The sequence below is a fragment of the Phoenix dactylifera genome, chromosome 3 (genome assembly GCF_051530095.1).
Source record: "Phoenix dactylifera cultivar Ajwa chromosome 3, Ajwa_hap1_PhDact_Kaust_v1.1, whole genome shotgun sequence".
NCBI lineage: Eukaryota > Viridiplantae > Streptophyta > Magnoliopsida > Arecales > Arecaceae > Phoenix > Phoenix dactylifera.
In genome coordinates, this window is record NC_143192.1 from 42,744,729 (window position 1) to 42,887,597 (window position 142,869).

General features: G+C 41.8%; 7 protein-coding genes, 1 long non-coding RNA gene and 3 pseudogenes across 32 annotated transcripts; 7 read left to right on the forward strand and 4 right to left on the reverse strand.

Annotated features, from left to right (window-relative positions):
- Positions 1 to 6,254: 6,254 nt before the first annotated feature.
- LOC103699863 (glutathione S-transferase U17-like) lies at positions 6,255 to 7,785 on the forward strand. The gene is made up of 2 exons (XM_008781862.6): positions 6,255 to 6,627; positions 7,202 to 7,785. Exons 1-2 carry the CDS (start codon positions 6,301 to 6,303, stop codon positions 7,571 to 7,573), a joined length of 699 nt encoding a protein of 232 aa, XP_008780084.1. The 5' UTR covers positions 6,255 to 6,300; the 3' UTR covers positions 7,574 to 7,785.
- A 25,180-nt stretch (positions 7,786 to 32,965) lies between these two features.
- On the forward strand, positions 32,966 to 36,069 carry SBT1.3 (subtilase 1.3). Its single transcript, XM_008781877.6, has one exon. It carries the CDS (start codon positions 32,966 to 32,968, stop codon positions 35,405 to 35,407), a length of 2,442 nt encoding a protein of 813 aa, XP_008780099.2. The 3' UTR covers positions 35,408 to 36,069.
- Positions 35,688 to 46,569, reverse strand: LOC103699872 (copper chaperone for superoxide dismutase, chloroplastic-like). 14 transcript variants are annotated; one of them, XR_015976414.1, is made up of 7 exons: positions 46,078 to 46,569; positions 44,080 to 44,148; positions 43,849 to 43,982; positions 40,081 to 40,174; positions 38,744 to 38,892; positions 37,367 to 37,409; positions 37,029 to 37,282 (listed from the first exon to the last, which is right to left on the reverse strand). XR_015976414.1 is itself a non-coding variant. In XM_088718495.2 (5 exons), the coding sequence occupies exons 1-5, from the start codon at positions 46,278 to 46,280 to the stop codon at positions 38,803 to 38,805; spliced, it is 360 nt and encodes a 119-aa protein (XP_088574621.1). In that variant the 5' UTR covers positions 46,281 to 46,567; the 3' UTR covers positions 37,986 to 38,802. The 14 variants fall into 14 exon arrangements, 3 of the variants coding, with proteins under 3 accessions (XP_088574621.1, XP_088574619.1, XP_088574622.1); XR_015976410.2 differs by lacking the exons at positions 37,029 to 37,282; positions 37,367 to 37,409; positions 40,081 to 40,174 and adding exons at positions 35,688 to 35,804; positions 35,913 to 35,953 and having other exon boundaries at positions 46,078 to 46,567; XR_015976406.2 differs by lacking the exons at positions 37,029 to 37,282; positions 37,367 to 37,409; positions 40,081 to 40,174 and adding exons at positions 35,688 to 35,819; positions 35,913 to 35,953 and having other exon boundaries at positions 46,078 to 46,567.
- Positions 46,570 to 53,813: 7,244 nt separating this feature from the next.
- LOC103700180 (subtilisin-like protease pseudogene) lies at positions 53,814 to 56,562 on the forward strand (annotated as a pseudogene).
- Positions 56,563 to 69,477: 12,915 nt separating this feature from the next.
- On the forward strand, positions 69,478 to 75,941 carry LOC103700189 (subtilisin-like protease SBT1.1). Of its 2 annotated transcripts, XM_026801982.4 has the most exons (3): positions 69,478 to 69,762; positions 72,688 to 72,966; positions 73,329 to 75,941. In XM_026801982.4, exon 3 carries the CDS (start codon positions 73,337 to 73,339, stop codon positions 75,632 to 75,634), a length of 2,298 nt encoding a protein of 765 aa, XP_026657783.2. In that variant the 5' UTR covers positions 69,478 to 69,762; positions 72,688 to 72,966; positions 73,329 to 73,336; the 3' UTR covers positions 75,635 to 75,941. The 2 variants fall into 2 exon arrangements, with proteins under 2 accessions (XP_026657783.2, XP_008780373.4); XM_008782151.6 differs by lacking the exon at positions 72,688 to 72,966 and having other exon boundaries at positions 69,482 to 69,762.
- A 3,690-nt stretch (positions 75,942 to 79,631) lies between these two features.
- Positions 79,632 to 87,097, forward strand: LOC103699885 (uncharacterized; annotated as a pseudogene). The gene is made up of 4 exons (XR_015976415.2): positions 79,632 to 80,117; positions 84,622 to 84,868; positions 85,266 to 85,479; positions 85,718 to 87,097. The product of XR_015976415.2 is annotated as an uncharacterized LOC103699885 (transcript).
- Positions 87,098 to 90,953: 3,856 nt separating this feature from the next.
- On the reverse strand, positions 90,954 to 93,290 carry LOC148714394 (uncharacterized). Its single transcript, XR_015976416.2, has 3 exons — positions 93,213 to 93,290; positions 92,699 to 92,804; positions 90,954 to 91,890 (listed from the first exon to the last, which is right to left on the reverse strand). It is a non-coding gene; the product is annotated as an uncharacterized LOC148714394 (long non-coding RNA).
- A 640-nt stretch (positions 93,291 to 93,930) lies between these two features.
- Positions 93,931 to 101,893, forward strand: LOC103717249 (subtilisin-like protease SBT1.1; annotated as a pseudogene). The gene is made up of 2 exons (XR_015976417.2): positions 93,931 to 94,093; positions 99,417 to 101,893. The product of XR_015976417.2 is annotated as a subtilisin-like protease SBT1.1 (transcript).
- Positions 101,894 to 102,549: 656 nt separating this feature from the next.
- LOC103699919 (cytochrome c1-2, heme protein, mitochondrial-like) lies at positions 102,550 to 105,141 on the reverse strand. 3 transcript variants are annotated; one of them, XM_089929698.1, is made up of 7 exons: positions 104,851 to 105,137; positions 104,472 to 104,529; positions 104,233 to 104,392; positions 103,804 to 104,024; positions 103,201 to 103,461; positions 103,045 to 103,116; positions 102,550 to 102,824 (listed from the first exon to the last, which is right to left on the reverse strand). In XM_089929698.1, the coding sequence occupies exons 5-7, from the start codon at positions 103,426 to 103,428 to the stop codon at positions 102,765 to 102,767; spliced, it is 360 nt and encodes a 119-aa protein (XP_089785824.1). In that variant the 5' UTR covers positions 103,429 to 103,461; positions 103,804 to 104,024; positions 104,233 to 104,392; positions 104,472 to 104,529; positions 104,851 to 105,137; the 3' UTR covers positions 102,550 to 102,764. The 3 variants fall into 3 exon arrangements, with proteins under 3 accessions (XP_089785824.1, XP_089785823.1, XP_089785825.1); XM_089929697.1 differs by having other exon boundaries at positions 103,201 to 103,483; positions 103,804 to 104,392; positions 104,851 to 105,141; XM_089929699.1 differs by lacking the exons at positions 102,550 to 102,824; positions 103,045 to 103,116 and having other exon boundaries at positions 103,252 to 103,391; positions 103,804 to 103,924; positions 104,851 to 105,138.
- Positions 105,142 to 111,836: 6,695 nt separating this feature from the next.
- On the forward strand, positions 111,837 to 118,930 carry LOC103717237 (2-oxoglutarate (2OG) and Fe(II)-dependent oxygenase superfamily protein). 7 transcript variants are annotated; one of them, XM_008805549.6, is made up of 5 exons: positions 111,837 to 112,385; positions 116,856 to 117,103; positions 117,503 to 117,716; positions 117,922 to 118,067; positions 118,143 to 118,930. In XM_008805549.6, the coding sequence occupies exons 1-4, from the start codon at positions 112,206 to 112,208 to the stop codon at positions 118,042 to 118,044; spliced, it is 765 nt and encodes a 254-aa protein (XP_008803771.3). In that variant the 5' UTR covers positions 111,837 to 112,205; the 3' UTR covers positions 118,045 to 118,067; positions 118,143 to 118,930. The 7 variants fall into 7 exon arrangements, with proteins under 7 accessions (XP_008803771.3, XP_008803772.3, XP_008803770.3 ...); XM_008805550.6 differs by having other exon boundaries at positions 111,866 to 112,385; positions 118,588 to 118,930; XM_008805548.6 differs by having other exon boundaries at positions 112,041 to 112,385; positions 118,157 to 118,930.
- Positions 118,931 to 126,582: 7,652 nt separating this feature from the next.
- LOC120104675 (cucumisin-like) lies at positions 126,583 to 131,008 on the reverse strand. The gene is made up of 10 exons (XM_089929945.1): positions 130,925 to 131,008; positions 130,740 to 130,828; positions 129,473 to 129,570; positions 129,243 to 129,386; positions 128,823 to 128,922; positions 128,209 to 128,719; positions 127,809 to 128,128; positions 127,599 to 127,710; positions 127,296 to 127,509; positions 126,583 to 127,205 (listed from the first exon to the last, which is right to left on the reverse strand). The coding sequence occupies exons 1-10, from the start codon at positions 131,006 to 131,008 to the stop codon at positions 126,583 to 126,585; spliced, it is 2,295 nt and encodes a 764-aa protein (XP_089786071.1).
- Positions 131,009 to 142,869: the final 11,861 nt, after the last annotated feature.

The window sequence follows — 142,869 nt, forward strand, 5'->3', positions numbered from 1 at the left end:
ATGACCTGCGGTAGAGCTTGCCTTCGTACAAGATGTATCGGAAAGCCTAATGCTTAATTCGGCGGGCTTCGAGCTCATCATCAGGAAGGACTTCGTTCTATAAGTAGATGACGAACGCATCCATCCAGCTTGGTTCGGTCTCGATGCAGAAAGCTGGCTCAGGCTCCTTGGTGCTGGGCACCTGGAGATACTCAAGTGTCACGGTCTTCGGAAGCTCGCTCATGCGGAAAGTCGCCAGTTTTGATAATTGATTCGCCCTTGCATTCTCTGCTCTGAGGATGTGCTGGATGTTGAAAGAGTCTAGTATGGAGGTGATGTCTCTCACTTTTTGGAGATACCTCTGCATTGATGGCTCTCTTCTTCAAAATCTCCCAAAATCTGGCTCACAATCAGTTGGGAGTCACTGAAGACCTTTAGGTTCTCGACCTCCAGCTCCTTCGCCAGCTTTAGGCCGGCGATGAGTGCCTCATACTCCGCCTCATTGTTCGAGGCGGAAAACTCGAAGCGCAGGGCCTGCTCTGCAACTACCCCATCCGGGCTAGTGAGGATGAGGCCTGCTCCGCTATCCCCCGAGATCGAGGAGCCGTCTACATGTAGGACCCATGGTTGTTTCGGGGTCTCCTCCGTTGGTGCGAGCTCGGGCTCGGGATCATCCGGCAGAGTGCACTCTACAATAAAGTCAGCGAGCACTTGGGCCTTCACTGCCGGCCTCGGGCGATATTCAAGGTCGAATTCTCCGAGCTCGACCGCCCACTTTGCGATCCTCCCCGCACGATCCGACCGTTGCAAAACTTGCTTTATAGGCTGGTCGGTCAATATGGCCACAGTGTGAGCCTGAAAGTAGGGTCGGAGCCTTCAGGCCGAGATGACCAGTGCATAGGTCGTCTTCTCCAGCTTGGAGTATCGGGTCTCGGCATCCCTCAGGACCCGGCTGGTGTAATATACTAGTCTTTGAGACTTGTCTTCTTCTCGGACTAGGACCGAGCTTACCGCCACTGGGGAGATGGCCAGGTATAGATAAAGGAGCTCGTCTTGCTGAGGCTTCGTGAGTAATGGAGGGGAGGCAAGATAGCGTCTGAGCTCTTCAAAGGCTTGCTGACATTCTTCTGACCACAGGAAGTCCTTCGGCCGCTTGAGGATCTTGAAGAATGGGAGGCATCGTTTTGCCGACTTAGAGACGAACCTTTCCAGGGCCGCAACTCGTCCGGTGAGCCGTTGTACCTCCTTAACCGTCTTTGGCGGCACCATTTCTTGTAGTGCTCGGATCTTCTCAGGGTTCGCTTCGATTCCGCATTGGGTTACCACAAAATCGAGAAACTTGCCCGAGGTAACTCCGAAGGCGCATTTGGTGGGGTTGAGCTTCATTTGGTACTTTCTGAGGGTGGCGAATGCTTCATCGAGATCAGCTACGTGATGCTCCGCCGTCCGGCTCTTCACCAGCATGTCGTCTACATAGACCTCCATGTTTCGGCCTATTTGGTCTTTAAAGACCTGGCTCACCAGCCTTTGATATGTTGCTCCAGCGTTCTTCAACCCGAACGGCATCACTTTGTAACAGTAGAGGCCCTTGTCGGTAATGAAGGTTGTCTTCTCCTCCTCGGGCGCCATTCGGATCTGATTGTACCCCGAGAAGGCGTCCATGAAGGTCAGCAGCTGATATCCCGAGGTGGAGTCGACGAGCTGGTCGATCCTAGAAAGAGAAAAACTGTCATTTGGACAGGCCTTGTTCAGGTCGGTGTAGTCACGCACATGCACTATTTTTCATTAGCTTTCTTCACGAGGACTACATTGGCGAGCCAATCTGGGTAGGAGACTTCTCGGATGAAGCTGGCCTCGAGGAATTTGTCGACCCCCTCGGCTGCTGCTCGCTGTCGCTCCGGTGCGGAACTCCGTTTCTTCTGTCTTACGGGCTTGCAGGTTGGTTTCACCTAGAGTCGGTGAACCATGACCTCGGGATCTATCTCCGGCATATCCATGGGCGACCAGGCGAAGACATCCATGTTGGACTGGAGGAACTCGATCAACCGGCCCCACTCGCGAGGGCTCAGGCCGGAGCCGATCTGCATGGTCAGCTCCGAACAATCTTTTCTCAGGGGGATTTGGATGAGGAGCTCACCAGGTTCTGCTCGTTCCCTTCTAGGCTCATTCCGCACTTCCAGAGTCTCGATGGGCAGCACCTGATTCGAAGTTTGCGCTGACTCATCGGTTGATTGTTCTGCTCGGCTTGGCATTTTGGCTGGTTGCTTTACTTTGAGGGTCGCCATGTAGCATTGCTTAGCTATCATCTGGTCCCCACGAACTTTGCCTACTCTTTGTTCAGTAGGGAACCGCACGAGCAGATGGTACGTCGAGACTATGGCTCGGAGAGCATTGAGCCCTGGTCGACCAAGGATGGTGTTGTAGACCAAAGGTAGGCGGACCATAAGGAAGTCCGTCCTCATAGTGCTCTCCTGAGGGGGGATCCCGACTGTGGCAAGCAAGCTGATCACACCTTCAATCGGGACTGAGTCTCTGGTGAATCCAACTAGCGGAGCATTTATTCTCTGGAGTTGGCCTTCTGTTATCCCCATTTTTTGGAAGGCATTATAATACAAAATATTCATCGAACTTCCATTATCAACCAAAATACGCTTTACATCAAACTTATTTATGACCGTGGAGATGACCACAGTGTCATCATGAGGAGTCTCAACTCCTTTTAAGTCCTCGTTCGAGAACGAGATGGCTTTAGAGGTGCGTTGACGCTTCGGAGGGGTCCTTCTCCTGGTCAGTTCTCCAGCCAAGCTCCCTTCGGCCGGGCCTCTTCCTATAGTGTTGATGGTGCCAGCGATGGGCCTGTTGTCATTCGGATCTTCGGGTGGCGTAGCATTCTCTACTGGCCTCCTTTCATCACGCCGGTTCTGCACGAACTGGTTGAGCACTCCACGGCGAATGAGTACCTCGATCTCATCTTGGATTTGGAAGCACTCCTCTGTGTCGTGGTCGTGGCCTCGGTGGAAGCGGCAATACTTCCCGAGGTGGCGTCGAGTTCCTAACTCCCGCATCGGGGGTGGAGGGAGGAGATAGTCTCGACCTTCTATCTCTATGAGGATCTCTGCCCGAGGTGCATTGAGAGGAGTGTAGTTTCCGTACCTTCCCTGGGGTATTCGTGACCGAGGCGGAGATCTCGATCGAGGTGGGGACCTCGGTTGAGGATGCACCCACTGTCAAGGCGGACTTCTCAACTGAGGTAGGTTCTTCTCTGGACTGGGAGGCCGACTTCTCGGGCGGCCGCGCTCCTCACGGCGCCTTTTCTACTTTTTTGAGGCCTGCTTGGTCGCGCCCCGTCTGGAGGCGATGGCCTCCTCAGCCTTCACATACTTCCGAGCTCAGGCCATCATCTCGGTGAAGTCGGCGGAAAAATTCTTCTCAATGGAGAAGAGGAACCTGTAGGACCGAGCTCCTGTCTTTAGCGCTGACATGGCTATCGACTGATCGAGCTCGCAGACCTCACAGGTTGCAGCGGTGAAATGGTCGAGGTAATCTTTGAGGGACTCTCCTTCCTTTTGCTTGATGTCGAGGAGGGAGTCCGACGTTCACCGCTGGCATCGGCTGGCAGCAAAGTTGGTGGCGAACTGCCTGCCGAGCTGTTCAAAGGAGGATATGGTGTTCGGCTTTAGTCCGAAGAACCAAAGCCGAGCTGTTTTTCGGAGTGTTGCAGGGAAGGTCTTGTAGAGCACGGCTTCCGAGGACCCTTACAATGCCATGAGGGCCCGGTAGCTCTCCAAGTGGTCAAGGGGTCGGTAGTCCCGTTGTAGGGCTTCACTAGGGGCATTTTGAACCTTGCCGGGATCGGTTCATCCTCGATCCGGCGGGAGAAAGGTGACTGGGTGGTGAACTCAAAGTCACCCTCGCGCCTTGCCTTCTGGTTGTGGAGTGCCTCAATCTATCGCTCAAGTTTCTCGACCTTCTTGTCGAGTTCCCCACTCTAGGGGACTGCCACGGTGGTCTGTTCCGGCGCTGATTGACCCGGGGCCGACTCGGCCTCCGAGGGTTGTGGCCGTCTGTCCTGGTTCCTCCTTAGCGGTTCTCTCCGGGGAGACGCTCGGGTCGAACCTTGGTAGCAGCACTGCTCTTCGTTGTTGGCCCTCGAGAAGCCATGAAGATTTTGGCCTTGGAGCACCGATCCGTCTGGAGGGAGCACTGACTGGACCTGAACCTGTGGAGGCGACATAGGAGGAGCCTCCACACGTTGCAGGCCTTGGACTACTGTGGCCAGGGCTTGAACTTGCTGTACCAGGGTGTTGAACTGTTCCGGTTGGACTTGGGGGACTAGATCCGCCAGAGGTCTTGGTGGTGAGTTCTGGACTGAGTGTCCAAGACTTAATGCGGGACGCCGGGAGGCGTTGGAGGCTCCTTTGCTTCTTAGCTTCATGGTCACAACTCGGGCCCTTCCTCTAGCGCCAACTGTTGCTGGAAATTGGACCCGGGGGCGACCACTGGCTGAGAAAGAGGAGCTCCGGGAGGTGGTGCGGCAGTGGGCTACGTTCTCCGGGGAACCTGCAAGAAGCCAGTGGCCGGGGTTTTCGGCGCCGGCCCTCCGATGCTTAAGTCAGATGGGGTTTTTGTTGAGAAAGGGGGAGACTATATGTAGAAGTCAGAAGAATCCCCCCTTGAGAGGAAGAAGTTTTCCATTTTATAGGAGGGAAGTCAGGGTTACCTGTGATGTGACTGGGCGAATTAATGGGTTACCGTCATGATTGGGCGTGATCGTATGAATTAATGAGTTGCCGTGGATGACTGAACGGAATTGAGTGAGTCAACAAGTTGCCGTGGATGGCCTGAAATTTTGGGCTGGCCGGAGGTCCGTGGAGATCGTGCGCATTTAATTGTTGTCAGTCGCTTCGGCGGAGATCACGAGATTGGATCCCGGATGAGGAGGAGGGGGACTTGATTTCCGGTGGAGTGGAGAGCTCAGCTTCATCCTTTGGCTGGGTCTTCTTCGGACTTGAGGTCGATCTGACTCAGCTTAGCCGAGATCAGGGCCGGAAGACTGTGAGCTCCGAGGTCGGGCGCGCCGAGGTCGGGCACCTTGAGGTCTGTTGATGTTGCGCTTGTCGTCACGTGCTGGCAAACCATCCACGTGTTTTGGGCGATTCATTTTTCCCCCCAACAGGGATGATAGCAAAAAGAGGAATAATAAGACAAACCAGAGTGTTGCGTCTGAAATGCCTTTCTTGAAAACATGGTGTAAAATGTCATATGGTTTGTTAGAGTCGAGGCATGATTTTTTTTTTTTTTTTTGATAGAAGATATGTCTTTTTTTTCTGCATATCATTTCTTGCTATAAACAACTTATAATGGTTGTTAACTTGTTTTGTTTGTTATAAAAGAAGATGAAGGAATTGCCCGGTGATGTCACCAGTGACGCGAACATGGAAGGAGGCAAATTAAGAAGCTAGAGCCCCACGTTCTGCAGGCTGTAAAAAGTCCTGCCATTAAAGTCAAGATATTGTATTAACTCACCACCCTTGTGCATGACTGCGGGCTCTAAAAAGTCCTGCCATTAAAGTCAAGATATTGTATTAACTCCCCACCCAGGTGCATGACTGTTATAACTCACAACTTTAACCAAAAAAAATTAACTAGAGCTTATTATTTCTATTTCTCGATAGAGTTCCCAAAATCTATCCAATAAATAACCGATGTGTAACTAAATACATGCCTGCATGGATTCTTTCATACTTCTCCTATTTAAGTCTTGACATCCTCGTCAGGCTAAAGATCTAAATTCATTTAAATCTAATTGCAAGTACTACGATAGATCTGTGGTCAGCCTTACAGAACTCATGCTACAGTTTTCTTTAGTCTACATAAGTTATAGGGCGGATCCATTTTGATACTATTTATCACAATTCAGAACCTCATCAAAAAAAGAACAACTATTATTTGGATTTTGTGATCCTATATAAGTATCCAAAATCGGTTATTCATTAGAAAGAATTATAAATAGAATTAAAAAAAATTAAATAATAACTTTCAGTCAGCTTTTTTTTATGGAGTCCTAAGTTTTAAGGCTGACCCATGAATCCTTCCGAAGCATTATCTCGAAGGCCACGGTAGAAATTACGAAACCGCATGGGGGTAGAAGAAAGCGACACTGATGGCAGCAGCTTTGACCTTTTTGGCAGCCCGAGCCCATTAGCCATTAGATACTCGAAAATCTCGCCGCCAATTTACAAAATACTAGACCTGTTGCACTCCATCTCGTCTATATAGACTAGATCAGATGAGGTCCGCAATCGCACGATTTTGGAGAGAATGGCAGCAGCTGGAGAGGAGGTGAAGTTGGTGGGTGGATGGGCAAGCCCCTTTGTGGTCAGGGTGGGGATCGCCCTCCACCTCAAGGGGGTCGGCTACGAGTTCTTGCAAGAGGAGTTCGGGAAAAAGAGCGAGCTCCTCCTCAAGTCCAACCCTGTCTACAAGAAGATCCCCGTCCTCATACACAATGGCAAGCCCATTTGCGAGTCCATGATCATCGTCGAGTACGTCGACGAGGTATGGGCCAGTGCGGGGCCTTCGATCCTCCCCGCCGACCCCTATGATCGTGCCATGGGTCGCTTCTGGGCTGCATACATCGATGATAAGGTACAACTGATCAAAGCCAATTCTGTAATTATCATGAACATATCCAATGGTAGTCCATGCAATACTTTTAAGTTTGTAGCTTTTAGTAGCTCTAAAGCTTATATTGTCTTCTTGGAGTAAACGTTACTGTAGGCATATATTTATCTTAGACACATAATTACAATACATTACCCCGGCCATCTCATGTGATCGTTACGTTAAGTTACGGATTTAGCTAAGTTGCATAAGATGAACTTGTCAAGTTCTGTGGTATCATATAATTCTTTTTGTTTGGATTTGTGATCTAGCCCTCAAATTTAAAACCTAGCTATGAGGTAACTCATGATTTTGATGTTTTACTCAAAAAAAACAAAAAAAAAAAAAATCATAATTTTGATTCTAACCAAAATTCGTTGTTTATTTGTTTATTTTTGACAATTCTGGAGACATAAATGGTCCTTCAAATACAAATAGGACTCACAACAGCATCACTCTGCGTTTCCCGAAGTCTTTTTACCTTGAATTTTTTAGTTTTCTTTCCTCTCGTCTATTTTTCATTTTTCCTTATGTAAAGGCGTTCTCGGTTTTGCTGTAGTTTCCTTCATCCATCAGGACAATAAGAGGATTAAATGAAGAGGCCAAGGCAGAAGCAGCGGAACAAGTAGCTACTGCGCTTCAACTATTGGAAGATGCATTTGCAAAATGCAGCAAAGGAAAGGGCTTCTTTGGCGGGGAGACTATTGGCTATTTAGACATTGCCTTGGGGAGCTACTTGGGATGGATAAAGGCGGTAGAGAAGATGGCAGGCTTCAAGGCATTAGATGAGGCAAAGACGCCTATGTTGGCTGGATGGGCAGAGCGCTTTTGCTCTGATGATGCGGTAAAGGAAGTGATGCCTGAGGCAGACAAGCTCATAGAGTTCGCCAAGAAGATTCAAGCTATCATGAATGCTGCTCCTGCCCGCTGAAACATACATTTGTCAACTTATGGTAGATAATAATCATTGTAATTCTTGTAGTACTGTGCACACCTTCAAGCATTGCTTGATCTTGGCACAGGCAATGCACATGGAAAAACATGGATGGTTTAATCATACGACGCATGTAGAGCGTGGGGTAATTTTCTTTATAATATGTTGATCATGATAAGAAATGTCAGCAGTTAATAGATGCATTTTGAGATGAGGTTCTTAGGATTAGATATAGATTGGTTGACCATGCGCAATAACATATGTAATATCTGGTTGAGATATATAAGATGACCAACTAAATGGTGATAAAGTGCAGGATCTGATAATGGCTCTCCCACGGTGGTACTATATTTGACTTGCAGTTTCGATGGCGTATCCACATGCTTTGTATCTGGCAATGAGAGGAGAGATCTTGAGTATATTGGTGTTGTGGAAATAATAATCCTGGAGGAGAGCAAGCAAGTTCAAGACCAAGAAAATAGTGAAGGACTCCCATATCTCTTGCTTTCCTTCCAGCTTCCAGCTTTGTCTCTCAACTACCCTCCAACCTGACCGTGGCACTGCCTTGTCTTCTTGCCAAGCCGAGCCTACTGCTTCAACCTCTTCTCGATGTGGCCTACCACTAACCCTAACCCTAGATACCTTCCACCTTACTTTGGTGTCTCCCTTCGAGCTCACTGCCTCCACCTTCCTTCCAGCCTCGACCTCACTGCTTCACCCCCTACCACAATAGATCAAGAGGAGACGACGGTGGCTTTACTACCATCCCTCTTTTCGCTATATTCTAATCGGATTAGACCAGTATCAGGAGAAGAACAACGATGAGGAGGGCTCTCTAATTTAGTCATGCGCCGACCGGCCATGTGCACCTCTGTTCCAGAAAAAGGAAGACACCATTATTTTGATGAGGAAGATGAAAGGATCGAGGGATTTTTCTTCCCTTTTTATCCGGTCCAACTTGAGACGAAATAGGTGTAATATGCCATGGCCCATGATTAACTTTCCAATACTTTTTTTTGGGTCAAACCTTTCTTATCATGATCAGAAACAAATCATTCAGTCTTTCTGTACACATCGTATACCAAACCTAATACTTGCATCTTATCACAATACCTAGTAATCTTACACCTAAGTAGTAAATTTATTTTTGCTACTTTTGTCATGTCCCAAGAGATTATAACTTCAAAATCTGATATGTTTTTATCACAATTTGATCTTAAATCTTAAGCTTTCATACATTTTGTCACAATCCCTATGATCTTAAATCTAAGCTATGATACTATTCTGTTATGTTCCGAACCGAGTGCTAGATCCGGCCGTAACACTTTTAATAAGTTTTACTTCTGTATGAAGTCTTTTCTGTGATTTCATTGACTTTAGATGTGTTTCTGAATCTGGTCTTCAAGAGATATCGAAGGTCTGTGCAGATCACGAAGCAACCATGCGAAGGAATGTGAATTTTCCTTTCATGCGAAAGATACAACCCTGTCCCGCATAAGATTGGGCCTTTGATCCAATGATGGGTGATCTGAGACTCTGATCCCACTTCCCCTGAGCTCCTTAAACGAGGATTTCACCCCAAAAATCTTATGCGCAAACTAAAGCGCATCGAAGGCCCAAACTTTAACGAGTTTGGGCCTTCAGGCCCTTTGTCTGAAGTAGCTTACAGGGAATGGCAAGCAAATGGAGCATAATGTGGGCCTTTTCTGTGCTAAGCCCATGTGGCCTGCTGCTGTGAAGCGTAACGCTTTGTTTAGCCCTACCAGATGGACAACCAAAACAGACAAATGAATTGGAAAATATATGTAGAATTCTTATTCAGGATTACTTTATGCTCCATTCCCTTATTCAGGATTTCTGCAATCTTAGTGGCTGTACAATTCTTTTTGATGAAGTTGTTCATTCTACATAAGCATGATCAATGAATAACGTCGCACTATTTTAGTTGCATTTTTAAAATACAAAAAAATAAAAGTTTTTTGCACATTAATGATAAGTTACTGAGTACTAGTTTTAAGCTCATCTTATTTTTCTATTGATAAGTTAGAAATACTCTCTGAACATGTGATTAGCTGACGCAAAATAAAAAATATTAGCTAAGAGTATGTACTAATATCGGTTTAATTTCGATTCTAAATAAGGATGTATGAGATCAATTTGGCAAAAAATCATGATCACAGGTCCGACCTGGTTTTATATTAGACATACTAAAATAATAAACATTTAAATAAAATATATAATATAAAAACACTCCAAATTTATACATTAAATACCACCATTGTTTTTTAATTACACTATAAGTAAAATTAACTATATTTTAGAGAATTCGTATGAAAATATATATAAATATATAAATATGTTGAAGTTATTAATATTTTGAATATTTTAAATAAAAATAATTTTAAAAATATTATAAAGAATAAAATGAACTTATTTATTTTTTATTTTTTATCAAAGAAAAAATGATTGAGATTTTATAAAAAAATAATTATTAGAATATTAAATATCACAGCATATTTCGAATAAGTATATTTTGTAATACGAATAAGTTTTTAACAAGTAGAATAAACTTTAATTTTAATAAAGTAGGATGTTGCCATAGTGGCTAGGTGGCTTTTAATTAACCGCCAGTATTCTATTATTTCATTTCTACGGTCACATTATTCTATTCCTTCACTCTGAGCGCTGCACATGCTTGGCATGGTCGATAATAACTGCACGTAACCCAACTACGAGACAAATTTGTGCAACAGTTTCAGGCATGACCGGAAAAGAAAGAAATACAAACACCTCTCGTCCTCTTTTTCTTCTTCTTCTTCTTCTTCTTCTTCTTCTTCTCTTCTTTTTTTTAACAATAATTCATATAGCTCTAACGTAAGTACATCCTGTTAAGTCAAGAGAGAGTAAAAATATAAAAGTTAGAGAATATCCTCTATCGATGTCCACAAAAACTCTCCAAAATGTTGGACGATGAAGAAGGCAACCCAGTCCGCAGCACTATTCGCCTCCATGAACATATGTAATATCTAAACCTCCCTAAACTCTTGGATCAGTCTGCAACACTCTCGGATGAGAGGATGGCCATCACTGTACTTATCCACTCTCCGGATCCAATTAATCACGATTGATGAATCACCCTCAAGGTGCACACACTCTGCGGCCAACGCACTCCTAACATAAGATATCCCCTCTCATGCTACCCGAAGCTCTGTCCCAAGTGCTGTGAGACCAGGTGTGCGCCGGCCTTTAACTGCAATCAATCTGCCGAGATGATCACGAATAACAAAACCAACACCTCCAAACACTCCATCCGCCAACATACTACCATCGAAGTTCACTTTGAGATGACCGGAAGGTGGGGGCATCCAAGAATTAAACAAAAGCAAAACTGGGCGAACACCTCTTCTTTCTCTCCTCTCCCCTCCCTCTCCAAACCTGAGCAAGTGATCACGGAGCCATGCATCGCTGTTCTTGAGGTGGCGCCTTGGCAGGATCTCTGATAACCTTATCATTGTTCCCAAGGGCGACGAGGTGGACGACGGAGGCATAGTTCTCGAGGACGATGGCCTCGCCGAGGACTGCGCCGGCCAAGGTGGGTATTACTTCATGGATATCGACGGCAACTCTGTCAGCAGTGTGAGGCTGAACGCTGAGGGCGAGAGGGGCAGCTGAACTGGTCCTAGAAATTAAGGTGAGTGATATGATCTATTTAGAGTTTAGGAAGCCGTCTTCTTTGAGGAGGCAGCAAGAGGCATAGGCGGCGTCGCAGTGTGGACAAGGAGATCGGTGACGGCGATCACAGAAACAAAAGGGTGGGCGGAGATGGGTTGGTGCATGGAAGGTGGTTCTTCATTAAATATCGCGTGGCCCATGCACGCCAATCCTCTCCAGTAGTTACCAAGACTCCGATGTATTTCTTGGGTACTTTAGCGTACAGGATCTGGTTGGCTGGCTATAGCTGGTGTAGCCCATGTGGGCATCATGTTCTGCTCTGAACTGGCGTTCAATGTACATCTAGTTTTTTACTAAGCAACCAGGACCCTCTATGGTCGGCCGCTATCTAAAGATTGATAGCTATTAAATAACCCGCATGGTGTATGGCATGCTACATGCTCGTGAATCATTTTATTTGATAGCCATTTATCTCTTGATGGCATCCATCCAGAACTATATAATAGCTACGCACGGACTGCAGAGAATAGAGGCTATTTATTAAGCCAATAGAACTACACCTAGTTTGCCACTTCCGTCGGATCCCGTTTTAATTAAATTCTGATCCCGTTTAATTAGAACCCACATTTGGCAAATGTTCCTTGAAATTCGTAAATTCTGATTATTTTAAGGGTATTAAGGTAATTTTGCAGCAGTGCAGAGCTACCATAATGGGAGGTGACTCTTCACGGATGTAACCACCTGCGGCGTTTGGTCCCTGAAGAAGGCTATAAATAGCCTATTAGACCCCTTCTCGAATACACGTATTAAGAGTTTTTTCTCCAGAAGATCTTTCGCTAATCTCTGTTGATCGCGGTTGAGGATCAAATTGCACACATCTCAAAGTTTCAAGATGGATTTAGAGAGTCAAGGTATATATGATTTATGATTCATTAAGTATAATTATTCTATCAACTCCTCCTTCTTAAAAAAAGCTTAAGAACAAAATGAAAGAAAAGATGATGGAAACTGGAAAGAGATGGGGGCCCATCGGCTGGTTTGTTGATAAGAGTTGGATATTTGGAGAATTGGTGGTCATCCCTGAGTTGCTTTATTTAAGCCAGAAGGTCTATCAGCTCGAAGGATCGATTAGATTTGGAGAATTGTTCGTCCCCGAGTTGTGGAAAATTGCATGGAATCGGGTCCTTTATCGTGATTTTTATATCATCTTAGTCCCTATATCCCAAACCATTGTGGCATATGCCTTGAAATAGAGAGGACCATTTCTCATGTTATTTTGGACTGCAAGTTGGCCACCTAGATTGGAGACAGGATTCTTTTACTGATGCTATAATTATTCCAACACTTTCGTTGGATGCCTTTCTTAAAAAAATTAAAGAGAAATCTTTGAGAGGAATCAAAGTACCTTGGTTATTCTGAAGTCGTATATTGCATAACATATATGAATGGCCCGAAATGATCACATCTTCCATACTAATTTTTGGAACCCTAGAGTGATACTCATGAGAGCCACCATCTAAGCCTATGAATATTTCCAAATGGTTACATCAAATAGATCTTTGATGGTTAGGAAAATTTGTGGTTCCTATTCTGCAAACTCTGCTTTTCGCATATGATTTACTTAACTTGGGAACCACCACTCTCTAGTTTTCTCAGAATTAATTTTAATGGTAGTGCTCAAAATAAGGATGAGTTTGGGCGGAGCAGGCTATATTATCAGAAGTATTACTGGTGCATTGATTGCAGCAAGTGATGTTCATTTATTTGATACTACAATTTCTATGGCAGAATTGTGTACTGTATGGAAAGGTTTGAAATATGCCTTGAACATTCTTTCTAAAGGTTTCTCATATTATACTTGCCAGCGACTTTCTAATGGTTGTTAGGTAGTTATCTAATTTATCATCCTCAAAGACTAGTTCTCATCCTCTATGGGAAAAATTATCTATATCTATAGAGAAGCCAACAATGTTGGAGACTGGATGGCATAGTATATATGTGGCTAATCATGTTGGAACTATTTTGTGGACTACTATGTTAGATATTTCTTCTAATTTGTTAAACATTTTATTTGCTGATACCTATGGATGTATTTATAATTGATTAGTATAATAAATTTATTTTTATCAAAAAAAAGAGAGATATCCAAATATATATATATATATATATATATATATTATTTTTATTATTATCTGATTTATTCAATTGGACACGATCTTATAATGCCACGCGGCCCATGCCAACTGGCACATCGATCTTGGGCTCTTGAGGCCGGCCTTGAACTGGTGCCATAACTATACCTCGCAGCACGACATCTTGAAACGGGTCGTTGGTGAAGAATGTGGTCGTTAATTATGGGTTGGCTGGCGCATTGATGTCGGTACTCGTGTGGGTTGGGGTAGCTATGAATTTCCCAACCGCCTCCGAACCGAGTTAAGATGGCCAGGAGCCAGACTGCGGGACCGCATGTGAGGTGGGCCCCCCACCCACATCTCATTAACCAGTACGGGGTGGCTGTAATTTCCTGCTGCATTCATGAAGATTTCACGTATAGTATTTTTAATGCGTACCGCCGGTCAGTAAAGAATAAAACAATAGTGAAAAATCTCAATCCAACCGGGAAGCAGTATAGATTAAAAAAAAAAAAAAAATTATATCCCACGCATCAGTGGATCAAACGTAGCCATATACCATAGTATTCACCAAAGATATATTATTATTGATCGATCACCAAAACAAGCGCATAATAAATAAAAATCGTAAAAATATATCTCAATGATTGATATGATGCATGGCCATATGATGCATTCTATGCACAATACAATTTCTGAAGAAGAAAGGAAAAGAGAGTCGGGAGGTCAATTTGTCTGTATTAGTTTGCTGTTAGATTTAAGGACTTGATCCAACTAATAATTTTTCGTAAAGCTAAGATAGTAGAATCAAATGCTTTGTCAGATGGGGAAACCTTGTTTTGGATTGTCTACAAATGTGGAGTAATGGAGGCACAACTCCTTAATTGACCGCTGCATTAAATTTTCATCGGCATAAAACTTTCATACTTGTTAATAGTAATTGCATGTGGAATGTTTTTGACATGTTTCTAAGTGTATATGATGTTGAAGTTTTAATTAAATAAAATAAAATTTTCTTATTTCCTAATTTTTAATTGTTTTAGATATTTTAAAATATTCTTTTATGAAACGTCTCTTTTAAAAGAGTTATGACCCTTGGAAAAAGAATGTTAGCATCTGCAAAAAATACGGTGTTTCCGAATATTACGGAACCATCGTATCGTTTCGATTTTCGGATAGAGACTATAAATAGACTCCTTCGTGATTCATCCTAATCCAATCCAATATTTCTCTCTTTCTCATTGATGCTCTGTCTTCTGAGAGTTTTTTCTACAGATAGAATTCTTTTACTCTTCAACTTTCTGCTTTTTGTCTTTGCTTCCTTTTTATTTATTTTTTTTCCTGAGCATCTGAAAGAATCGGTCGGGTCAAGCCTTCCAACGATTGTGCTCGTTAGACGAGGATCGGATTATTGTACCTTGAGGATGAGATCACTACAAACCCGTATGTAGAGGATGAATCATATTCTTAGGGCAGTGTATATTGCACGTCTCGATCCAGACAAGCTCTTTTCAATCTTCTGATTTTAGTTTTTTTATAATACTTCTATAAAATAAAAATATAACAATCTCTAGGCAAAATATTTTCAATAGTCTAAGAATGTGATTTGAAGTTACACTAGAAATTGCTACCTGATCGTTTATCAAATTTAGTTTAATTGCATAGGATTAAATTTGGTTTTAATTATATAGAATTAGAAAGTTGTAATTTTTTTCTCTTTATAGAAATCAGTCCTTTTAGAAAGTCATATTGCTCTAAAAATTAGGCAAATGGATTTTTTGCAACTTTAAAAACCATATAAAATTTTTTTGCAGATTTAAAATATTTGCAGAATTTTTCTGCAACTTTAAATTCTGTGCAAAAATTTCACGTATAGGATTTTTAATGTGCATTGCCAACCAGTAAAGAATAAAACAATACTGAAAAATCCCAATCCAACCAGGAAGCAATGTAGATAAAAAAAATTATATCCCATGTGTTGCTGGAAATTGGACCCGGGGGCCACCGTGAAGCCGGGGAAGGAGGAGCTCCGCTGCTGCAGGGGGCGGACGGTGGTGCGCCGGCTGGCTGCGTCCTCCGCCGGGGGGGCGTGGGAGCGTCCGAAGAGGGGTGGTGCGTCCAGTCCTGTCCTGTCCTGCAAAAAAGCCGATGGCCGGGCTCCCCGGCGCCGGCCCTCCGATGCCTAAGTCAGAGGGGGCAAGTATGTGGAGAGAGCAGGGGAGAGAGTATGTGGAGAAGACAGAATCTTGTGTTCAATTGTGTCTGTGCTGTTTTCTTCCTTTTTCCCCCGGTCTAGGAGGGTTCTCTCCAGCTCCGGGTTTTTTTCTCTTGCTTTTTGTTCCCCTTTCCTCTTCCCCCCAGGTTCCCTTTTATAGGAGGATTCGGTTACCTGGGAGGTGACATGAGGTTTGTCATGTTATGTGATAATTGGGCACGATTTGGCCCATTAATGGCGTGGTGGAAAATAAGGCCGAATCAGACCGGAACCAGGGAGTTGTCACGGTCGATCGGACCTGTTGGAGTGGTTGAACCGCCGGCCGTAGCGGGCCTGGGGTCTGTGGATGGTAAGTGCATTTATTACCGAATGAACCGGCGGTCAGGTAGAGCCATGCGCTCTGATGGTTCAGCGATCCGGAGATCGTCTTGGGCCGTGTTCATTAAATGACTGAGTGCATCGGAGACTTGAGAGAGTCTCGTGCATTAATGGCAGGTCGTGCCGAATACCTGCGAAGATCTTATGCCTTGATGGCTTGGAGATAGTGGCAGGTCGCAAGCCGTAGGAGTTGTCAGTCCCTTGGACTTTAGGCGGAGGTTAAACATTTGGTTAAGGCATCGGCTCGGCAAGAGTGCCGAGCCGAGCTGGTCGCCCAATGGGGCGCCCTGTGGCGGGGTTGCTTCAAGTACTCCTGGTCGGCGCCCTTTAGGCGAGCACCTTCTAGCAGAGCGCCTTGGCGCTGTCTTTGGTCGGCACTTTCTAACCGAGCAGCTTTGGGTGGGGCACCTCTTGGCGCGCGCTCTGGTCGACGCCCTCTAGTCGAGTGCCTTCCTGGTCGTCATCCTTTGGCCGAGCAGCTTTCCGGTCGGCGCTCTTCGGCCGAGTGGCTTTCCAGTCGGCACATCTTGGCCGAGCAGCTTTTCGGTCGGCGCTCTTCGGTCGAGCGCCTCTGTGGATATATGACTTAGGGTTTTTCCCCTAACACTACCCCCCGACTTCCGAGCTCCAGTTGGCTATCAGCTGGAGCGCGGGAAGTAGCTTTAATTGGGTCATCACGAATTCCGAAAATTTTGATTTACTGTGCGTTTTGAATTATCGAACGCTTCGAGGAGCCTTTAATAGGCGGCGTCTCTTCTTTCCCGAAGAGCCTCATTATTGGGACACCTTTTACGAAGCGTCCTCGCGTCGTGGGCTCATGATGGGGCCGCACGATCTTCGATTGCGGATGCCTTTCCGCACGATCCGATGGGGCGCTTCGACATTCGAAGCGCCAGCCCTAATTAAATGCGTCGTTCTGTCTTTTAGGCCGACACGTGTTATCATCTAACCAGGACGCAGCGCTTTCTTCGCTGATCCGGGCCGTTGGGGAGGTCTATATAAACTCTCCCCCGGCCCCCTGTCCTCTTTCTATTGCCTTCTGCTTCCAGCTTCCTATTCTCCCAGCCTTCCTCAGACCGAAGTCCCTTTTCTCCGGCGTCTTTCCCAGGTCCCCCTTCTTTTTGATTTCCCTCTCTTGTAATGGGTTCTTTGCCTAGCGAAGTAGTATCCACCATGAGTGTCCTGGAGGTCGAGATGACCGAAGAGTGGTTTTTCCCTCTTCACGGGTTCCATTTGGAACCCGCCAGGCGAAGGGATCGGGTAACCGATCCTCCGGTAGGCCGGATCGGAGTGCACTCGGAGTCACTCTGGGCCGGCCTCCGATTTCCTCTTCACAGCTTTGTGAATGAGTTACTGGCGGTATACCAGTTGGTCCCGGCGCAACTCACTCCAAACGCTTGGAGGGCAGTGATGGGTTTCCTATCACTGTGTTTACTACAGGGGATTCCTACCTCTGTCAACGTCTTCCGGCGACTTTTTATTTTTAAGTCGAACCCGGGAGACGGGGAGTGGCTCTACATCGCCCTCCGGGTGGGTCGTCCACTTTTTCATGGTGCCCCCTCATCCATTCATGGTTGGAAGGAGAAATTCTTCTTCCTGGGTTCCGAACGGTCCTGGGGGTTTGACCCCAGGTGGAGGCCGGCCCAACTTAAATCCATCAACAGGCTCCCCCAGCTTTCTCCGCGTGAGCAGGAGATCTTCGATACCATCCGCAGCCTTGGGGACGGGATTTTGCTGAACGGCCTCATTAGCGAGGACGCCCTGGTGAACGTGGGCTTGAGCTCGGCACGTCCTCAGGGTAAGGATAGTTACAGCAACTTCTTATTTCCTTATTGTTCTAATGTTCTAATTTTGCTCATCTTTGCAGACATCGCAAAAATGGTGACCAAGAGCGAAGTCCTTTACGCCCGCTTCCAAAAGAGGGCGGCTGAACTCTCAGGAGAACCGACCGAGCCGAGGAAGAAAGCAAAGACCTCGGCGAAGACCTCGACGACCACAACCGTTGAGGCGCGCGATTCTTGCCCCGTGCGCTCTGAGGCTGGTCGGGGAGAGGGCGTGGGCTCTGGCGGAGCCACGATGGCACCTCCGTGTCCGGTGCCGATTTCGCAGGTCCCTGGTCGGCGGGAAGCTCCAAATTCCGACCAGGGAGGGAGGACTTCAGCAGATCTGGCGCTCGCACGCCCTACCTCTACCACACAGCGGTCCGGTCAGCCGTCTACTCGACCCCAATTCCCCAGCTCTGAGCCGGGGAATAGCCAAGAAGCAACGGGGTCGGCCGCACCCAGGCCAGCTGAGGCCGGTCTGGCGGGTCCTTCGGGTCCTCAGGAGCGGGTGCCTTACGCTCCTGGATGGGCTGTTTTCGAGGGCGACTCGGCCCTCGATAATGTACAAGTGGCGCGCGAAGTTCTTCGGGTCGCGCTGCTCCCGGCCGACCAGGCCAAAATTCGGTCCATGAACTACGGCGAGTTCATGGACTCCGCTATTTGCTCTTCCATCCGAGTAAGTCAGCTTTTATCTCTGTGCAAATTTGTGTTTTGGCTTGACTGTTTCTTACATGTCCCCTCTTGCAGCGCCTCCACGAGACCGAGACGATGATTCACATCATCCAGGACTATCGGGACCGGGCCCGAAGGCATCAAAGGGGGCGCGAGGAGGCCGAAACAAAGTTCCTCGCGTCTGAGGCCGAGCAGAAAGTGCTTCAAGCGAAGCTAGGGGCGGCCGAGGACGAGGTTCGGACTCTGGTCGCCGAACTTGAAGAGGAGAAGGGCGCGCACTCTTTGACTAGGTCCGAAGTGCGCGCCGCGGAGGCCCGCCGGACGGAGGCCGAATCGTCGCTCGCTATACGCGAGCAGGAGGTGGGGGAGGCTCGAATAAAGGTCCGAGATCTCGAGATCCGTCTACTTGACGTGCAATCTCTGCTTGCGGATCGCGAAAGAGAGAGAAAGATTTTGGAGCGGAAGGCCGCCTACCATGAGGCTCGGGAGAAGGAGGCCCGGGAGCAGGCCCAGGACGCCGTCAAGCTCTTCCGTGAATCGGAAGAGTTTCGCAACTTGATGGAAGAGGAAGGCGTCAATGGTCTCATCCAGGGCTTCAAGGACTTCCGCAATCAGTTGCGGCGGCTTCTCCCAGATTTCGACCTTAGCCTGCTTCAACCAGGCGCTGGGGTCGAAAACCCAGAAGCGGAGGCGGAGGTAGAGGTTCCAACCTCTGGCGGGACCGACCAGGAGGGTCAAGCCGAAGAAGGCGAGATCGTTCTCGAGGTCACCGAGGCAGCTCCTAAAGCCACCGTGGGGGCCTCGGCCGCAGAAGAGCCAGCTGTTCCTGAAGTCGCCGGGCCTGAGCCCTTTGTGTAGTTTCCCCTTTTTCCCATCTTTTTCCTTTTTGTAAGCCGGAGCGGCCTCTATACTTTGTTAAGGCCGGGTCCGAGCTCTTGTACTAGGCCTCCGGGCTTTTTGAAATGAATATTCATGTGTGGAAACTTGTCTATTGTAGCATAAGTTTCTCTGCTCGGATCTATTTTAGGTTCCGAGGATATGGGCTCTAGGGCCTGAGCTTAAGTTTTGGCTTGCCGAGCTCCATTGCTCAGTTCTTCGACCAATGGTATAGCAACGCATAGATAATGTAAAAAAAACATTAAATAAATGGGTACCTTGTACCGTATGCGTCCATGAGCCGAGGCGACTGAGGACGCTTCTCTGCTCGGACTCCGTTCTTCGAGGACGTCGGCAGAGAAATCCAGAAGCAGAGTAGATAATGTAAAAAATATTAAATAAACGGGTACCTTGTACCGTATGCGTCCATGCGCCGAGGCGACTGAGGACGCTTCTCTGCTCGGACTCCGTTCTTCGAGGACGTCGGCAGAGAAATCCAGAAGCAGAGTAGATAATGTAAAAAACATTAAACGGGTAGCTTGTACCGTATGCGTCCATGCGCCGAGGCGACTGAGGACGCTTCTCTGCTCGGACTCCGTTCTTCGAGGACGTCGGCAGAGAAATCCAGAAGCAGAATAGATAATGTAAAAAACATTAAATAAATGGGTACCTTGTACCGTATGCGTCCATGCGCCGAGGCGACTGAGGACGCTTCTCTGCTCGGACTCCGTTCTTCGAGGACGTCGGCAGAGAAATCCAGAAGCAGAATAGATAATGTAAAAAACATTAAATAAATGGGTACCTTGTACCGTATGCGTCCATGCGCCGAGGCGACTGAGGACGCTTCTCTGCTCGGACTCCGTTCTTCGAGGACGTCGGCAGAGAAATCCAGAAGCAGAGTAGATAATGTAAAAAACATTAAACGGGTACCTTGTACCGTATGCGTCCATGCGCCGAGGCGACTGAGGACGCTTCTCTGCTCGGACTCCGTTCTTCGAGGACGTCGGCAGAGAAATCCAGAAGCAGAATAGATAATGTAAAAAACATTAAATAAATGGGTACCTTGTACCGTATGCGTCCATGCGCCGAGGCGACTGAGGACGCTTCTCTGCTCGGACTCCGTTCTTCGAGGACGTCGGCAGAGAAATCCAGAAGCAGAGTAGATAATGTAAAAAACATTAAACGGGTACCTTGTACCGTATGCGTCCATGCGCCGAGGCGACTGAGGACGCTTCTCTGCTCGGACTCCGTTCTTCGAAGACGTCGGCAGAGAAATCCAGAAGCAGAATAGATAATGTAAAAAACATTAAATAAATGGGTACCTTGTACCGTATGCGTCCATGCGCCGAGGCGACTGAGGACGCTTCTCTGCTCGGACTCCGTTCTTCGAGGACGTCGGCAGAGAAATCCAGAAGCAGAGTAGATAAATGTAAAAAATATTAAACGGGTACCTTGTACCGTATGCGTCCATGCGCCGAGGCGACTGAGGACGCTTCTCTGCTCGGACTCCGTTCTTCGAGGACGTCGGCAGAGAAATCCAGAAGCAGAGTAGATAATGTAAAAAATATTAAATAAATGGGTACCTTGTACCGTATGCGTCCATGCGCCGAGGCGACTGAGGACGCTTCTCTGCTCGGACTCCGTTCTTCGAGGACGTCGGCAGAAAAATCCAGAAGCAGAATAGATAATGTAAAAAACATTAAATAAATGGGTACCTTGTACCGTATGCGTCCATGCGCCGAGGCGACTGAGGACGCTTCTCTGCTCGGACTCCGTTCTTCGAGGACGTCGGCAGAGAAATCCAGAAGCAGAGTAGATAAATGTAAAAAACATTAAACGGGTACCTTGTACCGTATGCGTCCATGCGCCGAGGCGACTGAGGACGCTTCTCTGCTCGGACTCCGTTCTTCGAGGACGTCGGCAGAGAAATCCAGAAGCAGAATAGCGGGCCGAGCTCGTTGGCTGAAGCCGGTAAAGAATGAGCCGAGCTTGCTTGGTCAATAAAGACAACATCCCAACGTATCGGGGCATCCCGGCCGAGGTCGGGGTAGGAGCACGAGCCGAGCTCGTCCGGTCAGAGGACCGCTACTCAATAATCGATGGAGCACGAGCCGAGCTCGTCCGGTCAGAGGACCGCTACTCAATAGTCGATGGAGCACGAGCCGAGCTCGTCCGGTCAGGGAGGACCGCTACTCAATAATCGATGGAGCACGAGCCGAGCTCGTCCGGTCAGAGAGGACCGCTACTCAATAATCGATGGAGCACGAGCCGAGCTCGTCCGGTCAGAGAGGACCGCTACTCAATAATCGATGGAGCACGAGCCGAGCTCGTCCGGTCAGAGGACCGCTACTCAATAGTCGATGGAGCACGAGCCGAGCTCGTCCGGTCAGAGAGGACCGCTACTCATGTCTCGACGCCTCGAGCTTCCCGGTAACCGGGGCGTCCCGACGCCTCGGGGCATCCTGACCGTGGCCAGGGTAGGAGAACGAGCCAAGCTCGCTGATGGAGAGCGCACCATAAACTCATGGACATCTTCAGGGAGTCCACGCAGGTACTCGGTCTCGAGGTATCAGGGCATCCCAACCGTGGTTAGGGAAGAAGAATAAACCTGATGCCATGGGATAATCAAGAAAATTGGTGAGCTCGGAATAAGTCCGCAAACCATCAGTTTATCGTGAAATGAAATTCATAGAGTGAAATTCATAAGATGAAATTTAATGGTTGAATGATGAGGGATCCCTTAGGGTTCTACTGGTAGTACACGCGGAGATTTTCAGAGCTCCAGCTCCGCGGAATGGGAGTCCCATCTAGAGACTCCAATTGATAAGCTCCGGGCCGGCGAATGCGCGTGACTCGGTATGGTCCTTCCCAATTCGGGGCCAACTTCCCTCGCTCAGTTGGTCGGGAGGTTTCAGCTCTTCTTAGGACAAGGTCCCCTGGTCTGAAAGATTTGACTTTGACCCTGGCGTTGTAGTACTGAGCTGTCTTTTGTTGGTACCTCGCCATACGCACTCGGGCGACCTCCCTTGTTTCCTCGATCAAGTCGAGGTTGCCTCTGAGCTGCGAAGAGTTGGAGCTAGCATCGTGGTGCTCGACTCTTGGAGAGGGGAGCCCAATCTCCAGTAGAATGACGGCCTCCGTCCCATATGTCAGGTTGAAGGGAGTCTCGCCGGTGGGGACGCGGAACGTAGTCCGGTAAGCCCACAGGACATTGTATAGGTCTTCGACCCATTGTCCTTTGGATTTGTCGAGCCTGGTTTTGAGACCCTGCAAAATAGTACGATTTGTTACCTCGGTTTCTCCGTTTGTCTGAGGATGCGCGACCGAGGTGAAGCGGTGGTCAATGCCAAGCTCGGAGCAGAACTCTCTGAAATGGATGTTGTCGAACTGGCGACCATTGTCAGAGATAAGGATGTGGGGAAGCCCGAATCTGCAAATGATGGACTTCCAAACGAAATCCCGCATCTTCTGCTCGGTTATCCGGGCGAGGGGCTCAGCTTCCACCCACTTAGTGAAGTAGTCGATGGAGACGACCAGGAACTTCCTTTGCCCGGTGGCCAGAGGAAATGGCCCGAGGATGTCAATTCCCCACTGGGCAAAAGGCCAAGGGGAGATGATAGAAGTCAAAAGAGCCGAGGGCCGGCGCTGAACGTTGGCGTTCCTTTGGCACCGGTCGCATCTCTTGACGAAATCCATAGCATCCTTCTGGAGTGTCGGCCAATAATACCCTTGGCGCAGAATTTTATGGGCCAAGGCTCGTCCTCCCAGATGATTTCCACAAATTCCTTCGTGGACTTCGCGCAGGGCATAATTAGCTTCCGTTGGGCGAAGGCATCTGAGAAGGGGAGAGGTGAAGGATTTCCGATAGAGCTTTTCCTCGTATAGTATGTATCGGGTGGCGAGGCGCTTGATTCGGCGAGTCTCTCGTACATCAGCAGGGAGAGTTTCGTCTTGCAGATAGCTGATGAGTCCATCCATCCAGCTTGGCTCGAGCTCGGTGCAGAGGGTCTGCTCGGTCTCGTCCGTGCTGGGCTTTTGGAGATATTCCAGGACTGCCTCTTTGGGAAGCTCGCTCATGCGAGAGGACGCCAGCTTTGATAGCTGGTCGGCCCTGAGATTCTCCGACCTGGCAATATGTTGGATGTGGAAAGAGTCCAAGGTCGAGGCGAGATCCCGTACCTTCTGGAGATACTTCTGCATGGTCGGGTCTCTAGCTTCGAAGTCGCCCACAATTTGGTTGACGACGAGCTGGGAATCACTGAAGGCCTTCAAGTCCTTCACTCCTAGCTCTTTGGCTAGCTTAAGCCCGGCGACGAGCGCTTCATACTCCGCCATATTATTGGAAGCAGGAAACTCGAGGCGCAGGGCCTGCTCGGCGACCACCCCCTCCGGGCTGGTGAGAATAAATCCTGCTCCACTACCCCCCGAGTTTGAAGAGCCATCGACATGTAGAGCCCATGTAAAACTCGGGGTCTGCTCCAACGGTGGCTCAGGTTCAGGCTCGACCTCATCTGGTATGGTGCACTCGGCTATAAAGTCTGCGAGTGCTTGTGCTTTGATCGCCGGTCTGGGCCGGTACTCAATGTCGAACTCCCCAAGCTCAATGGCCCATTTAGTGATCCGACCCGCACGATCTGATCTCTGCAGGATCTGCTTGATCGACTGGTCAGTCAGCACAGCCACCGTGTGAGCTTGGAAGTAGGGTCGGAGCCTCCGAGCTGAGATGACCAAAGCGTAGGCGGTCTTCTCAAGCTTGGAGTATCGGGTCTCAGCATCCCTTAAGACCCGGCTGGTGTAGTACACCGGTTTCTGAAGTTTCCCCTCCTCTCGGACCAGGACCGAGCTTACTGCTACAGGGGAGACAGCTAAATACAAGTAGAGGAGCTCACCCTGTTGAGGCTTCGTGAGTAGGGGAGGGGAAGCCAGCAAGTGCTTGAGCTCTTCAAAAGATTGCTGGCACTCGTCCGACCACAAAAAGTTCTTCGGCTTCTTGAGGGCTGCAAAGAATGGAAGGCAGCGCTCGGCCGAGCGGGAGATAAACCTCCCGAGGGCTGCCACTCGGCCCGTGAGCCGCTGTACCTCCTTGACCGTCCTGGGAGGCGTCATCCTTTGGAGGGCTCGGATCTTCTCTGGATTGGCCTCGATTCCTCGTTGTGTAATGATGAAGCCGAGGAATTTGCCGGAGGTGACCCCGAATGCACATTTAGCTGGGTTGAGCTTCATCTGGTACTTTCGGAGTGTGGAGAATGCTTCATTGAGGTCGGCTATGTGGTCTTGCGCCGCTTTACTTTTCACCAGCATGTCATCCACGTAGACCTCCATGTTTCGGCCTATTTGGTCTTTGAAGATCCGGCTGACCAGCCTTTGATAAGTCGCCCCGGCATTTTTTAGACCGAATGGCATCACTTTGTAGCAGTAGGTTCCCCCGTCGGTGATGAAGGCTGTCTTTTCCTCGTCTTCTGGCGCCATGCGGATCTGGTTATATCCGGAAAAGGCGTCCATGAATGCCAGCAGCTCGTGACCCGAGGTGGAGTCCACGAGCTGGTCAATGCTGGGAAGTGGAAAGCTGTCCTTCGGGCAGGCTTTATTCAGGTCGGTGTAGTCCACGCACATGCGCCACCTTCCGCTAGCTTTTTTGACGAGGACCACATTGGCGAGCCATTCCGGATAGGATATCTTCCGGATGAAACCGGCTTCAAGGAGCTTGCCGACCTCCTCGGCCGCTGCTCGTTGTCGTTCAGGGGCGGCGCCTCGCTTCTTTTGCCGCACGGGCTTGCAGGTCGGCTTCACCTGAAGCCGGTGGACCATGACTTCCGGATCTATCCCCGGCATATCTACAGGCGACCAAGCGAAGACATCCATATTGTCCCGTAGGAAGTCGACGAGGCGACTCCTCTCGTTTTCGCCGAGGCCAGAGCCGATCTGCACGGTTAGCTCGGGAAAGTTCTCTCGTAAGGGAACTTGAACTAACAACTCACCAGGCTCTACCCGCTCTTTCTAGGGGTTGACCCGTGCCTCCATAACTTCAGTTGAGGGCTGGTCAGTCGTTGGGGCGGGCACCTCGGCTGGTCGTCTTGCCTCGTGGGTCGCTAGGTAGCATCGCCTTGCCACCATTTGGTCCCCTCGGACTTCACCAACTCCCTGGCTGGTGGGGAATCGCATCAGCAGGTGGTGAGTTGAGACCGCTGCTCGGAGGGCGTTGAGTCCTGGCCTTCCAAGGATGGCGTTGTAAACCGAGGGCAGGCGTATCACAAGGAAGCTCATACCCACGGTACTTTCACGAGGGGCGAGCCCGGCTGTGACCAGAAGGTCGATCTCGCCCTCTACTGGGACTGAATCCCCAGTGAATCCAACTAGCGGAGCATTCATCCTCCGTAGCTGTTCTTTTGTCATCCCCATTTTACAATAAGCATCAAAATACAAAACATTCGCCGAACTTCCATTATCAACCAGGATGCGTTTTACATCAAATTTATTTATGATCATGGAGATGACCATGGCATCATCATGGGGAGTTTCGACTCCCTCTAGATCGTCATCTGAGAAGGAGATGGCTTTAGAGGTGCGCGGGCGCTTCGAGGAGGCTCCTTCCCCTGAGGCTTCCCCAGCCGAGGTCCTTCCTCGGATAGTGTTGATGACGCCGGCGATGGGCCTGTTGGCATTAGAACCTTCAGGCTGTGCTGCTCCTTCGGCTGGCTTCTTCCCTTCGCGCCGGCCTTGCACAAACCGATCGAGCACCCCTCGGCGAATGAGTGCTTCGATCTCATTTCGGAGCTGATAACAATCCTCGGTATCATGGCCGTGATCCCGGTGAAAACGGCAATACTTCCGGAGATCACGCCGGATTCTGGTGTCTGGCTTTGGAGGGGGGAGCCGGATGCAATCCCGACTCTCAATCTCCATGAGGATTTCAGCCCGAGGAGCATTGAGGGGAGTATACTCTTCATACCTCCCTTCAGGTGCACGGGCCTGCAGTGGGAACCTCGGGCGGAGTGACCTCTGCTGCGGCGGTCCTCTCAACCGGGGTGGACTTTTCGGGCGGGGCGGATTCTTAGCTCGTTGTGGAGACGGGCTTCTGGGTCGGCTGCGTTCCTTACGGCGCCTCTTCTTGGGGTTCTGCTCGGTCCCGCCCCGCCTGACGGCCACGGCTTCCTCAGCCTTGGCATACTTCCGGGCTCGAGCGAACATTTCTGTAAGGTCCGCTGGGAAATTCTTCTCAATCGAGAAGAGGAATCTGTAGGACCGGGCTCCAGTCTTCAGCGCCGACATGGCGATTGACTGGTCAAGCTCCCGGACTTCCCATGTTGCGGCGGTGAACCGGTCCAAGTATTCCTTGAAGGATTCTCCCTCCTTTTGTTTGATATCAAGGAGGGAGTCAGATGTCCGCCGCTGGGGCTGGCTGGCGGCAAAGTTGCCAGCAAATTGTCTGCCGAGCTGTTCAAAGGAAGAGACAGTACTCGGCTTCAGCCCGGTAAACCAAAGCCGGGCTGGTCCTCGGAGTGTCGCCGGGAAAGCCTTGCACATCATGGCTTCCGAGGCTCCTTGTAGGGCCATTAAGACCCGGTAACTCTCCAGGTGGTCAAAGGGATCTGCCTTGCCGTTGTAAGGCTCCACCTGGGGCATCTTGAACCGGAGGGGAACCGGTTCATCTTCAATCTCCTGGGAGAAGGGCGACTTCGTATTGAACTCGAAGTCGCCGTTACGTCCCGATTTTCTCCCGTGGAGTGCCTGGATTTGGCGCTCCAGCTTTTCGACCTTCTTGTCGAGTTCATCATTCTGTAGGATCGCTACAGCGGTTCCTCTGGGTGCAGGTTGCCCTGGAACCGACTCGGCTTCTGAAGGCTGTGGCCAGCATCCGTGATCTCTGACTGGGTGCTCTCTCCAGAGGGAGGCCTGGACTTGAGAGTCCTGACCTCGAAGAGGAAGCCCGCTTGTAGGGGGCTCCGGTTGAACTGGAGCCGGGGGAGGCGGTGCTGCTGGGATGCCCCTGGGTTGCAAACTTTGGACGGCGGTAGCCAACGCCTGCACTTGCTGCACCAGGGCATCAAATTGTTCCGGTTGAACTTGAGGTGCTGGCTCAACCGGGGGTGGTGAGTTCCGAACGGAACATTCTGGGCTTGGTGGAGGACGTCGAGAGGCGTTGGAAGCCCCTTTGCTTCTTAGCTTCATGGTAGCGAACTCGGGCCCTTCCTCTAGCGCCAACTGTTGCTGGAAATTGGACCCGGGGGCCACCGTGAAGCCGGGGAAGGAGGAGCTCCGCTGCTGCAGGGGGCGGACGGTGGTGCGCCGGCTGGCTGCGTCCTCCGCCGGGGGGGCGTGGGAGCGTCCGAAGAGGGGTGGTGCGTCCAGTCCTGTCCTGTCCTGCAAAAAAGCCGGTGGCCGGGCTCCCCGGCGCCGGCCCTCCGATGCCTAAGTCAGAGGGGGCAAGTATGTGGAGAGAGCAGGGGAGAGAGCATGTGGAGAAGACAGAATCTTGTGTTCAATTGTGTCTGTGCTGTTTTCTTCCTTTTTCCCCCGGTCTAGGAGGGTTCTCTCCAGCTCCGGGTTTTTTTCTCTTGCTTTTTGTTCCCCTTTCCTCTTCCCCCCAGGTTCCCTTTTATAGGAGGATTCGGTTACCTGGGAGGTGACATGAGGTTTGTCCTGTTATGTGATAATTGGGCACGATTTGGCCCATTAATGGCGTGGTGGAAAATAAGGCCGAATCAGACCGGAACCAGGGAGTTGTCACGGTCGATCGGACCTGTTGGAGTGGTTGAACCGCCGGCCGTAGCGGGCCTGGGGTCTGTGGATGGTAAGTGCATTTATTACCGAATGAACCGGCGGTCAGGTAGAGCCATGCGCTCTGATGGTTCAGCGATCCGGAGATCGTCTTGGGCCGTGTTCATTAAATGACTGAGTGCATCGGAGACTTGAGAGAGTCTCGTGCATTAATGGCAGGTCGTGCCGAATACCTGCGAAGATCTTATGCCTTGATGGCTTGGAGATAGTGGCAGGTCGCAAGCCGTAGGAGTTGTCAGTCCCTTGGACTTTAGGCGGAGGTTAAACATTTGGTTAAGGCATCGGCTCGGCAAGAGTGCCGAGCCGAGCTGGTCGCCCAATGGGGCGCCCTGTGGCGGGGTTGCTTCAAGTACTCCTGGTCGGCGCCCTTTAGGCGAGCACCTTCTAGCAGAGCGCCTTGGCGCTGTCTTTGGTCGGCACTTTCTAACCGAGCAGCTTTGGGTGGGGCACCTCTTGGCGCGCGCTCTGGTCGACGCCCTCTAGTCGAGTGCCTTCCTGGTCGTCATCCTTTGGCCGAGCAGCTTTCCGGTCGGCGCTCTTCGGCCGAGTGGCTTTCCAGTCGGCACATCTTGGCCGAGCAGCTTTTCGGTCGGCGCTCTTCGGTCGAGCGCCTCTGTGGATATATGACTTAGGGTTTTTCCCCTAACACCATGCATCCGTCGGTCAATCGAAGCCGTATACCATACTAATCATCAAGATATATTATTATCGGTCGACCACTGAAACAAGCGCATGCTGCATAACATGCAGAGTATAATTTTTGAAGAAGAAAGGAAAAGAGAGTCAGAAGGTCAATTTGTCTTCCACCTTTAAGTTGGTGGACTTGATCCAACTAATAATTTCCCGTGAGCTGAGATACTAAAAACAAATGTTTTATCAGATGGGCAAACCTTGTTTTGGATTGTCTACAGGTGTGGTGTAATGGAGGTGCAACTCCTTGGTTGACCGCTGCATTAAATTTCTATCGACATAAAACTTTCATACTTGTTAATGGCAATTGCGTGTGCAGTTTTTTGACCTGTTTCTAAGTGTATATGAAACAGGGACGGCTGTATACGAAATTAGTTCTGTACAAGCCACAAGCTTTACCATGGACTGGGACCATAAGTAAAATAGTCTATACAATCTACATATAAAAGTATAATCAAACAAAGGACTACTGGACTAGGTGTTGAGCTCCCCCTGTTCGCAAGAGTTGCTTATGTTTTCTGCATTACTTGTCATTTTGTTGAGTCATTTGCCAATATCCCAGATTCAATCTGAATGGCTTTTTTTGTTTTCTAGAGAAAGAATTTGAATGGCACTTCTAGGGCTCGTTTGGTTCGCGGAAAAATAAGGAAGGAAAGTATGATCAACGGAAAAGTAATGAGATGCCACTTATTTGGTTGGAGTTTTTAAAGGAGAGAGACAGAAAAGTTGTATTTCCATAGGAATATGATTACCATATTTTATGGAAAAATAACTTTCATATCCTATGTTTCTCACAGGAAAGTTACTTTTCCATAAGCCGGGAATCACTCCATTTTTATTTTTTCCTAAAAAGACCCTTTAGCATTAAAGAGGTATTAAAGATCTAATTTTTATTAACGGTATAATAGAAATTATATATAACTTTTTCAGAAAAGTAGAGGGTCAACTAGACATAAGCACTCTGGAAATCTGTCACTTTCCTTTGGTCAACCAAACATGCCAAAAGTACTTTCCCAGGTATTCTCTTCCTAGGAATCTGCTTTACAGGAATTATGGGCTCGTTTGGTTCGCGGGAAAAGAAGGAGGGAAAGTGTGGTCAACGGGAAAGTAATGAGATGCCTCTTGTTTGGTTGGAGTTTTCAAAGGAGAGAGAAGGAAAAGTTGTATTCCCATGGGAATATGATTCCCACATTTCATGGGAAAGTCTTTCCCATGAGAAACATGGGAAAGTTACTTTCCCATGAGGTGGGAATCACTCCTTTTTTATTTTTTCCCAAAAAGACCCTTCAGCATTAAAGAAGCATTAAAGAGGCATTAAAGACCTAATTTTTATTAAGGGCATAATAGGAATTATACATAACTTTCCTTGGAAAGTGGATGGTCAACCAAACATAAGCACTTTGGAAATTTATCACTTTCCCATGGTTAACCAAACATGCCAAAAGTGCTTTCCTAGGTATCCTCTTCCTAGGAATCTGATTCCCAGGAATCATATTCCTAGAAGGGAAAATACTTCCCGCGAACCAAACGAGCCCTATATTCCTAGATGGGAAAATGCTTCCCGCGAACCAAATGAGCCCTTAAAGTTCATAGTGGGCATCCACTTGATGTGCATCTCAACCCCACTCCGGCTAAAACACAATGTTTTACTGTACTAGTTAAGATGATCTTAAGGCTCTGTCTCACTTCAGGAGATCCACCGAACGGATATTAATCACTGAAATTAGAATGCCATAAATTGTCCTTTCAGAGGAATTCAACATTAATCTCAAATTTTCAGGATTATAGATTCCTGGACTTCTGTGAATGACAAGGGTTTCTTCTCTCCACGTAATATTCTCTTTTCTCACAATTACTCTGAATTAAGTTTAATCATTGGGTTGCTCGTATGGTCGTCCAAATAACTTTTTTACAAAAAAAAAAAAGAAAAATGCAGCGTTGCTATGCTAACAAATAACTTTTTTTACAACCAATGCTTGCGTATTCACAGGAAGCACGAAAGTGATGGTATGGAAAGAGGGAGAAATTTATTGTCAATATTATGGTTGGGTTACCAAAACAATTAAGTGGTTCTTATATGCTGCTTATCAGTGTAAACCGAGAGTTTCCACAAAAGTAGGAATTAGCTATGTATGTGAATCACGCATCCATACATGGAATGGGACCAATGGGGTATTGATCGACAGTTTTATAAAATTTGCTTCGCCTCAATCTGATAGGGTCCTTATCAAGTGAGCCCTTTTCAGCACGAGCATGCTTCTTGTAAACACATAGGTGATCTTCATAAATGGATGAAAGAATCTATGTGAGATGGTAGCTTTCACCCATCAATTATAAGAAGGAAAGTGCTTGTAAAACCATTTTATGTAATTCCAAACTATATGACCAGTAATATGTGCAATTTCATCATCTTTTTTTTTTGCTGAATTTATTGTAATCTTTTTTCCTAAGGCCTGCTAATTAATATGCATGAAGTTATAAGTATTGTAATCTTTTTTTCCTAAGGCCGCTTAATTAATAATAACCAATGATATGCTAGTGTTGCTAGTGTTATTACAGCTACATAGCAGTCAAATAGGAAAAAAGCAAACAAGTTCTCGACTACTCCAAATGTAGAAATATGAGGAATTTTGCAAGGTAGTAATATTTTCGGAACAATGCGCTCTGAATTTCTAATATGGTGTCTATTAATTGCAGTCATCAATCATAGATGTGTCACTCGCACCCCTGAACACTCCTGTAGATGCGTCAAGCTCACCAGTATCAGACGACTAGGGCAATTGCCTGGACCACTCCCTAGCTATTGTTATGATTCTTTAAATGAGACTTCCCTTTATGGTGCCTTCAATGTATTATTCTAATTGAACAGTAGTATAATGCTTCGACACCCAAGATTTCTTGGTTTTCTAAGATTTATTACTTGACATAGTTTAGCTTTGAAAAAGGACAAGCCTATTTACAAATGTACTTCATCTGAAATCTTTTCAATATACTCGTTTTACAAATTCTAAAACAAAGGATATACAACACAACCTGTTGTTCTATCCATTTGTAAGCTAGGTGTTCCAAAAAGTATAGAATTTTTATTTGGCTGAATTGAATTACTGAATAAGAAGATATAGATACAAGTAAATTATTATCCTCTTTGTCATGCAAGCCGTCTCCATTGACAATATTCTAGGACTCGTTTGATTCACCCAAACAAACGTGGTCGATGGAAAAACAAAGAAAGGCATCTTGTTTAGTTGAAATTTTCAAAAGAAAAATAGTATTCCTATAAAAATAAAATTCACATATTTCAAGAAAAAAAAATCATGAGAAGCATAAAAAAAGCTACTTTTCCACCGGTTAAAAATTAAAATATTTTTTCTTTCAAAATTATCTTTAAGCCATCAAAATCAATGGATAAGATATTTCTCTTTATTAAGAGTATAATACATATTTCACCTAATTTTTTTAGAAAAATAAATGTTGAACCAAATATAAACCATTCTACAATAACCACTTTTTTACGGTCAACAAAATATGCCAAAATTATTTTTTTAGACATTATATTCCCAAAAATCAAATTTTTAGAAAAATATTTTGATGATTTTTTTTTTCACCAACCAAACGAATCTCTAGTTGTCTCTCTATCTCTTTGTATGGAGTATTTTTAAGACCTTTTGCAAGGTGAACGTGATAAGGTGGCATTCTTTTAGAGAGCTTAGTATGGTATTGCAGATTTGCAGCTGTGCTTGGTCAAGCTGCTTCTTCCCTCCTTCCACCTACCGATCATTATTGTCTCCTGTGCATTTTGGAGGGGGTGAAATGGTAGTATCTTTAGCCACTAATAGTAAGATAGAGATGAGGAATGCTCTTTTTTTGATTTATTCATGGGACCACATTATCTAAATTAGACAAAAAAAAATTTAGATACTGGTCCCATCAATCTAACTCCGCGCTCCAGGGCCTCATCAACATCAAAGCACCATTACTTCTGGATGCGAGCTGAGCTGAACTCCGTCCCGTTCGCTGGAGCACTCCATCAAACCCAATAGCTTGCCAGACCTGGACCGGTGCACCCAAATAAATAGCCATCAATTTCCCAGCACCCACAAGCACCTACCACCTTTATTACGGCCTACAGGGAGAAAGCAGCCAAGCCATTCACATGCTAGTCCCATTAAAAATACCACATTCCTCTTCGTACTGCTCCCTGCTTTTATCCACCGCCCTTCAGTCTCGCAGCATCTCGCTCGCGATGGCCGGAAGAAGCACACCGACAACCAGATGGCTATCCCTCTGCGTAGCAGCACTCCATCTAACCCTCTCTCTTTGCACCACCACACCACCCAAGCCTCCTTCCAGGACATACATCATCCACATGGCCAAGTCCGAGATGCCCCAAATCTTCACTCATCGTCTCCAATGGTATGCCTCCACCATCAAGTCTGTAACAAGTTCCCCCAAGCTAGAAGCAGTAGCAGAAGAAGAGGAAGACCCAGCTGAAAGGATTATCTACAGTTATGAAAATGCCTTCCACGGCTTTGCCGCGAAGCTCACCGAAGATGAAGCCGAGAAGCTGGAAAGCATCCCCGGCGTGGCCGCCGTGCTCCCGGAGACAATCTATCGACTCCACACAACGAGGAGCCCGGAATTCCTTGGCATCACCGGCGAAAGCAACAGCATGTGGTCGGCAGCCCTCTCCGATCACGACGTCATCGTCGGCATCCTTGACACCGGAATCTGGCCCGAAAGCCCGAGTTTCAGTGACGGAGGCATGACCGCCGTCCCACCCCGATGGAGAGGCGCCTGCGAGACCGGTCGAGGATTCACCGCAAAGAACTGCAACCAAAAACTTGTCGGTGCCCGGATATTTTACCGGGGCTACGAGGCCTCCTCGGGGGCCATCGACGAGAGAAGCGAGTTCAAGTCCCCCAGGGACCAGGACGGGCACGGGACCCACACGGCGGCCACGGTCGCGGGCGCGCCCGTGCGGGGCGCCAACCTCCTCGGCTACGCCAGGGGCACCGCCCGCGGGATGGCGCCGCGCGCGCGGGTGGCGGTCTACAAGGTGTGCTGGACCGGCGGGTGCTTCAGCTCCGACATCCTGGCCGCCGTGGACCGGGCGGTGGCCGACGGTGTGGACGTCCTCTCCATCTCCCTCGGCGGCGGGATCTCCACCTACTACCGCGATAGCCTCTCGGTGGCTGCCTTCGGGGCCATGGAGATGGGGGTGTTCGTCGCCTGCTCGGCCGGCAACGGCGGGCCGGAACCCATCAGCCTCACCAACGTGTCCCCCTGGATCGCCACGGTGGGGGCCAGCACCATGGATAGAGACTTCCCGGCTCCTGTTAGGCTGGGAAACGGGATGAATTTAACTGGTGTGTCGCTCTACAAGGGCCGGAGGAATCTCTCCCCGCGGAGGCAGTATCCTTTGGTTTATATGGGCGGCAATACTAGCATTCCGGACCCGAGGTCCCTTTGTCTGGAGGGGACGTTGGATCCGCACGTAGTGGCCGGTAAGATCGTGATATGCGACCGTGGAATCAGCCCACGGGTGCAGAAGGGTCAGGTGGTGAAGGACGCGGGGGGATTGGGTATGATACTGGCAAACACCGATGCTAACGGTGAGGAGCTCGTGGCTGACAGCCACCTCTTGCCGGCTGTTGCCGTCGGAGAGGCTGCTGGAAAAGCGATCAAGCAGTATAGCAACGTTGGCTCCCATCCCACCGCGACTATGACATTCGAGGGGACCAAGGTTGGAATCCGGCCGTCGCCGGTGGTGGCGGCGTTCTCTTCCAGAGGGCCGAATATCCTCACCCTGGAAATTCTCAAGCCGGATGTCGTGGCGCCGGGTGTGAACATTCTTGCGGCGTGGAGTGGTGATGCGAGCCCGTCGAGCTTGCTTGCCGATCACCGGCGAGTCAGGTTCAACATCCTGTCCGGGACCTCGATGTCGTGCCCGCATGTCGGAGGGGTTGCTGCATTGCTCAAGGCCAGCCATCCGGATTGGAGCCCAGCTGCCATAAAATCAGCTCTCATGACCACTGCCTACACTCACGACAACACCTTCAGACCTCTCAAGGATGCTGCAACTGGTGCGCCTTCGACCCCCTATGATCATGGCGCCGGCCACATCCGTCCAGCCAAGGCCGTAGACCCTGGTCTGATCTACGACATCAGCCCCGACGACTACTTCGAATTTCTCTGCACTCAGAAGTTGACACCGTTGCAGCTCAAGGTCTTTTCCAAGTCCTCAAACCGGACCTGCAAGCACAGACTAGCATCACCAGGGGATCTCAACTACCCAGCCATATCAGCTGTCTTCAGGGAGCAACCGGCTCCTGCGTTGACGCTGCATAGAACCGTCACAAACGTCGGCCCTCCAGTTTCCACGTACCATGTGAGGGTCACACCATTCCGTGGCGTGGATGTGGCGGTAGAGCCCAAGACCCTGCACTTCACTCACCAGAACCAGAAGCTATCTTACAAGGTTACCTTCAGAACGAAATCCCCCCAGCCAATGCCTGGCTTCGGAGCCCTGATATGGAGCGACGGTATTCATTTGGTTCGAAGCCCAGTTGCAGTAACGTGGCTGGCACCGCTGTAAACCATTCTGCCGGGTGAGCTTGATCCAGGATACGACCAAGCATCCCACCATGGGCAAGAGAATCATCGATTGGGTAGAAGAGATCGGTTGACAAAATTTTATCTGGGCATCAATGAAAATCTAATGAGTTTGTGGAGCTTATCCTGTTTAAATTGCAAGTTGTAGCTTTTTAAATTGCAAGTCAGTAAGTCATGGTCCATCAAAAGCTTGTAGTTGGCAGATTATCTCATGATTCGTTTTTATGCAAGTTACGGAACAGCAACGTTCAAGAAAGAAAAACCTTTTTAACTTGTATAGCATAACCAGCCACCAGGCCTAGCTCGAGCTTCACACCACCACATGTGCAGTATCTTTTTGTAGTTCTCAACAACTCCTGCGCTACTCGCCATGACCACAGCTGCAACGCCTGAGTCTGATTTGTATTCAGTTTCATAAACCACAATGGAACGACAAATAATATCAACAACTCTAATCATCTGTTTAGCACCCATGAAGTGGGCTTCACCTGTCTCACTAGGTTCTATTGTTCCTGGGTCACCCAGCGGGCTGTACATGATAGAAAACTGACTAGCAAATAGCAATGCATCATAAAATACATCCAATGTCAATACTTCCATAGCAAGAAAAAAAAACAGATATAGTAATTCCTTAAAGAGCAAATTTATATTGAAGTGCTTCAATAGAGCACGTCAGACCTATATGATGCTGGGTGGTTCACAATTTCATGATTGTTTCCCATGTTGATAGAATCATTATATAGAATTCAGAAGCGGCAAACTTTCAGTTTAAGAAGATATGTAGAAGAGTGCGAAGAGATAAGAGGGAGCTGCATGATGGATTGGTGGTTAAGCCACTTGTTTGCTCTTTTAAAAGGTCATGATTTCATGGTGCGCACACAAGAGGGGTATAATTGTAGGTTTGTTCATTAGGGCATGAAAAGAGAGGTTTTTCACCATGTCAGGTCAGGCCAGGCTAGAAGACAGCATTTGTAGCTCCAAGAGTACCACTACTTTTATTATTTTCAGGGGGTGGGGTTAGAGATGGGAGTATAAATCCAACTTTCTGACAGACTTATTAATCGCCCGAACATAATGTCAGCCCCTGAAAGAAAGAATCTCCGACCCCATGGATGCCACACTCAAAATATCTGGTACACAAGTGACTATATATTTTGGTAATGACATTAACGCCTCCTGTAAGTTCTCATCTCCTTTGGAATGGTTGTTTGAGGGAAGATGCTAGAAATACAAAGCTAGAACCCTAGTTACAAGCCTTCAATTATTGGTTTTATATCCCAAGAAGCCTATATCCTGCGAATCCAGCGGTTTTCCACCGGTTTAGCAAATTCATCAAGACATTCAAACAGATGGTGTTGGAAGCGTAGCAGAACTGCCAATTCATTCTCTTTATTTTCTCTCTAAGGTATTACTAGACGGCTTCCCTTTTGTTCGTTTCAAATTCCCAGTCCTGGACCAGAATCCACAAGAGCATCTTCCCCTTGCTGTTATCACCACCCAAGCACCACAAATTATTCAGCAAATAACCATTTTAACTTTAGCATCTGTCCTGTCATTGCCTTCAAACAAGTTAGTAGATCTTCCGACAGATACAACTAGCACGTTGTAATTTCAAAATACGCTTAATCTCCAAGAAGATATAGCCCAAAAATAACATTAAAAAGTAGTCCAATCGATGAATTCTATTTCTCTTATCTACACAATCATCATGATAATTATGACATTTCCAATACAAGCTCTTCCATTTTGTGCCCTCATAAATGGTTCTAGTAATTTCACATGGAAGGGTCCTCCTGAGAAACCTTTTGACCCCAATCCAAACTGCTGCACCAGCACCTCCACAGGGTTCACTTGCCACCTTCAAAGGGCACACACCGTAAAAGTTTGATGTGATTCAACAGTATCCGATGCACTAAATAATAGAAGTGTCGGAGGACCATACTTTTAGGTCCATAGATAAAATATGTTTTCCACATTTTTCACTCCTTGCATTGGAAAAGATTAAGTGTAATTAGCAAAAGTAGGAACTGCATTCAGGTAGAAGTAATTTTCAATAATTTAACTATTTTCCTTAAGCACCACCAGCCATAAAAGAGTGTTAACTATCATCCTGTTTGACTCCAGGTAGAAGTAATTTTCAATAATCTATGTAAAATGGGTGCAATTTGGGGTGTGTAGTCTTCAATCGATCTGAGCAATCTGATGTATGGGTCAGACTATGTAGATACCTATTTAACCTTGGACCCTGGGTTCAGCTAGGGTGAAAAAATATTTAAACAATTTCATGTCAGACGGTTCATCTAGAGGCCCAAGAAAACCCAACGACATTGATATTGCACAGAGCTCCCACCTAACACACCCTAAATTTATAGATAGATGTCATCACAAATTTATAAAAAGCCACGCAAATCTGAAACAGAACTGCTAGATCCAGGTCTACGATCTATATGCAATTCCTTGGCTGGGTCGAGTACGCATGTAGAGAAAACAAACTAGAGCAGACTTAAATGATCCAAGTTACCAGTAAATATTAATTCAACTTTACTGAGACAGACTGAAACTTGTAGTTAGAAAAATATGGTAACCCCATTTAACTGTTTACTAAATGCTTAGAAAAATGGGAAAATGTTAATATTCTGCGACAAGTAAAATCTTGGTGAGGGTGGGGCTTGAACGCAGGTCCTTGGTGCCAATCCATGCTAGTCGCCTCCCTCAATGCAATGTAGATATTAATAGAAGGCTGCAGTCTTATTCAGTTAAAAAGTACACTATGGCTTTGATTATTAGTGCAAAATCCCCAACTCTTAACATTTTTATGTAAACTAGCAGTTGTGAGACATTTTTAGATCAACCTCCACAAGAAAATCTTTCAGGTTCAATACGTATTCAAGGCCTGACCCTGAGGCTAGGTCAGTTTTTTTACATGAAAATCACGGACCAAATCAAACCCTCTGAAACAATTTAGCACATTTATGAGCAAATAATACTGGAAAAGAAATCCAAAGTGACATTAGAATATACTCATGCAAAGCGATAAACACTATGATTTACTTCCAATGCATTGTAATTGCAAGAGCTCAAACTAATATAAAGCATTAGAAAAGTTCTAAGCTCAATAGCTAATGAAACCAGCCCTGGGATATCATGGAAAGCGAAAGTGCCATTCACCCATCAACTACTCGCCCACCGACATGCATGCACACCCTAGTCCCTGCCCTTTAACAGGAACACACACACACACACACGTAACAAGCACGATAAGTAACTTCTCCAGAGAAATGGTTCACATACATGTAAGATAAGCATCATAAGTGGATACCTTATCAGATGAATGATCTGGTGGATCAAACACTTTCCCAGAACTTGCTACACCTCTAGTCAAATCTCCAAATTCATTATGGCCCACCCATGCTTACCAGGTGACAAAGCACTAAAGCTGGCCTCAATTCTGGCTAATTCCATGTTCACCTGAACCAAGCATACAACACCAAGTATTACAAGACCTTGGAACTCAGCCACAGAATCCGAAACTAAAAGAATCTACAAAGTAACAGTAATCACAGTTGTTCAGTTCAATTAAAGGTGCATTTAAAAATTATCATATATATTAAAGAAAATATATGTTTCATCAAGAAATAGCAATTTGCAAAATTTTGATTTGAGTAAATTTAGAATAGCATGTTCCTTGATGTCGAAACATAAGCAAACTATCATCATTAAGACAAACAAGCCAATAAACTAAATTCTTTTTAATTAAGAGATAAAGTCAGTGTGTAAAAGACTAAATTCTCATATCTATTAAGTCTTCTTTTTAATTTAAAGAACAGTGAGGAGTTCTAACCCCACATCCTACCCTATACTTGCACAAAACCCCCCACCCCACTCCACTTGGGCCAAAATCTAAATCCCGGCAAACTGAGCCAAATGCTTGCAGAACTGAGGTACTGAGAGACAGGCTAGAGAGGAAGAGATGGGTAGAGGAAGGTTGGTGCCCTTCAGCATTGAACCTCTGCCCCTTGTCTTAAGTGGGGCAAGGGGTGGTACCATCCAAACTCATGTTCAGTGGTATCATATCTGTTAATGATCGTTTCCACAAAAACCTAGCAATTTACAATATTTTTGGTATAAATAGACTGAATAGCATGTTTCCTTGACCTGAACATGTAATCAAACTATCACTATTAACACAAATAAGCCAATAATATAGGAGATAAAATCAAATGTAAACACTAAATTATCTTCACGAATCGGAATATGTTTGTGCAAAGAAACACTTCAATTTGGAAAATATCACTCAAATTAGGAACCACATCAAAATATCACCAAAATATTCAGGTCTGCACATGCTATGGATGCTTTAGATTCCCACCAAATTCTTTTAGAAAGGATCTTAAATATGGACAACAAATAATCAAACTATAACCATTATCCTTGTCCCAACTATTCAAGTTGGCTCCATGAGCCAACATTTGCCAATTATTCCTACGTAGGCTACCTCAGATGTTACTGCAAGCTTTTCCTCATCCTTTTACACAACTTCCAACAATTGAATTGTTAAGTTATTAGTGTTCTTGCTCTTCTCAAAAAGTTATATTGTTTTTGGAGCAGCTTTTAAACGACAAATAAGATACAGGATAAGCTTAGAGAAATATCTACCATCGGAGGTTTGGTGGGTTTTTCCTGCTCTCCAGGCTCACGAATCCAAAAATTCATTGGAAGATCATGACCATGACAGAGAATATCATAGCAACTGAGAAAAGAAAAAGGGTTAACAAGAACTTGCCGGAAAAGATCTTGAAAAGGACATGACAAAGGATGGAGTATGATAATCTCCGTCAATAAGAGTATAGATAGTATAAATCTGAAGATTTAGAGAACAACTAAAGTATCTGTAAGTGAATTTATAAGCTTGGGTGAAGCCAACAAACAGTCCTACAAGATGCAATTTGTTGGCGATTACAAAGAGATAGTGTACTACTCTGTTATACTGGCAACGCTAAGGCATCAGTATTCCATCAAAAACATTAAGGCATGCATAAAATGTACAATCTTCCACTTACTAGATAATTTTTTTATTGTTATCAACAGTAAAGAAGTGCTAGGAGTGTGTTGAAACTCCACAAGAAAGAGTGCCTGAGTTGTGATTTGAACTATGAAAAATGAGTTTTAAGAAGATGAAGGAAGTGGTAACACAACTCAAACAAACAATGAGAATTAATAAAACTAAAACCCACCAATTGGGATAAATCTTCTTGCTCATAAATCTGATATACTTTGTGTATGAGGATGCAACAGACAGGTTAAAATAACACTTGTATAAAACTTTGAGGTACACTCTTGGGAAGTTCTAGGTTTTATTTCAAATTAGCCCGAGGCAATTCATCTCCTTCATGCTTGTTATATACGGCTGGTAAACTACAAAAGGGTCAACAAAATATATCTCTTGCTATGATTTGGTATTACATTAATGAAGTAAAAGATACGACATCTTCATCAGATTCAGAAAATAAGCACTAAAAACTAATAATGTGAACCTTTTCCAAGGTCATTTGATGTGATTGCATAATAAAAATGTTTGAATTAATTATGGGTGCTTAATAATATTGCTCAAACATTTCTCCAAGTTGATGTATCGATATGAAACAAGCACCAGCACTTAAAGTTCCCCAATGAGATGATCGAACATATAGTCAAGAAGCATACACAAAATTATAGAAATAATCAATTATATCATATTATACTTCAAGCTGTTATAACATACAACTAGCATAACCATATTCGTTAATTTTGGAGAAGACGAAGTCATATTCAAGATTTTTTCTGGTGTTGTTAAGAATGTCTAAGAACCATAGGCTGCATATCAACTTCAAGATGTTCTACTATTGTACATTTGATGCTGTTAGAAAAAATTAATTATTATGTTAACCACACACAACCATTATCTCATCTTTCTACTATGGTTATTGGTTATAGATATCCTATTATAGCTACAAAATATGGGGGCAAGTACTGAATTTTTCTAACTTGGGGTAGATAGAGTGGTGGTGTACTCAAGAATGCTTGTCTGATATGACTAAGAGCAACACTGTCTAGCAAGTTATATGAACTAGCTTATTGGGAAACAAAGAGTGTGAAAGCATAGAATATGGCAATTCTTGGGATAATGTAGAGTTAATGTGAGATAAATCTGAACAAGGTTGAAGTTTTTACAATCATAATAGAGAAGTCCATCCTGTTTTTTGCTTTCCCTGTTGTTTTCTGAGTTCTAGCCATGAAAAATTGAAGAGGAAAAAACAAGGAAGCCCGGGTATGTAGTTTTTCCCTGTTTCTTTTTTATTTTCTTTTCTTTCTTTTGTTCCTTTCCTTATCCAGTCTTTTACTTATTCCTTCTTTTCACCATTCACTGAGAAATATTTTGGAACTTTTAAAGATTATTTAATATTTACTAATAATAGTATTTATAAAGAATCAAGACACCAAAAAGGGTTGAAGGATACTAGAGTTTAAGCTTATTCAGACCCTAGAATCTTTTCTATTTTTGGTACAATGTACTGTGCTGAATATGTACATAATTGTATGCCCAGCTGGTTAAAATAGTTGCGATATAAATATCTTTTCTTGGAAATTTTGACTTAGTCATTCCAAACCCCCCTCCCCCCCCCCCCCCACCCACCTCTTCAAGCAAAATCCTAGCTCTGCCATTAGATGGCAGTAACCTATCAATCATGATTGCTTGGTCTAGATATGACAAATATATTCCACATTTCAGTTTACGTACCTCTTGTTCTTTCAGAGTGAATTGGGAGGTGTGTAATAAATAAAAGCAGAATGTATTTACGAGTAGGACATGGAATGCACAGCCTCTCTGCACAAATCTGATCATGCTCATTGCAAATGCCCATGGCATTTCAATGAGTTCCCTATCGCTTTGTCCTGAATTTGGTGCAACTACTATGCCTCCTCAAACATACTCATCCCGCACACTTATCCTTCCTATTTTTACCACATCTTTCTTCACGTTATAGTTTGCTTTATGTTCAGATTTACTTTCTTGGTCTCTTTTTATTGCTCCATTGTCAAGCTGTATGACAATACATTCCTTATTAGCATTTACAAATGTCAGTTGAGTCGGTAATGCATGTGTTGGTCAAAAAACACCCTAGAGGCACCTTCTAACTTAAACTACCCAAGTCTAAATATATTATACAAGTGCCTTTTTTTAAAAAAAAGACTACACATACACAATAACTGTGGTTTGTGCAAGAGGATACAGCACTTTGGCAGATGGCCATAATCCCATCAATCATGATTGCCTGATTCAGATTTGATGAATATCTTTGAAATTCATCTACTTCTTTTACTTTCCTCTCCATAATAAGAGAGTTAATATGGAGTGGCATATTAACTAGGAAAGAGTGTATTGAGAAGAGGGAAATGTGATGCACAGCCTTATCCCACACATCTAGCCATTTTAGGCATTTGCATTATACATAGTATAGATATGCCTTTATATCTCCAATTTGTTGGCATGATAGTCCGAAGATAACAAAATTACTTGGTGATATCTCTTTACCATCAATCTTAAATAGTCCCTTTTCATTTCCATTTCCTCTGAAATGCATTCTATATTTTTCTTTCTCATCCTACTAATTTCTCTTATTTTTTTTAAACTTTTGTCCCATATTGTTGGTGTTTACCATTTTTCAATGCTCAGCAAACAACAATAAATAATCTTCAAATAACGTCGTGCAAAAAATCTTCCTTTATAATAGCAATAAGTTGAATTGTTGCTAAAGTAAATAGATATGTGCTTGGTGCTGCCCCTTCGTGAGTTCACATGACAAGATTTCACATCTTGTCACCACAAATTACAGCACCTTGTAACTCAGCACAGATGTACTTAACAATTGCAATGAATTATCCTTCCTCCTCCCTGTCCATAAAACTACACTTTGGTACTGTATTTTAATTTTTTGTGTTTTTGGAAGCTTCACATCATGAAGCTTCTATCGTTGCGCTTTTGCTACATGACCAAATTAATATTTTTTTTTTCTATTTCTATAAAACAATAGTATCTCATAGACTAATATCCAAAAATGTAATCTAGGAAACAGAAAAATCTAGCTTTGTGTTATCATAAATTTTTTGACTCCATCATGCATCAAGATTACTTTGACTTTACAGAGATTTGTCTGACAATACCTGTGGGCAATATTATCTCATAACTACACTACATTGGCTAACATAATGAATACACATTCTGTGACTGAGTTTAAGAAGCAGCATAATTCAACAGAAGTAGGGCATGAGAAATAGGATACTACTGAGAGAGAGAGAGAGAGCAGAAAGAAGGAAAAGATCTGTTCTAAGTCAATGTTGAACTTTTGTTTCAAGGATGTGGACATGGGCAAGTCAAATACTTACAATTAGAATTGCCTTGTCCAATCGATATAGCATTTGACCTGTCTGCTCCAGAGCATCTACCATGATCTTCACAGGCAGATTTCCAATGAATCTTGCTACTTGATTAGTTGAATCAACATCAACACCCTTTACTCCTGCTTGCACATGGTAAAGGGGAAAAAATGACAGAGATATAATAGAAGCAAGTGACAAGATTGTATCAGTACAGTTATGATGTATACGATTGCATACCATCAAGCTCTAGCAGTTTATCTTTTACTGCCGAAACACAGCCTTCCCATTTCATATCCACCATGAGTTCTGTCTGAAATGATAAGAGAGATTTTGAATAAGAATAAGATGCTTTGCATACACAAATCCAACTATAATGCGACTTGAGATGCATGCAAAATAGCCTAGCTGATAGGATTGGTCATTCTCTAACCAAAAGAATTTGAATCTTTTTGTAATAATAAATAAAGCATTCATCAAGTGTGCATATTACAAAATAGGAATTAAGCATCATACAGATATTATAGCTTAAAAACTAAAATAAAGCAAAACAAAAACAAAACCCAAACTCGTGTTCACAATTTTAAAAAATATTGCAAATGACAAATGCACAAACTCTGGATATTTTTGCTTTTGAGGTAAACGAACCAGTGCTAGGATGAAATTTAAGTCATCGATGGAACTCTAACATCCTGTTCACACTAAATTTAAGCCTGGTTTCTGTGACAAAGCATATAAGCATTTGTTTTATTATCTGTTCGAGTGCAAGTAATAGCAGGTAACCGCACTTGCGACCAGTGAACTTGTAATTATGTTTGCAATAATTCACAAGCCCGATCCATGCATCACAAACAATCACTTTATCCAACTGATCTAGTTATGACTATAGAGATATGCCACTATTCAAAATCTGTATGGCACAACATATGTTTATTGATTCACTTATATATGCAGACGGACCTACATCTTTGTGCAGCTATATATACAATTTGATGCTCGGTCTTCCTTTTTCAGTTTCCATCACCATCACATCATCCTCAAGCAAATTGTTAAAAAATAAGTGAGGAGCCAAACGAACACAAAAACATTTTTCCTTCATAAACACAAAGGAAGTAAAGTTTACAAGAAGCAATTGAACCTGCTTAAGATGGCTAAACTATATATCTATTCTATTTGAACAATTTCTCAGAATGTTTTCAATTTACACATTTAACTATCAAGCAATCCGTGCCATCATGAAAGTAACAAACTGTAACCCTCGTAGTTTATCCAATATCATATCCGGCCACTATAAACACACACCACCAACTGGTCCCTGAAATATGTACCAGTTTAAATTCATCTTCAGAGTAACACAGAGTTATAAAACATATAATATAACATCCTACAACCCTTTCTTTAAAATCATATAATCAGTCAATGTTGCTTGAGCAATTCAATAGCACAATTTCTTCATGCAGCAGATTGTTTCAGTTCAAGGAAAACTAAATATGTCCCCAAGGAATTGACAAGGAAAGATCAAGGACTTACCTATTTACTCAATAAAAGGTCCAGAAGCAATCTACAGAGTTTCTTCTGAGAAATAGATGGAAGAGAAAAAATCTCTTTGTTATGTACTCATTTTATTTAAGTTTATTATATTAAATTAATTATCATTTGGGATTTGTAGGTAGTGACAGATAGTTATTACAGTTTCTTTTTATGTACGGGATGTTACTGGGAGGTAATTATTTTTGCAAACTATATATGCCAATGTGTATGAATATGAATAAAAATAATTCAGATCTAAAGCATTATTCTTTTGGAGCACTAAGAGAGCTGATCCCCCTAAAAAGACGGCCTTCAGAGGTTGGTTCCCCTCGAAGTGAACCCTTTTCTATTTATTTTCTATTTTTTGTTTACTTTTCTTGAATGAATGAATGAATTATAAAAGTTTGGGATTAGTGCGCAGTTATAGACAGTTATTTTAGTGTTTTTTTAAAAAAAATCTATGGGTGGTTACTAGGAGGTAGATATTTCTATAAACTATATATACCAATTTAAATGACTATGAATAAAAAGGCGAATTCAGATCTAATGTGTTCTTCTTTTGGAGAAGTAGGAGAATTGTTCCCCTCGAAGAGGATCTTAGGAGGTTGGTTCCTCTATATCTTATCCTTTTTCTGAATCAGGCACATAACACTATTCAATTGGAAAAATAAAAAGTACCAAAAAGAAAAAAGAAAGCAATCGACTTACCCATCAACTCCAGAAGAACCATATCGTGCTTTGTGGGAAAAACAAAAGGAAATAAAGAAATAATTAGAAAGAAAGAAGGAAAAGAATTCAGTAAAACAGTGGAAATAGAAGTCAAGAACATCAGGAAAAGAGAATGGATTTAGATTGGAGGAAAGAAGCCAAACTTGTTCGGAGGGCTCGAGATCGGTCGCCGGGGAGTCCATGGGGTGGGCCGCTCGGGTTTCTTGGCGTGGCGAAGGTATTGCGCTTCGACGCGAGGCGAAGGTATTGCGCTTCGACGCGAGGCGAAGGGGGACGGGAATGGGAGATGGGAATTGGTTGGGAGTTGAGAAGAAGACGAGGAGGAGGAGGAAGATATAGCGATTGCTGCGATCGCCGCTTCTCGGAAGGCGGAGAACGCAGTTGAGGCTCGAAGAAGAAATGGTACCGTCTTATTTTGAGGCTTCTTTGTCCCCCGCTGGTCCTCCCTTCCGAGGCCTTCCACGTTTTCCATTTTCTCTTTTCCTGTTTTATTTCAATACCACTTGCTAAAAAAAGATAAAAGCATAATCTAGTACAAGAAATTCTCTGGAAACTGGAAAGATTATATTTATAAAATCAAATTTAGTATGCTAATTATGGTTTTTATCTTTCTTGTCTCTAGTGTATCTGATATTTTTATTAGGAAAGAAATATTATTTAATAAAAAAATTTATTATTATTATTTTGATGAAACTAGTAAAGAGGTTTATCAATAAAAAAGAAAAAATATTTCTGTTTCTGTTTCAAAAACACTCTCAAGTCAAACCCTGGTGTGAAATTTGGATCTTGTGACCATTTAAAGTCTCAGGATGTGGGAAGGGATATAATAACTTAATATTTTGAGATTAACAAAACAAAGCTATTTATGTTCAAAAAAGACTGGTATAGCAGGAAAGTGTTGGCCTGAAAATCTTTATGAAATTGTTTGGAACTTCCAAGCAATAAATGCTCTTGCTTGTTGGTCTCGATGAGGTTTTTTCCTCCACTGCTTCTTCTTACGAGCATCAATATTTTCTATCATGATTATCAGATACTTGGTTTGGAGCCATTTAGCTTCTTTTTCTCACATCTGTTTCTCTTCTCCTATTCCGATTATCAGATACTTGGTTTGGAGCCATTTAGCTTCTTTTTCTCGCATTTATTCCTCTCCACCCTTGATAATGTAATGCATATCTGCCCCTCATCTTTGTTGTAAATACGACTAATCTTTAATAAAATCCAGGTGGCTCCTTTTGCCTCTCTTTGTGTGTGTGTGTGTGTGTGTGTGTGTGTGTGTGTGTGTGTGTGTGTGTGTGTGTGTGTTCCATGATCGCCTACCTGTATTTTTTTTTTGAATTCTTTTTACTGAATCTTCTTGCTGCTAAAACGAAAGAAATGGTAAATACGAAAAGTAGATATGGGAGGTGGATAAATGAACATAAAATTTAAAAGATTGCCTACTTGGAATCAAAGTTTCATTTTGATTGAAATTGCCATTATTCAAAATACTATGGGCTCGTTTGGTTCGCGGGAAGTATTTTCCCTCCTAGGAATATGATTCCTGGGAATCAGATTCCTAGGAAGAGGATATCTAGGAAAGTACTTTTGGCATGTTTGGTTAACCATGGGAAAGTGATAAATTTCCAAAGTGCTTATGTTTGGTTGACCATCCACTTTCCTAGGAAAGTTATGTATAATTCCTATTATGCCCTTAATAAAAATTAGGTCTTTAATGCCTCTTTAATGCTTTTTTAATGCTGAAGGGTCTTTTGGGGAAAAAATAAAAAAGGAGTGATTCCCACCTCATGGGAAAGTAACTTTTCCATGTTTCTCATGGGAAAGACTTTTTCATGAAATGTGGGAATCATATTCCCATGGGAATACAACTTTCCCATCTCTCTCCTTTGAAAACTCCAACCAAACAAGAGGCATTTCATTACTTTCCCGTTGACCACACTTTCCCCCCTCTTTTTCCTGCGAACCAAACGAGCCCTATATTATTGGATCTGGACTCGAGAGTGGGTGCTAAGAGAAAACATGTGAAACTCTGTCCGTTCTCATTCCAGTAAAGAGGAGGTTTTACGGTAGAGCCTCTCCATTCTGGAAAGATATTTATAAAGTCTTTTGGGTCTTCTAGAACTGCACGACCTTCAAGCTTAGTAATGGTGAACAAAAAAAATAGATCTTGGGAAGATGGATGGCTTAGTTCTATGATTCTATCCCCCTTGTCCCTCGCTTCTAGGAGTTATATCATAGAGCAGCCAATGAAACTTTTTATGTCGGTTCATTCTGGAGTCGAAGAGCGTGACAATTAATAGAGGATAAGAGTTCATCGCCCTCTCTCATACCTTGAAACAACTTAGATGGATCAACTTCAGGACCTACTTTCCTTCGTCCAACATTCCAGATTAACAGATATGCCTGCCTGGAAGCTTTGTAGAGATTGGACTCTAAAGTATTAATTCATACTATAGGTTCATTAATTATCATAGAGCTTTGCTTCTTTTTTTTTTTTTTTGTTAAAAATGGCATTTTATATAGCTCTAATGTGAGTACAACTTGCCAGGTCAAACGAAAGTAAAAGTTAGAGCTTTGCTTTGTCCGTTCCACAAAACAATTGGAAAGGCTCATGTTCCAAAGAAGCTTAAAGTTTGTGAAATTTTAGCAAGAAAATGATGGAAAGCAACTTCTAGAAAGTTCATCAGATTATAAGGAAAGGTGGGTATCAATTGTTTATGCCCATTATATGGTATATTTGGCATGAAGAAATACAAGGATTTTCTTGATGAAAAGATAGGCCTCAGCTACTTCTGTCTTATGCAGGCCATTCATGCCTTTAACACATGGGCCAAACTATGCTTAGCCAGCTTAATTGTAACTATATCTCCACCAGGCTATCTTTCTTGTACATAAGGGTGCAAATGGGTTGGATCGGACTGGGTCATAAGTGACCTAGATCCAACCCGGTTCTTTGTTCAGATTTTAAAGTTGGACCCGGACCCAATCCAATAGAAGATCAGTTTGGATCGGGTCCATTGCTAAAATTTATGACCCAACGAGTCATTCGGGTGAGATCAGATCCATCTATAATCCGATCCCAACCCAAAATTACGTGATTTGTTTTGATAACTTAATTTGTTCTACAATTTATTAGCCATAATTAGCAAGGAGGAAAAATGATTTTAGTATATAAGACTAAAATGAGAATATGTGCAGATAGGGCTGTTAACGAGCCGAGCCGAGCTCGAGCCTCCTCGGGCTCAGTTCGGCTCGTTTCACAAAATTTCAGGCTCGCGCTTGGGCTCGGGCTTGGTACCGAGCCCTATATTGGGCTCGAGCTCAGGCTTGTTTGGCACAGCCCGGCTCGGGCTTGAGCTCGTAAAGCTCGTTTGCCTAAGCCCGAGTCCGAGCCCGCCCCATCCCCATCTCCATCCCTGAGCTCGGTTCGTCGTCGGAGAGAAGAATGAAGGAAGGAAAGAAAGAAAGAAAGAAAAGAAGAAGAAGAGAAGAAAGAAAGAAATTAAAAAGAAAAGAGAAGAAAGGACTCACCGGTTCGTCGTCGCGTGCGGCGGCCCCGGCTTCGGCCGCGAGCACCGCCGGCACGGGCGTCGATCACAGGCACGGCCGCGGGCGCCACGGGCTCGGTTGCGGGCGCCCCCGGCCGTGGCTCGACCCTCCCGTGCAGGAGACTCCTCCCCTGATTCACTAGTGGAGGAGGGCTTCTCCTCCCCTCTTCTGTCGCCAGTGGAGGAGTCGGCAAAGAGAGGAAAAGAAAGGGGGAGAAACGGAGAAGAAAGAGGGGCCTCGCTGGTGCTGGAAGGTTCTGGAGAAACTGAGAAGAAAGGAGAAGAAAAGAAAAAGAAAGAGGAGGAGGGAATGAGTTAACGGGTTGGGTTCGGGTTAACGGGTTGAGTCCGAACCCGAACCAATCTAATCTGATTTAAAGAAATTAAATGGATTTGGATTAGCTTGGGTTGGGTGTGATCTAAATCCAACTAGGTTCAATCAGATTGGAAGTTAAATTGATTAAGCTAAATAAAATTTAATTGGATTGAGTCCAAGTTTAATTGGGAACCCATTCAATTGTTAATTGGACTGAGCCCTTATTTGGGCTCGTTTGGGCTCGTGAGCTGCTCGGGCTCGGGCTCGGATTTAAACGGGCCTTGTTTTAGGCTCGGGCTTGGGCTCGTTTGACTAACGATCCGAGCTCGAGCCGGGCTTTTACTGAGCCAGGCCCGAGTTGAGCCCAAGCAGCTCGACCTGTTAACAACCCTATGTGCAGAGTGGTACCGCATGTGGTTATGCAAAACTTTATAATATGTAGATATATTTCACCTTCTAGCTTTCTTTAAGCTTCTTATCCTATTGATAATCATTATTTTATTATTAATACAGTTGGTGTTGGCATATATTGGCATGAAATTATTAGATTTTATTACTTCTCTTTTTGTAGAGTTACTTGGTTCTCCATATTCTGGTATTCCTTGTTTAGTTATATTTATATCAAATTCTCAGATTGCATTAGGGGACTTTAAAATTAACTGAGATCATATTTTTATTCTAAATGATGATTCCAATACCCCATCATTCTTGTGCAAGACATAGCATCCAGAATAATGTCCTTTTCACAATAGGGACCACGTGCTGTCTGTATCGTCTCGGCTAATTTGGTATTGTCTCTACAGTGACTCTTCGCCAGCCAATAACAGGGATAAAGTAATTGGATGCATATGAAATAGGTTTAATTTATCAAGAGCAATATTACCTGATTCAGATACCATGCAATTGGAAAATTCAGGTCATAGTTTCTATATAGACCCTAGTTTCTTATGTTTGAGCTGAATATAAGACAAGATTGAAAATCCAAAATTACCCAAATTATCCATATGAACCCAAAAAATTCGAGTTTGGGTCGGGTCTAATTGGCTTGTAGGATTGGAAACCCAAAATTACCTAAATATCAAATGAATCGGGTCGGGTTGGGCCAGAATTCAGAAAATCCAGACTTTGCCCGAAAATGAAATGAGTTCAATTTTAGAATTCAATCTGGCCCACGAGTCCTTTAAAAAAAGTCGAATCGGGTTTAATTGGATCGGATCAGGTCACGAGTCAACCCAACCCATTTGCACCCCTAGCCTTTCTCTTCTCCTCCCTATTATAATTTTTCTTCCTCCCTCCTCTCTCAATCCATGTTGCTTGCACTACAAAAGAAAGGATATATCCTGGCACTTTATTAAGTCCTTATCGACGCTTTTAAGCTTCGACAGGTTTTCTGCCGACGCTCCCAAAAGCGTCGGGCAGGTGGGGTGGGCACAGTTTGGAGTTGGACGATTGGCACCGGAGAAGAGGAAGACGAGAGGCTAGGGCAGCGCCGGAGCGGAGGAAGGCGGAAGCTCGGGCAGCGCCGGAGAGGAGAAACAGGGGAGTAGCTAGTGCAGAATGAGGGCTCGATCGGGGTCAAGTGCTGGGTTTGGAGGGGTCCTCGCCTTCGAGGACGCTTATAAGCGTCGTCTTAGATCCACGCTTATACACGTCGTGTTAGTTCGACGCTTATAACCGTCATTTTAGGTCGGAGACAACAATAATGCTTAAAAACGTCGTCCTAGCTCCAGTTCCATGCTTCCCAGCGTCATTTCGCATGAGGACTACGACGACGCTTTTAAGCGTCGTCGGGTTCTTTCAAATTGCCGACGCTTTTTCCTAGCGTCGGCATTCAAGAGTGGGCTTTGCTTCTTTTTTTTGTAGTGTTGCATTATAATTATATTTTTTTTTTAATAAATAAATCATGGGAAAAGTGTCACGCTTCCTCCACATTATAAGGTTATAATGACGGTTATGTTAAACCATGCCTTTGACAACTTGATGCTAGGACTGCAGTGGAAAAAGAAAAGAAAAAATAAATAAAAAGATAGAAAAGACAATCCCCTAATCAACATGGAAGACCATACGTCTAGTCAGAGGGGCCAACTCCCTACGCATGCATCCATGTATCAGGACCACCACAGCTAAAAAACATGGCTTAAGCGCGCACAATAATTTGTTTAACCAGCCAGAATTTTAAAAAAAATGACCCAACGTAAGTTCTTAGTTGCCTTATTTCATTTCTTAACTTTCTTTTTTACTTCAAAAACAATAATTTTTATATACCTTGAGCACAAAATCAAATGTATGTGGAAGAAATATTTACTAAAAAGAAAGACAGGTTAGTAATGGATAGAAAAAGAACCGGATCTTCTGTCTACTAATTAGGTGCCAATATGTTTATAATTTATGGACAACAATTAAAGTGCAACTAAACCTGAGAGGATGGCCTACCAGCATCAGCGATGAGTACACTAAATGGAGAAACAAAAAATTCCAATATCCAATGAGAAGAGCTACGGACCAGTTGATTGCTGCTATATATTGAAAACTATGGAGAAAGCGAAATGCTAGAATTTTCTTAAATAAATCAAGTTCTATCTATTGTGTTTTATAGAAAATTTTATCAATCCTTTTCAGCTGGAAGCATTTGTATTCAAAGAAACTCCTAAATCCTCATCTCAAACTTTGGAATAAACTCGCAACATTGGCGTCGCATATTGAGAGATGTTGATTTATTTTACTTAAAAAAAGGCTGACTCACATCAGAATACAACTCATGTAGTTATATATTAAAGATATAAAAATCCTTCAAATCACTTATTACTACTTATAGACCACTATCTTTTATAAAAGACTTGTATTACTCTTTTATGTTTTTCTTTCTGGCAAATCTTTTGTAAATAGTTTCAATAAATTTTCTTTTTATAATAAAGGATAGGTAATTGTTCCTCCTGCTTCATAAAAAAAAAATAATCTTCCCTTTAAAAAATAGTTGGTACAAAGAAGAAAAAGCAACGTGATGCAGTTTGTGTTAATCACTCCATATTAAAAGGCAACATTAGCAAATAAGAAAAGAAACTAATACTGTATTTGCTATAAAAGTTGTTACCGACTTAAATTTATAGAATTTGTTGGAATATAGAAAGAGAGATATTTCTGGAGAGAAAAGGACAAATAGGTGAAATACTTCAAAAATGTTTTTATTCATTTTGGCTCTTACCACTTTCTTTTTTTAAAAAAAAAATCACATTACTTAGATAGTATTTATACGACTCCTAGGTACATGTATAAACCCAATATATGAACCACTTAAATGCACATAAATATCCAAATATAAGAACTAGCTAAATATATGAATACTTAAATGCAAAGGAAACCCAAATTCATGAACTCATCCATACATGAATGATCTCAAGATATCCATTCACACATTCTAAATGTACCTCCCAAAAGACATTCATTGAATTGAGTTTATTTTCTCTAACAGAATTGAAAGTCAAATCTCTTTATACCTAAGAAAGAAGCCGCAAAATCATTTTTTTTCATCTGGGTACAGCTGTAGATTGTTTAATTTAGCCTCACAGCAAACAAAAAGAGAAATAAAAAAGCAAAAGGCTCCATTAAAGATCCCCGTGGTAAAAATCTAGAGCTCCGCTATCGGACGTCAAAACTATCCTTACTTAGACAACTTGAAATTAGGAATGTAATTATTGAAATATTTGTTGAAGTTTTGGAGTCCTAGTGCGATCATGTCGCAGTCAAGGGCGATTAGAAAGTAGTAATTCGTTCAGATTCGTCATCCCTGTAAAAGCGAGTAAATCTTCAGGCATTCAACTCCTGCCATCTTTAACCAAGGAGTCAAACAGTCCTCGGAGCAAACCACTCCGACCCAGCTCATTTCCCGTTCCAAACAACGAAATCACTGCAAATTAAACGACAGCTAGCACAGCTTTAGATATAGTCTCTAATAGACAACAAATCTACCGAATATTTCCATAAAGATTTAACCGCAACATCTCCGCATCTATTGATTTTCTTTTTTGCTCTCTTTTTTTTGGCAAATTATTATTCCTAACAAAGCTTGCTAAAGCACTATATATATGCGACGACCAAATGCTAATGCACTTGCAGGTCCGAACAATCCAAATCAATTCCATATCTCTTCTCCTTTCCACTATGGAAACCCACAAAATGACATCCTTCTCTATTCTCCTCCTTTCGGCCATCCATCTCCTTTCTATTTTCTGTCCTGTCACATATGGCTACCACCATGCCAATGTCGACGTCTCTAGTCAGCCGCAGGTTTACATAGTTCACGTACTACCCCCTTCGAATGCTCCCAATGCCTTCCCCACTGATCTCGAAAGCTATTACAAATCATTTTTGCCCGACTCTATTTCTGACTCGGGTGAGACGCGGCTGATCTACTCCTACACAGAAGTATTCAGCGGTTTCGCTGCAAAGCTAACCCAGGAGGAGGTGAACAGCGTGGCCAAGAAGCCTGGCTTTCTGCGTGCCTATCCTGACAGGATCGTACCCCTGCTCACCACCCACACGCCCAACTTCCTTGGCCTTCAACAAGGGAGAGGGCTATGGAATCCTTCTGGCCTTGGCAAGGGGGTCATTATTGGGCTTTTGGACTCTGGAATCCACCCCACACATCCTTCATTCAATGATGATGGAGTGCCTCCCCCCCCTTCCAAATGGAAGGGGACATGTGGATTCCGCGTTGGTTGCAATAACAAGCTCGTTGGCGCCAAGACCTTCATCATTTCTGGCAATATCACCGGCGACGATAGGGTCGGCCATGGCACTCACACTGCAAGCACTGCTGCGGGGAACTTTGTGCAGAATGCTGAATCTTTTGGCCTAGGCAACGGGACGGCAGCTGGAATGGCACCTCATGCTCATGTGGCCAGTTACAAGGTGTGCGGCGCAGCGGACTGCTCCAGTGCTGATATTTTAGCCGGGCTAGATGAAGCCGTAAAAGATGGCGTCGATGTGCTCTCGCTCTCGCTTGGTGGGGCTTCTGCGCCTTTCAACATGGACCCCATTGCCATAGGCGCCTTTGGTGCCACCGAGAAGGGGATCCTTGTCACTTGTGCTGGTGGTAATGATGGTCCGAGTCCTAGCACAGTTTCAAACGAGGCTCCATGGATCCTCACCGTGGCTGCCAGTTCCGTGGACAGAAACTTCAGATCTATTGTGACGCTTGGTAATGGAGAGCAGCTCTATGGTGAATCTCTTAATCAACCCAAAGACTTCAGACCCTCCTCTCTTCCTCTAGTCTACCCCCGTGATATCACCTGTACCACTGTGGATGAGGATATTACTGGCAAGGTCGTAATGTGCCTTGCTGCTGGAAGTGAACAAGAGGTAGCTGCACGCATCAAGGATGCAGGTGCGGCTGCGATAATATTCCTCTCCGGAGCGTATCATGCCTATTCCATCAGTCTTCGAGATCTCGATATGCCTTCATCCAAGCTGACCTATGAAGATGCCTCCAAGATTTCGAAATATGTGAGAACGACAAGGGAGCCGACGGTCTCTATCACCTTCAATGGTACCGTTCTTGGAGTATCCCCGGCTCCGGTGGTTGCCTTCTTCTCTTCCAGGGGACCGAGCGCGGCGACCCCAGGCATTCTAAAGCCTGACATCTCGGGACCAGGTCTCAACATCTTGGCTGCTTGGCCTTTTCCGGTGGGATCTGGGAGGAATGGGGCGAAGACCTTCAACATTATTTCTGGTACCTCCATGGCAACCCCTCACTTGAGTGGCATCGCAGCACTCATCAAGAGTGCACACCCTGATTGGTCGCCGGCTGCGATCAAGTCCGCTATCTTGACAACTTCTGACGTTGTGGACGGTAAGAAGAAGCCGATCCTGAATGAGAAACACGTAAAAGCGAGCTTCTTTCAAATGGGTGCGGGCCATGTGAACCCATCAAAGGCTGCTGATCCTGGGCTGATTTATGACCTGGATGTCGATGAGTATATTCGATATCTCTGTGGATTGTTCGGCAGACGCGGAGGGGATTCTGCTGTACGTCAGGTTGTTCGCCGGAGAATTAGCTGTTCTAAGGTGGGGAGCATTTCTGAAGCTGAGCTGAACTACCCATCCATAATACTGGCTCCCGGGTCTACGGTGAATCGAACGGTGACCAATGTTGGGAGGGCAAATGAGATTTACAAAGTCGAGGTGGAAGGACTGAAGGGGGCAGGAGTTTCGGTCACTCCAGCGTTCCTTCGGTTTTCCCGTGTGAATGAGAAGAAGACTTTCACCGTGCGTGTGGATGGTGGGCAGAGTGGTGCGGAGGGGAATTTGAGGTGGGTTTCGCCTCTTCATGTTGTTAGGAGCCCCATCATCATCTCTGGTAGGGCATAGAGTTGTAGAATCGCAACCACTTCCGCCCCGTTTGGTAGTTAGTTTTTCAAGCGATATTTGCTTATTTTGTGTTCGTTCACCAAGTAAGAAATTAATAAATATTAATTTTGTGGAGGTAAAACCTAATGGATGCTGTTCAGAAGCATTTCTTAAAACATCTATGTTCTTCATTGATGATGCTTCTGCGGTGTAAAATTCGCTGGAGCTGAATAGATGCCAATATGTTTGGATCCCCTCCGGTCGAGGATTGGATCTGGGAGCTTTATTCTCCAATCATGAGTCCTAGAATTCATCTTGATGTAATGGGCCCTTTCTAATTTAGGCCGTCATGATAATCACGAGCAGACGGTCATGGGAGACTGTAGCTTTCCATTGTATTGTCCCACCGGAATGCCAACTTGACCACATTTGTTTCAGGACCTTTTGTATGATATATGTGATGAGCTTACATAGAAGATGGTATAGATTCACCCTTTAAATTGTGAATCTCAGTCACTACCGATGATTTGTCGGAGATCCTCGGAAAGTCGTGAATTTAATATTTGTGTGCTGCTATATCTCCTTTGATGCACCCTCGGTCTCATAGCAATTCTTAACCCTAAACTCTAAATTCTAAATTCTAAATTTTAAATCCTAAATCCTAAATCAAAGACGTCCAAACCTCTCCATGTACCCTTGTCATTTCCCATTTGGTCGATTTTTCTCATTCATTGTTTTCCTCCCTATTTCCAGCCTTTCAAAAATTTGTAGTGCCAATGCTGCTTTGGTCTGAGATTCGGAGATGCATAATTCTCGTCTGACCACCAAAATGTTAGAAAATAAGGAAAAATACTCAAGAAGAAGGTGGTAGAAATTTTCAAAAACAAAATTTAGAAATTCATTCAACTCACATGTAACTCATAACTCTTGACCCTTAATATTTCTAACTCATGACTCTTGATATATGCATGACCCATAACTCTTAAATCTCATTTAACTGATGACTTTTCACATTATACAACTTATCATGACTCTTAACCTTCTATAACTCATGATAACTCTTGTGACCCCTGGTCTTTCATCTCTTGACTTTGACTCCAACTAAGATACTAGTTGGATGCCACATCATCTTAGGAGTCAAGTTTATCATCCAACAAGTGCGGTTCTTATGGTTGCCAAACATCCGCTATCCTTGCCGGGATGGATGCAGCAGCCAAGGATGGGTAGATGTGATGTCCCTTTCACCTGGAGGATCAGCATCAATTCCTTTCTATGGAGATGTAATCGCAGTTGGTGCCTTCGGTGCAATCGAGAAGGGGATCGTGGTAAGTTGTGCTGCTGGTAATATGGTCCCATTTGGTTCACTTAATAATGATGCTCCTCGGATCCTTACAGTAGAAGCGAGCACCACTCGGTAGACACGAGGGCGATTCTGAAGCTTGGGGGTGGACAGGAATTTAATGGCGAATCAGCCTTGCCATCAACAATGCTGCCTCTCGTGGACCCTCAAAATGCTTTTGGGCCTAGCTGCAGCTCCTTCTCGAGTGCCACTTCAATCACGGAGAAGGTAGCGGTCTGTGACCTTACTGAAGGTTCCAGAATCAACATGGGCACTGGGGTTAAGAAGGCGGATGGCGCAGCAATGATAAGACCAAACACTGGGGTTACTGACGGGTTATACCACCCTTGCTGAAGCTCACAATCTCCCAGCATCGCATGTTAATTATGTCGATGGATCGAAGATCAAATCATACTCCAATTTGCCTCCATTGTTTTCAAGGGCACAATATGTTGGAATGAATATGAACTTTCTTAAGAGTTCCACTCCTATGAAAACAGAGACTTGAGAAATGGATAATTAATTTCACTGCTAAAACGATTACAAATGTGAGTATTTATAGAAATATGTAGCATGAATAGGTACATCCCTTCATGTAGAGTTGCAATGCTTCAATCATAGGTGCATCCCTTCATGTAGAGTTGCAATGCTTCATGAACTGGTATACACTACTTTCTGAACAGTCACGATGCTTTAATTTTCAATCTCATTAACTTTTAACACTCCCCCCATAATGAGATTACCAGATATAATTCCAAGCTTCTCTCTTATCTGAAAGAATCTATCCCGAGATAGTGCTTTTGTAAAGACATCTGCAAGTTGTTTTGCTGACTTGCAGTACTTTAGCTTTACTTCGCCTTTCTGTACAGCGTCACGAATAAAATGATATTTGAGTTTGATATGCTTGGTGCGCTCATGATGAACTGGATTCTCAGTAATGGCTATTGCTGATCGATTATCACAATGAAGAATACTAGCTTCAATTTGTGGTAACCCAATGTCAGAAAGCATTCTCCTCATCCGTATAGTTTGTGATGCAGCTTTTGCTGCCGCTATATATTCAGCTTCTGCAGAGGATTGAGCAACAACACTTTGCTTCTTTGAAAGCCATGAATAGGCTCCCGAACTTAGCATGAACAAGTATCCTGATGTGCTTTTTGAATCATCAATGCTTTCCCCCCAATCACTATCTGTAAAACCGGAGAGAGAAGACTGCTCCTTGTTGTTGTAGAAAATTGCAAACTCGAAGGTCCCTTTTAAGTAACGTAGAACTTGTTTAGCTGCTCCAAAATGTATATTCCTTGGATTCTGCATATATCGAGACAGTAAGCTAGTAACAAACATCAAGTCTGGCCTTGTTGCAGTCAAGTAGAGAAGGCTCCCAATAAGTCTTCTATACTGTGTGGCATCTACAAGTAGAGATCCATCTGATTTATTCAGTTTCTTTCCAATTGGTAAAGGAATGTCCACTGGTTTACAATCATGCATGTAAAACTTATTGAGAAGTTTTCTTGCATAACTGGTTTGTGACAGAAAAATTCCTGGAGTTGTCTGATCTATCTCCATGCCAAGAAAATATTTGAGATGTCCAAGATCAGTCATCTCATATTTTGTGTTCATCTCTTCCTTGAATCTTCCAATTTTCTATTCATTGTTGCCTGTAATAATAAGGTCATCAACATAAATAGCAACCAATATGATAGAATTACCTTCCTCTTTAAAGTTGGTTCATTCTCACTTCTTCTAAACTTGTTCTTGATGAAGTAACTGTCCAACTCAGAATACCAGGCTCGTAGAGCCTGTTTTAGACCGTACAATGCCTTACTTAATTTATAGACTTTCTTCTCTTCTCTAGGAACTTCAAATCCGGGGGGTTGTTGTATGTAGACCTCTTCTTTGATCTCTCCATTCAAAAAGGCTGATTTCACATCCATTTGGTGAACTTGCCAATTTCTTTGAACTGCTGAAGCCAATACAAGTCTCACTGTTTCCTAACGAACAACTGAAGCAAAAGTGTCATTGTAATCAACTCCAGCCTTTTGTGTAAAACTCCGAGCAACCAATCTGGCTTTATGTCTCTAAATAGTGCCATCTGGATTTAATTTAAGCTTATAAATCCATTTGACATGGATCACTGCTCGATCTTTTGGTTTATCAACCAAAATCCAAGTTTGATTTTTGTTGATCATATTGATCTCTTCTTCCATGGCCTACTGCCAAAAATTGCTCCTTCACGGCTTCTTCAAATGTGGCAGGTTCAATCAACATCATTTGACATTGCTCATAAATTTCATGTAGTGATCTGAACTTTCTAGGAGGAGATTTTGAGCTTGAGTCCCTTGTAGATGAGCTAGGAGAACCCGCTGATAAGTCTGCTCTAACAGGGATTCCTACAGGAGTTCCAGTAGGTGACCTTGTATAAATATCATCGCCCTCCTGCTCTTCAAAAATTTGTGGCATATACTCTATTGATGGCCTTGCTGTGTCATTACTCTAGAAGTGATCTTCGTCAAAGATCACATCTCGACTTACCACAACCTTTTTGTTTTCAGGATCAATCAGACGATAGGCCTTAGACTCAACTGAATAACCAACAAATATCATCTTCTTACTTTTTGGATCGATCTAACTTGGTTCTCTTCTCTTTTGGAACCTGCACAAAAGCAACACATCCGAATACCTTTAAGTGCTCCACACTTGGTTTCTGATTGCTCCAAGCCTCCAAAGGTGTTTTGTCATATACAGCCTTCGCTGGACATTGATTTAGAATGTAAACTGCGGTGTTGATAGCCTCCCCCCAGTAAGGCTTTGGTAATTTAGCTTGATTAAGCATGGAGGAAGCCATTTCAACAATGGTTCTATTTCTTCTCTCTGCTATACCGTCCTGCTGCGGTGAATAAGCAGTTGTCAGTTGCCTCCTTATGCCTTTTTTTTGACAGAATTCATTAAAATCTGTTGATGTAAACTCACCTCCTCGATCTGATCTTAAAGTCTGAATTTTGTGTCCAATTTCTGCTTCAACTGCTGCTTTAAAGATCATAAACTTTTGGAAAGCTTTTGACTTCTCCTTAAGTAAATAAACCCAGCATTTTCGGGAAAAATCGTCAATGAAGGTTAAGAAATAGAAATGATCTCCAAGGGAAGGGACTGACATCTTGCCACAAATGTTAGTATGCACCAATTGAAGAGGGGCTTTTGCACGCCATTTTGCTTTGTCAGGAAAAGATGCTCTTGAATGCTTGCCCATAACACAGCTCTCACAAACTTCCTTCAGATCATCAATATAAGGAAGTCCTTGCACAAAATTTTTCTCCTTCAAAAGCTTTAAAGATTTGTAATTTAGATGGCCAAATCTTCTATGCCATAGCTCGGATTCATTTTCAATTGCTACTAATCCAGAGTTGTTTATTGTAACTTGGAAAGGAAAACATCTCTTTTCTGTCATTTAAACAGAAACTAGCAATCTTTGATGCTTGTCATATATCAAGCACTTATCTTGGGCAAAAGAAAGAGAATATCCATCTTGCATGAGTTGTCCCACACTAAGCAAGTCTGCTGCCAAATTAGGAACATATAAGACTTTTCGGATATGCCTGCTTCCTTGCTTGGTTTGAATCTTGATTGTGCCTTTCCCATTTGCTGTTAAGAAAGTCCCATCTCCAATTTGTATTTTTGGCTTGATGGATTCGTCTAGCTCCACAAACAGACTTCTTTTACTACTCATATGATTGCTACAGGCATTGTCTAATTGCCATTGTCCTGTAGTTTCTACTTTGGCTGTCATGGCGGCAACAAAGAGAAAGTTTTCTTCTTCTGCTTCTGTCATCTTGGCCTGTTGTCCTTCTCCTCTTTTTTTCCTACAGTCACATTCTATGTGACCAAATTTTTGGCAAAACCGACACTGGGTTTTACCCTTGTACCAACAATCCTCAGTTTTATGATTGCTTCTTCTATAAATTTTACAAGTCAACTGCTTACCTTCTGATGCCGGACCACTTCTATCTTGTTTTGCAGAGTTCTTTTTCCATGAAGATTCTGGCTTCTTCCCTTTGTTTTGTATTCTTGACGAGAACACACTTTCTGCTGATCTGCTTTCTCTTCTAAGTTTTCTTTGCTCATGCATATGCAAAGAGTACATGAGTTGTTGGACTGTGAGAGTTGATAGGTCTTTAGTCTCTTCGATCAAGATTACTGAATCATCATAATTTGGAGGAAGACTTACTAGAATCTTCTCCACAATATGTTGTTCAGTAATATTATCTCCTGTGGCCTTAATTTGATTTATGAGCTCAAATGCCCGAGAAAAGAATTCGGACATAGATTCTGTTTCTTTCATCTGTAGCATTTCAAACTCTCTGCGCAAATTTTGTAATCTTAGTGCAGATTGTCTCTCATCTCCTTGGTATGCAAGGCAAAGACGATCCTAGGCTTCCTTTGCCGTAGATGCATACATAATTCGAGGAAAAATTGTGGGAGAAATTCCAGCTTGAATACGAGCCAATGCCCGAGCATCTACCATTTTACTCTTGTCTATTTGCTTCTTCGCTTCTTCCGTGAGTTGCACTACTTGTTCTGGTTCTTGGAATTTAACCTCCACGGCATTCCACACACCCTCTGCCAACAAAAGAGTTCTCATCTTAATACGCCAGAACTCATAGTTTTCTCCATTAAAAATTGGATAGAGAGCATTTAATGAGTTTGACGTCGACAGCTTCTCCATTGTAGATGAAAACCCGTGCTCTGGTACCACTTTGTTGGAATGAATATGAACTTTCTTAAGAGTTCCACTCCTATGAAAACAGAGACTTGAGAAATGGATAATTAATTTCACTGCTAAAACGATTACAAATGTGAGTATTCATAGAAATATGCAGACATGAATAGGTGCATCCCTTCATGTAGAGTTGCAATGCTTCAATCATAGGTGCATCCCTTCATGTAAAGGTGCAATGCTTCATGAACTGGTACACTACTTTCTGAACAGTCACGATGCTTTAATTTTCAATCTCATTAACTTTTAACACAATAATCGGAACTTCTCCAGCTCCTACCATCACTTTCTTCTCTCTTCGCCCGGGCGTGAACGTTCTTGCGATATGGCCATTTCAAGTAGGACCGACTTCCAGAAATCAAAATGAAATGACCTATAATCTCTTGTCCCGGACCTCCATGTCCACCGCCATCTTAGCAGTGTTGCAGCACTTACCAAGAGTACACATCCAGCTTGGTCACCTGCAGCAATCAAATCAAAGATCATCATAACTTCCGACAACTTGGACGATGATGGGAAGCCAATGAAGGATGAACAACTCCAAAAGGCTAGCTTTCTTGCAGTGGGCGCTGGCCTTGTGAACCCCTCGAAAGCAGTCGATCCAGGTTTAGCGTGCGACCTGGACGTGAAGGATTGCATAGCTTATCTTTGCGGGCTGGGATACGCAGCCAGGCAAGTGGAAGTGATCACTAGACGCAGTGTCGTCTGCAGAAATGTCCAGAAGATCAATGGAGAGTTGAACTATCCATCGATAATGGTGCATTCAGATAGCAGCGTTTCAGTTAAATGCCCCGTGACAAATGTTGGGAAGGCAAACTCAGCGTACAGGGTCAAGGCGGACATGCCCAAGAGTGTCTCACTATGTGTGACACCTGCGAAGAAAAGCTTCACAGTGAGCTTGAATTGGAGGTCCAGAACCCGGCTCGGTATTGTTAAAAAAAGAGGTAAGCGGAATCAAGTCAAAATGATATATATCACCTATTCTTGTTGCGCCAAAGATCTTACATTTTTAAAGGAAGTGAAGCTACATTTCTTTTCAATTTCCATTCAAAAGTTCCTAAGTATTTCCACGCCCAACAGTGTAGGCCATGCTGAAGGAATTTGCGATGGATTTCAAAAAATTATGTTGTGAGCAAGATTCGCCAAACCGGTACTGAGACCTAAACCGGTTGGCATCCGGTATGGGTCGGTACCAGTTCGAATCAAGTAAAATCGGACGAAATCATCCGATTTTAGCCAAAGCCAATCAGGTTCCAGCCCCCTAGAAGCTGGAACCGTTATCAACTGCCGAACCGACTCGGTCGGAGATCAAGTCGGCTCGGTTCGGGCTGAACTGGCAGGTTCAGCTCGGTTCAACTTTCTTTGGTTGTGAGAAGTCCAATCCTTATCTTTCCACTTAAAAAATAGGGAACTCCAATTGCCAACATAAAAGGTTAGATTATCATCAGAAGATATAGCTATTATAGCGAACACAAATAAGTAATCCATCTTGTGCAAATAAGCTAGCTTCCAAGACAGGATAAACTCTTGAATTTGAAATGCTAAATATCAAGATGAAAATGTAACGTAGCATAGCTTGATGAGCAGGGCATTCTAACTCCTTTATTGCCATGCATAGAGTTCTAGTCCATTATGGCGACGATGTTGCATAGCGGTATGAATTTTCTTGTCTGCCGATTTAACAACATTGAGCCTTCATTAGCAGACATTGATTCTTTACTAGTTATAAAATTTGTCTATCCCCTAAATATTTTGTATAGCAAGTATGTAGACATGCCTTGCACTCCTAGGCCAAAAATATTAAAAGAAAAGAAGCTTTTTTATTTAATTATTTCTAGATTTTGATATGAGGATATCTCTAACTAAAATGCTAGAAGGATAATCTAGTGGCTTCTTGTGCATCTAATTGAGGAGATATTTCGGGATCAAATAAAGGGGCAGTTAGTCAATGTAACCTTCTTTTGTGCCATGGGTTTGTCACTCACAGTCTAGAGCACTCTAATCCAACCTAGCTATTGACATTAAGTACGATAAAGAAAAATAAGTATGACCGAGTTTGACCTAGACTATCTTGCAGCATTTTAAATCCTATAGGACAAGGGTGCCCTAATTTCTCCATAAATTCCTTTTTCCTTTCTTTTTTTTTTAATTTCTTTTTTTTCCTTTTTCTTCTTCCTTTCTTCATTCTTTTCTTCTTTCTTTCTTCATTCTTTTCTTCTTCCTTTCTTCCATTCTTTTCTTTTTTCCTTCTTTTCTTTTCTTCTCCCTTATCACAATCTAGGACATCACCCAAAATAGCTAGCTAGAAGATATTTTTTAAATTCCTTAATCCTATATAAGTATCCAAGATCTTTCCGACGAATAACCGATGTGAGACTGAACACACGCTCACTCCCCTAGTTTAAGCCCTAACGTCATCGTCAGGTTAAGAGTCCAAATCCATTCAAATCTAATTATCAGCACCACGATCGGCCTGTAGTTACTTTTAATGAGCCCGTGCTGCAGTGTTCCTTAGTCTATATGGGCCATGGGCCGGATTCACTTTGATAAAATTTGTCACAATCCAGAATCTCACCCAAAATAGCTAGTTGAAAGGTATTTTTAGGTTCCTTAGCATATATAGTACCCAAGATCTTTCCGACGAATAATCAATGTGGGACTAAATACACACCTGCATGGATCCTTACATCTGTTCTATTCTTTCTTGTTTTTTTTTTCATATCTTCTTTCTTCCTTTTTTACTATTTTTTCTTTCGTTTGTTTCTTTTTTTTTCTTCTTCTTTTGTGCCTTTGTTTTTTCATTTTCTTCTTCTTTCTTTCTTTTCTTTCTTTCTTCTCTCTTCTTCTTTCTCTGCGTGGATAGGTTTTGAAGTTCCACCCATCTTCAGGTCATGTTTTCTCACAAAAACAAGATGGGATAGTCAAGACGTCCTCATCTCGTCAGAACTTAAACCCTTCACAATTATTGTGCCGATGAAAAACAAAAAGAGAATTGTTGTGCTTGATATCGAAAAGGAAATTGTGATTGCTCCCGCTTTTGTGCAATCTGGATAAGACGTCTTCTTTTCTTAGGGCTCCTCACGACATGATGATCCCAGTCACACCACGAATTCCCTTCTGCACCATGGTTCTCACCACTCACACTCAATAGTATATGATCAGTCTTTTTGTCATTCATCTTAGTATAGGTCTTTTTGCCATGCATGCGTCAAAACTACAAGGTCTGTTGAGTAACAGTAATTGTTGCCTCCTCCAGTGGTTCCGCCATCCTAGGTCATAAAGTAGCCCTGGATTAGTAGCCTTTCATGTGCCTTGCAGCCCGCATTTTCATGTTGCGCATCCAGACCAGAATTCCCATCGATCATTGCCCACAACATCGGAAGTTTTGATGCTAGCAGACTTCATTGCGGTCAGTGACGAATCAGGATGGGCACTCTTAGTGAGTGCTACAATGCCTATCAAGTGAGGGTTTGCCATGGAGGTACCAGATATAATGTTGTACATTGACTTCAGATCCCATCTGGACAGGCCAGGCAATCAAGATGTCAAGACCCAGTCTCAAGATATCAGGCTTCAGAATGCCAGGGCTAGCTTAGCTATGTTCGGTCCCCTAGATGATGAGACCACCACTGCCAACGCCCATTACCTTCCAGCATTAGAAGTTAGCTATGCTGATAAATCGAAGATCTTGTCGTACGTCAATTCCACCAAAAATGCCACTGCTACGAACGTCACTGGGGTTCCAGCATTCAGAGTGTTCGCATTTTACAGCCTGACACTTATCTTCCTTATAGATCACTGCCATATAACAATGGTGACCATAGCGTTATCTGGGACTTCCATGTGGGCTCCCATATATAGCGTTAGTGGTGTTGCAGCACTTGTGAAGAATATGCATCCAGACACTCCCATATATAGCGATCATAGCGATCTTGATGACATCAGATACCATGGTCATAGCGGAAAGCTAATAAAAGATGAGAATTTCCAGCTCGCTTGCTTCTTAATTTGCCGTGGGTGCTAGACATGTAAATCCATCAAAGGCCACCAATCCAGGTTTGGTATATGACTAGGATGTCGAAGACTACAAAAGTTACCGATGCGGATTGGGTTATAGAGATGATGAAATGGACAAGAAGACTGGTGAAGCAGAGCTGAACTATCCTTCGACAAAAGTAACTCAAGCCTGCAACAAGGTGATAGTGTACTCTATAACAAATGTGAGCTCAGCATACACTATGAAGGTGGACATGCTAGAGGGATCGCACAAGAGAAATTGAAATTCTCCAAGGTGAATATGAAGAAGGTATTCAAAGTGAATTCTAGTGGCAAAGACCATGCAAAAGGAAATTTGTTGTGAGTTTGAGATAAGCACATTGTGAGTTGTCATCAATTGAGAACAATTGGAAGCAGCAGTAAAAGAATTGACAATCTATTGACTCCAATGAAGCAAGCCTAGAAAAGGTTTTCCTTCTATAATAAAAAAGAGTAATGTAATCTAAATGATAGCCATCAATCTGTTTAGCACCTTTATGTGTGTTTGTTAGTGAATTTTGATCAATATTTGTGGTTGTATGAGGTTTTGTTGTGCTAGAAGATGGACTTGTTGCTGGTTGTCCATGTTGTGCCCATGCCGAGCATCTCAATTAGTTGCTTAATGGTCCAGTTTTGCCTGACATGCATCCTGGCACCGGTATTCGACCTAAAGTATGAATTAGTCTATAGACAAGCTTAGACTTCATTTAGTATTGCTATAGGTAGTAGATCTTTTATTTGTAGAGCTTTGAGTAGTCGAGCTTTTGCTAGTAAGGTTTTCAATTAAAAGTTATTTGCTACTTGGAAAGCATTTTTCTAAAGTGTTGTAGAACTTTAATATTTTTTTAGCAACCAAATTTAAAAAATATTTCTAGTATCAGGAAATGATAGTAGCCTCGTTTGACATTGCTTTTGGAGGGCAAAAAAATAATTATTGGAAGGTTCGAGTCTCTTTTGGGTGATTTTGAGATATTTAAGAAAAAAATTGAAATCACCTTTAGGCAGACTCTTATTGATATGATTGAGAAGCTATTTTTTCTAGATGAATGACCCAAGTTTGAGTCACAACAGCAATTTTTTTTAAAAAAAATTAAAAATACAATCTTATAACAAAATATACTATAATATAATATTATTATAAAATTATATTCTATTATATTTTAAATAATAATATTATGATATATTATATAATTATATTATTATATTATGATAATTTTACTACAATATAATAATAATATAGAATATATATTGCTATATATTTATAAGAAGTCTTAAAAAATATTATTTATTATATTATTTAGGTTCAATATAAAAAAAATAAATAAATGAAGAATCATAATAACAGTATTTGATAGTACAAACATTTAGATAAATTAAAGCACCATGTATCATCCTTCATTACCATTTCTTGATACTAAAAGCTCTTTCTCTATTTGGCTACTAAATGGATGTTAAAGTTCCATAGTGGTTTAGAAATATAGTAACCAAATAGTAAATAGCTTTTGATTAAAAACTTCACGCCTATTTACCACACCCAAAGCTCTATTGATAAAAACTCTACTATCTACAATAATGCTAGATGGGTTATCAATATTCAATACGTTTGGACCATCTAATGAAGGAAAGATTGTAGCAAAGAGTAGATGGTTGTAGAAGAACGAGAAGCAAAAATAACCAGTTGCAGTTTTGTTCTCACCCTTCTACATTCCAAATTTGAATTGTTTTCTTTTTCTATATCAGTCATCAAGGATCCTCATCCTTCTGCATTCCAAATTATTCTACGCTAGGAATTTTGTAGCTTAGTGCGAAGTCCTTTTTGGTCTAAGTATCACTTTTATATTATGCTTTTATTACAGGATTAAATCTCGAAGCTCTGACCTTAACTGTATTTACAACCAAGCAAGCTTTATTTTATGCACAATTCTCTTTTATCGATCTCTCTATTTTCTTTATTTTTTCAAAATCTTCTAGTTTTGTATCAAACCATTCTTCTGTAATTGATTCAACATCGTCTGAGATTTGCTTGTTCGCAAGTTATTAGATGCAATTTACCAATCTGCTGCATGCTATTATATATTCTTAGGACATAACTACTGTTTATTTTGCCTACTCTTTTACAAATACCGAGAGATATCGCTTTTTCTGGATGGCCTCGAATGTGGCAAACTACTCTGGGAGAGTGCTTTGGATTGATGGGAGAGAGCTGCTTAGAGCACTTCAAAATTTGGTTATATTTTGACTTTTTTAAATATATTTATACTAAAAGTGCAAGAGTCATCCATTATAGCAAAAAATAAATAAATAAATAAATAAATAAAAGAAAGAAGGAGAGACATTACTTTCTCTGCCAAACGCACTCAAGATTCCTCCGCCCCACTAATAATGCAATCTTGTTCTTGCCTTTTTGGCCATAGTGTTCTTTTTGTTGCTTTTTTTTCAAAAAAAAAAAACTTTTTTCAGGATTTCTGTAACTGGCATCCCCACATCGAAGGCGTGTTTGCTTGATATCCAAAGAATAATCTTCTCTCTCTCTCTCTCTCTCTCTCTCTCTCTCTCTCTCTCTCTCTCTCTCTCTCTGAGTGGTAACGGAGTTACTTTCAATTACTCCAAGATATTCTTATTACATGCTAATTCCCGGTCGAGTCAGTTATGCAACCCAGTCATCAACATGTAGCTTAGAAAGCAGATGTTTGATTTCATCTCAAACACTGGACCCCATTATCATGAAATCATGGCAATAGGCACTGCTAGTATCGCATGTGCTCTTCCATTGATATCATCAAAAGCACAACGGAGATAACATTTCACAGTGTGTGAGCGACCATCCAGCGAAGCCCACTACAGTGCATCGTCGTGATGGTGCCACCACTGGTCGCGGAGGGCCTGCCACGACCGTCGTCATCGCGTTTGGTCCACAATCATTTCCCTTCCCACGACAGCAACATGAGGGGCTCTCACGATTCCACCACTTTGCTTGCGTCGAACGGAGCCCAAGAATAATCTCCAGTCACCAGCGGGAGATCTTTTCTATCCTGTGATTGATCCCATCCATTTGGAGATGGGTGTCGGTGATTTCTGCTTTTCCAAGATGGCCAGTGTTTTTCTTATCTGATCACCTTCGGTGGAGACGGACTTGGTTGTGGCCGGGAGCGTACCAAAGGATCATTTTAGTGGCACAGCCACAAGCACAGTGTGACCTGGAAATTTCATATTCCCATTCGAGTCCTGCGTCCCTTCTATTTAAAGCTCTCCTTGCACTTCGGGATGCCAAGACGCTCTACTTGTAAAATGCCTCCCATGATCTCTACTGCAGGTATGCATAACTTTAATTTTATTATTTTAAATGTATATATAGCCTCTGTTTTTTTAACTCGTAAAAATATTATAGTGACCTATGCTTACAGTTTCCATCCCTGTTAGACCATTAAGAGAGTAAGAGATTTTACAAGTTTCTCAAGAGCATGTAATCTTTTAGAAGATGGAGTTTGAGACGCGATCCATTTTGAAGGACTAAATGCTAATTTAGTATCAAACTTTGATATTGACCATCTTTCCAAGCTTGGATACCCTTGAACAGCTGATTTGCTTCGGTCATATAGTACTCTGCTGGTTTATATACATAATTCAGACACTTGGAAGCTTTAGCATGCAATTTCTTTTAAATTTGCTTCGTCTTCTCAAATAAGCTTTTGTGAAAACACAATCCCTAGCTAGAGTTCACCTGCTTAGTAAGTAATCACTTTCAAATCAAACTAAATACTAGCATATCGCTATATTGCTTGCATTTTTATGCTTTATTTCAAAATGGGAAGTGATTATATTCTCTGTTGGGGCATTAGGTTGGGAGCAAAATAATCTCTTTCTGTACATCATAAATCTCGTTAGTCCATAATTTACATATAACTAGGATAGTGCTACTTCAGACTTGATTTCTCACAAAAAAGTTCTGATAATCTTCCCAATAAATTTCCAGGGTCATGTTCAGGCTGACCTTCCTGTGGAAGTTAGGAAGTGTATATATGTATATATATAACCAAGTAGTACTACTTCTGTATAAATTTCGCATCTACCACCATTATCATCCTTAATTCCATTCATCTACCCATATGATGTCCCATCAAGCATATCTATTAGACCTTAGGTGAATAACCAGAGGCAACACAACGATGCATATGATTTTCTGATTTCTAACATATATATCTAATTCAGAAATATCACTAGACTTGATGTAGACCACTTTGACTACTACAAGTATTCACAAGGATTACCAAACTCGATGTGATCGACTTTGGCCACTACGAGTATCTACGGGGATCGCTAAGCTCGATGTGGAATATTTTGACTACTACGAGTATTTAAGAGAATCACTAGGCTCAATGTGGAATATTTTGGCTACTACGAGTAGGGCTAGACAGGGTTCGCGAGTAAGATCTGCCATATTGAGAAGACGAGTTATAGACTAAACTTTAGGAGGCCATAATTTGATCATACGATTTTCGATTGAGATGATCTTTTTTTTTTTTTTTGAAATTGGGTATCTTTTTGATATCTACAACTTTGGGCCAACCTTTTAGAATCATGCCAAAATTCTATCATTTAAGCTCCAAAACGAGCTAATCAAACCAAAAATTTTCTTTTCGGATAAGACTTTGAACGAGCGTAGCTCTCTATTTGAGAAAAATCAGGTGGAGCGACAGAAGGAAGAATTGATATAAAAGTTGAGATTTATATCCTCAAGATTTTTAATATTTTTTACTAAAAATGTCTATTTTAGGAAAAAGAGTTCCACTATGATTAGAAAAAGGAATCTAACTCAAATTATATTAGGGTGGACCTCACATTATAAATAGATGCTATATACCTCTTTTTTTTTTAAGATCAATGAAAGAAAAGAGAACTTAAAGCTCTACTTTCGAGAATCCTTCATCTTATTCTAGTTTTCTATTGAGAGATTTGAGTTCAGCAAGTTGAAGAAAATCTTTCTTCTTTTTAATTGGATTAAGTTAGTATCAGAGCCATAATCTTACCTGGTAGAATTCTAACTTGATCAGATTAGATCAAATTGGTATCAGAGCTTTAGTCCTCTATATTTGTAGGGGCCTCTCTTCATGATCTAGATGCATGAGCAGTACAAGTAGTCAAGAGAAGGGCTATCTGTGCTTGAACTATGTTGAAGGACAAAGTTGAGTATGGCTGCTATTTCTATCTCGACGAATGTTGAGATAATGAAACGTCTCACACAACTAGAGGAGATCAGATAGCCTAACCCACCAAGATTATGTCTCGATTGGCGGCACCTTCAACACAAGCACCAGCAACTCTATTTCCGGTCAAAACTAAGCGGTTCAGTCGCGAGGTAGGAAAGCAAGCATTTTTCCATCTTCAGTTTCAATTTAGCAGGAGCTAAATTCTCTAAACAAGAAAAGCTGTGATTCCAGAAAATCACTAGACTCGATGTGAACTACTTTGGCCACTATGAGTATTTAGGAGGATCACCAAACTTGACGTAGATCACTTTGACTAATATGAGTATCCAAGGGGATCACCAAACTCGATGTAAAATACTCTGATCACTACGAGGATCACTAGACTCGATGTGGAACACTTTGGCCACTACCAGCAGGACCAGACAAGGTTCAAGAGTGAGACCCGCCATATCGGAAAGTCGAGTCGCAGGCCAAACTTTTGAATGTCATAATTTGGTCGTATGATGCCCAATTGAGATGATCTTCTTTTTTTTTGAAATTAGCTACCTTTTCGAGATCTACAACTTTGGGCCATCTTGAGTTTAATTGGACCAAAATTCCATCATTTAGGCTCCGAAATGGGCTGGTCAAATCGAAAATTTTCTTTTCGGATAAGACTTTGACTGAGCGTAGCTCTCTATCCGAGGAAAATTAGGTAGAGTGATAGAAGATAGAGTTGATGTAGAAGTTGAGATTTACCTCATCAAGATTTTTAGTTTTTTTATTAAAAATGTCTATTTTTAAAAAAGCGTCTAATTAAGATTAGGAAGAGAAATCCAACCTAAATTATGTTAGGACAAACCTCACATTATAAATAGAGGCTATGTACTTCATTTTTTTTTTTTTAAAGATCAATAAAAGAAAATGAGACTTAAAGTCCTATTTTCGATATTTTTCTATCTTCTTCTAATTTTTCTTTTAAAAGATTCGAGTTGAGTAAGTTAAAAAAAATCTTTCTTCTTCCTAATCAAATCAAGACTTCAATTTGACAGGCCAGCGATGAGCACATGGTGAGCTACAAGCTCCCACCAAGCTTGCCTATCAAGCCATGGCCAATGCAACAAGTTGTATACTTCTAAGTATGCAGCTGCTCTAGTTGTTATCAGGATATGGGCTACGTCTTCTGCGTGAAAGAAGGATTCACCTTCCTTCCTTCATATAAATCCATTATTGGATCACCTATAGTGCAGCTCTTAAAGCATTTCAAACTTCATCATTTATTAACCTGCATAGATCTCAAAGTGACCGACGGTGGACCAGGGGGAAGGAAGGTAAATCTGTTTTTTTGCACGAAAGATGTGACCCTTTCTGTTGTTGTAGTGGGTTCATCTATTTTTGCCTGTGAGATATAAATGATATGGAAGGGGAGTACGATGCTTGCGTTAGTCACGTTTAAATCAACTGGCTCAGCAACACTAATTTGTGCCCACGTAGATATTTGATATTTCCATGCTAAATTGCAAAGTAGTCTTTCCCCAACTAAACCTTAGTTTTTGACGGCTACTGGTGGACGTAATTGACGCATGCCACCATCCATGAACCTCTCAACTAGTTAGGCCATATTATTAATTATTAGCACCAAATGTCCCTTGAGTACCTCATTAATAAGAGTACTTGTCATGCATCTATGCAGCTAGAGTGATGTCTCGGATATCTGTTCTGCTTGTGCTGCTCCCTTTTGCACCAGCGGCAGGCCGGCAGCACTCCTCGGACACCCAGACCTACATAGTCCACATGGACGCTACCAAGGCCGCAGCTCTCGATCGCTCCCTTGGTGGAACCAGGAGATGGCCTGAAGCTGTGCTCGAATCCCTACTCCTACTCTCCTCTTCAGAACAAGAACGAGAGCTAGCTCCACCACCCCAGCTACTTTACGTCTATGACACTGCTCTCTCGGGCTTCGCCGCCAAGCTTTCACCCAAGCAAGCAAAATCTCTGCAGCAGCTCGATGGTTTTCTCTCTGCCTATCCCGACGACACGTTGATCCAACTCCACACCACATACTCCCCACAATTCCTAGGCCTAATGCCCGGCAAAGGCCTGTGGACATCGCCCAACTTAGCTTCCGATATCATTATCGGTGTGGTCGACACCGGAGTCTGGCCCGAGCATGTTAGCTTCAGCGACGCCCACATCTCCGGCAGGCCCACCCGCTGGAGAGGCGCTTGCGAAGCGGGCACCAAGTTTTCCTCCAACAACTGCAACAACAGGCTGATTGGTGCTCGCGCCTTCTGGAAAGGCTACGAGGCTTTAGCTGGACCGATAAATGAGACTAGAGAGTTCCGGTCGGCGAGAGACTCCGAAGGGCATGGCACTCACACTGCATCAACTGCAGGCGGCGACATTGTTGCCGGTGCTAGTCTCTTCGGCAATGCTAAAGGCTCAGCAAAGGGAATGAGGTACACCGCAAGAATTGCTGCCTACAAGGCTTGCTGGAACTCAGGCTGTGCCGATTCCGATGTACTGGCTGCGGTGGATCGGGCTGTGGCGGATGGTGTGGATGTCCTGTCCCTCTCACTTGGAGGTGGATATCGGCCTTTCTATTCTGATAGCATAGCCATTGCCGCCTTTGGAGCTATCCAGAAGGGCGTATTCGTGTCATGCTCCGCCGGAAACTCGGGCCCTTATGAAGCCACCGTGACCAACACTGCACCATGGGTCATAACGGTCGCTGCAAACTACTTGGATCGAAGCTTTCCAACTGCAGTAAAGCTTGGTGATGGCCGCACGTTCAAAGGTGCGTCTCTTTACTCAGGGTCGCCCACAAAACTGCTGCCCATCGCCTATGACAAGACCGCCGGAGGACGAAGTGCACGATATTGTGGACCGGGCTCCCTCTCACCAAAGCTTGTTAAAGGAAAGATTGTCGTCTGTGAACGGGGCCTTGTTGGGCGGACCCAGAAGGGGGAGCAAGTTAAGCTCGCCGGAGGCGCCGGAATGCTGCTGGTGAGCTCTCAAGAACAAGGGGAAGAGCTATTTGCTGATCTCCACGTTTTGCCTGCTTCGTCACTAGGGGCAGCTGCCGCAAAAGCAATTAAAACCTACATTACTTCTTCGAAGAGGCCCATGGCCATGATCACATTTCTCGGAACGTCATACGGGCAGCCGGCACCAATGATGACTGCATTCTCGTCAAGAGGACCAAGCTTGGTCGGCCCGGACATCATAAAGCCTGACGTAACCGCACCAGGCATGGGTATACTAGCAGCATGGCCACCTATTGTGAGTCCTTCCCATATTGAGAGTGATACACGTAGGGCTAATTTCAATATAATCTCCGGCACCTCCATGTCTTGCCCACACGTCTCCGGACTCGCAGCACTCCTTAAGGCGGTCCATCAGGACTGGTCTCCAGCTGCGATAAAATCGGCATTGATGACCACTGCTTACACTCTCAACAGCAAGAATGGCTACATTGTGGACGTTAGCTCGGGATTGCCGGCAACTCCATTTGTGTTTGGGTCAGGGCACGTCAACCCCGAGAGAGCTTCGAACCCGGGCTTGGTCTATGATATTAGTCCGAAGGACTACTTGGATTACCTCTGTAGCTTGAACTACACTTCCCCACAGCTGGCAACATTGGCCCGGAAAAATTATAGGTGCCCGAAGAACAGAATACTTCGCAATATCAGGGACCTGAATTACCCTTCTTTCTCGGTACTATTTGAAAGTGGAAGCCCAAACTCTACCGTGACGCAAACAAGGACCGTGACCAATGTGGGGCAGGCAAGATGCAGATACACGGTGAAAGTGCGTGAGCCGAAAGGAGTCACCGTAAATGTGGATCCGAAGGAGTTGGCCTTTGTGGAGATGGGACAGAAGCTTAGTTACAAGGTGAGTTTTCTTGGGCTGAGTGGAAGTGACTCTTGTTTCGGAGAGTTAGTTTGGGTGTGTGGTGAGTTCTCAGTTAGGAGTCCGGTTGCGGTGACATGGCAATAGACGGATCTATTTACCGAAATTTCGGAGGAGTTTGCTCACGAAGCCTTCCAGGCCCCTGCATCTCTGCAAATTTCTGCGATATCACCACTGGCTTTACGTAACAAAATCATTGCATATGCTAGATTTTAGTAGGAGATACGGAACAGAGGAATGCTTACACTTTTAGCAAGTAATGGTGTGGTGCAACATTGACATTTTACTTTTCATCATGCGGGCAAAGTTCCAAATCACAAAAGATTGGGGACTGATTATTGATGTCTGGATATGTGTTCGATGAATTATCACAAGCTAGGAGTTGATGAGAAAATTACAATAGTTTATTGTCAAAAATTGGCCAGTACAACATCAATATATTTTTTTTTGAGTAGAAGCACATCATCAAATATGCAAACGGAAAAATAACTTAAGCAATAGAACATCTATTACGACCATGCGAGCGTATATTTAATCCCACATCGGTTATTCGTTGGATAAAACTTGAGTACTTATGCAGGATCAAGAAATCTAAATAATACCTTATGAATAGCCATTTTGGGCGAGGTTCTGGATTGTTATAAATGGTATCAGAGCAGATCCGACTCATAACCTATGTAAACTGGAGGACATTACAACATATATCCATTGGGGCTGACTACGAGCCGATCGTGGTGTTTGTGAATAGATTTGGATGGATTTCAACCCTTAGCCTGACGAAGACATCAAGGCATGAATGGAAGGAGTATGCGAGGACCCGTGTGGGCGTGTATTTAGTCCCACATCGGTTATTCGTTGGGTAGACTTTGGGTACTTATACAGGATCAAAAAATCCAAATAATATCTTCTGGCTAGCCATTTTAGGCGAGGTCCTGGGTTGTTACATCATCAATTTCAAATGAGTAAAATTTTTATCTTAGATAGGATGACTATTTATTTTTACAATCCACTACTATTGATATAGGCGACAGAATCCATCAGCTTTCACTGTAACCGAAAAGTAAAATATTTTTAATAAAAATAACATTGGTGTAGACTTGTGCACCACATACTAAATAAAATTAGCCCAAATCTGCTTAGGGTCTGGTTGTATGCGAAAAAATGATTCATCTTTTTTTTTGCTACGTGCACTGTTAGATCGCCCAATAGCTCCTATAGGATCTGCATAGGTAGACAAAAGAAAGAATTTGGGATGCTTTGAAACCTGTCGATTCATGATCCAACGGTTGATGTTGCAAAAAAAAGTTTAATCGTTCTTTCGTGCAAAAGATTCAACTCGACCCCGATCTGCTTGAGTGTCAAAAATACTTTTTGCTTGGACTTTCCACAAAAATAGCTTTCCAATTTTAACAGTGAGGCCACAAAAGTCTTTTTCACTGTAGCTAAAGTATTGATTCTCACTATAAATTACAAGAAAATATTTCAATAGAAAGCTAGAGTGCAAGATATCTATCATGGAAAGAAGGATAAGTCATGTCGGCATACCAAACAAACTATTTGATAAATTTAGCCATTGATCTAGATATGGTAAAGCAAGGGATCATTAAAGGTATCTCAATTCACTTATTGTTAAGCATACCGGCGTCTGCACGGGAATGGAAGGCTGCTGCTCTGTCTGCCATCGAGTTATCGGTTTCACAAAATTCTCGTGAAGGAGGAATAAGCACTAACGCAAAATGTTTCCTAGCATTTCCAGTACGGTCAGCATGCAAAAAAAGTCAGAGAAACTCATTCGCACTTAAACAAGCAGCTAATATAGGCTCTCGAACCAGGCACTTGCAACCATAATTGTAATTGTAGGCAAGTCTTTTAAAACTGGAGATGTCATCCATCTCTATACATGATATGGAAAGTATGGTAAAAATCAGCAAAATAGGAATATCTCAAGATTTTGGCCATGATTTTGGATCCTGACAGTAATACACTTAATTTTTGCACTAGTATCTGCTATACTATGTTATAACACTGTTATTACTGTATTAAAACAAACATTCTTTAATCATAAATTATTATTATATGCCGTATATGCTGAGACAAATACCAACAGTGACGAGTGAACAATGGGTTCACTGGAGCTGCATGATGATGGACTAAAGCTGTCTTTTGTAATACCCTAGAAAAAGAAAAAGAAAAAAAAAGGGCTTGTGGGCCGGCCTGGAATGGCCAGGCCCAGCCCGACCTCGCGGACCAACCCTTGGGCTTGTGGGCCGACCTAAGTAGGCTAGGCCCAAAGCAACCCGTGCTCGGCCCGTCGAGGAATCGGGGAAGAAGAGCTTGGCTGGGAGTCTTCTTTCTCCCCAATTCTAGCGGAGAAGAGGACTCAAAGATCTTGCCTATAAATCTTCCCTTCTCCTCCTTAGATTTCCACCCCATGAATCGCCGCCAACTTTGAGTTGCCTTTTCTAGTTCTTTTCTTGATTCCTCACCGAAAACCTCATTAGAAACTTTGCCGAACCGAGGTAAGGCTCCTCCTGCTCCTTCTCTTTCTTCTCTATTTTTTTTCGGCCTTATTTGTCGTGATAGGAATCGGTAATCGTTGGTGTTGCAGCCAAAACAGGGGGTACTCTATTTCGGTCCTCGTCCCTCTTGTTTTGTTGTTGCAGGTCACCGTTTTGGTCGGGGCTGTGGTCGCCGTCAAGTGGGGGCTGGGCCGCCATGGCCGCCGCCCTTTGGACCTGTGAGGGGGAAGGGAGAAGGAGGCAGTCAATCGTGAAGAGAGGAGAGAGAGGGTTTCTCTCTCCTCTCTCTTTCTCTATCCTCTCTCTTGGTTTCTCTTTTTGTTTGTTTCTCTCTTTATGGGACTTTCTCTCTCTACCTGGATTATTTCTCTCTCTAGTTTCTCTCTCTTCCTATTGGTTTACTCTTTCTAGTTGGATATGAGGAGATCATTGTTTTGAAGACTGCTGGATAGTCCTAGGTTAATAGAGAGTTCTAGGTTGTCAGATGCCCCATGTAATTTTTAATGTTGATTTGGTTCTGTAGGAAAACTATCTATTGGACGAGAGGACGTTGACCGTTGAGCAAGGTTCTGCGCCCCCTTGTTGTAGATCATGGTGTGGGCAGATAATTATTCTGTCTAGGTTGTCACCAAAGAAGTAAGAATCTTGTACACCGACTTGCATAATATAAATATTTTTGCACCTATATATATATGATGTGCTATGATCCAAATAAGTAAGAAGTAAGAATAGTTTTATATTAAATTGTATTTTGATCGTATTTGCTTGTGATTGATATCATGATGGATGCATATATGTGCATAACCTATACCTATATAATTGAATTTATGGATGTGATGCTCTAGACTAACTTTATTATTATTTGTTGCCCCGTCATGGGTTAGAAGCGCGACCATGGTTAGTCTAAAGGCGAAAATTAAAGAGATTAATGTGTAGATGTGAACTTGATTAAATGAACAAGGACTTGGATCGTCTCGTTATCATTGGTTTGTTCCGTCACAGGCTCTAAGTGTGACACTATTGGTTTATCCCGTCACAAGCTTTAAGTGTGATACTATTGTTTTGCCTGTCAAATGCTCTAAGTGTGACAATATTAGTTTGCTCGTCACAGGCACTTAGTGTGACATTATTAGTTTATCCGTCACAGGCTCAAAACGTGATCGGGATGTAGCCCAAAATTCGAAAAATAATTGATATGGATCAACTTAATAAGAAAGGAATGGAAAACATTAAAAACACTAATAAAAATTTTAAGATATCGTATGGTATAACACTCTTGAGTGGTTGGATTTATATTGATATTTGATGTGCATATTTATAATGATTATTCGAGCACTATTAATAGTCAATTTGTGACTTCATGATGTCTGCAGTAATGGTTTGTGGTTTTCAAACTTATATTAATATTGTGTTGATGTGAATGTGTGGAGATTTTTACTGGGTTGTAAAGAACACCATCTCTACGATGACTTACAAGTCTATGGATGAGACCTATACAGATGGATGGATAAAAAAGTTTGAAGTGCTTTGGAAGCTATACAGGATGCAATCCAATGATTGACATCACAAAAGAAGAAAGATAATCCTTTCACTTGAAAGATACAACCCAAAACTTAGATCAAATCAGATCCTCATATAATTATAATCCAGTTGGACCAAATAACCTAATTTCATGTCCTCTTCCCTGAGATGATTTCGAGACAGTTGCCAAGAAAAAGTGTAGGTCCAGAAGTTGCAATTTAATTTAGAAATTATTAGATGGATCAGGTTCAGCGGACCACTAATAATTTCTCCATTTACCTAGCCCAAATTAGAGACCGATACATACGAGACGCCTCTTTTTCACTGGCCTTCGTGTCCGATTGGCTCCCTTTCCCTCAACTTCGATGGAGGAGAGGCGGAGAATGGCGACTCCAGCCGCAGCTGGAAGAGACGAACAGCAATGGAAGAAAAAGAAGAAGAAGACGAAGACGGCGGGAGGGAGGTGGCCGCAGATCAAAAGCAAGAGGGATCTCCAAATCAATCGCCTCAAAGGCAGCAGCATCTTTACGGTATATGCCCAAGGACCCCGAATTCCTTCTTTTCTTTTGCATCTCTTTTGATCTCTCTGTAGTCTAGTGCTTCTAATTAAAGAATTCGTCTTTTCTTTTCTTTTAGGTTTTTTTAGGCCTCAGGTTACAGATCCTTTCGTAAAGACTGATTGTTGACCATGCAATTACTTGTTCGAGCATGAATTCTTTGTTCATATTTTTTTTTTGTGTGTGTGTGTGTGTGGCGGCGCGCTAAATAGATTATCTTATGAAGGAGCATGAAGCATTGAAGCGTCATTCTTTTTAACCCCTACGGATAGCATTAGGTAACAAAACACGTATTTGACATAAAACGAAAGAAAGACTTGATATGTAGAGAGAATAATTTCTTCTGAAGATGACTAAATTTTCTTCGAGTTCTTTTTCAGGGTGTTCATATTTCCTCCTAGTGCTGAGGCATGCTTCTACGATGTTGTGTGCTCCCATAGTTACTTGGTTTGTTCGTTCATCCGCTCTGGGATTGGATTCATAATTTGGAGTTTTCTCTTCCTGAATGAATTGGATTCATTTATAGTACGATTGGAGTCGTTCTTTATTATGCTTTATTAAACATTTTTTGATAAAATGGGTTTGAATTTATCAATACATACAAGGTGAGTAATATAGAAATATTTTATGAGTGTTAAAAGGAGTTAATTAAGTAAATCGTCATATGGGATTCCTGAGTTGCTTAGTACACTAAATCTTGTAGAAACCACTTCAAACTTTAGCAATTCATAATTCACTTCGGATTTAATGAATTAGGTAACTCTATGTGCTCTAGCATCATGTGATTGTAGGCTTGACTTATGATCCAAATCGTTTAAATTACATGGTTTAGTCATGTTAGAAGAAGAACATGGTCCACTGGACTCGTGTATCGTTAAACTTTAGTGTAATCACTAATAGCCTGTTCAAGTTAAAAGTCCCTGTAGGAAAATCTCTTGTAAGTTGACTATTGCGACACTGGAGTCAAGTTAAGCTAAAGTATGTATGATTGATCAAATTGGCTAACTAGATCTCAAAGGAATATCCATTCCAATCACAACCTCAATGAAACACAAACAATTTCTGGCTCATCCTATATCAAAAATATATCGTTTATAGGTGAGAAAATGCCTCATATTACTGACTCTTTGTCCTATATCCAGGATCATGAACTCAATAATCACTCCTTATATAAGTCCCTTGACCTCTCTATATTTGTGCTATTATGTAAAACCATTGAATTGCTGACACCTTAATTTATCTGATTCCCCAAACTAATGCTGGAATTACCTGATGCAACATTTTGTCTGGCTTTTTGTAGATCAACTTTCTTGCAATCAATCATGTCATCTGCAACCTTTGAAATCTTAGCATATCGATGCCTATTCTATTTGCATTGTGGAACCAGTCCTAGAATTACTAGTTTGGCTTTCTCGCGCACTAGCTCCCTATGGATTTCTTATTTTCATTCTTCCATAACAAGTATGGAACTTTTTGGAAAACCTTGATCTGTACCTTTTTTTTCCTTTGAGCTGGGTCATGTTTTTTCAGGACAGCTAAGAAATGTTTGGGCCTGCTTAGTTGCCACCATTAAGTAGAACTGTCTGACTTTGGGGTCATTTAGATGCAGGTAATTGAAGACTAAACCATTGTTCAATAGATACTCAGCACTCCCTGGTGTTTACATGTGGATAAGTGTAGTCTAAGCTATGCAAGTATTATCCCAAAACCTGCTCACTTCCCTACTTTAATTTTGGCTCTGTGAAGGGAAAAACAAGTTTGTGTGAATGAAAGTACTGTGGAGGCCTCCTTACTTTCACCCACTCCACCACCCACCTTCATTTCTTGTGACATTCGCTGTCTTCTCTCTCAAACTGCTCGCTCCATCAGTCTGTCTCTTTCCTCCCTCCTTCCTTTCACAGTTCGGTTCTCTCTTGGAACAACACGATCCTCCCCTCTATCTTCATCTTCCTTCTACTTTCCCCATAACCTCCTCCATTCATTCGATCATCTACTTGTCCTATCCTCTCATATCCTGTCCCAACTCTGGTCTATCTGCAGTCTATTATGATTAGTGAGTTGATAATTTAGTTGTTATTGTCTCCTATCTATTTGCTAGAGCATGCCCTCCAATTCTTATTGTTTCTTTTTGGTGATTCTGATAGTTGTTATACCCACAAATGTTAATTAATGGGAGAAAAATGTGATAGCCTAAAACTGGTGTGTATCACAGTCTACATGCTTTGCCAAAATCAAGTCAATTTATAAGATGAAAGATAAAATGATAAACATTGGTGCTCTTCGTATTGAGATGTGGAGGTAAACCATAAAATAATTTTGAGTGACTAAACCTGAACACTAATAGAAACCCAAATATTCAGCAAACATGAGGCAAGTGACTACTGACTAAAGTTATAGTTCCATATGAATAACTTGTAGACAAATACCAAATGTAGGGCTATCGTTTGTTAAAATATAGTTCACTTGCCAACTTCAAGGACACACTGCATCCAAATGGCCCCTTTGGCTCCCCAGGATCTGAATTAGAAAAGTGATTATAAGGTCCTCATGGACTCTACTTTTGGACTTCAGTAAAACATCACCAGAAATTACCACTTCCACGTGATCTAAAGTTCAGTCTATTTGGGTCAGTGAAGGTTGGTAAGGTTAGGGCAGTAGGTTTAGCTTCAATTCCCAATCCAACGTATGATGGGTCCCCGTCGGATTCTTCCAATCTCAAAGAGGGCTGCGACAGGGAGATCCCCTGCCAAAACAAACAAAGCCATGAGATGTAAAAAAGATGAACTTGAGTAATCCAGCCCGTGCATAAGCTTGGCTAGACTCACTCTTGGCTTGATTAATTCTTAGCTGAAGTTCAACTGTCCATGAATGACTTGTTTAAAGATTATTGCCTTGAGCACATGGTCCTCTAGGTCTTTTGTCTGTATAGTCTGATCTAATCTTAATCTTTAGATTTCAATATATGAATATAGCATTTATTGTTTAGGAAACACTTCATCCATTAGATTGGTATTGATATTGAACAAATAAACTTTGGTAGGTATTTATCAGTAACTGAACCTCAAGCTCGGCTTATTCACTGACTGAACAAGCCCTCATCAAGGCATATATGAAGCAAAACAAGTGCTACTCACATATGACACAACCATAAGCACAAGTAACCCACCTTGTAATATCCATCCTTTTTCCAGCCAATCAGCTTAGAGCTGAGGTCATCATTCAAGTTTAAGGCTGATTGGGTCCTCATATGATATGTACTTCACCTACCAATATTCCTCTTGGGGACAAGCACATGCAATAGCTTTTGCCAATGTGACAACGTTAGACTATTGCAGGTCAAGAGGGTTGTTTGATGTTCATGTGACTAATTCTCTTTTCTCGTGCTAGATTTGTGCAGGGTTTAAGTGTAGTTCTTGTAGCACTTGTCAAATTGACAATGGTCAAGAGAGTAACATGGTCCTTGCATGACCAGCAATATATTGTGTCCAATCTTATATTTTAAAACCTGATAATAAATTGTATGTTACCAGCACAGACTTTTCCTGAGTTGATACATTCACGAACCAGGCTCATGTTTCATAGAAGATATGAGACCTTGGCAGGTTAAGAGGATTTTGGTTTTGAAAGGTTCAATGCTGGCCAGTCCTGAATGACAAACAGACTATATAGATTACATTAGGGTGGACCATCTCAGTATTTCAAGACTCAGTTCTGGTTTTACTTGACCTGTTTCACAGGTCGTCGCAGAGCTAAAATATCAGTTTAAAAGACTGCTTAATACTTGTGTTTGCGAGAAAACAGTTGATTCATATCATTTAAACCTGTTCAGGCCTGTCTTTTAATTGATGTCTAGCTGCAGACAAACAATTATCACAAACTTAAGAGGCCAATTGCAAATCACAAAACTGGTGCTATCCAATCAGAATGCTAGCTACTTATGTTTGGACAAAAGTAGTCAAACCTTTGAGGAAATTATTATCTTATGCAGTGATTGTGACTGTGGCGCGAAAGGAAGCATCATTATGAGTTAGTTTGATATTGAGGATCAATAGTACTGTTCGTGAATTGCTAGAAATGCAGTGCAGTGCATGTTTGTTTGACTCACTGTTAGTTTGTTACCTATCCCATACATGGATAATGATTAATAATTGAAATTTATGAATCACTGGTGGTAAAACTTAGCCTTGACTGAAAATGCAATCATTCCTCATGATACCTGTAAAGGAAAAGATGACAATTATGAATCATTACAGTTTTTTTTTTTTTTTTATAGAAGCCCCAGAAGGAAAATTTACCTTAATTCTATTATCTGCAGTTCCTTTTGGTACCATGGAAATGTCTTAAGGATCATATATCATCACTTTGTTTGCTAGTGAGACATTTACCTTAAGAAAGTATTGTATGCCAAAGAAATAGCATTAATAAACATTCATCATTCTCTCTCTCTTTCTCTCTCTATTTGAGCATAATTTTTCAGATACCAAATTTTTTCACTGCTGCTGAAGCAAAGTCCTTCATTGAAGCAGCAGAGTCTGTGGGATTCGTGCACCAAGGGAGCTTGGGTCCAGCCAAAGGTGAAGCCTACCGAGACAATGAACGCATTTCTGTCAATGACCCTGTTCTTGCTGAATGCATATGGGAGTCAGGCCTGAAAAAAGTATTTGATGATATCAAAGTTCAGGAAAAAGTGGCTGTAGGTCTGAATCCAAATATTAGATTCTACAGGTGAAGATCCTATCTTATTTTTTTCTTTTCTACTTTTACTAGTTTATGTCAAAGTTTCAAATTTATGTACATCCAAATTACAAATAAATTGGTTCAGCAGTTTCAAATTTCCTTTCTTTCATATTTTTTGTTTGAATACTGAAAAGGATATTAAAAGCTGTGCTTGTAGTTGTACAGTGACTGGAGCAGGATTCATGTCTAATTTGGTTTGTAAGATAAATATCCTGATGAAACCAAGCCTTTATTAACTCGTCTATCATGTATAACCAAGAATGGAAATTGAGCCAATGAACCAAGTGGCCCTGGCAAACCTTGAACATTCACCATTTAGTGTTCAATTTGGAATTGCCTATCAGTTATCAGATATAATCAGTCAGGCTAATTGTACATTTTGCGGATATAAGGTGGGCCAGCGGTTTGGTCGACATATTGATGAGAGTGTGGATCTTGGAGAGGGATGTAAAACACAATATACTTATTAATATATCTTAGTGGCAGTGAAGGTTCCAAAGTGAAAAAAAGTGTGGGTGGTAACCAAGAATCATTCATGCAATCTCTAGTTGGAGGGGAAACTGTCTTTTATGATCAGAGGCAAGGGGTTGTGGCAGAGGTATTGTTTGCTTTTGAACTGCGTTAGAAACTTGTGATATTCCTTTTTTTTTTGATGCGCCCTCTGTCTCATAGCAATCCTCGACCCTAAACTCTAAATTTTAAATTCTAAATTCTAAATTTTAAATTCTAAACTCTAAATCAAAGATGTCCAAACCTCTCCATGCACCCTTGTCATTTTCCATTTGATATGGTCTCATCTGGTTCGCTTAACAATGATGCTCCTTGGATCATTACAGTAGGAGCGAGCACCATCTGTGGACACGAGGGCGATTCTGAAGCTTGGGGATGGACGGGAATTTAATGGCGAATCAGCCTTCCCATCAACCATGCTGCCTCTCGTGGACCCTCAAGATGCTTTTGGGCCAAGCTGCAGCTCCTTCTCCAATGCCACCTCAATCAAGGGGAAGGTAGTGGTCTGTGACCTTACTGGATCTTCCAGAATCAACATGGGCACTGGGGTAAGATGGCGGATGGCGCAGCAATGATAAGACCAAACACTGGGGTTACCGACGCGTATACCACCCTTGCTGAAGCTCACAATCTCCCAGCATCGCATGTTAATTATGTCGATGGATCGAAGATCAAATCATACTTCAATTCGCCTCCATTGTTTTCAAGGGCACAATAATCGGAACTTCTCCAGCTCCTACCATCACTTTCTTCTCTCTTGGCCCGGGCGTGAACGTTCTTGCGACATGGCCATTTCAAGTAGGACCGACTTCCAGAAATCGAAATGAAATGACCTATAATTTCGTGTCCGGGACCTCCATGTCAACCGCCATCTTAGCAGTTTTGCAGCACTTACCAAGAGTACACATCCAGCTTGGTCACCTGCAGCAATCAAATCAGAGATCATCACAACTTCCGACAACTTGGACGATGATGGGAAGCCAATGAAGGATGAACGACTCCAAAAGGCTAGCTTTCTTGCAGTGGGCGCTGGCCATGTTTGAACCCCTCGAAAGCAGTCGATCCAGGTTTAGTGTGCGACCTGGACGGGAAGGATTGCATAGCTTAACTTTGCGGGCTGGGATACGCAGCCAGGCAAGTGGAAGTGATCGCTAGACGCAGTGTTGTCTGCAGAAATGTCAAGAAGATCGAAGGAGAGTTGAACCATCCATCGATAATGGTGCATTCAGATCGCAGCGTTTCAGTTAAACGCCGCGTGACGTGTTGGGAAGGCAAACTCAACGTACAGAGTCAAGGCGGACATGCCCAAGAGTGTCTCAGTATGCGTAACACCTGCGAAGAAAAGCTTCACAGTGAGCTTGAATTGGAGATCCAGAACCCGGCTCGGTATTGTTAAAAAAAAGAGGTAGGCGGAATTCAGTCAAAATGATATAGATCACGCCAAAGATCTTACATTTTTGAAAAAACTGGAGTTACATTTTTTTTTTTCAATTTTCATTCAAGAGTTTCTAAATGTTTCTACGCCCAGCAGCGTAGGCCATGCTGAAAAAAATTGAGATGGATTTCAAAAAATTATATTGTGAGTAAGGTTCGTCGAACCAGTACTGAAATCCGTACCGATCGGTACCGGTTCGAACCGAGTTGAACCGGACGGAATCATTCAGTTCCGGCCAGAGCCAATCAAATTCCAGCCCCTTATTTTCTACTACCAAACCAACCTGGTCGGAGATCGGGTCGGCTTGGTTTGAGCAGAACCGGCCGGTTCGGCTTGGTTCGAGCAGAACCGGCCGGTTCGGCTCGGTTCAACTTTTTCTGGTTGTGAGAAGTTCAATCATTATCTTTCCACTAAAAAATTAGGAAAGTCCAATTGCCAACATAAAGGTTAGATTGTCATTGAAAAATATAGCTATTATAGTGAACACAAATAAGTAATCCATCTTGCGCAAATAAGCTAGCTTCCAAGACAAGATAAACAAACTCTTGAATTTGAAATGCTAAATATCAAGATGAAAATGGAACCTAGCATAGTTGGATGAGCAGGGCATTCTAAGTCCTTTATGGCGACCATGTTGCACGGCAGTTGGAATTTTCTTGTTTGCCTATTTAACAACATCAGGCCTTTATTAGTGGACATTGATTCCTTACTAGTTGTAAAATATGTCTATCCCCTAAATATTTTGTATGGCAAGTAGGTGGACATGCCTTGCACTCCAAGGCCAAAAAATATTAAAAGAAAAAAAGCTTTTTTATTTAATTATTTCTAGAATTGATATGAGGATATCTCTAACTAAAATACTAGAAAGATAGATAATCTAGTGGCTTCTTGTGCATCTAATTAAAGGAGATATTTCGGGATCAAATAAAGGGGCAGTTAGTCAATGCAACCCTCTTTTGCGCCACGGGTTTGTCACTCACAATCTAGAGCACTCTAATCCAACCTAGCTATTGACATTAAGTATGATAAAGAAAATTAAGCGCTTCATTTCTTACATTTGATAATACGATAGATGGCCGAGTTTGACCTAGACTACCTTGCAACATTTTAAATCCTATGGGACAAGGGTGTTCTAATTTCTCTATAAATCCCTTTTTCCTTTCTTTTTTTTTTTATTTTTTTGTTTTTTTTTCTTCTTCCTTTCTTCTTTTCTTTTCTTTTTTCCTTCTTTTCTTTTCTTCTCCCTTGTCACAACTCAGGACATCACCCAAAATAGCTAGCTAGAATAGATTTTTTATATTTCTTAGTTCTGTATAAGTATCCAAGATCTCTCTGAAGAATAACCGATGTGGGACCGAACACACGCCCACTCCTCCAGTTTAAGCCCTGACGTCCTTGTCAGATTAAGAATCCAAATCCATTCAAATCTAAGCATCACGATTGGCCTGTAGTCACTCATAATGAGCCCTTGTTGCAGTGTTTCTTAGTCCAAATGGGCCATGGGCCGGGTCCACTTTGATACTATTTGTTACAACCTAGAATATCACCTAAAATAGCTAGCCTGAAGGTATGTTTCGGGTTCCTTAGTGTATATAGTACCCAAGATCTTTCCGACGAATAGCCAATGTGGAACTAAATACATGCCCGCAGGATCCTTACATTCATTCCATTCTTTTTTTTTTCTTTTTTTATTTCATGTCTTCTTTCTTCCTTTTTTTTTTTACTATTTTTTATTTCCTTTGTTTCCTCTTTTTTTTTTTCTTTCTTTCTTTTGTGCCTTTGTTTTTTCATTTCCTTCTTCTTTCTTCCTTTTCTTTCTTTCCCCTTTATTCTTCTTTCCCCGGGTAAATAGGTTTTGGAGTTCCACCCATCTTCTGGTCATGTTTGATCACAAAAACAAGATGGGATAGTCAGGACGTCCCTCGTCTCGTTAGAACTTAAAACCTTTGACAATGATTGCGGCGCTGAAAAACAAGAAGAGAATTGTTGTGCTTGATATCGAAAGGAAATTGTGATTGCTCCTCACCACATGATGATCCCAGTCACACCACGAATTCCCTTCACACTCAATAGTATATCAGTCTTTTTGTCATTCATCTTAGTATAGGTCTTTTCGCCATTCATGCGTCAAAACTACAAGGTCTGTCGAGTAACAGTAATTGCTGCCTCCTCCAGTGCTTCCACCATCGTCTTGTAACTCTCATTTGCTCCTCCAACATTAGTCATTGTTCGGTTCATAGTAGACCTAGGAACGAATAATGTGGATGGGTAGTTTGGCTCAGCTTCAAAAGTTCTCCCCACCTTAGAATAGTTGACATTATGGTGAACAACCTCAGCTGCAGCATCCCCTAACACTCCATAGGGATACACTATATAATCATCGACATCTAGGTCATAAAGTAGCCCTGGATTAGCAGCCTTTCATGTGCTCGCATGAGCAGCACCCATTGCAAAGAAGCCCGCATATTCATGTTGCGCATCCAGACCAGAATTCCCATCGATCACTGCCCACAACATGAGAAGTTTTGATGATAGCAGACTTGATTGCGGTCAGAGACCAATCAGGATGGGCACTCTTAGTGAGTGCTATATATACAATGCCTATCAAGTGAGGGTTTGCCATGGAGGTACCAGATATAAGTTGAAGGTCTTTGTACATTGCCTTCAGATCCCATCCGGACAGGCCAGGCAATCATGATGTCAAGACCCAGTCTCAAGATATCAGGCTTCAGAATGCCAGGGCTAGCTTAGCTATGTTCGGTCCCCTAGATGATGAGACCACCACTGCCAACGCCCATAACCTTCGAGCATTAGAAGTTAGCTATGCTGATAAATCGAAGATCTTGCTGTACGTCAATTCAACCAAAAATGCCACTGCCACGAACGTCACTGGGGTTCCAGCATTCAGAGTGTTCGCATTTTAAAGCCTGACATCTATCTTCCTTATAGATCACTGCCATATAACAATGGTGACCATACCTTTGATGCGTTATCTGGGACTTCCTTCCATGTGGGCTCCTCACCTTAGTGGTGTTGCAGCCCTTGTGAAGAGTATGCATCCAGACACTCCCATATATAGCGATCATAGCGATCTTGATGACATCAGATACCATGGTCATAGCGGAAAGCTAATAAAAGATGAGAATTTCCAGCTCGCTTGCTTCTTAATTTGCCGTGGGTGCTAGACATGTAAATCCATCAAAGGCCACCAATCCTGGTTTGGTATATGACTAGGATGTCGAAGACTACAAAAGTTACCGATGCGGATTGGGTTATAGAGATGATGAAATGGACAAGAAGACTGGTGAAGCAGAGCTGAACTATCCTTCGACAAAAGTAACTCAAGCCTGCAAGAAGGTGATAGTGTACTCTATAACAAATGTGAGCTCAGCATAGACTATGAAGGTGGACATGCTAGAGGGATCGCACCAGAGAAATTGAAATTCTCCAAGGTGAATATGAAGAAGGTATTCAAAGTGAACTCTAGTGGCAAAGACCATGCAAAAGGAAATTTGTTGTGAGTTTGAGATAAGCACATTGTGAGTTGTCATCAATTGAGAACAATTGGTAGCAGCAGTAAAAGAATTGACAATCTATTGACTCCAATGAAGCAGGCCTAGAAAAGGTTTTCCTTCTATAATAAAAAAGAGTAATGTAATCTAAATGATAGCCATCGATCTGATTAGCACCTTTATGTGTGATTGTTGGTGAATTTTGATCAATATTTGTGGTTGGATGAGGTTTTGCTCTGCTAGAAGATGGACTTGTTGCTGGTTGTCCATGTTGTGCCCATGCCGGGCATCTCAAGTTGCTTAATGGTCCAGTTTTGCCTGGTATGCGTCCTGGCAATATGAATTAATATATAGACAAGCTTAGACCTCATTTAGCATTGCTATAGGTAGTAGATCTTTTATTTGTAGAGCTTTAAGTAGTCCAGCTTTTGCTAGTAAGGTTTTCAATTAAAAGTTATTTGTTGCTTGGGAAGTATTTTTCTAAAGTGCTGTAGAATTTTATTATTTTTTGAACAACCAAATTAAGAAAACATTTTTAGTATCAGGAAATGATAGTAGCCTCGTTTGGTATTACTTTTGGAGGGTCAAAAAATACTTATTGGAAGGTTAGAATCTCTTGAGGGTGATCTTGAGATATTTAATAAAAATTTTGAAATCATTTTTAGACAAAGATTCTACTTGAGATATTGCTTTTTTGGGATGGCTTCGAACGTGGCAAACCATTTTGGGAGAGTTTTCTGGATTGATGAGAGAGAGCTGCCTAGAGCACTACAAGATTTGTTATGAAAGAGAGACATTACTTTCTCCGCCAAACACACTCAAGATCCCTCCGCCCCACTAATAATAATGCAAAATGTTCTCGTTCTTGCCTTTTTGGCCATAGTGTTCTTTGTGTTGCTTTTTTATCAATTTTTTTTTTTTCAGGATTTCTGTAACTGGCATCCCCAGATCGAAGATGTGTTTGCTTGATATCGAAAGAATAATCCTCTCTCCCTCTCTCTCTCGGAGTGGTAACGGAGTTATTTTCAATTACTCTAAGCATTCTTACATGCTAATTCTCGGTCGAGTCAGTTATGCAACCCGGTCATCAACATGTAGCTTAGAAAGCAGATTTGATTTCATCTCAAACACTGGACCCCATTATCATGAAATCATGGCAATAGGCACTGCTAGCATCGCAGGTGCTCTTCCATTGATATCATCAAAAGCACAATGGAGATAACGTTTCACAGTGTGTGATAAACCATCCAGCGAAACCCACTGTCACGCCCGGAACCCAGCACCCAGGTTTGGTACGCGACTGGCTGCATGAGCCCTAGAGTAGTGCCCTAAAGATCATGCAAGGCCTAAGATAAACAAAAATCCAATAAATCCACAACTAATTAATTAATTCAAATAGACAAATCCAGCATATCCAAATAATCAATTTGGTTCAATTACAAGATTTTCAAATGCTCATCGACATCAAAGAAAGATAAACTAACTAACAAGCTAATGACTTTGATACTCGCGCTCTGCGCCCAACCCATCCATGTCTATGCATCCTGCAACTCTGAAAATAGAAAAAAGAAGGGGGTGAGCTTTACAGCCCAATAAGAACCCCTACACGTCCATACCAAAACAATAGTAATATGAATTTGAAAAACCACGACAAATCGATGCACATTTCATGAAATCATAAACGGCTTCCAAAAGGCTCAAATAATCAATATAAGTATGTACGTCAAACATCAATAAAAGTCCAACCATACCGAAATGATATAGCATATGATAGCTCATAAATCTTCATTACTATTTTCAATACTTTTTCTTTCCATTCTATATTAACTTGATTCCGATCAATTATTTTTCCGACTTTGGGCTACATCTCGGTCACGTTTTCGGCCCGTAACGGAGCAACCGATAGTATCACATTTCCAGCCTGTGATGGGGCAATCGATAGTATCACATTTCCAGCCTGTGACGGAGCAATCGATAGTATCACATTTTCAGCCTGTGATGGGGCAATCCATAATAACGAGATAAGCCCAAAGTCCCTATTCATTTAATCAATTCATACAGACACATCAATTCCTTTTTTCATTTTATTTTCGACCTAGACTAACCACTAGTCACATTTTCGACCCGTGACAAGGCAATCAATATAACATAGTTAGTCCATCCCACCACATCCATAAATCCAATTATGCAGGTATAGGTTATACACATACATATATCCATCATAATACCAATCACAAGCCAATATGATCAAAATATAATTTAATATAAAACTATTTTTGCTTTGTCTAGATCATAACATATCATACATATGTGGTACAAAAGTATTTATATCATGCAGGTTGCCGTACAATAATTCTTACACTTTGTTGAAAACTCAGACAAACTAATTATCCGCCCTCACGGTGATTTATAAATCGGAATGTCCAGGACCCCGCTTATCGTCTTCTCGTCCAACAGATTATTCTCCTACAGAATCAAGTCATCCTTAAAAATTATCCACGATATATGAAAATCCAAAACTCTCTATGAATCCTCTTAAGGGTCCATCAGTATTTAGCACCTCAGGACTAACTAACAGTCCATGATCTCCCTGTATTAAACTAGAGAGAAAACATAACAATAAGAGAGAGCAACTAGAGAGGGAGAAGAACAAAGAAGATGGTAGTGGGTGGTTCTCTCTCTCTCTCTCTTCCTTCCTTCCTCCCGATTGGAGGGAAAACTTGACGGCGGCGGTCCATGGTCGGCACCGCCCCATGACTGATGGCCTCGGCGGTGCCGGCGGTGCGCCACGGCTGGCTGGAATGGAAGAGGAGAAGGCCGAACAGAGTTTTATCTTTTCCCATCAGTCCGGCGGCTAGAGGGTGCTTAACTTACCTCCGGCGAGTTCCTCCGGCGAGATCGGCGGTGAATACTTCGATCTCCTCTCACGGACTCTCACGGATTGCCCCCCCACCCCCCCACACCCCCCCCCCCCCCCTCCCCTCTTCCTTTCGGTGGATTTGGGGAGGAGGAATAGATGGAAACAGGGGAGGGAGAAGACCCGCTCGGGAGTCTCCCTCCCCCTCTCATGGGTCGGGCTAGTGCATCGTCGTGATGGTGCCTCCGCTGGCCGCCGAGGGCCTGCCGCAACCGTCGTCATCGCGTTTGGTCCCCAGTCATATATCCCTTCTCACGACGGCAACATGAGGGGCTCTCACGATTCCCCCACTTTGCTTGCGTCGAACGGTGCCCATGAATAATCTCCAGTCACCAGTGCATCCGCTGGCCCTTACACCCACTCCAGTGCATCGTCGTGATGGTGCCTCCGCTGGCCGCCGAGGGCCTGCCGCAACCGTCGTCATCGCGTTTGGTCCCCAATCATATATCCCTTCTCACGACGGCAACATGAGGGGCTCTCACGATTCCCCCACTTTGCTTGCGTCGAACGGTGCCCATGAATAATCTCCAGTCACCAGTGGGAGGTCTTTTCTATCCTGTGATTGCTCGCATCCATTTGGAGATGGGTGTGGGTGTGTTTGATGTGGTTCCAAGATGGCTGGTGTTTTTCTGACCTGATCACCTTCGGTGGACACAGACTTGGTTGTGGTTGCGTACGTACCAAAGGATCATTTTAGTGGCACAGCACAAGCACAGTGTGACCTGGAAATTCCATATTTCCTTTAGGGTCCTGCGTCCCTTCTATTTAAAGCCCTCCTTGCTCTTCGGGATGCCAAGACGCTCTACTTGTAAAATGCCTCCCATGATCTCTACTGCAGGTATGCATAACTTTAATTTTATTATTTTAAATGTATATAGCCTCTTTTTTTAACTCGTTAAAATATTATAGTGACCTATGCCTACAGTTTACATCCCTGTCAGACCATTAAGAGAGTAAGAGACTTTACAAGTTTCTCGAGAGCATGTAATCTTTTAGAAGATGGAGTTTGGGATGTGATCCATTTTTGAAGGACTAAATGTTAATTTAGTATCAACCTTTGATATTGACCATCTTTCCAAGCTTGGATACCCTTGAACAGCTGATTTTCTTTGGTCATATGGTTTGGGATTTCATTACCAGATTCTACTATCTTCCACAAATCTATGGAGACAAATAAGCTTCTCATCTTTATACTCCATAAATCATAGTTCTCACTTGAGAAAATAGGAACCTACATGCTGCTCCAATTTACGCTACTTGTGCTGGCCATTTTTCTCCTCCAAAATCTTCTTTTTCTTCTTCAAATTTCTGCCTTAAACACCTCTTTCAACCAAGCTCTGATACCAAATCTGTTGGCTGGACATACCAGCAATTATAAAATAGTAAAGGCAGAATTAAACTCAAACTAATTAGCACAATAAAGGATCAAGTAGTTGCTGAAAAATCTGGAGTATATTCAGCAAAATAAGAGAACAAATGGGGGAAGAGATGCAACCACTCTTTTCGGTTGTTTCTTTTCTCTATTTTTTCTACAGCACGTTCATGTCTCTTCAAGTTCTTTTACATTTCCAAACATAACTTGCTCTCCAAGTCTTGCAATCTTAGCCACTCATTCTAATCATACTTTGACTCTAGTTAACAAAAGTAACTATGGTAAGTATTAAATAGAATTTAATTTGACAACACATTAACCATAACATATAGTACTCTGCTGGTTTATATACATAATTTAGACACTTGGAACTTGGAAGCTTGAGCATGCAATTTCTTTTAAATTTGCTTTGTCTTCTCAAATAAGCTTTTGTGAAAACACAAACCCTAGCTAGAGTTCGCATGCTTGGCAAGTAATCACTTTCAATTCAAACTAAATACTAGCATATCGCTATGTTGCTTGCATTTCTATTCTTTATTTCAAAATGGGAAGTGATTATATTCTCTGCTGGGGCATTAGGCTGGAAGGAAAATAATCTCTTTCTGTAAATCACAAATCTCGTTAGTCCAAAATTTACATATAACTAAGATTGTGCTACTTCAGATTTGATTTCTCCCAAAAAAAGTTGACTGATAATCTTCCTAATAAATGTCCAGGGTCATGTTCAAGCTGACCTTCCTGGGGAAGTTAGGAAGTATATATATATATATATATATATATATATATATATATATATATATATATATATATATATATATATAACCAAGTAGTACTACATCTGTATAAATTTCACATCTACCACCATTATCATCCTTAATTCCATGCATCTACCCATATGATGTCACATCAAGCATATCTATTAGACCTTAGGTGAATAACCAGAGGCAGCACAACGATGCATATGATTTTCAAATTTCTAACATATAGACCTGATTCAGGAGGATCACTGAACTCGATGTGGATCACTTTGGCTACTACGAATATTCAGGAGGATCATCAAACTCGATGTAGTTCACTTTGGCCACTACGAGTATCCATGGGGATCACCAAACTCGATATAGAACATTCTGACCATAACGACTATTTAAGAGGATCACTAGACTCAATGTGGAATACTTTGGCCACTACGAGCAAGACTAGACAAGGTTCAGGAGTAAAATCTGCCACATTGGAAAGCCGAGTCACAGACCAAACTTTAAGGGGCCATAATTTAGTCATATGATGCCCGATTGAGATGATCTTTTTTTTTTGGAATTGGGTATCTTTTCGAGATCTACAACTTTGGGCCAACCTCCTAAAATCAAGCCGAAATTCCAACATTTAGGCTCCAAAACGGGCTAGTCAAATCAAAAATTTTCTTTTTAAATAATACATTGAAGAAGCGTAGCTTTCTAATCAAGAAGAATTAGGTGGAGTGACAGAAGACAGAGTTAATGGATAAGTTGAGATCTACATCCTCGAAATTTTTAGTTTTTTTATTAGAAACAATATTTTAGAAGAAAGAGTCCCACAATGATTAGGAAGAGGAATCTGATCCAAATTATATTAGGACAGACCTCACATTATAAATAGAAGCTATGTACCTCTTTTTTTTAAAGATCAATGAAAGAAAAGAGGACTTAAATCTCTACTTTTGAGAATCCTCCATCTTCTTCTAGTTTTTCTATTGAGAGATTCGAGTTCAACAAGTTGAAGAAAATCTTCCTTCTTTTCGATTGGATCAAGTTGGTATCAGAGCCATGCTTTTACCTAGTGGAATTCTAACTTGATCATATTAGATCAAGTTGGTATCAGAGCTCCGATCCTCTATATCTGTGGGGGCCTCTATTCATGGTCCAGATGCGCGAGTATATAAGCAGTCTGAAGAAGGGCTATCCATGCTTGAAGTACGGTGAAGGACAAAGGCAAGTATAGCTACTAGTTCTATCTCAATGGATGATGAGATAATAAAACATCTCACACAACTAGAGGAGAAGATGGCTTAACTCACATAGATTGTGTCTCGATTGGCGATGCGTTCAACATGAGTACCAACAACTCCTATCTTCGGATAAAACCACATGGTTCAGTAAGGAGGTGAGGAAGCAAAAAATTTTTCATCTTCAGTTCTAATTTAACAGGAGCTAAATTCTCTAAATAAGAAAAGATCTGATTCAAGAGAATCACTGGACTTGATATTAATCACTTTGGCCACTATGAGTATTCAGGAGGATCACCAAACTTGATGTGGATCACTTTGGCTACTACGAGTATCCAAGGGGATCACCAAACTCCATATGTAATACTCTGACTACTACGAGTATTTAAGAAGATCATTATACTCGATATGGAATACTTTAGCCACTACAAGCAGGGCTCACAGGGCTTAGGAGCGAAATTGCCACATCGAGAATCCAAGCCGTAAGCCAAAGTTTAGGAGGCCATAATTTGGTCATACGATGCCCAACTAAGATGATCATTTTGTTGAAATTGGGTATCTTTTTGAGATATACAACTTTAGGCCTAGGAGGTTGAATCGATTCGAAATTTCATTGTTTAGGCTTCGAAACGAGCTAGTCAAATTGAAAATTTTCTTTTTGGATAAGACTTTGACCGAACGTAGCTCTCTATTCAAGAAGAATTAGGTGAAATGACAGCAGATAGAGTTGATATAGAAGTTGAGATCTACCTTATTGAGATTTTTAGTATTTTCTGCTAAAAACCTTAATCTCTCACGATTGATCCAATGGACCTAGTTGCTAGCTTGACCTCCGGATTTATCTATTTTAGAAAAAAAAAGTCCTACTATAATTAGAAAGAGAAATCCGACCCACATTATGTTAGGGCAGATCTTCCATTATAAATAGAGGCTATGTACCTTTTTTTTAAAGACCAATGAAAGAAAGGGGGAGTTAAAGTCCTACTTTCGAGAATCCTCTATTTTCTTATAGTTTTTCTTTTGAGAGATTCGAGAATCCTCTATTCATGGTCCAAATGCGTGAGCGGTACAAGCAGTGAAGGATTATTCATACTTGAAGTACGTTAAAGGATAAAGGCGAGTATAACTGCTACTTCTACCTTGACGGATGATGAGATAATGAAACATCTCACACAACTTGAGAAAAAGATAGCCCAACTCATTGAGATCGTGTCTCGATTGGCGACACCTTCAACACGAGCCCAAGTAACTTTATATTCGGGCAAAACTAAGTGGTTCAACCGTGAGGCGGAAAAGTAAGCATTTTTCTATTTTCAATTTTGATTTAGCAAGTGCTAAATCTCCTAAACAAGAAAAGTTGATCTAGGAGGACCATTGGATTCGATGTAAACCATTTTGGCCACTATGAGTATTCAGAAGGATCACCAAACTTGATGTGGGTTGCTTTGGCCACTACGAGTATCCAAAAAAATTACCAAACTCGATGTGGAATACTTTAACCACTTCGAGTATTTAGAAGGATCACTAGACTCGATGTAAAATACTTTAGCTACTACGAGCAGGGCTGAACGGTGTTTAGGAGCGAGACCCGCCATATTGGAAAGCCGAGTTGCAGGCCAAACTTTAGGATATCATAATTTGGTCATATGATGCCCAATTGAGATGATCTTTTTTTAGAATTGGGTATCTTTTCAAGATCTATAACTTTATTCTAACTTGAGTTGAATCGGGCCAAAATTTCATCATTTAGGCCCCTAAACGGACTGATCAAACCGAAAGTTTTCCTTTCAGGCAAGACTTTGACATAGCGTAGCTCCCTATTCAAGAAGAATTAGATGGAGCAACAGAAGATGAAGTTAATGTAGAAGTTGATGTTTACCTCATCGAGATTTTCAATTTTTTCTACTAGAAATGTCTATTTTAAAAAAAGAGTTCTACTAAGATTAAGAAGAGAAATCTGACCCAAATTATGTAATGACAAACCTCACATTATAAATAGAGGCTACGTACCTCATTTTTTTTAAAAAGATCAATGAAAGAAAAGGAGACTCAAAGTCATACTTTCGAAATTTTTCTATCTTCTTCTAGTTTTTCTTTTAAGAGACTCGAGTTAAGTGAGTTGAAGAAAATCTTCCTCCTTTCCGATCAGATCAAGACCTCAATTTGACGGGCCAGCAACGAGCACATGATGAGCTTCAAGCTCCTGCCAAGCTTGCCTATCAAGCCACGGTTGATGCAACAATCTATATACTTTTAAGCATCCATATGCTCTAGTTGTTATTAAGGCACGGGCTACATCTTTCGAGTGAAAGAAGGATACTCCTTTCTTTACATGAATCTATCATTGGATCACCCATAGTGCAACTCTTAAAGCACTTCGAACACCATTATTTATCTACCTGCATAAATCTCAAAGCGACCAGTGGGTGATTCAATGGTGGATTTGTGGGAAGGAAGGTAAATCTTTTTTCCACGCTAAAGATGCAACCCTTCCCATTGTTATAGTGGGTTCATCTATTTTTGCCTATTCGATATAAATGATATGGAAGAGGAGTATGATGCTTGCGTTAGTCACGTATAAATCAACTGGCTCAGCAACACTAATTTGTGCCTAGATATTTGATATTTCCATGCTAAATTGCAAAGTAGTCTTTCCGCAACTAAACATCAGTTTTTGACGGCCGCTGGCAGACGTAATTGACGCATGCCACCATCCATGAACCTCTTTACTAGTTAGGCCATATTAATTATTAGCCTTAATAGTCTCTTGAGTACCTCATCAATAAGAGTACCGGTCATGCATCTATGCAGCTAAAGTGATGTCTCGGATATCTGTCCTGCTTGTGCTGCTCCCTTTTGCACCAGCGGCGGGCCGACAGCACTCCTCGGACACCCAGACCTACATAGTCCACATGGACGCTACCAAGGCCGCAGCTCTCGATCGCTCCCTTGGTGGAACCAAGAGATGGCCTGAAGCTGTGCTCGAATCCCTACTCCAACTCTCTTCTTCAGAACAAGAACGAGAGGTAGCAGCACCACCCCAGCTACTCTACGTCTATGACACTGCTCTCTCGGGCTTCGCCGCCAAGCTTTCACCCAAGCAAGCAAAATCTCTGCAGCAGCTCGATGGTTTTCTCTCTGCCTATCCCGACGACACGTCGATCCAACTCCACACCACATACTCCTCACAATTCTTAGGCCTAATGCCCGGCAAAGGCCTGTGGACATCGCCCAACTTAGCTTCCGATATCATTATCGGTGTGGTCGACACCGGAGTCTGGCCCGAGCATGTTAGCTTCAGCGACGCCCACATCTCCGGCAGGCCCACCCGCTGGAGAGGCGCTTGCGAAGCGGGCACCAAGTTTTCCTCCAACAACTGCAACAACAAGCTGATTGGCGCTCGCGCCTTCTGGAAAGGCTACGAGGCTTCAGGTGGAACGATAAATGAGACTAGAGAGTTCCGGTCGGCGAGAGACTCCGAAGGGCATGGCACTCACACTGCATCAACTGCAGGCAAGACATTGTTGCCGGTGCTAGTCTCTTCAGCAATGCTAAAGGCTCAGCTAAGGGAATGAGGTACACCGCAAGAATTGCTGCCTACAAGGCGTGCTGGAACTCACTCTGTGCGAATTCCGATATACTGGCTGCGGTGGATCGGGCGGTGGCGGATGGTGTGGATATCCTGTCCCTCTCACTTGGAGGTGGATATCGGCCTTTCTATAATGACAGCATAGCCATTGCCGCCTTTGGAGCTATCCAGAAGGGCGTATTCGTGTCATGCTCCGCCGGAAACTGGGGCCCTCAGGAAGCCACCGTGACCAATACTGCACCATGGGTCATAACAGTCGCTGCAAGCTACTTGGATCGAAGCTTTCCAACTGCAGTAAAGCTTGGTGATGGCCGCACGTTCAAAGGTGCGTCTCTTTACTCAGGGTCGCCCACAAAACTGCTGCCCATCGTCTATGACAAGACCGCCGGAGGACGAAGTGCACGATATTGTGGAGCGGGCTCCCTCTCACCAAAGCTTGTTAAAGGAAAGATTGTCGTCTGTGAACAGGGCCTTCTTGGGCGGACCCAGATGGGGGAGCAAGTTAAGCTTGCCGGAGGTGCCGGAATGCTGCTGGTGAACTCTCAAGAACAAGGGGAAGAGCTACTTGCTGATCTCCACGTTTTGCCTGCTTCGTCACTAGGGGCAGATGCCGCAAAAGTAATTAAAGCCTACATTACTTCTTCGAAGAGGCCCATGGCCATGATCACATTTCTCGGAACGTCATACGGGCAGCCGGCACCAATGATGACTGCATTCTCGTCAAGAGGACCAAGCTTGGTGGGCCCAGACATCGTGAAGCCTGACGTTACTGCACCGGGCATTAATATACTAGCAGCATGGCCACCTATTGTGAGTCCTTCCCTTGTTGAGAGTGATACACGTAGGGCTAATTTCAATATAATCTCCGGCACCTCCATGTCTTGTCCACATGTCTCCGGACTCGCAGCACTCCTTAAGGCGGTCCATCAGGATTGGTCTCCAGCTGCGATAAAATCGGCATTGATGACCACTGGTTACACTCTCAACAGCAAGAATGGCTACATTGTGGACGTTAGCTCGGGACTGCCGGCAACTCCATTTGTGTTTGGGTCAGGGCACGTCAACCCCGAGAGAGCCTCGAACCCGGGCTTGGTCTATGATATTAGTCCGAAGGACTACTTGGATTACCTCTGTAGCTTGAACTACACTTCCCCGCAGCTGGCAACATTGGCCCGGAAAAATTATAGGTGCCCGAAGAACAGAATACTTCGCAATATCAGGGACCTGAATTACCCTTCTTTCTCGGTACTATTTGAAAGTGGAAGCCCAAACTCTACCGTGACGCAGCCAAGGACCGTGACCAATGTGGGGCAGGCAAGATGCAGATACACGGTGAAAGTGCGTGAGCCGAAAGGAGTCACCATAAATGTGGATCCGAAGGAGTTGGCCTTTGTGGAGACGGGACAGAAGCTAAGTTACAAGGTGAGTTTTCTTGGGCTGAGTGGGAGTAACTCTTCTTTCGGAGAGTTGGTTTGGGTGTGTGGTGAGTTCTCAGTTAGGAGTCCGGTTGCAGTGACATGGCAATAGACGGATCCATTCACCGAAATTTCGGAGGAGTTTGCCCACGAAGCCTTCCAGGCCCCTGCATCTCTGCAAATTTCTGCGATATGATCACCACTGGCTCTACCTAACAAAATCATTGCATATGCTAGATTTTAGTAGGAGATATGGAACAGCGGAATGGTTATGCTTTTAGCAAGTAATGGTGTGGCAACATTGACAGTTTACTTTTCATCATGCGGGCAAAGTTCTAAATCAAAATAGATTGGGGACTGAATATTGATGTCTGGATATGTGTGTTCGATGAATTATCACAACCTAAGAGTTGATGAGAAAATTACAATAGTTTATTGTCAAAAATTGACCGGTACAGCATCAATATATATATTTTTTTTGAGTAGAAGCACAGCATCCACTACAAAAGAAAGGATATCTCCCGGTGATTTTTTTGGTCTCTACCGACGCTTTTAAGCGTCGGCGAATTTCCAGCCCACGCACCACAAAGCGTAGGTCAGACGTCGGGCAGGTAGGCGTGGGTCCGGTTTTTGCCGACGCTTTTTCTTATCGTCGGCAAAAACAGGGCTTCCAGATGCTAATAAAAGCGTCGCTAAAAGACTCAAAGCCGACGCTTATAAGCGTCGCTAAAAGGTCAGTTTTGAACGACGCTTTTTAGCGACGCTTAAAAGTGTCGCTAAAAGACTCAAAGCCGACGCTTATAAGCGTCGGCGTTAGCCACCTGTTTTTAAAAAAAAAAACAGAGTAGCACTAATTGCCTCAGCCTCTGCTGCCGAGGCTTCAACCAAATATTCCATACCTTTGCTCAGTCTCTTGCACCAAAATCAATCCTAAGTGACATATCCCAATCAATTCTAGTAAATTCCACTAGATTTCAAACTCCATAAATTTACATAAATCATAAAACACACATTATACAATATGAACCAAACATTCAAATTACATTGATATTGACACAAATATTTAGATCATTCGAAATATAAATTTACATAAAAAGTTATGAATTACAATGTACTTTTACATATCAAACTCCATAAAAAACAATCTACAAAGTATCAGGGACGGGATTCAGCTCCATCATCATCATCTCTGCGAGCATTTGAAGTATCAGGAATCTACAAAAAAAAAAGAAGAGAAACCTTAGATATTTGTAAAAATGGGATACATTAACTTATATATCATAATTGATAATATGTAAATTTTTATTCAACCATAGCTCCATTTAATTTATCAGATATGCCAAAAATTATCATCCAAACAAAGTGAGACAAGAACTATGATGGACATGGAAAAAATGTCGCAATAAATACTTAAAGAACAGAGAAAAAACATTACCAAAACACCTGCAGGAGGATCACGATATCCTGTGAGTAGGGCAAAAACATAGTTTTGGCCATTGTGTCGTGCCTGGAGGAATATGCAGGAGAACATTAGTAAAAGAACCAGACAAACATTGATGCAAATCTGAGTCCAAATTTTCAGTGATACTACCTTGGTGATAATGCTTAAGTCTGAAGGATATGCTCCTCCATTGGCAAATCTTGCTGCTTGTTCATTTGGATATGGCTGAGGGAAACGATCGCTTAATTTACCAGGACGTGTGAACATTTCACCTTCATCATTTGGCCCATCAACCACCTCAACCTCAGCTGCCATAGCCTTTGTCTCCTCTTCAGTGTATGCTACACCAACAAGATCTCGATATGAAATCAGAGACATTGAATGGCAAGAAGCACAAACTTGTTGGTAAACCTGGTGACCGCACCGAATTTTGCTCAAGTTCATTATAATTAGTATTTTTCAATCATTGTACATCCACATTAAAACTAGTATACAGCTTTGCTTATTTCGTTGTGTAGATGAACAAAATGTTAGTTATCTAAAACGGACAACCTTTTTTGCAGCCAAGCTACTAAGCTACTCAGGTTAGCCATTAAATGATAACAAGAGATCTCTTCAAAGTTGATGCAGCATATCTCAAAGCATAAATTCATTAAAATTCATGTAATATATAATTAAATCAGTATAGCGAATATAAGAATCTTACAGAAATGAGAAAAAAATTAGTAAATATAGAGATGGTACTCCACTTACGATGCGTGGTCATAGGAACTAAGAATGCCTTTGTGAGGCCAAGGATAGATTGGACATGGTAGGCCATGCTCAGCTTCATCAGCAGATGCCAAAGTAGCCAGGCTCAATATACCAGAAACACCTGCTCCAAGGAATGCCAATGCTCTTAGTGATTTCACACCAGCAGATCCAACACTTTCTTGATCTTGCTTACACACATAAGATGGAAGCAAAAACAGGGCCTGCATGTAAATGATAGATAGTTAAATGCACAAAGAATGAAAACAATAAAATTAATGCAACTTGACTAGAAACCACCACCAAAACTAGAAAATGGAACTCCCTTCAACCAGAGGAATATAATAACTGAAAAGGCCATCAGTAATTTTTGTTCTTCGCCTACTGCTCAGAGAACAAGTTTCATCTATTTGCGTAATGAAGATTAAGTACTTGGGTGGAGGAAGATCTCTCTTATGGCTGTGCTGGGAACTCCCTCATCTTCTTGCTCCAGGCGAATCTTTTTCAGAGCTATCATCTCATTGGTCAGACGGTCCCGAGCCTTGTACACCACTCCGTAGGTCCCTTCCCCAATCTTCTCCACCTTCTCGTACTGCGACCAAAATCCTCACATTATCACTCAAAACATCACATTCTACTACCAGAAGAAGGGAAAGCACATTACTTCTAACCTGGTCCATTAGATCCCAACCAAACTCTACTGGGGCACGAACACAAGAAATCCAAAACCTAGCATTCCATAAAGGAGAATAAACGAAGAATGTGAGTTGAGAGCAAACTCAACCAGACAAGAAACAAATCTAGACCGCGCATGCCGCATTCATCAAAAACCATATCGATCAAGATCATAGAAATCGATGGCATTTAACCAGAAACCAATTCCGATCGGCGAAGACAAAGCATTCGGAACAAAGCCCTAAAGTCCGATCAAATCCATCAACAATCATGTAATCCAGCGGATCACTTTCCATAAGCATTCGTATAGAAGGGGAAAATCAGAAACAACAAAAAAGGAACAAGATCGGAAACGAGGTGTAGAGAGCTAAGTACCGAGCTACGACGGAGGATCGAATCCCCGAGACAGCGGAGGAGCTGCCGGAATCGAACGGAGTCGGGCGTCGAAACCGAGGAGACGAGGGTTACTCTACTTTGTGGGCTTCGAAAGAAAAGAGAGTATGGGGACTGGGAAGAGAGCACGCGCGAGAGAGACACGGAACTGCCTGAATGCCTCTCCACCCCTCTCCCTCCCTGTCTCTCTACCCTTTTTCTTCTCCTCCCTGCGTAGCTGGTGGATGGCTCTTCCTGCAGCCATTTTAGTCAACTCCTCAAAGAGATTTGGTTTTTTTTTTTTTTTTTTTTTTTGCTAATGAAAAGGGGTAGGGGGAGGAAGGGACAAGCCCATCCCCGCGTAGCAGCCCCCACTGGGCCCCCGCCCCGCCAGGAGAATGTTCGATGCGGGCAAAAATGGCCGTGTGTTGGGCACCCCGACCGGTTTTACTCATACTCTCCCCACCCGTGGGCCCGGCTCAGCTACTCCTCTGAGCTCTGGCTCGAGTCCCACGTGTGAGTACGTCACACCCGGCACCATCCCGGCTACTAGCGGTTCAAGAGCGGTCCTACACCACAAGTCCAAGCAGTGGCCAAAATAGTAAGCTCCGGTCCACAATTTAATCGTCGCCGCAGCGATTCGAACTTGGAACCTTGTGGTTAGAATTGCTGCCCAGTACCACTAGGCTACCACCTTGGTGGCAATCTTATCCCAACTCTACGACGTTGGGAAATTACCGACGCTTGGAACAAGCGTCGGCAAAAAAGCGTCGTTAAAACCCATATTTCCTGTAGTGATGAAATATGCAAATAGAAAAATAATTTAAGCAATGGATCATCTGTGAGGATCCGTGCGGGCGTGTGTTTAGTCTCACATCAGTTATTTGTTGGGTAGATCTTGGGTACTTATACAAGATCAAGAAACCCAAACAATACCTTCTGGTTAGCTATTTTGGGTGAAATCCTGCATTATTACAAATAGTATCAAAGCGGATCCGGTCCATAACCTATATAACTAAGGGATACTGCAGTACAGATCCATTGTAATTGACCATAAGCCGATTCATAGTATTTGTGAATGAATTTGAATGGGTTGGAACCCTTAGCCTGACGAGGACGTCAAGGTTGGAACGGAGGAAGTATGTAAGGATCCGTGTGAGTGTGTGTTTAGTCCTACATCAGTTATTTATTGGATAGATCTTAGGTACTTATACATAATCAAGGAATCCAAATAATACCTTCCAACTAGCCATTTTGAGTAAGGTCTTGGGTTATTACATCATCAATTTCAAATGAGCGAAATTTTTCATCTTAGATAGGATAATTATTTATTTTTACAATCCACTGCCATTGATATAGGTGACATAATCCATCAGTTTTCACTGTAATCAAAAAGTAAAAATGTTTAATAAAAATGACATTGGTGTAGACTTGTACACCGCATACTAAATAAAATTAGCCCAAATCTACTTGGGGTCTGGTTGTATGAATGATTCACCTTTTTTTCGCTACATGCATTGTTAGATCGTGCAATAGCCGCGACAAGATCTGCATAGGTAGACGAAAGAAAGAGTTTGGAAAGCTTTAAAATCTACAAATTCATGATCCAACGGTTGATGTTGCAAAAAAGGTTTAATCATTCTTTCATGCAAAAGATACAGCTCGACCCCAATCTGCTTGAGCGTCAAAAATACTTGTTGCTTGGAGTTTTGACTCTTCCAATTTTAACAAAGTGAGGCCACAAAAGTCTTTTTCACTGTAGCTAAAGTATTGATTGTCGTTATGAAGTACAAGAAAATATTTCAATAGAAAGCTAGAATGCAAGAAATCTATCATGGGATGAAGGATAAGTCATGTCGGCATACCAAACAAACTATTTGATAAATTCAGCCATTGATCTAGATATGGTAAAGCAAGGAATCATTAAATTCTCGTGAAGGGGGAATAAGCATTAACACAAAATGTTTCCTGGCATTTTCGGTACGGTCAGCATGCAAAAAAAAGTCAGAGAGACTCATTCGCACTTTTTTTTCTTGCCTAAAACGGTGGTATCATACATAACGTGTACGAATACAATCAAAAAAAAATCAAAAAATAAAACATCATGGAGAGCACTAGGCAACTCCGCCTCTCTGACTCATTTGCATTTAAACAAGCAGCTAATATAGGCTCTCGAACCAAGCACTTGCAACCATAATTGTAATTGTAGGCAAGTCTTTTAAAACCAGAGATATCATCCATCTCGATGAAAGAGATCAATCGGTTCTAGCAGTGATAGCATGCTGAAATTTTAAATTTTTTCTGTGACTGCACCTGTTCGGGTTACCTACGTACCCCTTCACAAGGGGGATCAAGCCACACGTAGTTCTTTTTAATTTAAAATCCTAGTGAAAAATATTGAATTAAACATTTTAATTCTAGCATAAGAAATCAGATTTCAAAACATCACTACAAAACACATGATCGATATGCTGGAATCGTTTAAACAATTATGCTAAATCATTTGCATGATTAATATCAGATCTGAAATGAGATTATTAAATTCTAAACTTGACTAATCTATGATCCAACTAATCTTTGAATACCCATTGAATACGTTCTGAAGATTACTCTGTGAAGAGCCCCTGAAGAGGTTTAACCCTCAGGGATTAGATCTTATCTAAATTACTAGTATCAGATTTATACCTTTGCAAAATCAGAATATAATGGATCAAATGCTCGAGCTTCGCAGCCACACAATCATCTGGCCTCCATGAGTAATCCACGCGAAGTTCCTGGAGAGATCCAATCCCATAGAAGTGCTAGCTTGCGCAGAATTTCTTGAAGCTGAAATTTGATCTTCCTGACACTATCAACCTTTGATCTGCCTTCTTGGAAGAATTTGGAGGAATGGTTTATAGGGATTGAAGAGGACTTAGATCTGATCTAAAGGCTCTTATCAGGGACCCTTAACACTAATGGCGTGATGGACTTAGAGGAGGAAGAAGTCAGCTAGATTGCATGCAGAATTTTTCCATGCATGAACTAGGGTTCCTCTCTTTTCTTTTTCCTTCCTTCCTTCCTTTTTTTTTCTTTTTCTCTTAATTTCGGCCACAAGCTGATGGAGGTCCTTTTAATGTCGCCCTCCACCCCTCTTCACACACCAACCTTCCAATATTTTGGGAGGATTTTATGGGGTTTCGAATTCAAAATTCAAATGCTTGTTTCATGCGCCAACACATGATGAAGCTTGATCTAATCTAAACCATTCATCATGTTGCCACTTCCTTCTTTCAATTTCGAAATTTCTGTGCCCACCATCAGATTAGAGGGTCATGAGGTGATTTTGTGGTGTTTAAATTCGAAATTCAAACTTAATTAGAAGTGAGATAAAGATACGGATTACATATACCGTGAAAAGAGAGAATTTGATCTTATCCAATTCTTTTCATGAATTTATCTCTCCATTTCGCCCGACCTGATGATGAAGGAGGTCCCTGATGTGTGCCACATGTCCCGTGGCACTATTAAATAAATTAAATTAATTTTTCAATCATATTAAAAATTAATTCATGGCGCCATGCATGGATATGTGACATGTGGATTTCAAGATCCGAATAGTTTCAGATCATACCCATTTAATTTAATTAAATCCTAACAATTAGAATTGTCCAATTATCTTGGGTTGAACCTAATCCAATTAGGTCAATCCCTAATTGAGCATAAATTTAATCTAATTTAATTTGGTCAACCTATGTCCTCTTGATTCAGACCTAATCCAATCAGGTCAAAAATCCTGATTGAGCCCAGAGTTGAATCCAATTCAATTTGGCTCATCTTCAGTCCAATTACTCAATCAAATTGAGTTTATTAGTAATCTAATTACTAATTAATTCTTCAATAATTACTTTAATTATTTTATAAGATAATTTGCCAATCGAATTGACCAAATTATCCCTGAATGATTCTCAACCATCCATCAACTATCTTGATAAATCAGGAAACTTCTATGCGTGTGACCTCATAGGTTTGAACCTAGGCCGGTAGTACAGGAACAACTTTCTGCACTAATCGATGTGACCATCTAGCAATGGTACCCGACACCGGATAGGCCGAATATATACGAAGCAAATATTCTGGAACCCTGTACTATAGTTACTGTATAATTCATCCCTTTGACTCCTAATGCCAAGATTACCTCAGAGTTCTGTCAACTCTATAATCAGTGCATCCATGATGTGATTCAACTTTAGAAATTCTGTGACTCCTCACAAGGATTATCCTGGCCAAGGTTTTGCTAAATTGAACACAAAGCATTATCTTCTGTTTCTAGGAGGGGTCAATTCCATCTTGACTCACTCACTGATTTCGCAAGTACTTGACTGCAATCAGTAACCTTCCATCCCAGAATTAGAAATTCTGCTAATCCGGTACCAAAGTACAGAGAGTTGCTTGCTAATCACTGTGGTGATCTCAGGTCCGAGGAATACTTATACCCATATCCACTCGAAACATATTTCGATAGTAGAGTGTTCCGGAATTGGTCACGTTCAGTGAAATGTACTCCTACACTTCACCTGTGTGACATATCAGTGTCTCCACGCTCCTTGGTTAAGAGGACAACCAACGTATATGTCTCACAACGATCTAATCTCGATAATGCTGTCGTCCTACTAACAGTATATCATTTGGTCGCGAACAGGTTTAAGGACTTGAAGATAAATCCTCCTTTATCATAAAATAAGTCCTAAGGATTTCATCATATAAGAATTCATTTGAAGATGTTCAATAAAATGATGAATAATTCCAAATAACACTTTATTAATTTGTCAATTTATTTACAAAATTCAATCATCAATATGCTGACGATTGACTTTTAGGATACAATTCCCAACACTCGATGCATGATATGAAAAGTATGGTAAAAAACAGCAAAATAGAAATATCTCAAGATTTTGGCCATGATTTTGGATCCTGACAGTAATACACTTAATTTTTGCACTAGCATCTACTATACTATGTTATAACACTGTTATTATAGTATTAAAATAAACATTCTTTAATCATAAATTATTATTATATGTCGTATATGCTGAGACAAATACCAACGGTGATAAGTGAACAATGGTTTCACTGGAGCTGCGTGATGATGGACTAACGTCGTCTTTTGTAATACCCAAAAAAAGAATTCTGGGACCGCCCAGCCCGACCTCACGCACCAACCCTTGGGCTTGTGGGCCAGCTTGAGCAGGCCAGGCCCAAAGCAACCCATGCTCGGCTCGTGGGGGAATCAGGGAAGAAGACCCTGACTGGGAGTCTTCTTCCTCCCCAATTTTGGAGGAGAAGAGGACTCGGAGATCTTGCCTATAAATCTTCCCTTCTCCTCGGATTTCTACCCCATGAATCGCCAGAAATTGCCGCCAACTCCCAGTTGCTTTTTCGAGTTCTTCCCTTGATTCCTCACTGGAAACTTCGCCGAACCGAGGTAAGGCTCCTCCTGCTCCTCTTTCTTCTCTACTTCTTTTTCGGCCTTACTAACCGTGATAGGAACCGGTAATCGTCGGTGTTGCAGCCGAAATAGGGTACCCCTAGTCCTCGTCCCTCTTGTTTTGCTGCTGCTGGCCGCCGATTTGGCTTAGGTTGTGGTCTCCATCAAGTGGGAGCTGGGCCACCGCCCCTTGGACCTATGAGGGGTACGGAAGAAGGAGGCAGCCGATCGCGAAGAGAGGAGAAAAAAGATTTCTCTCTCTTCTTCTCTATCCTCTCTCCTCTCTCCTCTCTCTCTCTCTTGGTTTCTCTTTTTGTTTGTTTCTTTCTTTACGGAACTTTCTCTCTCTACCTGAATTGTTTCTCTCTCTAGTTTCTCTCTTCCTATTGGTTTCCTCTCTCTAGTTGGATCCGGAGAGATCATTGTTTTGAGGACTGCTGGATAGTCCTAGGTCAATAGAGGGTTCTAGGTTGTCAGATACCCATGTAAATTTTAATGTTAATTTGGTTCTGTAGAAAAACAATCTGTTGGATGAGAGGACGTTAAGCAAGATTTTTCACATCTCTATCGTAGATCGCGGTGTGGACAGATGATTAGTCTGTCTGAGTTGTCAGCAAAGAAGTAACAATTCTTGTACATCGACTTGCATAATATAACTATTTTTGCACCTATATATGTATGATGTGCTATGATCCAAATAAGTAAGAAGCAATAATAGTTTTATATTAAAATGTATTTTGATCGTATTTGCTTTTGATTGGTATCATGATGGATGCATGTATGCGCATGACCTACACCTGCATAATCGGATTTATGGATGTAATGCTCTAGATTAACTTTGTTATTATTCATTGCCCTATCACGGGCTGGAAGTGTTACCGTGGTTAGTCTAAAGGTGAAAATTAAAGAGATTGATATGTGGATGTGAACTTGATTAAATGAACAAGGACTTGGGTCGTCTCGTTATCATTAGTTTGTTTCGTCACAGGCTCTAAGTGTGATACTATTGGCTTGCCTCGTCAGAGGCTCTAAGTGTAATACTATTGGTTTGCCCATCACAGGCTCTAAGTGTGATTCTATTGATTTGCCCATCATAGGCTCTAAGTGTGATACTATTAGTTTGCCCATCATGGGCTAGAAATGTGACTGGAATTTGGCCCAAAGTTCGAAAAATAATTAATCCGAATCAAGTTAATAAGAAACGGGATAGAAAATATTAAAAACACTAATAAAGATTTTGAGATATCGTATGGTATAACACTCTTGATGGCTGGATTTATATTGGTATTTGATGTGCATATTTATATTGATTATTCAATCACTATTGATAGACGATTTGTGATTTCATGATGTGTGCAGTAACGTTTTATGGTTTTCAAACTAGTATTATTATTGTGTTGATGTGGGTGTGTGGAGATTTTTACTGGGTTGTAAAGCTCACCACCTCTACGATGACGTGCAAGCCCATAGATGAGACCTACACAAATGGATGGATAAAAAAGTTCGAAGTGCTTTCGGAGCTATACAGGATGCAATCCAATAATTGATATCACAAAAGAAGAACGATAATCCTTTCACTTGAAAGATACAGCCCAAAACCTAGATCAAATCAGATCCTCATATATTTATAATCCGGTTGGACCAAATAACCTAATTTCACGTCCTCTTCCCTGAGATGATTTCGAGACGTTGGCAAGAAAAAGTGGAATTCCAGAAGTTCCCATTTAATTTAGAAATTATTAGATGGATCAGGTTCAGTGGAACAGACCACTGGACCTCGTCCATCTAATAATTTCTCCATTTACCTAGCCCAAATTAGAGACCGGTACATACGAGGCACCTCGTTTTCTCTGGCCTTCGTGTCCGATCGGCTCCCTTTCCCTCTATTTCGATGGAGGGGAGGCGGAGAATGGCGACTCCAACCGCAGCTGCGAGAGACGAACAGCAATGGAAGAAGAAGAAGAAGAAGACGAAGACGGCCGGAGGAAAGGAGTCGGGAGGGAGGTGGCCGCAGATCAAAAGCAAGAGGGATCTCCAAATCAATCGCCTCAAAGGCAACAGCCTCTTTACGGTATATGCCTAAGGACCCCGAATTCCTTCTTTTCTTTTCCATCTCTTTTGATCTCTCTGTAGTCTAGTGCTTCTAATTAAAGAATTCGTCTTTTCTTTTCTTTTAGGGTTTTTTTAGGCCTCAGGTTACAGATCCTTTCGTAAAGACTGATTTTTGACCATGTAAATACTTGTTCGAGCATGAATTCTTTGTTCATATTTTTGTTTGTGTGTGTGTGTGTGTTGGGGGTGGGGTGGCGGCGCGCTAAATAGATTATCTTATGAAGGAGAATGAAGCATTGAAGCGTTATTCTTTTTAACCCCTACGGATAGCATTAGGTAACAAAACACGTATTTGACATAAAACGAAAGAAAGACTTGAAATGTAGAGAGAATAATTTCTTCTGAAGATGATTAAATTTTCTTCGAGTTCTTTTTCTGGGTGTTCATATTTCCTCCTAGTGCTGAGGCATGCTTCTACGATGTTGTGTGCTCCCATAGTTACTTGGTCTGTTGGTTCATCCACTCTGGGATTGGATTCATAATTTGGTGTTTTCTCTTCCTGAATGAATTGGATTCATTTATAGTACGATTGGAGTCATTCTTTATTATGCGTTATTAAACATTTTTGATAAAATGGTTTGAATTTATCAATATATACAAGGTGAATAATACAGAAATATTTTATGAGTGTTAAAAGGAGTTAATTAAATAAATCGTGATATGGGATTCATGAGTTGCTTAATACAGTAAATCTTGTAGAAACCGCTTTGAATTTTATCAATTCATAATTCACTTCTGATTTAATGAATTAGGTAACTCTATGTGCTCTAGCATCATGTGATTGTAGGCATGACTTATGATCCAAATCGTTTAAATTACATGGTTTAGTCATGTTAGAAGAAGAACAAGATCCACTGGACTCGTGCATCGTTAAACTTTAGTGTAATCACTAATAGCCTGTTCAAGTTAAAAGTCACTGTAAGAAAATCTCTTGTAAGTTGAATATTGCAACACTGAAGTCAAGTTAAGCTAAAGTATGTATGATTGATCAAATTGGCTAACTAGATCTCAAAGGAATATCCATTCCAATCACAACCTCAATGAAGCACAAACAATTTCTGGCTCATCCTATATCAAAAATATACCCGTTATAGGTGAGAAAAGGCCTCATATTACTGACTCTTTGTCCTATATCCAGGATCATGAACTCAATAATCATTCCTTATATAAGTCCCTTGACCTCTCTATATTTGTGCTATTATTTAAAACCATTGAATTGCTGACACCTTAATTTATCCGATTCCCCAAACGAATGCTGGAATTACCTGATGCAACATTTTGTCTGGCTTTTTGTAGGTCAACTTTCTTGCAATCAATCATGTCATCTGCAACCTTTGAAATCTTAGCATATCGATGCCTATTCTGTTTGCATTGTGGAACCAGCCCTAGAATTACTAATTTGGCTTTCTCGCCACACTAGCTCCCTATGGATTTCTTATTTTCATTCTTCCATAACTAGTATGGAACTTTTTGGAAACCCACCTTCATTTCTTGTGGCGTTCGCTGTCTTCTCCCTCAAACTGCTCGCTCCATCAGTCTGTCTCTTTCCTCCCTCCTTCCTTTCACAGTTCGGTTCTCTCCTCGAACAACACCATCCTCCCCTCTATCTTCATCTTCCTTGTACTTTCCCCATAACCTCCTCCTTTCATTCAGTCATCTACTTGTCCTATCCTCTCATTCCACTTTTATCACCTGCTCCATGACCCCCCTTCATTTCTTGTCCCAACTCTGGTCTATCTGCAGTCTGTTATGATTAGTGAGTTGATAATTTAGTTGTTATTGTCTCCTATCTATTTGCTAGAGCATGCCCTCCAATTCTTATTATTTCTTTTCGGTGATTTTGATAGTTGTTATACCCACAAATGTTAATTAATGGGGAAAAAATATGATAGCCTAAAACTGGTGTCTATCACAGTCTACATGCTTTGCCAAAATCAAGTCAATTTATAAGATGAAAGACAAAATGATATGCATTGGTGCTCTTCGTATTGAGATGTGGAGGTAAACCATAAAATAATTTTGAGTGACTAAACTTGAATACTAATAGAAACCCAAATATTCAGCAAACGTGAGACAAGTGACTACTGACTAAAGTTATAGTTCCATATGAATAACTTGTAGACAAATACCAAATGTAGGGCTATAGTTTGTTAAACTTCAGTTTACTTGCCAACTTCGAGGATACACTGCATCCAAATGGCCCCTTTGGCTCCCCAGGATCTGAATTAGAAAAGTGATTTTAAGGTCCTCATGGACTCAACTTTTGGACTTCAGTAAAGCAATCACCAGAAATTACCACTTCCACGTGATCTAAAGTTCAGTCCATTTGGGTCGGTGAAGGTTGGTAAGGTTAGGGCAGTAGGTTTAGCTTCAATTCCCAATCCAACATATGATGGCTCCCCGTCGGATTCTTCCAATCTCAAAGAGGGCTGCGATAGGGAGATCCTCTGCCAAAACAAACAAAGCCATGAGATGTAAAAAAGATGAACTTGAGTAATCCAGCCCGTGCATAAGCTTGGCTAGACTCATTCTTGGCTTGATTAATTCTTAGCTGAGGTTGAACTGTCCATGAATGACTTGTTTAAAGATTGCCTTGAGCACATGGTCCTCTAGGTCTTTTGTATGTATCTTCTGATCTAATCTTAATGTTTAGATTTCAATATATGAATATAGCATTTATTGTTGAGGAAACACTTCATCCATTAGATTGGTATTGATATTGAACAAATAAACTTTAGTAGGTCTTTATCAGTAACTGAACCTCAAGCTCGGCTTATTCACTGACTGAACAAGCCCTTATCAAGGCATATATGAAGCAAAACAAGTGCTACTGACTTGTTTAAAGATTGCCTTGAGCACATGGTCCTCTAGGTCTTTTGTATGTATAGTCTGATCTAATCTTAATGTTTAGATTTCAATATATGAATATAGCATTTATTGTTGAGGAAACACTTCACCCATTAGATTGGTATTGATATTGAACAAATAAACTTTTGTAGGTCTTTATCAGTAACTGAACCTCAAGTTCGGCTTATTCACTGACTGAACAAGCCCTTATCAAGGCATATATGAAGCAAAATAAGTGCTACTCACATATGACACAACCATAAGCACAAGTAACCCACCTTGTAATAACCATCCTTTTTCCAGCCACTAAGTTTAGAGCTGAGGTCATCTGCAAGTTTAAGGCTGATTGGGTCCTCATATGATATGTACTTCACCTACCAATATTCCTTTTGGGGACAAGCACTTGCAATAGCTTTTGCCAATGTGACAACATTAGACCATGGGAGGTCAAGAGGGTTGTTTGATGTTCATGTGACTAATTCTCTTTTCTCGTGCCAGATTTGTGTAGGGTTTAAGTGTAGTTCTTGTAGCACTTGTCAAATTGTCAATGGTCAAGAGAGTAACATGGTCTTTGCATGACCAGCAATATATTGTGTCCAATCATATATTTTAAAACCTGATAATTAACTGTATGTTACCAGCACAGACTTTTCCTGAGTTGGTACGTTCACAAACCAGGCTCATGTTTCATAGAAGATATGAGACCTTGGCAGGTTAAGAGGATTCTGGTTTTGAAAGGTTCAATGCTGGCCAATCCTGAATGACAAACAGTCTATATAGATTACATTAGGGTGGACCATCTCAGTATTTCAAGACTCAGTTCTGATTTTACTTGACCTGTTTCACAGGTCATCAAAGGACTAAAATATCAGTTCAAAAGACTGCTTAATTCTTGTGTTAGCAAGAAAACAGTTGGTTCATATCATTTAAATCTGTTCAGGCCTGACTTCTAATTGAAGTCTAGCTGCAGACAAACAATTATCACAAACTTAAGAGGCCAATTGCAAGTCACAAAACTCGTGCTATACAATCAGAATGCTAGCTACTTATGTTTGGACAAAAGCAGTCAAACCTCTAAGGAAATAGATTATCTCATACAGTGATTGTTACTGTGGCGCGAAAGGAAGCATCATTATGAGTTTGTTTGATATTGAGGATCAGCAGTACTGTTTGTGAATTGCTAGAAATGCAGTGCAGTGCATGTTTGTTTGACTCACTGTTAGTTTGTTACCTATCCCATACATGGATAATGATTCATAAATTCAATTATGAATCACTTGTGGTAAAACTTAGCCTTGACTGAAAATACAATCATTCCTTATGATACCTGTAAAGGAAAAGATGACAATTATGAATCATTACAGTTTTATTTTTATAGAAGCCCCATAAGGAAAATTTACCTTAATTCTATTATCTGCAGTTCTTTTTGGTATCATGGAAATGTCTTAAGGATCATATATCATCACTTTGTTTGCTAGTGAGACATTTACCTTAAGAAAGTATTGTATGCCAAGGAAATAGCATTAATAACCATTCATCATTCTCTCTCTCTTTCTCTCTTTATTTGAGCATAATTTTTCAGATACCAAATTTTTTCACTGCTGCTGAAGCAAAGTCCTTCATTGAAGCAGCAGAGTCTGTGGGCTTCATGCACCAAGGGAGCTTGGGTCCAGCCAAAGGTGAAGCCTACCGAGACAATGACCGCATTTCTGTCAATGACCCTGTTCTTGCTGAATGCATATGGGAGTCAGGCCTGAAAAAAGTATTTGATGATATCAAAGTTCAGGAAAAAGTGGCTGTAGGTCTGAATCCAAATATTAGATTCTACAGGTGAAGATCTTATCTTATTTTTTTCTTTTCTACTTTTACTAGTTTATGTAAAAGTTTCAAATTTATGTACATCCAAATTACAAATAAATTGGTTCAGCAGTTTCAAATTTCCATTCTTTCATATATTTTTTTTTTGAATACTGAAAAGGATATTAAAAGTTGTGCTTGTAGTTGTACAGTGACTGGAGCAGGATTCATGTCTACCTTGGTTTGTAAGATAAATATCCGGATGAAACCAAGCCTTTATTAACTTGTCTATCAAGTAAAACCAAGAATGGAAATTGAGCCAATGAACCAAGGGGCCCTGGCAAACCTTGAACATTCACTGTTTAGTGTTCAATTGGGAATTGCCTACCAGTTATCGGATATAATCTGTCTGGCTAATTGTACATTTTGCAGATATAAGGTGGGCCAGCGGTTTGGTCGACATATTGATGAGAGTGTGGATCTTGGAGACGGATGTAAAACACAATATACTTTGTTAATATACCTTAGTGGCAGTGAAGGTTCCAAAGTGAAAAAAAGTGTGGGTGGTAACCAAGAATCATTCATGCAATCTCTAGTTGGAGGGGAAACTGTCTTTTATGATCAGAGGCAAGGGGTTGTGGCAGAGGTATTGTTTGCTTTTGAACTGCGTTAGAAACTTGTGATATTCCTTATTTTTTTTGAAGGCAACTGGATATGTTTCTTTCCTTTTTTTCCTATTGTTTGCTCTTTTACTACAAAAGTGTCTGTTGTATGAGAAAAGTCAAATGAGCAAGGCTCTCTGATAGCTTTTATTCATCAAGGGAATTTATGGTGGTAGTTCTGCATTGCAGGTTGCTCCAGTAGAGGGAATGGCTCTCCTTCACATTCATGGGGCGAAGTGCATGCTGCATGAAGCTCGGGCTGTTGCCAGAAATGTGAAGTATGTCTTACGTTCAGATGTTCTTTTTGCTTAACAGTGCATCAATTAGTTTCTCAGGTAAGGAGCTGGTTTGTTTACTTTAGCCTGAAGCATTTTTTTCATATTTAATTCAGACGAGAATGTAGCCTCCAGTAACTTGAATGCAGGAGATCCTGGACTTGACATCCTGGATCAGAAGTGAATACATTGATACTTTCTGAAAGCCACTTAGGGATTGTTTGGATAATTCTGTTGGATCCGCAGGAGTGGAAACGGGATTTCCAGTATTTCAGAATATGTGGCCTGGTCCAGCCTATGTCAACCAGACCACCCCCAGCCAATTCCTGCAGGGGGATAACAAACACCTGCCGAGGTCTTTTTTTCTCCCTATGGAATTTGGGATAGCCCACTCCGAAGGTATTATTGTAAATTCTATGAATTAGGCTCGGCCCAGACTGTGGTCCTGTGAATCTTGCTGGATTGCATAGGATTATCCAGACAAATCCTTAATGTTTTGGGGGATAAATTTATCTTGCTGCCTCTAATGATGTTGATGTTATACAGTTGTAATCCTTTGTCGTAATCCTTTGCCATACAGTTGACAGATTCAGCAGGCAACACAAACAAGAATGGTAATGCATACAAGTTCAAGGAAGTCTCTCAAATTTGCTAGTTATGCTGATAAATATATGCCTGACCATCTCAACCTAAATTTTAAGGAAAAATCATTAGTTGTGGCTGCATAATACAGCGCATAGCTATCTGGATGAATCATTGTTCAGCTGCAACCACATCACTGAATAAAAGAACCTCTGTAGTAATGTTACGAAGCTTACTCCCGACAGTTGTGTTTGTATTTCACATGATGTGATATGTGGATAGGAAAAACAGCATTGTCTTAATGATTTTAAAGAATAAAATTAAAAGGTTAATGTTGCTTCTGGATTTTGAGTATGGTTTTCTGAGTTCAGAACTATGATTCTTTTTCTCAAGTCCAGTGGAAATCTCGGCAGAAATTGTTTTCTTCACAGGTCATAGTGGGCTCTTTTCTATCCGAAGTTGCTTTCCATCGAATTCAGCAGCAGTGTAACAATCAATTTCAAATAGGAGACCAAGTCTAAACTATTCCAAAATTTCTAATAGATGACATTTTGATCCATCAATCAAACAAGAAAAGAAGATTTTGAGGCGTGCAGGCTAAAGTTCATCAGTAATGACCACATCATTCGACATTCAAGGAGCTTGGGCAAGCAACATATGATCCATACTCAAATGAGCTTTGAAATGGTGCTCCGGGATGAACAATTTCCAGTCAGAGCAATGAAATCTAAACAATCGTTTGATAGGATAAAAAAATAAATAGATAATTATATACCAAAATACTGGCAGCCTGATTTGGTCATTGCTAGTATTTCAGCTCTGTGAAATTAAAGTTAGGAACACCATCCCCTCCCTCCCCCAAGCTTTTGCAACATGCTTTTCCCTGTGCATTTAAAAAATCTGAAAATAGAAGTTTTCTCAACGGATCAATTGAATTTTGTCATTAGACTATAAATCTGCTTGTTTGATGAACCTTGGCAGCCTGTGTGCAGACGGGAGAGTGTTGCTACTAGTAAGATATAGTGAGAACCCCTGTAATAAGTTCCATTTAACAAATAGTCCCTCGTATGTATATGTGGCATTGATTCTATACGAAGTTACTACTGTACAAAAAGAGGGGTCAGGGACTAAAGATTAAATTATCATTAATAACATTGGCTGGAATACCCTTTATATATATATATATATATATATATATATATATATATATATATATATATATATATATATATATATATATATATATATATTGCCAATACCCTCCTCTACCGTGCCTCCATAACCAAGGATCTCTATCCACGAACCCATCCCTCTCTAGTTCTTTATAAGTCTTTCTTGTGCCCCCTTATTTTTCTGAACTCTCCTTTTTTTTGGATTTTTGAACTATCCATTTTGGGTTTTTTCTCATATTAATTGCAAAACCAATTGTTTGGCTCTCTATATCCAAATTAAATTTGGACCCATTTTATTGACTTGGATGATTACAAATAATCAATTAGATTATACATAATTTAATTTGTATTTCTTTTATTAGCTTTAATAGGTATCTACAGGTCCACTCTAGCTAATTGCCAAATTGAACATGCCTACAGGGGAAGGAGAAGGAAAGGAGGGGAACAGAAGGTTCGTTGCTTGACAATGAGAAGTAGACAAGTTAAGTACATTGGATATTATGGGATGATAACTTGATTGGGACTTATAAAGACAAGGCCAATAAATAAGAAGGGCATGCATAGAATAAAATGGAGCAATATTTCGTAATCAGCTTTTTTTTATTTATGAAGGCAATCAGATAACTAGCTATTTGATGAATAGGAAAAGTATTGATGATGATCATCAAAGATGGACAACTGATTTCCCTATGATCATTTTAGCTTTGCTTAATAGGACACTACAATAAGGGATTACCCACTTTTCATATACGAAAGAAAAAAAAAAAAGAGAAGGGGACAGGGCAGTGGAATAAGAAATTTCATAAATCTTCCTTTTGTGTGTTAATCTATTTGTTATATCATATAAAAAAAAGACAAATAAAAAGTATATCATCGATTAATTCATGCATATCATAATTTGGCAATTGTGAAAGTTTGTTACTTAACGTGCAATAGAAATTTCTCCATTAAAACTTTTTATTTATTATAATATATTATATTGATATTTTGCATTTCAAATGTAGTTGAAATAACAATAATAATAATAATATCAAAACAAATGTTTATTATATTTTGTTACATGCTTTCTATTATAATTTATTACATACTAGTTTTATCTAAGTAATACTATTAAGATAGCTGACTAGCGACTTCCTTTGTCCAAACTCTAGTCATATGTCTCCTTATATATATTTATCTATTTATGGGATCATGTAAAAGACACAAATAAAGATATATCATCGATCAATTCATGCATATTATATATCATAATCATTAAAATTCAATGCTTAATATACAACAAAAATTTGGCTATGAAATTTTTTTTATTTATAATAATATATTATATTGCTATATTACTTTTCTAGAATAATTTAAATAATAATAATATCAAAACAATAAATATTATATAATGTCTATTATAATTTATTATATGCTAGTCTTATCCAAGTAACAAATCAGGCTAATCAATTTTATAACTAATTTTCTAACCATCAACTCCTTTTATTCAAATTGTAATCACATCTCTTTTATTGTGGGCACAAGTATATTATCAATCAATTAGTCTATATTACAATTAAAAATTATTTAAATTTATTATTTAATATGTAATGTAATAGAAATTTGACTATTGAAATTTTTTATTTACTAGTTCTCTCAAAAAAAATTTCTATTCACTATATTTTTTACATTATTATATTACATTTCAGAAAAAGCTTAAATAATAATATCAAAACAATCAATTTATTATAGCTTATTACTTACTTTTCATTATAAGTTATTTTATATATATATATATATATATATATATATATATATATATATATATATATATATATATTGGTACAGATTATAAGTTATTATATGCTAGCTTTATCCGAGTAATATACGGTCAACTCCGTTTGTCCAACTTTAATACATGTCTCCCTTGCCAGTCGCCACGTCCACTCTCATTCTAAATTCACCGTACGGCCAAAACAAAATAGCAACCGGGAGCGAGAATATCACGTGACTGCCATGAATTCACTGTGATTCCCAGAGAATTTATATAGTATTTTATTTTCTAATTATATTGGCTGCATCCCCATTCAAGGGATATGAATCACCGTTATATAAATAAATAAATAAATAAGTAAATTATGAGCCTATGCTTCCTCCGTGCACGCTCAACTCCTCCTCCTAGATTTCGTTCTCCGCTAGCATTCCGTCATGGGGCTCACGACGAACAGCTCGACCAGAAAGGCGTCCAGCCTAAAGTTTCTGACCGGCGGCTGGACTGGGTTGTCAGTGGCATTCTGGATTGGCTCTATGAGTTACGGGGCATATTTAGGTTAATAATACTATTAATCCTACCAATAAGTTAGAATTTATTTTAAAAAAAAGAACTTTAAAGTGTCTGCTATTTTTCAATTTTTTTAACAATTGATGCTGGATTTGAAGTTGACTATGAAACCATGAGTCGAGCCATATAAATAGTTAAAGACCCATTGCAACAAATTTTCTTCTTGAGCTATTATATATCCTTCTTTTTTGAATGTGAAAGACAAGGAATGCATCACTAAATAACAATGATAATAATATTAAAATCTATAGATAAAAATTAAAAAAAATTATAGAAAAAGAGCAATATTTTCTTTGCAAGGTAGCCCAGTCATCTATTTGGATCCTGATATCATTAACAGACTAAGAAAAAGAGCAAAATATTATTGATTCAGAGAGGTCGGATTGTGACTTTCACGCGATTTTAAAGTACTTCATCCTCTATATTTCATCCACTTGCACAGATTTTAAAGCGCTCCGTTTTCTCATGCATCCAACTGTATAGATCTCAAAGCACTACAACATTTGTCATCCATCCACTGCATAGATCTCAAAGCACTGCACCACTATCATCCATCCGCTTGCATAGATCTCAAAGCATCTTATCCTCTCTCATTCATCCACTTAGATAGATCTTGAAGCATTTCATTTGTTATTCATTTGCCTACACAAATCTTAAAGTACTTCATCCTCTATCATCCATCTGATTGCACATTTTAAAGCCCTCTATCCTCTATTTGCACAGATTTTAAAGAGCTTCATCCTCTACATCCATCCAAATGCACATATCTCAAAGCGCTCCATCATCTATCCATATGCACAGATTTCAAAGCGCTCCATCATCTATCATTCGTTCGCCTGCACAGATCTCAAAAAAGTCTATCCTCTATCATCCATATACATATACATATCTCAAAGCATTCCATCCTCTACCATCTATTCGTTGATATAGATCTCAAAGTACTCCATCCTTAATCATTCATCTACCTATACAGAGCTCAAAGCGCTATCTTTCAATTCATGCCAAAATAAGAGCCCTCTGCTAGATTAGTGGGAAGGGCAGTTCTGAAGCTTTACAAAAGTTTAGTTATCAAATGATCCTCACATTGTGACTTTTATAACAGAGACAGACGGCTGGGCCACATTATAATGAATTTGAAGTTTTGGTCGCTAGTTGGCACTTTTAAACTTTTGGGATCTAACTGTAAATGATCCAAACCTAGAGAGGTCTATCAATAATTTTACTAAAAATTTTGCAAACCGAATTTCTTGCTTTTTGGTTTTTCCATTTATTTAAGGCATATTCTGCCAGCTGTAGTTTTATCAAGTATTCCCATGGATCATTGTCTCTACAAATTATGAATTGAGACAACTCCACGAAATATTGCATGAAACTAGAGCCAAGTAAGATTTGCTCGAACAACTGTCAACGAGCTTTAACCTATCTTAAAGCTCGTTTTTAATTAGAATATTGAGGGTTTTTTGGTGGGGGTACCCCCCTTTTTTCAAAATATCCTCAATCTATAGATTCAATGTTATGGTATTATACCCCCCTTCGGCCTCCGGCCTCGTCCCTCTCGGGGGGAGTTGTTTGTTCCGAAGTTTCTCCGATCGGAGTTGTGTCGGAGAAACTTCCTTCCCTATCCCTATAGTTTATAGTCCGTTTCCCCCCTTCGGCCTGTGGCCTCGTCCCCCTCGGGGGGACAAGCTTTGAGCTTCAACAGGTTATACTTTAACATTAGCTTAGCAAACAAAGGGCGACTAGAAAAAAAAAGGCTTTCCTTCCTTTTTCCCTTTGACATATATCCCAAGTACTTCTAAATAGAACTAGTGCCAAAGGTCAGTCCTACCAGTGCTTGTTTAGTTGTTACAATCTCTATTCCGCATCTTAGTCTTTTTTCATGTTGTTGGAATCTCGAATCATCCGTTGATTATACTTTCTATAGGAGCTCCCCCTGCAAAAGATTGGCTTTTCCTTTCGACGTACCCGAATGGACCACCCCTTTCTCCTAAAGACGTGTATACCCCATTTAGAGGTTTTCGGCCCTTGATCGGAAATGCTTACTACATAGCTAAACAATCAAAATTAACAATGATCGCCGCTACCAAAACAAAAGAGAGCCAACAAAGAAGAGATTTCCTGTTGAAAAATCCTACGTTAGAACCAGACTTTCAGCAATCCCAAAATGCGGGCGGCAGTGGGATGTCCTCAATCCCTTAACACCCTCTCAAGGAGGAACATGAGTGCTGAAATGTAGGGCTCGGGGGGGACATATACTGACTCGGCGATACGGGAAGTGATGGTGTTAGTGGGGGCTCCGGAGAACGGGGTGGAGAGACCTTTTTAACCCCCTCGGGGGGAGTCCTTACAAGTAAAAGTTTCTCCGATCGGAGTTGTGTCGGAGAAACTTACCCTCCATTTATGGTTCGTTTCAGTTTTCAAAGAAAAGTCCTCGTTTCGTTCGGCTATTCGAAAGTATTTACAAGTTTAAAGGAAAAAATGGTTACGAACTCAATCTTCCTTTCGAATTTGAAACTCCGATTTACTCCTTGATCTAAAGTCCGCAATCCCAACAAATTCTCTCTTCTTAGAAGTATAATCTTTTCACCTTACTTCCTCCTTATGTTCTTACCACCCTCTGACGAATTAACAACTTTTTTTGAGTGCAAAATGCCTGACATATGGGGCCTTGACCTGTGGCTGGTCAATCCAAAATGAGATTTTCGGCTGACTGTTCGGGCTATCGCTTGCTCTAATTTTTGGGTCTTAGTCCGTGTCCCGTCCCGAGCTGTGGCATTTGGTCCGACATGAAATTAAAGCGGGATATAGCCCTTGATCGGAAATGCTTACTACATAGCTAAAGGGTTAAACTCTCTATCTCGGCTCTAACCTCTGTTTTCTGCATCGCTTTCAGAAAAGCAAGGAGTCCATTCTGATCCGCCTCGGATCGCCTACTTGTCCGAGTTCCTACTACCGGAAGAGCGAGGAGTTTATCAAAAGACATGAGACAATCCAAAAAGCACTTGATCATGATCAAATTTGTAAGCCTACACCTCCACTGGTCGAGTCCAATTATTGCAGCTGATTCGCCAGTCGACTCATCCCCTTATTTCGATGTTGGTGGGTAGTGAGCTATGGATGTGGATGGGCTTGATGAGGGATTCGATGCCTTGCCTCTGCTCGGTACCCAAAAAGCCTATGCTTCTGCTACTAGTGCCACCGGTTATTGCGCCGGGTAAACTTCTGCTACTCATGTTCTACTCCTTATGTTTGTTATGCCACTATTTTTTGCTGCTACTAGAACTGCTATGGTGGTATTGTCGCCCGCCCCCATCGCTGGTGTTGGTGCTGGGTCCTGATCACGAACACGAAGTTTCCAACTTGAATTCCTTTAAATAGTTTCGATTCCCGATTCGCTAAACAGAAGAGAGATTCCAAAAGAGAGATTCGCTGCTAACAAGGGAAATGATACTTTGTTCATACAGAAATCGTTTCACTGATTGCTGCTGATAGATGGATGTAACACTAACCCAATTTGGAAAGTGATACTTTTGATTGAATTCAACCAAACCAGGAACTTATTCTCTGACATCAACTATTATAATAAGTGACTTCCTCCGTCAAAGCTATTATTCCATGCCATTCGAGGGACCTTCGGGTTGCTCCGAGAAATCCTTTTTTTCTCGTCCACTCCAGGGGGTGCGGACACACCTGCGCGGATTACAGGTGACGGTTACAAGAATGGCGGGGAAGTAAAGAGTACCCGACGGCATTCAGGGATGAATGTAGACCCATCGCCAATAATAGCATCTCTGCACGAACTCCGTACCGTGACTCCGTCTTTGTTTAGCGGCCCCGCAGATAGATATTATATTTTCTCTATAATTATAGGCTTTTGGTTACGTGCTGCTTTCCTTTATCAAAGAATAAGAAAATATTTAAATTAAGCAACTGCACCAAAATGAGTGAATGTGCTGTTATCTACTCATTTATAGTAAAAAGTCTTTAATCAGAAGAGAACGCACGTATCCTCCCTTTTTTTTTCTTTACAAGCCCAGCACGAGTGCTTAAAGAGAGACGATGACTCTCGATGATGCATTGCAGTTCAGTTCAAAAGTACATTAGATATCCTTCTCCTCTATCTTGTCTTATCTCTCTCTCTCTCTCTCTCCCTCTCTCTCCCCTATCAATTTCATTTATGATGACTTGTTGTGTAGGCGCCTTGCTCAAAATTATTTTGGATTCGAGGGTCTTGAACCCTCCTTTAATCCGTATTATTTGATCATGCAATGAAATGCTTTAGCAGCAAAACCCTGCTGTTTTTCCAAAAAAAAGACGTAATGAAAAGAGATTATATAAGTTTTATTGCATCAAACATGCATGTAATTCTTCTTTCCCATGCAACTGAACAATTGCAGAATAGATTCACTCTCTGTTGCCAGTGGCACTATCACAGGCAATCTTATTACAGACCACAGATGATATTAAGCAGAGAAGTAACAGTAGGGATGTTGTCAATTAATTAATTGGCACCAAGGATCCCATTATTGTGGTGCCTGGAGGAGCCGTCAAACGATCGTCGCACGCGAGCAGCCATCGGTTCATCATCATCAGGAGGAAGCGTTGTGTACACCACGAGCGGCATCCTCACGGTATGCGTCGCATCCCTCCATACGATGTACCCAGAAATGAATTGCTGCGATATAGCTCCACCACGGACCGTAACGGTAAAGGACTTCGTCTCCCCAACAGAAGAGAAGGAAAGGAGCGAAGGGGTGACGCTGACCGTCAAAGGATATGGCGCAGCCCAAGAGGCGTAGTACGTCGAGTTCGGCGCTCCCACGTTGGTCACCGTCCGAGGAAAGACCCCTAGAATTCTCTGCCCATCAATCACAGATAGCGCAAAGGATGGGTAGTTGAGGCCCCATGCATTCCCGATGGTGGTGGTGTTCGGGCAAGTGCTCGAGTCACCGGTGACCAGCCTAAGAGTGCTCGTGTTGTAGCCCTGCTTGCAGAGGAAGTCGACGTAATCTTTCTCGGATGCATCAAAGATCAATCCTGGAGTCAGAGCCTTTCTCGGGTCGATCTGGCCTGCGCCGTAGGCAAACTCGGCATCTGCGTTCTTCCTTGGATCCATGACAGTCGCTGCAAACCATGATATTAGTCATCTTCAGGTGAAATCGAACTTATGAAACGCAAAGAAAAGCTCCATTTTCTTGATCCCGTTTGCTTTACCAGTTGTCATGAGAGCAGACTTGATGGCAGCAGGCGACCACCCGGGGTGTGCCGATTTGATGTAGGCAGCAGCGCCGCTAACGTGAGGACAAGACATGGACGTGCCGGAGATCACATTATACTTCACTCTCAGTGGGTCGTCTTCGGAGACCGAAGGTGGCGCCACCGGAGACCAGGCAGCGAGAATATCTACGCCAGGTGCAGTCAGATCGGGCTGTCGATATTGCCAGTTATTCAGAATCTCATGACAGTACTAATGGGGATAGAGGAATGAATTCAAATGAAGCAAGGAACGGGTGGTACCTTGAGCATGTCGGGGACGACTGTATTGGGTCCTCTAGATGAGAACGAGACCACAGTTGGAGCCATGACATCTTCAATTGTCTCGCCCATCAAGATTGTTGCAAAAGGATTGCTGACATGGGATTGAGCTCGTGTGTTCAGTAAAACAGGAGCAGCTAATTAGCATCAGAGAAAATGAGATCATTGATTTGCTGCAATCCTCTTACGTACCTAGTGGACTGGATGTATGCCAATATTTGCGCACCATCTTCTACGCTGATCACAGTTGCAGGTAATGGGTAAGAGAAGGCCAAGTCGGAGTACTCCGAGTCGCTCATGATGACTCCAAGACCATGGGCCATCAAGACACCAGAACCATCCGAAATGCTGTCGCAAAGCACTATCTTGTGCTCTGTTTTGTAGGAATTCAGACTACCAGGAAAGCAATGCTTGGAGATATCACCTGATGCACCTGCTGAGATGTTTGGAGCACCTCCCCCATATATCAATGAATACGTGCCCACGAGCGCGAATCGATTAATGGAGTTTCCCTACATGTTGGGATCATATTAAGCAAGATAAGCTAGTAACTTTTAGATTTTAAATCTATAAAATAGGATCCAGTACTCACAATGAAGATCTGTCCATTGCCGAGGGCAACTTTGGCTATAAATTTCCTGTCGATGGAGCTCGCGGCAACAGTGATTGTCCAAGGAGCGACATTAGTCACTGTTCGTGGGTCAGGACCAGAATTGCCTGCAGAATTGGCTGTTAAGATGCCATTCTTCATCGCATGGAACGACCCGATGGCTATGGGATCGCGGAAGAAAGGACGAGGGGGTCCTCCGAGGGAGACGGACAGTATGTCAACTCCATCAGCAATGGCATCATCAAATGCAGCCAAGATGTCAGCTGATGCACATCCAAAGCTCCAGCACACTTTGTACATTGCAATCCTTGCTTTTGGTACTCCACCTCTTGCAGTGCCAAATGCCAGGCCAAAGTAGCTAGTGTCGGGCACCAGTGCTCCTGCAGCAGTGGAGGAAGTGTGTGTGCCATGTCCCTCAGAGTCTCTCGGGGATTTGAAGTCCGTGCTGGCGTAGATACCTTCACTATTGTAGTACCTTCCTCCAATGATCTTGCTGTTGCAGGGAATCGTTCAGAAGTAATGAAGTGGTTAGATGCTTGCACCTAGGGTCATATTTTCTGCCTCTTAACAATGGACAGAGAAGAAAGAGGGATTACTTGTTGCAAGTGAAGTTTGAGCCTTGACAGATCCCTTTCCATTTGGCAGGTGGGGGACCCATGTCCTTATCACTGAAACTATCAGACTCCGGCCAAATTCCTGAAAATTCAGATGCATGATCTTCAGATTAAATTCTTAGATCTACGTGGTGGGATGTATGGATTAGAATTTTAGGAGATGAAAAAGGATCCAAGTGCATAAAATGGCCATCATGAAGAAAGGATTGAAGATGGAAGAAGAATAGGTGCATATGAGGAATGGGTTGCATATGGTATGTTCGATATACTTCAATCATGTATTTAGATTGGAGTGATGTTTATTTGTTATTGGCTGTTGAAATGATATTTTGATTGAATTTGAGTAACCGAGAGGGCAGAGCCAGTGTGTGGTGCGGCCAAGCCAATTACGTTGATATATACCTGTGTCAAGCAGTCCAACGATGACATCTCCTTCACTAGGAAAGCGTACAGTTCCACCAAGCGTAAGACCCATGAAATCCCATGACTTCGTGGTATGAAGCTTGAGTATGGTATTTGGAAGAACAGAGACCACTCCATCCATCTCTGCGGTCACATATAGAAATGAGTAAGGGAACGAGAACATTTAACCTAATCAAATGATGCATGTCTTATTGCTTAGTAATTCTTACCCTGAATCCTTGTAGCTTCTTTGTCAGTCAACCTAGCAGCAAATCCATTGAAGCTTCTCCCATAACTGTACACAAGAGACTCTTTGGCACCAGAAGAACTGCAGTTAGGGGACCACCATAACTTGTTAGCATATTTAGGATAACACCTCTCTTAATGCTGCCCAATAAATTAGAATTTATTTAACAAAAAGCTAGAATTTAAAGTGTCTATTATTTTTTGGTTTTCCAAATGAATGATGCTATATTTTAATTACTAAGCTATGAGACCATGAGTTGAACCATATGAAAAGGTAAAGACTCATTATAACAAACTTTATTCTTGAGCTATTATCAGCAATACATACTTTTGCTACATGTTAAGTACATCTATTGTTCTGAGATCTCATTGGGAAAAATCATGAAAGACAAGAAATGCATTGCTAATGTACACATAAAAACTATAGATCAATGAAATAGCTAAGCATTACAAACTTAGTTAATATCCCTAAATAACCATGATATATAATATGGTGAAAATATCTTTATAATATAATTTAATATGGAGATAATAACATTAAAATTTATAGATAAAAAGCATATAATCTTTATTTCACACTTTTTAATTTGATTTTCTGTTTAGGTAAGGGATATGATCTTGACAGCTGTGATTTTATCAAGTATTCCAATGGATCATTACCTCCACAAAATTATACAAGACATTGCATGAAATGAAAGCCAGAAAAGGTTTACTTGAAGAACTATGAATAATAGCATCTCTCCTATAAATATTATATTTTCTGGGTATTTATAGGCTTTTGGTTGGGTCTTGCTTACATAATAAGAAAAAATTTTGAAGCAACTGCACCAAGAAGAGTGATTGTGTTGTTATCTATTCATTTATAATAAAAAGTCTTTAAATCAATTGAGATCACATGTATCCTTTCACTAGTATTTAGACTAGGAAATAGATGAATAATTTTTTCATGCTATTAAGCTTTTTCATTTTTTGTGTATGTGTGCATGGAGTATGTCGCATGCGACCAGGATAGTCCTATCATATTATCACAATATTATTCTTTAGTGAGTCCAATCCAGTTGTCCCCCTATTAACAACATGTACGGTTTTCAACTAGTAGAAGAGATGAACAAGCTTCATAACTTTTTAGGAATATGTTTGGGATATTTGAACCAATTTAAAAACAATTTGGCGCAATGTAACCTTGCAAGCTAATTTCTTATCAGCACAGACTATTGGATAACTACAACTAGCCAAACTATATGTAGTGACCTTCCAAGGGCAGCTTCTAGGATGGAGTGATGCATTGACTTGGCAGCAAACCCACCCTTAGGCTTTTCCCCCATGTACACAATGTGGACCTGCACCCAGCTCAGTTAATAAATTAAAAAACTCCTTGCGAACTCATACTGAAAATAGGGAAAGAGAAATACCAAAAAAAAAAAAAAGAAGATTACCTTTCTTTCCTCAGTGCAATGACAACATATCAGAAAGGATGCAACTACAAGCGTATAAAGAAGGAAAAATGGCTTCGTGGCCATTGATAGGAGTCCTAAAACACTCGGAACGCTTCCCTGAACAGATTCGATTCAACCACAGATGCCCCATTGGCATGGAGATCTGAGCTATTTATAAGCCAGCCCATTCACGTCTTCCAATCAATGACTCTTTGCCCTCTCCGTTGACAACTAGATAATGAGCATCACTTGGCTACCTCCGCCACCAAATAGATGAGAACAATCACCAGTATCAAACCTCTTCTCATTGTCCTCTCCAATTCGTTCCTTTTTCGGTCATTGACTCTTACTTCCTCATCATATTTGAGATGAGAACTAGCAAACAGACGGAGGATTTGAGCTTCCAAGGTTTTTAAGCTACGTTGTAAATTGAGTTCTTTGCGTTTTTGTTGTCATGTTCTGCATGATGAGTTTGTGGACAGTTGGTTGATAGCTCCGCTGCAGTGCCGACTGTCCGTGAGCCTGGCAACGAAAGGAAAAGGAGGAAGTATGGATGGGCTTTCCAAAGTGAACGATCTATTTTTTTTTCGGAAGGAGGCCGACGATCTGGTCAACGGTCGACACTAAACTCTGTTCTTGGGACCTTGGGTTGACCACATCACTGTTCAGCGGCTACCACATCACTGAATAAAAGAACCTCTGTAGTAATGTTACGAAGCTTACTACCGACAGTTGTGTTTGTATTTCACATATGTGATATGTGGATAGGAAAACAACGTTGTCTTCATGATTTTAAAGAATAAAATTAAAAGGTTAATGGTGCTTCTGGATTTTGAGTATGGTTTTCTGAGTTCAGATCGAACTATGACTCTTTTTTCTCAAAGTCCAGTGGAAATCTCGGCAGAAATTGTTTTCTTCACTGGTCATAGTAGGCTCTTTTCTATCCGAAGTTGCTTTCCATCAATTTCAGCAGCAGTGTAACAATCAATTTCAAATAGGAGACCAAGTCTAAACTATTCCAAAATTTCTAGTAGATGACATTTTGGTCCATCAATCAAACAAGAAAAGAAGATTTTGAGGCGTACAGGCTAAAGTTCATCAGTAATGACCACATCATTCGAGATTCAAGCAGCTTCGGCAAGCAACATATGATAGATACTCAAATGAACTTTGAAATGATGCTACGGTATGAACAATTTCCAGTCAGAGCAATGAAATCTAAACAATCGTTTGATAGGATAAAGAAATAAATAGATAATTATATACCAAAATACTGGCAGCCTGATTTGGTCATTGCTAGTATTTCAGCTCTGCGAAATTAAAGTTAGGAACACCATCCCCTCCCTCCCCCAAGCTTTTGCAACATGCTTTTCCCTGTGCATTTAAAAAATCTGAAAATAGAAGTTTTCTCAACAGATCAATTGAATTTTGTCATTAGACTATAAATCTGCTTGTTTGATGAACCTTGGCAGCCTGTGTGCAGATGGGAGAGTGTTGCTGCTAGTAAGATATAGTGAGAACCCCTGTAATATGCTCCATTTAACAAATAGTCCCTCGTATATATATGTGGCATTGATTCTATACGAATTTACTACTGTACAAAAAGAGGGGCCAGGGACTAAAGATTAAATTATCATAAAAAACATTGGCTGGAATACCTTTTTTATATTTTTTTTTTCACCAATACCCTTTGAGATCTTTTCGTCTCCTATTAAATCCCATCACCTCCACACCCTCCTCCACCGTGCCTCCATAACCAAGGATCTCTATCCACGAACCCATCCCTCTCTAGTTCTTTATAAGTCTTTCTTGTGCCCCCTTATTTCTCTGAACTCTCCTTTTTTTGGATACTTGAACTATCCATCTTGGTTTTTTTGTCATATTAATTGCAAAACCAATTGTTTGGCTCTCTATATCCAAATAAAATTTAGAGCCATTTTATCGACTTCGAGGATTACAAATAATCAATTAGATTATACATAATTTAATTTGTATTTCTTTTATTAGCTTTAATAGGTATCCACAGGTCCGCTCTAATTGCCAAATTGAATATGTGTACAGGGGAAGGAGAAGGAAAGGAGGGGAATAGAAGGTTGGTTGCTTGACAATGAGAAGTAGACAAGTTAGGTATATTGGATGTTATAGGATGATGACTTGATCGGGACTTATAAAGACAAGGCCAATAGATAGGAAGGGCATGCAGAGAATAAAAAGGAACAATATTTCGTAATCAACTTTTTATTTATGAAGGCAATCAAATAACTAGCTATTTGATGAATAGGAAAAGTATTAATGATGATCATCAAAGATGGACAACTGATTTCCCTGTGATCATTTTAGCTTTGCTTAATAGGACACTACAATAAGCGATTACCCACTTTTCATATACGAAAAGAAAAAAAAAGAGAAGGGGAGGGGGCGAAGGAATAAGAAAGTTCATAAATCTTCCTTTTGTGTGTTAATCTATTCGTTATATCATATAAAAAAAGACACAAATAAAGAGTGTATCATCGATTAATTCATGCATATCATAATTTGGCAATTGTGAAAGTTTGTTACTTAACGTGTAACAGAAATTTTGTTATTAAAACTTTTTATTTATTATAATATATTATATTGATATTTTGCATTTCAAATGCAGTTGAAATAACAATAATAATAATAATATCAAAACAAATGTTTAATATAATTTGTTATATGCTTTCTATTATAATTTATTTTATGCTAGTTTTATCCAAATAATAGTATTAGGACAACTGGCTAGCAACTCCCTTTGTCCAAACTCTAGTCATATGTCTCCTTACATGTATTTATCTATTTATGGGATCATGTAAAAAACACAAATAAAGATATACCATCGATCAATTCATGCATATTATAATATCATAATCATTAAAATTCAGTGCTTAATATACAACAAAAATTTGGCTATGAAATTTTTTTTTATAATAATATATTATATTGCTATATTGCATTTCAAGAATAACTTCAATAATAATAATATCAAAACAATAAATATTATATAATGTCTATTATAATTTATTATATGCTAGTTTTTATCCAAGTAACAAATCAGGCCAATCAAATTTATAACTAATTTTCTAACCATCAACTCTTTTTATTCAAATTGTAATCACATCTCTTCTATTGCCGGCACAAGTATATTTAATATGTAATGTAATAGAAATTTGACTATTGAAATTTTTAATTACTATATCTCTCAAAAAAATTTCTATTCACTATAATTTTTTATATTATAATATTACATTTCAGGAACAACTTAAATAATAATATCAAAACAATCAATTTATTATGGCTTATTAGTTACTTTTCATTATAAGTTATTATATATTTTTTTTGGTACAAATTATAAGTTATTATATGCTAGCTTTATCCAAGTAATACTCGGTCAACTCCGTTTGTCCAACTCTAATGACGTGTCTCCTCTGCCAGTCGCCACGTCCACTCTCGTTTTAAATTCACCGTACGACCAAAACAAAATAGCAATTGGGAGCGAAAATATCACGTGACTGCTATAAATTCACCGTCTGAAAATTTATATAGCATTTTATTTTCTAATTTTGTTGGCTGAATCACACTCGCCGGATGTGAGCCACTATTATACCAATAAATAAATAAATAAATTACGAGTCTTCGTTTCCTACGTGCTCGCTCGACTTTCTCTTCAAGATTCCGTTCTCCGCCAACATCACGTCATGGGGCTCATGAAGTTTCTGATCGGCGGCCAGACTGGGTTGTCAGCGGCATGCTGGACCGGCTCTACGAGGCGCAAGGCATATTTAGGTTAACAATACTCTTAATGCTACCAATAAGTTAGAATTTACTTAACAAAAAAAATGGAATTTAAAGTGTGTGCTATTTTTCAATTTTTTTAACAATTGATGCTGGATTTTAAGTAGACTATGAGACCATGAGTCGAACCATATAAGCAGTTAAAGACCCATTACAATAAATTTTCTTCTTGAGCTATTATCCTTCTTTTTTGAATGAACATTCTTGAGTTAATATCGGCAATACATATTTTTTATACATATTAAGCACATCTGTTGCTCTAAGATCTTATTGAGAAAATCATGAAAGACAAGGAATGTATCACTAAATAACCATGATGATAATATTAAAATTTATAGATAAAAATTAACAAAAATTATAGAGACATCTCTTCGAGTTTGAGCCAGTTACATTTGCATTCCAAAAGTTTAAAAGTTTCAATTAGCCACCAAAACTTTATTTTCTTTGCAATGTAGCTCAGCCGTCTATTTGGATCTGATATCGTTAACAGACTATGAAAAAGAGCAAAATATTCTTGATTTGGAGAGGTTGGATTGTGACTTTCACGTGATCTCAAAGTGCCCATCCTCTATGTTTCATCAACTTGCACAGATTTAAAGCACTCCATTCCCTCATGCATCCAACTGCATAGATCTCAAAGCACTGCACCTCTATCATCCATTCGCTTGCATAGATCAAAGCATCTCATCCTCTCTCATTCATCCACTTAGATAGATCTCGAAGCATTTCATTTGTCATTCATTTGCCTATACAAATATTAAAGCATTTCATCCTCTATCATCCATCCGATTGCACATATTTTAAAGCCCTCTATCCTGTATTTGCACAAATTTTAAAGAGCTTCGTCCTCTACATCCATCCACATGCACATTTCTTAAAGCACTCCATCCTTCATCATTTATCCATCTGCACAGATCTTAAAGTGCTCCATCTTCTATCATTCGTCTGCCTACATAAATCTCAAAGCACTCCATCCTCTATCATTCGTTCGCCTGCATAGATCTCAAAGAATTCTATCCTCTATCATCTATATACCTATACAAATCTCAAAGCATTCCATCCTCTACCATCTATCCGTTGATATAGATCTCAAAGCACTGCATCCTTAGTCATTCATCTATCTACACAGAGCTTAAAGCACTTTCTTTCAATTCATGCCAAAACAAGAGCCCTCTACTAAATAGGGAAGGGTAGTTCTGGAGCTTTACAAAAGTTTAGTTGTCAAATGAACCTCATGTTGTGACATTTTATAATAGAGACAGACGACTGGACTACATTATAATGAATTTGAAGTTTTGGTCGCTAGTTGGCACTTTTAAACTTTTGGGATCTAGCTGTAAATGATCCAAACTTAGAGAGGTCTATCAATAATTTTACTAAAAATTTTGCAAACCGGATTTCTTGCTTTTCGGTTTTCTATTTATTTAAAGCATAGTTTGACAGCTGTAGTTTTATCAAGTGTTCCCATGGATCATTGTCTCTACAAATTGTGAATTGGAGCAACTCCACGAAACATTGCATGAAACTAGAGCCAAGTAAGTTTTGCTTTGCACGAACTCCATACCGTGACTCCGTCTTTGTTTAGCGGCCCCGCATATAGATATTATATTTTCTTAATAATTATAAGCTTTTGGTTACGTGTTGCTTTCTGTTAGAATAAGTGGCTCATATTAAATGGTATTCTTATTTCACTATAGGAAAAAGGAGAAACGCCAATGCATATATGCCGACGCTTCCTAAAAGCGTCGGAAATTTTGGCCGAGCGCCAAAATTTGCCAACGCTTTTAAGAAGCGTCGGCGGTCCCAACGCTAGATCTGGGAAGCGGGGATTAGACGACGCTTAATAGCGTCGTCGAAGTCCCACGACGCTTCTCATTTCACCCACATATATACAAACCCCTCCCGATCCCGAACCATTCCAGCCGCCTGCCGCCTGCCGCCTGCCGCCCTCCTTATCCCTAACCCCTGATCTGGAGCTATGGCCATGGTCCAGCTTCAAATCGGTGGAGGAGATGCACCAACCCCAAAGGAAAGTGACAGTCCTTTTCTTCTCTCCTTCTCCTCCTCTCTCTCTCTCTCTCACTCCTCTCCCTCTATTTATATTTCTACTTCGTTTTAGGGTTTCGATCCGGCGGAGAGGGGATGGCGACGGAGGAGAACAGTGGATCGCGACGGAGAGAGGGTGTATGAGCACCGGCGGAGAGCTACACGTCCTCGCCGTCGACGATAGCTCCATCGACCGGAGGATTTTTCAGATTTTTCCTTGTTATTTATCTTCATTTCTTTTCTTTTTTTATTCTTTTTGTTCCTTTTTTTTTCTTTTTCATCTTCTTTTCTCTTTTCGTTCTTTATTCTTTCTTTTTTTTAGGATAAATGATATAGTTTCAGAGAACAAACTTTGATTGAATTTTTTTATCTCTCTCTTTTGCAGTGATGGCTGTGGATAGCGAAAAGAGAGATCTGGAGCTCCTAGGCTAGGTATGGCTATTTATTTACATCTCTTTAAGCTAGGTTGGCATGCGTTTATTTTTTCTGAGATCTGGAGCTCTTCCCTCTTCTGAGATGCCGGCAATGTTCAGGGCTAGGTTGCCTCTTCCCTCTTCTTCTTCATTTTTTAAGCTAGGTTGGCATGCGTTTATTTTTCCTGAGATCTGGAGCTCTTCCCTCTTCTGAGATGCCTGAAATGATCAGGGCTAGGTTGCCTCTTCCCTCTTCTTCTTCATTTTTTAAGCTAGGTTGGCATGCGTTTATTTTTCCTGAGATATGGAGCTCTTCCCTCTCTGAGATGCCGGCAATGATCAGGGCCCCCAGAGATTTGTAATAATTTTTTTTAAAAAAAAATTATTTACAACGACGCTTATAAGCGTCGGAATAGACTATATTTTTTTGTAGGAATAGAAATTTTCCGACGCTTTATAGGCGTCGGCAAATCCTTGTTTTTGCCGATGCTATCGTGTAGCGTCGGAAAAAACTTTTGCTACTCCGGTATCGCCGACGCTTTTGCGACGCTTTAATTAGCGTTGTCGGGACTTTAGCCGACGCTTATAAGCATCGGTAAAGGTTAGAAAAAGCATCAGAAAAGATGAGTTTTTCTGTAGTGTTTGAGTGGGACACTGATATTCTAACGGAGCGGAGCGAAGCGACGGAATATATTTATCTTTGGGGTAATTATGTAGTATTTTATTTTACCAGGGATGCTGATAGGGATTGGGACTCTAGGGTTAGGATTTAGCTATAAATATCTTGCAATTCTTGTTATTTGTGATAGTTGAAAGTTACGGTCGTTTCGCTCCCGTGGATGTAGGCACATTGCCGAACCACGTAAATCCCTGTGTTCAATTTCTCTTCTTTTTCTTTTTTCTTTTTTTCTCTCAATTCTGTGCGTTGTTCTATTCACCCTTTGGATCCTGCATTTTCCGTATCAATTGGTATCATAGCTGCAAGGTTGCAAAAAAAAAAATTTGTTTGGGCTGCCGTGGGTGCGGTTCTTCGTGGGGGCACTTCTCTTTGGGGAGCGTGAGTTCTGCCTTGAAGGCAGCGACGAAACGAAGGAAACGAGAAGAGGTTTTCTTCCCTGGGGCGACCGGGGTTTTGGGTTTGTGTCTTCTCTTCCCAGTGCCGGAAATGTGAAGAAGGTTTTTTTTCTTCTTCACGGTGGGTTCCCAAGCGGAATCATCTCTCCCGTGGGTTCTTAGGTGGCATCCTTCCCAAGCCGTAAACAAAAAAAAAAAAAAGAATCATGGGTGTTTTCCTTCACGCGAGGAGAAGAGTCTTCGGCATCTTCTGCAAGGTTGGTTTCACAGGAGGGGTTGTTCCAAGCCGTGGGAGGTGATTCACGTGAAGGAAGGAAAAGGGGAGAGTTTCTTCTCTCTCCCAAGTGTTACACATGGTGCAGGATGCCTTCCCCAAGGCGTCTTCTTCCCCAAGCCCTCTTCTTCCCGTCGCGTGGGCTTCTGGTAGTTTTTGCAGTGGCTCCTGAGAAAGAAGGTTTTTCTTCTCCAACGAAACAAGATCCTTTCCCTTTTCCCGTGTGAGGGTGCCGTGCTCCCGGTGGATCCTGAGAACAGGAGGAGAGGAGAACCCCGATCGGCCGACCGTGGCTGTGCCCCGAGTGAGCGAGGAGGAGAACCCCGTCGTCGAGCGCTCCGCCGTTCCACATCACCACCGCGCGCCTGATCCCATGCGTAGGGGAGGAGAGGATCTCTGCCTCCTATGGCAGGATCCAAAGTGGCGGGATCCAGTGGAGGAAGAGGCCGTCGCTAGCGCTCTGCCCGCCGGTCCTCTCGTCGCAAGGAGAGGAGTTCTGTCGTCACTAGCGCGCGTTCTGACCTAGGAGAGGGGCGTTTCTGATATTTTATTTTTTCATCAGATCCTATTTTTTCTCTATTTTATTTTGCAAAAAGATAAGATTGCAGGGATGTCTTATGCGAAGTTCGATGTGATAAAGTTTGATGGAACTGAAAATTTCGGGCTATGGCAGAGGAAGGTGAAGGATTTGTTAGTATCGCAGGGTATGGTAAAGGCCCTGTACGGAAAGAAACCAGATGACATGGATAATGCAGAGTGGAATGAATTGGAGGCGAAGGCTGTTTCAAATATACGACTTTGTCTAGCTGATGATGTAATGTATGATGTCATGAACGAGGAATCGCCGGAGGCAATTTGGTCAAAATTGGAGAGTCGGTATATGTTCAAATCGTTGACGAACAAGCTCTATCTTAAGCAGAAATTGTATAGTCTTAAGATGGCGGAGGGTGCTGATTTAAGCCAACATATCAACGTGTTCAATCAAATTATCAGTGATCTGCAGCGAGTTGATGTGAAGTTCGAAGACGAAGACAAAGCATTAATGTTATTGCATTCTTTACCTGTTTCTCCTACGTACGAAAATTTAGTTACAACTCTGATGTGGGGAAAAGAGACCCTAGAGTTAGAGGACGTCATTGGAGCCTTGTTAGGTTTTCATCGGAGGAAGAAAGCCGGTGCTAAGAGTTCTCAGGGAGAAGGCTTAGTGGTGAAGGGTAACTAGGAGCGTGGAAGAAGCAACATAAGGAATGGATCAAATCGCAGTAAATCTCGGTCTAAATCCAGAAAAAAGAAGAGCATGACGTGCTACAAGTGTGGAAAACAGGGTCACATAAAGCGGAATTGTTCTGAGAAAAAGAAAGGTAAAAATGATAACAGATCTGAAGGGTCCAAGTCTGCAAATATAGTGAAAGAAGACACAGATAGCAGTGACGGTGATATACTTTCAGTTTCATCCAGTTCAGATCATCTCATGGATTCTTGGATTCTGGATTCAGCATGTTCCTATCACATGATGCCCTATAAAGATTGGTTTAACACCTACAGGTTAGTTAATTCTGGTTCTATTTTGATGTGTAATGATGCATCTTGCAAAGTCATTGAAATAGAAAATATCAGAATTACTATGTTTGATGGTGTGGTTAGAACGTTGTGTGATGTTAGACATGTTCCAGATTTGAGAAAGAATCTAATTTCATTGGGTACCTTAGACTCTAACGGATTTTGTTACAAGTCTCAAGGTGGAGAAATGAAGGTTAGTAGAGGTGCTATGACAGTGATAAAAGGGCAGAAAGTAGTAGGGAACATCTACAGGTTGATAGGGACTACTGTTGTAGGTGGAGCTGCTGTTGCAAAGTCTGAGTATGATAATACAGTCTTGTGGCATATGCGTTTGGGTCATATGAGTGAACGTGGTATGCTGGAACTGCATAAAAGAAATTTTCTGAAGGGTGTTAAAACTTGCAAACTAGATTTCTGCAAGTATTGTGTTTTTGGATAACAGAACAAGGTTCAATTTAGGACTGCCACGCACAAGATAGAGGGTATTCTTGACTATGTTCATACATATGTTTGGGGACCAGTCAGAGTAGCATCACGGGGCGGACATACATATTTCGTAACTTTTATTGATGATTTCTCGAGAAAGATCTGGGTATACTTCATGCAGCACAAGTTAGAAACGTTTGTCAAGTTTATTTTGTGGAATCTGAAGTAGAGAACCAGACAGGGAGAAAGGTCAAATACCTCAGATCAGACAATGGGACTGAGTACACAGACTCAAAGTTCATAGAGTTTAGTGAGCAGCATGGAATTAAGAGACACTTCACAGTACGCAAGATACCTCAGCAGAACGTTGTGGCGGAAAGGACGAATAGAACTATAGCTAAAAGAACACGGTGTCTCAGGTTAAATGCAGGGCATGCAAAGAACTTCTGAGCAGAGGCAGTGAATACGGCATGCTTCTTAATTAACAGGTCACCGAGGGCAGCACTAGATGGTAAGGTTGCAGAGGAGGTATGGACAGGTAATGAGGTAGATTACTCAGGTTTGAGAGTATTTGGATGTCCTGCCTATGTGCATATTCCTAGTGAGGAGAGGTCAAAGCTAGACCCGAAGTCTAGACAGTGTATCTTTCTGGGGTATCAATCAGAAAGGGATGAAAGGGTACAAGCTTTGGGATCCGAAGGCAAACAAGGTGATAATCAGCAAAGATGTAGTTTTTGATGAGAAAGCCATATTGAAAAGTACTCAAGAAGAAGAGAAGCAGATGCCAGAAAGTTGCAGCAGTAATAAACAGGTGGTGTAGGTGGAGTTAGAGAGTTCTGTCAAGGAGAATAATGTTCAGGGTACAAAGACTTATACCTCAGCCGATCAAGAGCAACATAATATAACCACAGACAGACCTAAGCGTACTATCAAACCACCAATTAAGTATGGTTTCGAAGATTTAGTTTCCTATGCATTAATCACTAGCAGTGGAGATCCTACTACTTTTTAGGAGGCAGTTCACAACTAGGAGAAGAGTAGATGGATGGGTGCTATGATGGAGGAGATGGAATCTTTGAATAAAAATCAGACATTGGAGTTGGTGGAGCTTCCGAAGGGGAAGAGAGCGATAGGATGCAAGTGGGTGTTCAAGAAAAAGGAAGCAGTATTAGAAAAAAATTGAAAAAGTTCAACGCACGTCTGGTAACAAAGGGATACTTACAGAGAGCTGGGATTGACTATGATGAGATTTTCTTCCCAGTGGTCAGACACACATCCATCAGGGTAGTGTTGGCATTGGTAGCACATTACGATATGGAGTAAGAGCAGATGAATGTAAAAACAGCTTTTCTTCATGGTGAGTTGGAGGAGCAGATTTATATGCAGCAGCTAGAAGGGTTTACAGAACCTGGACAGGAGCACTTAATCTGTAAATTGAGAAAGTCACTTTATGGGCTAAAGCACTCTCCGAGGCAGTGGTACAAGCATTTTGACTCCTACATGATTCGGATTAGCTACAAGAGATGTGAGTATGACTGTTGTGTTTATGTAAGAAGCCTTGATGATGGTTCTTTTATTTTTCTGTTAATTTATGTGGATGATATGTAGATTGCTGCGAAGAGTATGAATAAAGTCCACAAGTTGAACACTTTATTGAGTAGAGAGTTTGACATGAAAGATTTAGGCGCGGCCAAGAAGATTCTTGGGATGGAGATTCGCAGGGACAGAGATTCCAGAAAATTGTGATTATCTCAGGGTAGTTATATACAAAAGGTGTTAGAGAGGTTCAGTATGGATAATGTGAAGCCAATGAGCACACCTTTAGCGAATCATTTCAGATTGTCTACCTCACAGTGCCCAAAGACAGAGAAAAAAATTGAAGACATGTCAAAGATTCCATATGCTAGTGCAGTGGGGTGTCTGATATATGCTATGGTTTGTACTAGGTCGGATTTGGCACATGCAGTTAGCGCAGCGAGCAAGTTTATGGCGAATCCAGGAAGACAGCATTGGGATGCAATCAAGTGGATTTTCAGATACTAGAGGGGTACTACCGACCATGGCATCATGTTTGTCAGACAACAGGATGATCCTTCAGTCGTGGGGTATGTTGATGCAGATTATGCAGAGAACTTGGATGACAGGAGGTTGACTACAGGCTATGTATTCACTCTTGCAGGAGGGCCTATCAGTTGGAGGTCCATGGTACAGTCTCTAGTTGCACTATCTACGACTGAGTCAGAGTATATGGCAGTGGCTGAGGCTGCTAAGGAAGCATTGTGGTTAACGGGATTAATCAAGGAGCTGAGTATTCAGCAAAGTGGAGTTCAGTTGCATTG

Coding starts and splice junctions, on each gene's coding strand:
- LOC103700189 (XM_008782151.6), top strand. CDS start 69,714: ATGCCAAGACGCTCTACTTGTAAAATGCCTCCCATGATCTCTACTGCA. Junction 69,763..73,328: donor TCCCATGATCTCTACTGCAG/GTATGCATAACT, acceptor GCATCTATGCAG/CTAGAGTGATGTCTCGGATA.
- LOC103699872 (XM_088718493.1), bottom strand. CDS start 46,198: ATGTTCTTGACTTCTATTTCCACTGTTTTACTGAATTCTTTTCCTTCT. Junction 44,149..46,077: donor GGTTCTTCTGGAGTTGATGG/GTAAGTCGATTG, acceptor CATTTCAGACAG/AACTCATGGTGGATATGAAA. Junction 43,983..44,079: donor TAAACTGCTAGAGCTTGATG/GTATGCAATCGT, acceptor ATGTGCAAGCAG/GAGTAAAGGGTGTTGATGTT.
- LOC103699919 (XM_089929697.1), bottom strand. CDS start 104,030: ATGCAGGCCCTGTTTTTGCTTCCATCTTATGTGTGTAAGCAAGATCAA. Junction 103,484..103,803: donor AGTTCCTATGACCACGCATC/GTAAGTGGAGTA, acceptor AATGAACTTGAG/CAAAATTCGGTGCGGTCACC. Junction 102,825..103,044: donor ATCCTCCTGCAGGTGTTTTG/GTAATGTTTTTT, acceptor TTTTTTTTGTAG/ATTCCTGATACTTCAAATGC.
- LOC103717237 (XM_008805549.6), top strand. CDS start 112,206: ATGGAGGGGAGGCGGAGAATGGCGACTCCAACCGCAGCTGCGAGAGAC. Junction 112,386..116,855: donor AAGGCAACAGCCTCTTTACG/GTATATGCCTAA, acceptor ATAATTTTTCAG/ATACCAAATTTTTTCACTGC. Junction 117,717..117,921: donor GGCAAGGGGTTGTGGCAGAG/GTATTGTTTGCT, acceptor TCTGCATTGCAG/GTTGCTCCAGTAGAGGGAAT.
- SBT1.3 (XM_008781877.6), top strand. CDS start 32,966: ATGCTAGTCCCATTAAAAATACCACATTCCTCTTCGTACTGCTCCCTG.
- LOC120104675 (XM_089929945.1), bottom strand. CDS start 131,008: ATGGCCACGAAGCCATTTTTCCTTCTTTATACGCTTGTAGTTGCATCC. Junction 129,387..129,472: donor AGAAGCTACAAGGATTCAGG/GTAAGAATTACT, acceptor ATGTGACCGCAG/AGATGGATGGAGTGGTCTCT. Junction 127,510..127,598: donor TCGTCCCCGACATGCTCAAG/GTACCACCCGTT, acceptor CAATATCGACAG/CCCGATCTGACTGCACCTGG.
- LOC103699863 (XM_008781862.6), top strand. CDS start 6,301: ATGGCAGCAGCTGGAGAGGAGGTGAAGTTGGTGGGTGGATGGGCAAGC. Junction 6,628..7,201: donor CTGCATACATCGATGATAAG/GTACAACTGATC, acceptor GTTTTGCTGTAG/TTTCCTTCATCCATCAGGAC.